General features: G+C 49.8%; 4 protein-coding genes across 4 annotated transcripts; 3 read left to right on the top strand and 1 right to left on the bottom strand.

The window, feature by feature from the left end:
• Positions 1-42205: 42205 nt before the first annotated feature.
• On the top strand, positions 42206-68020 carry VAX2 (ventral anterior homeobox 2; the record flags this gene model as incomplete). The annotated part of the gene is made up of 3 exons (XM_079720916.1): positions 42206-42443; positions 62376-62563; positions 67583-68020. The coding sequence occupies 3 exons, from the start codon at positions 42206-42208 to the stop codon at positions 68018-68020; spliced, it is 864 nt and encodes a 287-aa protein (XP_079577042.1).
• A 2263-nt stretch (positions 68021-70283) lies between these two features.
• Positions 70284-92291, top strand: ATP6V1B1 (ATPase H+ transporting V1 subunit B1; the record flags this gene model as incomplete). The annotated part of the gene is made up of 14 exons (XM_079720828.1): positions 70284-70401; positions 77149-77204; positions 85255-85353; positions 85562-85655; positions 86236-86313; positions 87200-87339; positions 88280-88381; positions 88938-89035; positions 90015-90138; positions 90285-90435; positions 90675-90757; positions 91607-91711; positions 91908-92037; positions 92128-92291. 14 exons carry the CDS (start codon positions 70284-70286, stop codon positions 92289-92291), a joined length of 1542 nt encoding a protein of 513 aa, XP_079576954.1.
• A 13668-nt stretch (positions 92292-105959) lies between these two features.
• Positions 105960-111427, top strand: ANKRD53 (ankyrin repeat domain 53; the record flags this gene model as incomplete). Its single annotated transcript, XM_079720674.1, is given in 8 exon segments — positions 105960-106288; positions 106477-106615; positions 106953-107152; positions 108383-108437; positions 108440-108621; positions 108973-109093; positions 110710-111323; positions 111325-111427. Coding segments are annotated over 8 exon segments (1743 nt in total).
• A 2787-nt stretch (positions 111428-114214) lies between these two features.
• TEX261 (testis expressed 261) lies at positions 114215-120129 on the bottom strand. The gene is made up of 6 exons (XM_079721492.1): positions 119979-120129; positions 119010-119089; positions 117742-117895; positions 115825-115892; positions 115041-115143; positions 114215-114835 (listed from the first exon to the last, which is right to left on the bottom strand). The coding sequence occupies exons 1-6, from the start codon at positions 120046-120048 to the stop codon at positions 114720-114722; spliced, it is 591 nt and encodes a 196-aa protein (XP_079577618.1). The 5' UTR covers positions 120049-120129; the 3' UTR covers positions 114215-114719.
• Between the last annotated feature and the right edge of the window lie 12473 nt (positions 120130-132602).

Genomic DNA, 132602 nt, shown 5'->3' with positions numbered 1-132602 from the left:
ATATTGTGAATCACTATATTGTATACCTGTAATTTAGATGATATTGTACAGCAACTTACTTCAATAAAAACATGAAAGTAAGAAAGAAAGAAAGTAAGAAAGAAAGAAAGAAAGAAAAGAAAGAAAGAAAGAAGAAAGAAAGAAGGAAAATAGACTTAAAAAAAAAAAGAGTTGCCCAGTCTGGATGCTTGGGTTTTTTTGTTTGTTTGTTTGTTTTTTCTTTTAAAGAGACAGACTTTATTTTAAGGATTTTTACATTGAAGAATTCAAAAAGTGGTACGTTTTTGGAACATACTGATCTATATTTAAAAGGAACCATTGACAAAGATTCAACAGAAATAATCAGAACAAGCAGGAAAATACAGTTAATACTACTGAAACCTACTAAAATATCTCCAGGACATATGGTTTATCGGACATAATGATACCTCTAAGTGCTGTCACTGATATGAAACTGACTGCTTCTTACTTTTCTAAACACATAGTGGTATAATTAACAATATTCAATCACTTCTGTTCTTTCCTGAATATACAAAAATTAAAATACCAACTAAAAAACTAATATACTCTTCTCTTTAAACGTTTCTTACAGATACAATTTCAATATTTTCATTCAATAGTGGTGTGGTTTAAGAGATTTTTCATTCACGAGTCAAACAACAATCCACCCAAAGGGAACTGAGCCTATAGACTAGGCTCATAGAGCAAATAAAGAGTTCTGGAATGAAGCAACTGACATTGCTAAAATACAAAACAGATAAAATTCTTAGAAAGTACATGCAATAAGCTCTACTAAGCAGCTGGCCACAGATCTAGAACATTTGACAACTTTACTGATGATTTCAATGGGACTCCAGATGTTTCCAAACTTGAACTCTCATCTTAGGCTTCGTATTTTGCTTTTCCAGTTTCACTAATGACAAAAACATGATTCAAATCCCTGAAGTATTCATTATCGTCAAGAGCATATCCTACAACAAACTTGTCTGGAATTTCAAATCCAACAAAGTCAGCCTATATCCAACACTTCGAGGGGTCCTTGTCACCAGCAAGTTTGCAACCTTGACCATCTTTGGATTACGCTGCTTGACCAAGGAAAGCAAGGTTTGCATTGTTTTGCCAGTGTCAATTATATCTTCAACAATCAAGACATCTTTTCCAGTGAAAGTTAAGAGATCATCTCCACCAATTACTTTTATGTTGCCTGTTGGCTGGTCATTACAGTAGCTTGTCAGTCTGATAAAGTCTACAGTCATAGGAATGCATCTATCACTATTTCTGTTCAGTACTTTGATGTAATCCAGCAGGTCAGCAAAGAATTTATAGCCCCCCTTGAGCACGCAGAGGGCCACGATGTGATGGCCTTCCATTTCCTTCATCACATCTCAAGCAAGCCATTCAGTCCTGTCCATAATTAGTCCAGGAGGAATAAATACCTTTTCCAAATCCTCAGCATAATGATTAGGTATACAAAATGAATCTAGGTCATAACCTGGTTCATTATCACTAACCTCAAATCCAAATAGTTTCTCTCATCTAACAGTAGGGGAAAAAAATCACCAAAAAGAGCTAAGTGATTCCTTAAAAGCCCAAACTTCTAGAAGTCTGAGATTGTTATAATCAACCCATGAGGTGCCTTTATAGAGATGCTCTAAGGCTGTTTGTGTAAGACCGCGTATTGGTCATCTTGGTATGTCCAGTCCCAAGACGCTGGGGCTGCGGGTCGCCACAACGGAGCTGGCTGGCGTGCTGGAGTGCAGGCTGATTGTTGAATGAAAATGTCTGGCAGCATTGGTCCAGAGTTAAGAGTCTTGAACCAGAAATGGAAAAGAAAAGTGAGCCACCTTGTGGCCAAAAAACAAACCTCAAGACTCTGTAGCCGAAGTGCTCTTGGGTTGCAAGTGTGTGCACGGGGCCTTGAGAAGAGTGGCCTACTGCCTGTCGGTCACACACATGGAACACAGAACACGTGCCCAGAAAATCAAAAACACACCCAGAACTTCTCACCAGAGTGAATCAGATGCCACCACTGCGTGACTGAGACAGTAATGCACAGTCTCAGAGATATCGGAAGTTCTTCAGGGGACATATCCGGAGTCTTCTCTGATGGCCAACCTTCCTTGATCCTGCTCCATTTTCCAAGTCTTCCCATTGAGTCTGAGAGCAAGGGGTTCCCTTCCCAATAAATTCTTTCTATGCTTAAATTATGCAGACATGGGCTTGTAAATCCAATCAAGAACCCTGAGTGACATATCCACCAAGATAGCTCCGGGCTTCCCTGGTGGCACAGTGGCTGAGAGTCTGCCTGCCGATGCAGGGGACACAGGTTCGAGCCCTGGTCTGGGAAGATCCCACATGCCGTGGAGCAACTGGGCCCGTGAGCCACAACTGCTGGAGCCTGTGCTCCGCAACAAGAGAGGCCACAATAGTGAGAGGCCCGCGCACCGCGATGAAGAGTGGCCCCCACTTGCTGCAACTGGAGAAAGCCCTCACACAGAAATGAAGACCCAACACAGCCAAAAATGAATAAATAAATAAATAATAATTAAAAATGAATATCTGCTAAAAAAAAAAAAAAAAGAGATAGCTCCTTTCCTATTGACTGACACAGTTTTCCCAAAGTGTGTTGCATGGGACACTAGTCCAACAATATGCTCTGCCCAAAAAGGGTTCCAAGATTAAATAAGTTTGGTAAATATTCCATGCTGTGTGCCTTTTTAGAGATTCATGGTAATTGTGAGCATATTAAAGATGCTGAGACATCCTATGTTAAGAAAAGCTGTTCAGGGAATTCCCTGGTGGTCCAGTGGGTAGGACTCCGTGCTTTCACTGCCGACGGCCTGAGTTTGATCCCTGGTCGGAGAACTAGGATCCCACAAGCCGTGCAGCACAAAAAAATAGAAAAGCTGTTTAACATTGTTTATATCAGAGGTTTCCATTACTGCTTTTCTTTTATGCTTACATGATGGATGACACTTCTCACTCTGACAAACCCTGGCCTAAAGCCATGAAAGGAAGATTCAGAGAGACTGCAGTTTCCTCAGATTTCCAAGTTCTAGTTTGCTCTGAAGTCTTGCCACCTTCCCAGTTTAATCTCACAAAGACTCATCAGCCCCTTCACAGGTGTCCATGCTAAGCAGAGAATATCAGCACCATTCTGTTGAATAATCTGTACCTTCCACATTAATTTCAGATGTTTCCTTTGTTTGACATTTATAAACTGTTTTATTCGGGCGTCTGTTAAGGGTCTATTTTGTTTCAGTCATCTTTTAATTCTGTCAATATTACCAAACTAATAACTGCTTTACAAAATATCTTAAAGTATGACAGGTCCCCTTTTTTAACCTTTTTATTAATTAAAATTTTCTTAGCCATCCTTAACTTGTTTTTTCAAATTAACTTTTGGCAAGTTACAAAAACAAAGTCCTATTAAGAGTGTAAGTAAAAAAAAGAAGTGTGGACTTCCCTGGTGGCACAGCGGTTAAGAATCCGCCTGCCAATGCAGGGGACACAGGTTCGATCTCTGGTCGGGGAAGATCCCGCATGCCGCGGGGCAGCTAAACCCGTGCGCCACCACTACTGAGCCTGCGCTCTAGAGACCGCGAGCCACAACTACTGAGCTCTGCGTGCCACAGCTACTGAAGCCCGTGTGCCTAGAGCCCGTGTTCCACAACAAGAGAAACCACCGCAATGAGAAGCCCGCGCACTGCAACGAGGAGTAGCCCCCTTTCGCCACAACTAGAGAAAGCCTGCGCACAGCAACAAAGACTCAACGCAGCCAAAAATAAATAAATAAATAAAAGAGTGTAAGTAAAGCTCAATTTTAGTAAATTCAGTAATTTTAGTAAAGCTGTAAAATAATTTGGGAAGATTTGGTGTCCTTAAAAATAGTCTTCAGGGCTTCCCTGGTGGCGCAGTGGTTGAGAGTCCGCCTGCCGATGCAGGGGACACAGGTTCGTGCCCCGGTCCAGGAGGATCCCACATGCCGCGGAGCGGCTGGGCCCGTGAGCCATGGATGCTGAGCCTGCGCGTCCAGAGTCTGTGCTCCACAATGGGAGAGGCCACAACAGTGAGAGGCCCGCGTACCGCAAAAAAAAAAAAAAAAAAAAAAAAAAAAAAAATAGTCTTCATACCTAGATGCACATGAAGTTTCTCTATTTCCTTTATATCTGTCAGTCAACATTTTTCAGTTTTAATGTAAGTCCTAACATTTTTTTAAGAGAAGACAAAGTTATTATTTGCATATGACTTTTTTTTACCTATGAAATATGAAAGAAGCATCTGGAAGACCTACGTACATTGATAAGAGAGTTCAATAATCATATGGACAAAAATAATCCACATGAGTAACTTTCCTTGATATTAAAAATATGGATATGCAGAGAAATTGAGAGGATTCCAGATATATCTAGGAACAGAATTAACAGGACTGGATAGTGGGTTTTGTATAGAGTGTAGCAGGATTAATACAATTTTTCAGAATGTTGTGTGGCTTCCTTTTGCCCTACCATCACTCTGCAGTAGAATCATGTTGGATTATATAATCTCATTCAATTTTAGAGTCCAGACTGTTGCCTCCAGATAACATTTTTCAAAGTTCTTTGCCTTCCTTGTCTCAGCACTGCTGGTGTGACTTTTGGCTACTTTATTCATTTTGTTCTTTTCATTTCGGTTGGGTGGAAGTGGGTTTGGTTAGCTAGTCAGCTCCTAGAAAACCGTCTGTAAGGTTCTCTGTGACTATTTATCTCTCACTCTTTTATGGTTGTTTGATGAAGTAGGAGGAAAAGATCATTTGCTGGAACTAAGAAAGAGTATCTGCTTGGAACTGCATACGGGGAACTGAAAGGCAGACCGAGTATTTACAATAGCATAGAGGAGAATGAAAGAGGAAATTCATCAAAGACAAGGAAATGGACAGGCAGCCCTGAGACTACCTACTTGTAGTAGCCCTATGATCCAAAGTGATCCTGTAAATTTCATATGCTCTCAGACCCTTTGAATAAGGAATTTAGCATGCATGGAAGTAGGCAAGGAAATGCCAAAGGCTCTTTTCTGGACTAATTTAAAAACTTGCAAGTTATGCACTCAGAAAAAAATATATATATCAGTGTAAATATTGTTATCAGGGCATCAAACTATTGAGTGACAACCAATCAGAATTATGGACTTTTAAGGGTTAAAGGCTACACTTCACAGTACATAACAATCTCTGAAGTCCAGGCAACTTAAAAGACTCCTTTGTTATATGAAAACAGAGCAGGATTATACACTTTCAACAAGTCTTCCCACTGGCAGGAGAATAAAACTAAAGCTCTTTGTGAATATTCTCAATATACCTCTTTATCAGAACTCACTTTAAATAGGTCTGCTTTCCTATAGTTTTACGGGAGGGAATATTTTCTCCTTAAGTTTACAAGATCTTTTTATGAGCCCCATGCTCAAGGTTAAACCTATTCTCAAGGTTAAGTTCACTAGTCCAGGAGAAAAAGAAAGTGCTGAGAAACCTCAATATGGGGGAAAAGAAGGGTAGAAGAGAATTTCAAGCAAATGGAATATGCAGGGATGTGCTCATAGATGTTTAACAACTGGTCCTTTGTTTCTAGAGGGGAATCCTCCTTTGTAATATTTGCTAATTACCGTTGTGTAAATATCCCTACATTAGCCAATTTCAAGTCACGGTCATGATGTCACTGAATGCAGAGTTGGGAAGATATGCACACGATAGGCTCTTGAGAGCCAATAAGGTCCAAATGCCAGCACATCATAAGGGACAAGTAGTATTTTCCAGCTATGGCCCCAATCTATCCAATTATGTGGTTTTTTCCAAGCTTGCTCTCCAGGAAGGAGAGGAGGGGATTCCGATGTAGGTTTGGGACAGAACGTCAGGGGTACTGTCAAATGCCATCGGGGAGACTCAGAGTGGGGAAAAGATGCAAAGACTCAGTATAAAATGGAAGAAACAAGTCCCTGTTCCTCTTGGAGATCCTCTATTCCAAGAACTTATTTGTCCATTTATACCAATTTCCACCAAGAAAGTGCTATTGCTTGTTGTAAGTTCTCTCTGTAAATTCCAGAATGAACCATTCCTCCTCCCTGGCCACAGGAGACCTGGCTGCCTCCACAACCATAACTGCCTGATGTGAGCAGGGTTCCCTTTTCTTGGTGTGATGTATGGTCATCTTCTCAGGAGACGGTGACTGACAGGGAAACCCCCTGGTTCCTGGGTACTTTCCCAGGGACAAGAACCACAGGGACCACAAAGGCCCCATGTTTGGCCACCAGAGAGATGGGTGGGGGAACAGCTACATGCTACAAGGAATAAAAATCCTTTCCATGGGTGTGGCAACTCCAGGGGACTGGGGACATTTACCGGGTATATGGGAAGAAATAAGCTGCATCATGGGATTTTAAAACATAAATCTGGGGGCTTCCCTGGTGGCGCGGTGGTTGAGAGTCTGCCTGCCGATGCAGGGGACACAGGTTCGTGCCCGGGTCCGGGAAGATCCCACATGCCGCAGAGCGGGTGGGCCCGTGAGCCATGGCTGCTGAGCCTGCGCGTCCGGAGCCTGTGCTCTGCAACGGGAGAGGCCACAACAGTGATAGGCCCGCATACGGCAAAAAAAAAAAAAAAAAAAAAGTAGACTCAAGAACCCCAAATGACCTGGCAGCTGAGGGCCACCTCTCAGCAGCCTCTGAACCCGGTGCTGTATTAGTGCTATTGTGGTGATGAACACTTTAATCAAAACCACCAATAAATGCTTACTTTATGCTCCTCATGCTGCATTTTGAAGGGCAGGGAACACGTAGTGCATTTAGAAGGATGTACAGCAGGTGCTGGTGCAGATGTCAGAAACACAGGACAGTGCTGGAGCTGCAAACTTGGTTTCCTCATGCTGTGTATCTTCGGGCAAGTTACCTAACCTCCCTGTGCCTCAGTTCCCTCCTATATAATGGCAGCAAAGATAGCATCTACCTCATAGGATTGCTCTGAGAGTTAATGGTTAATACACGTTTTGAGGAAGTCTGGCACTCGGTAAGCAAGTGTTGGGTATTATTAAGTAACTAAGACACACAGACTTGACTTCCCAGGCTGTATTTGATTGCATCCAGCCCTAAACTTGTCCCTAAGCTGTGATCCACTGCCTCTGCTCACACAACAACAAACCCCATTTCCACCAGGTTTTTTTGTTTTTGGTTTTTGGTCATATTCTGGAAAGGAAGCCTTTAGCTCTGCTTTTGTAGGACACAGACATCCACAAGCTTGATCTTTCCCCCTCCTTAATTCACATTCAGGCTCACATATAGGTCCGTCCATCTCTTGTGTTTCTTTCACACGTCTGGTCATTAAACAAAGATCATGTCACTGTAGAGTTCACTTCTCATTAGTCAACAGGAAGAACATGGAATCCTGTTCCTGAGGGCCCCGCCACTGCTATTCCCTTTGTGTTATTACAATTACACGGATGCTCTCACCTCCAGTGACCCATAGATGGCACTATTACCTTTGGCTGGGCACAGCAGGACTGTGCTGCTTGGAGTAATATTTTTACTATGGGTGTGAATCTGGTCCTCCTTGCAATTCTGTAGGACGGAGTGATAGATATGATGGAATCCTGGCTTTCCAGGGATTCCAGACCCCCTCAATAAATGTGGCCAGTGATACTAGTAATCCTATCCCTACCCCTTCCTCCTTAGGCCAGTAAATGGATAAAGACTTCAATAAATGGATAAAGTTGCCAGATTCTTTGAACAGAGAGACAGGTGCTGGCTTCATGGAAGACAGACAGCTGTAAGCCTTATCCCCACGGAGCAGACACAGAGGATCTGTCATGGTTTTTGGGACCTAGACAGAGTGGAGGTGGCCTCTTTCCCACAAACTGTTGGATACACCAAGCCCTGACAAGTTAGGTCCTGAGAGTCTAGAACCTCTAGAAACACCAGGGTCCCCTGTTGTGAGGTGGCCCCCCAAAACAGGAGTCAGGCGGCAGTGGGACTGCACACATCCTTGCTCCACCAAAGTTGTTCTTACCAAGGTCATGGTGAAATGACCATTTTGTTTTTGTTATGGTCTGAATGTTTATGTCCCCCAAAATTCATATGTTGAAATCCTAACCCCAGTGTTATGGTATTAACAGGTGGGGGCTTTGGGAGGTAATTGGATCACGAGGGTGGAGCCCTCATGAATGGGATTAGTGCCCTTATTAGAAGAAACATGAGAGATGACTTCCCTCTCCACCATGTGAGGGTACAAAGAAACAGCAGTTGTCTGTAAACCAGGAAGAGGGTCTTTGCAGAATCCGACTGTGCTGGTACCCTGGTCTCAGCCTCCCAAACTTCAAAACTGTGAGAAATAAATGTTTGCTGTTTAAGCTGCCCAGTCTGTGGTTTTCTGTTATAGATGCCTGAACTAAGACACTTTCCAAATTCAATAGGCACTTTCCTCTCTTTGTCTTTTCTTACCTCTTTGCAGCATTCCATCCAAACCCCACCCCCTTCAAACTCCCTGTGCCCTTGGATTTTGTGGTCCCACATGCTCCTGGTTTTCCCCTATTTCCCTGTGCGCTCCTACTCAGAAACCTTCCTGAGTTCCTTTTCTTCTACCTTTCCCCTAGTGTCGGTCTTCCTTGTAGGTCTAATCTTGATGCTCTTCCCTGCTCTCCACACAAATTCTCCCTGGGTAACCTTCCTTCCCTCCTCACTCCCCGATTCTCTCTCAACCTAAATCAGTCAGCCAGACCCCCCTTCACTTGCTTATCACACAGACCCTTCAAAGGCAGTAAAACCTGAACCAGACCTCATCTGTCCACCGCAGTTCCTATCCCCTCTCCGGCCCCCAAGTCTGCCCCTGTCTTTATGTCCCCAAGTCACCTAAACCAGAAACCTGAGTATCACCCTTGACTCCTAGGGCTCCTAGTTTCCTAGGGCTGCTGGAAAAAAGTACCACAAACTTGGTGGCTTAACTTAAAACAACAGAATCTTTCCCCCTCACAGTTCTGGAGCCCAGAAGTCTGAAATCAAGGTGTTGGCAGGGCCACTCCCTCCAAAGGCTATGGGGGAGGATCCTTCCTTACCTCTTCCAGCTTCTTGTGGCTCCATGTGGTCCTCAGCTCATGGCAACATCACTTCAATCTCTGCCTCTGTCTTCTCATGGCCTTCTTCTCTGAGTCTCTGTGTGTTGTTTTCTCTTATATAAAGACTCTCCTTGGGTTTAGGGCCCACCCTAAATCCAGGATGATCTTGTCTTGATCCTTGACTTAGTTACATCTGCAAAGACCCTGTTTCCAACGAAGGTCACATGCTGAGGTTCTGGGTGGTCATGAATTTGGTGGGGACATTATTCAGCTCACTAAAACTCCTCCACTTCCCTCGACAATCTAACAATTCTACCTGCCTCACACAATGGATCCACTCACTTCTCTTCATCCACACGGTCAGGCCACCACTTCCTGGATCATGGCACCTGGTCCAGGTCTCCAGGCCTCCAGCCCTGCCTTCTATCCACTCCCTACACAGCAGCCAGAACAGGTCAAATCCTGCTCCTTATCTCACAACCTTCAATACACACACACACACACACAGCCCCTAGGAGAAAGCTCAAGCTCCTTAGCCAGGACCCCACTCCCTCTGTAAACTGCTTTTGCCTTCCTCTCCGCCTTAGCCTCTAACAACTAACTGTCCACCTGCTCTGTACTTCTCTTCCTCAGGCTCCAAGCTTAACTGGACCAAAAACGCTCACGCTGCCCGTGCCCAGGTCTCTGCAGATGATGTTCCCTGTGGCTGAAATGCCTCTTAGCCTTCCCAGACTAACCTCACTGCCCGCCTTCACCACCTCACTGACTCCTCCAAGTCTCAGGTTGGATGCGAATTCCTCTCTTAGATATTCCTGATCCTAGTCACGGAAGATTCCCCTTGGGGCTCTCCCAGCTCCCCAGGCCACCCTCAGCACAGCCCTGGCAGTACTGTACCACGTGTGTTTCCTCAGGCGCTGGGTCATGTTCACCACGCGGCCTCTGCACCTGGCTCAGAGTTGGATGCAACAACAAATAACACATTGTGAGTGCCCAGCTTATGTCAGGTGTTGTCCTCAGCATTTTACTTGCTTTAACTCATTTACTTTTCATAACAGCCCTGTGAAGTGGTTAGTATTATTCTCATTTTTTAGATGTGGAAACTGAGGTGCAGAGAAAGGGGGTAACTTATTCAAAGTAACAAAGCTAGGGACTTCCCTGGTGGTCCAGTGGTTAAGACTTCGCCTTCCAATGCAGGGGGTGTGAGTTCTATCCCTGGTCGGTGAGCTAAGATCCCACATGCCTCGGGGCCCAAAAACCAAAACATAAAACAGAAGCAATATTGTAACAAATTCAATAAAGACTTTAAAAACGGTCCACATCAGAGCTTCCCAGGGCAGTGGTTACGAATCCGCCTGCCAATGCAGGGGACACAGGTTCGAGCCCTGGTCCGGAAAGATCCCACATGCTGCGGAGCAACTAAGCCCGTGTGCCACAATGACTGAGCCTGTGCTCTAGAGCCCATGAGCCACAACTACAGAAGCCCGCGCGCTTAGAGCCTGTGCTCCGCAACAAGAGAAGCCACCGCAATGAGAAGCCCGTGGACCACAAGGAAGAGTAGCCCCTGCTCACCGCAACCAGAGAAAGCCCGTGCGCAGCAACGAAGACCCAATGCAGCCAAAAGTAAATGTAAATAAAATAAATAAATTTTATTTATAATAAAATAATACATTTAATACTTTAAAAATAAATGTAAATAAATAAATTATAAAATAATTTTTTAATTAAATAAATAATAAAATTAATTTATTTATTTATTCTGTTAGGTCCACATCAAAAAATCTTTAAAAAAAAAAAAAAAAGCTATTAAGCGACAAATCCAGTATTCCAACACAGGCAGTCTCGCTCCAGAGTCTACTCTTTTTTTTTCCGTACGCTGGCCTCTCACTGTTGTGGCCTCTCCCGTTTCGGAGCACAGGCTCCGGACGCACAGGCTCAGCCACCATGGCTCACGGGCCCAGCCGCTCCGCGGCATGTGGGATCCTCTCGGACCGGGGCATGAGCCCGTGTCCCCTGCATCGGCAGGCGGACTCTCAACCACTGCGCCACCAGGGAAGCCCCAGAGTCTACTCTTAATCATTATGCTATAGTCAAATATTTATGGAAATAATTAATTAGTGACTTCATTAGTTAATTCCTTAGTTAATGTAAAATGGAGACACCAAGGTCCAGAAAAGTTAGCTAATTTTTTCCAAGGTCACCTAGGGAGGTCAGAACTTTGACTTAAGCCCCCAGACTCCTAACCTGCCTGAGTTTCGACAAACCTACCAGAAAAGAGCGAGGGAACCAAGAGGTGCAGGGCTTCTGCAGGTGCAGGATGCCTAGGAGGGAGCCCAAGAAAAGAGGGTCACTCCTCCCTTGATACTCTGACCAGAAGTTCTTATTATAGTCAAGGCAGAAGTCCTCCACCACAAAAGAAAATCACACAAACAGTAAGTGCCTTCTGGTGCAATGCAAAAGGAAGTACCCAGCACCACTCACAAGCTTCTATTGCCCAAAAAAAATCAAACCAGAACCTGGTCAGGCCTCCAAATCTAATAGCCAGGTTAAAGGAAGTACAGGGGATGCAGCAACATGATGAAAGACACCAGAGGGACCAACAAAATCCAGAGTGGAAAACTCAGAAGACATGTGATCTAGTTCACACACACACACACACACACAGAGAGGTAGGTGAACAGTTATAGATTTCAAAAGATTTCTACTCTTAATCATTATGCTATAGTCAAATATTTATGGAAATAATTAATTAGTGACTTCATTAGTTAATTCGGTAGTTAATGTAAAATGGAGACATCAAGGTCCCTAAACATGTATCAAACAAATAGAATGTGTGGAGTTCATTTGGAAGCTGATTAAAGTAATCTACCTATAGAAAGATACATATGAGATAACACAAAAGCTGTGAACAGTGACTAGATACTTGATGATGTTAAGAATTAGTACTAATTGTAGTTATAATTATTGTCGTTTTTCTAAAGAGTTCTTACTTCTTAGAGATACATACTGAAGTATTTACAGTAGAAATTATATAATATCTGGGATTTGTTTTAAAACAATTTGAGGAAAAACCATAGGGGTGTAGATCAAATAAGATTGGTCAATTGTTGACACTAGGTAATAGGTGCATGGGTGAGGACATTATACTATTTTCTCTACTTTTGTATTTGCTCAAAAATGTAGAAAAAAAAGGCTAAAATAAAAGAGTGCCCAGCACAGTACACGAGGCAGCCACAGTCAACCAGTCAGAGTTAAAATTATAAATCAGCCTTCTCTGGGTGGGAGTGTGGTAATCCTGGGAAGGAGGCTGTGAACCAGGAAAGAACCCAGGGGTCTGGTTAGGGCCAAAAGCCTGACCTTTAGAACCTGGCTTTTTTTTTTTTTTTCTGGCTATTTTTATAGAATGCATTTTTCCTTCCTTCTTTCTTTCTTTCATTTTCTTATTTTTATTTTTTTTGTATATATATGTATATATATATGAATACTTTTTATTTTTATAAGGGAAGGATCTCTTCTTTTTTATTTTATTTTTTAAATAATTTTTATTGGAGTATAGTTGATTTACAGTGTTGTGTTATTTTCAGTTGTACAGCAAAGTGAATCAGTTATACATATACATATATCCACTCCTTTTTAGATTCTATTCCCATATAGGCCATTACAGAGTAATGAGTAGAGTTCCCTGTGCTATACAGTAGGTTCTTAGTAGTTATCTATTTTATATATGGTAGTATGTATATGTCAGTCCCAATCTCCCAATTATCCCTCCACCCCTTTTTCTTTCTTTCTTTCTTCATTTCTTTCTTTCTTTTTCTTTCTTTCCTTCCTTCCTGCCTGCCTTCTTTCTTTCTTTTCCTTCTTTCTTTCTTTCTTTCTTTCTTCCTCTTTCTTTCTTCCCTCCTCCCTCCCTCCCTCTCTCTCTCTCTCTTTCTTTTAATATTTATTTATTTATTTTGCTGCACCAGGTCTTAGTTGTGGCACGAGGGATCTTCACTGGGGCATGAGCGATCTTTTTTTTTTTTTAAATTGTGGCATGCAGACCTATTTGCGTTACGCAAACTCACTGTGGTGGCATGCATGCAGGATCTAGTTCCCTGACCAGGGATCAAACCCAGGCCCCAGGCACTGGGAGCGTGGAATCTTACCCACTGAACCACCAGGGAAGTCTCTCCTTCCTGTCTTTCTTTTCTTTTCTTTTCTTTTTTTTTTTTGTCTTTTTGTTGTTGTTGTTGTTGTTATTCTCCTTCAACCTTTGGTAAATTTCTTTTATGAAAATTTGAACTTCTTTCAGCTGTAATTAGTGGAACCAAGGAAACTTGAGTTGGTTTACCAAATGTTGAGACCTCCAATTCCATGTCCAGACCTCTTCTCCTACTAGCACCCAGCCTGCTGGCAAACCTGGGCTTTCCCTCAAATCAGGAGACTGGGAGAACCCTCTCTGGGGAATCTGACCAGCCCAGGAGCAATATCTTCAAGCTGATGAAACTGATAGATTTCTCTGAAGTTTTTAAAAGGAGTTTTGGAGAGTTGACAGAGTTTGAGGTTGAATATTTTAAAGTGCATAGAAAACTAAACAAACAAGAAAGAGAAAACAATTATTAATTTTTAAGTAGTACAGGAAAGGAAAATACACATTGTGGCTCAGCTGTGAATAATTTTTACTTATTCATATTAATATAAATACTGAATTAATGTGCCATATGTTACTTACTGGTTTTCAATGTCCATTTCTATTCCTGCTATGTTCTCCCCTATGTTGCTGGGAGTGAAAGCTAGAAACTATATTTCTAGATCTGCATAAAGCTTGGGATCTAATTGTAATTTTAGATCTGCCATGGAGACATGATTTTTAATTTTTGGCCTATCAATAATTTAGAAGTGTGCTGAAACCCCCAATAGGGATGATGAATTTGTACATTTCTTCCTGTAATTCCATCAGTTTTTTCTTTATCACCAGAAGCTATGTTATTACGTGCATACATGTTTAGAACTGTTATATCTTCTTGGTGAATGTTTTTGTCATTTTCAGTGTCCCTCTCTATCCCTAATGATGCTTTTTGTCTTAAAGTCCTTTTGGTAGGATAGTAATATGGTCACACCAGCTGTTTGTTGTTTGCCTGATATATCATGTTCCATCTCTTTACTTTCAGTTTGTCTGTGTCTTTATGCTTTAGGTGTGTCTGGGGTATTTTTCTTTTTTTTTTGTTGAAGTCTAGTTGATGTACAATATTACATAAGTTACAGTATACTGGCTATATTCCCTGTGTTGTACAATCCTTGTAACTTATTTATTTTATACGTAATATGGTAATTCCCTGGAGGTCCAGTGGTTAGGACTCTGCATTTCCACTACAGGGGGCAGGGGTTTGATTTCAGTCAGGGAACTAAGATCCTGCAAGCCACACAGCATAGCCAAAAATAAAATAAAATAAAGTAAAGAATAAACATATTTTATACATAATAGTTTGTACCTCTTAATCCCCTATCTACATCTTGTCCCTCTCCCAGTTCCTCTCCCGACTGGTAATCACTAGTTTGTTCTCTATAAGGTGTAACTGTTTTTAAAAACATATAGTTACGGGCTTCCCTGGTGGCGCAGTGGTTGACAGTCCGCCTGCCGATGCAGGGGACAAGGGTTCGTGCCCCGGTCCGGGAAGATCCCACATGCCGCGGAGCGGCTAGGCCAGGCCCGTGAGCCATGGCTGCTGAGCCTGCGCATCCAGAGCCTGTGCTCCGCAACGGGAGAGGCCACAACAGTGAGAGGCCCGCGTACCACAAAAATAAAACAAAAAAAACAAAAAAAACATATAGTTAGGTTTGTTTCTCCTTTTTTGAATTGTTTCTCCAAAAGTGTTTTCAGTATAGGTCATTCTACAGCATATACTGAGAAAAATATTTATTATGCCCTGATATTTTTTTAAATAAATTTATTTATTTATTTATTTATTTATTTATTTAGGGCTGCATTGGGTCTTCGTTGCTTAGCCTGGGCTTTCTTTAGTTGTGTCGAGCGGGGGTTGCTCTTCCTTGAGGTGTGCGGGCTTCTCATTGTGATGGTTTCTCCAGTTACGGAGCACGGGCTCTAGGCGCATGGGCTTCAGTAGTTGCAGCACGTGGGGTCAGTAGTTGTGGCACGTGGGCTCTAGAGCACAGGCTCAGTAGTTGTGGCACACAGGTTTAGTTGTTCCGTGGCATGTGGGATCTTCCCAGACCAGGGCTTGAACCCATGTCCCCTGCATTGGCAGGCGGATTCTTAACCTCTGTGCCACCAGGGAAGCCCATGCCCTGATATTTGAATGACAATCTGCCTACATATAAAATTCTGATTTCAAAATTCTTTCCCTTGGAATTTCCTGGTGGTCCAGTAGTTACAGCTCCGCACTCCGAATGCAGGGGGCCCAGGTTCTATCCCTGGTCAGGAAACTAGATCCCACATGCATGCTGCAAGGAAGGGCCCACATGCCGCAGCTAAGACCCAGTGCAGTCAAATAAATAAATAAATAAATAAAAATTTAAAAAATTCTTTCCCTTCAATATTTTAGAAATACTGCTTGATTGTAGTTTGTATCTGGTGTTACTATTGAGAAATCTAATGTTATCCTGACTTGTTTGGAGATCATCTACTCTTACTCTGTGGAAGCTTTCAGAATTTTCTGTCTTAATATTCCTAAATTTTACTATAATGTATCTAGGACTGAGTTCTTCCCTAACACTCCTGCTTGATATTCTGTAAACCCTTTCAAACTGAGGTTGTTCATCTTTTTAACATTTTAAGAAACATTTCTATTATTTTTTCAAAGATTTCCTCTTCTGCATATTTAGTTTTCTCTCTGTCTATGACTCCTGTTATCTGGATTCTGGTACTTGTATTTCTACTGCCATACCTCTTTTATTCCAAATTTCCTATTTACCCTTCACAGCTTCCTTCTAGGAGGCTTTCTTAATTTGATCTTCCAACTCACTCATTGTTTGTCAACTGTGACTGTTCTACTATTTATCCCATCTCTTGTGTTCTTTGTTTCAATTATTATATTGTTCACACTTAATATTTCCTCTTGCTTTTTTACAATTTTTTATTCTTACTTCATATTACTAATATCTTCCCTTGTCTCCTTAAGTATATTTATCAAGCTTATTTTGAATTATTGGTTGTCCATCTATTATAATTCTTCAAAAGATGTATTGTCTCGGGCTTCCCTAGTGGTGCAGTGGTTGAGAGTCCACCTGCTGATGCAGGGGACATGGGTTCATGCCCCAGTCTGGGAAGATCCCACATGCCGCGGAGCGGCAGGGCCCGTGAGCCATGGCCACTGAGCCTGCGTGTCCGGAGCCTGTGCTCCGCAACGGGAGAGGCCACAGCACTGAGAGGCCCGCATACAGCAAAAAAAAAAAAAAAAAAAAAAGATGTATTGTCTCATTTGTTATTTTCTTTTAAGATAGTTGTTCTCCTCAGGTTGCTTTGGCCTGTGAGCTCATCTTCCCCGCAGAATTCCAACTACTCCATCTGGTAGTGAGTGTGAGGGAAGGACTGTTGCTCAGACCCTAGACCTTGTCAGCCCTGTGAGCACAAAAAGAAGGAGTGGGGTGAGCCCTGAGTTCTGAGCACCAGAACCAAAGGTAATCACACCTGTTTTCTATCACCCCACCAGGCAACTTCTCAAGTCAAGGCTTGAACTTCACACCCCATGGAGAAGCAGCATTGGGCAGAGGTGGTCTCCCTGGAGACCCGGGGGTATGAAGGAGGAGAAATGGAGGATAAATGCAGGAGTCCAGTCAGTGGCCAATGAGTTTCCCAATTATCCCAGCAGGGGCTGTGTTCTGCCCTAATAATACCCCCATGGACATCTGTCCAAGACTTATGGGCCGTTTTCACAGAACAAGGGAGCAAACAATGGTATCCCAAAGCAACAGGGTGGGGGCAGAGCAAATGGAAATTAAAATAATAGTCTGCCCAGGACTTTCTTGGTGGCACAGTGCTTAAGAATCCACCTGCCAATGCAGGGGACACGGGTTCCATCCCTGGTCTGGAAGATCCCACATGCCACAGGGCAACTAAGCCCGTGCACCACAACTATTGAGCCTGCGCTCTAGAGCCTGCTCACAGCAACGAAGACCCAACGCAGCCAAAAATGAACAGTCTGCCCAAAGTTAAATTGACACCTCCACCTCTTTGCAGCTTTTTTTAAAATTTATTTTATTTATTTATTATTTTTTTGGCTGTGTCAGGTCTTAGTTGCGGCACGAGGGATCTTCGTTGTGGCATGCAGTCTCATTTGTTGTGACATGCAGGATCTTTTAGTTGTGGCATGCATGTGGGCTCTAGTTCCCTGATCAGGGATTGAACCCAGTCCCTCTGCATTGGGACCATGGAGTCTTACCCACTGGAACACCAGGGAAGTCCCTCTTTGCAGGTTTTTTTTTTTTTTTTTTTTTTGCGGTACGCGGGCCTCTCGCTGTTGTGGCCTCTCCCATTGCGGAGCACAGGCTCCGACGCGCAGGCCCAGCGGCCATGGCTCACGGGCCCAGCCGCTCTGCGGCATGTGGGATCCTCCCGGACCGGGGCACAAACCCGTGTCCCCTGCATCGGCAGGCGGACTCTCAACCACTGCGCCACCAGGGAAGCCCTCTTTGCAGTTTTTTAATGGCAGGGTTTGAAGGAGCAGTTCCAGGTTCACTTCAAAAATCACAGTCCTGTCCTTGGCTTCAGGGGGAATGCTTTCAGTGTTCCTCCAGTAAGCTCAAGGCAGCTCTACACGTACTGATACAGAACCATCTTCAAAATATGATAAGTGAAAAAGCGGGGTACAAAACAGTACGGTATGATGCCGTTTGTGTAGGTGTGTGGTGTGTGTGCATTTACCTGTATATGTACAGGACACTCCTGGAAGGTTACACAAGAAACTAACACTACTGAATGCCTCTGAGGAGAGTGCCTGAGTGACTAAAGACTGGGGTAGGGAATTTAAGCTGTTACACTTTTTTGTAACTCTTGATTTTTAAACATGATTTTTGTAAGTTGATAAATATCTCAAACTTACACGTGGTGTCTTATCTTCAGGTTCCAGGGACCCCTCCCAGCTTGCAGCTAATGTCTCAATGAATACAACACTTCCCAGGTCATCTCTTTTTTTTTTTTTTTTTTTGGCCATGCCGCACAGCTTGCGGGATCTCAGTTCCCCGTTCAGGGACTGAACCCAGGCCACAGCAGTGAAAGCGTGGAGTCCTAACCACTGGACCGCCAGGGAACTCCAAACACTGCCTATGTCATCTCAGTCTGTTGCAACCCTCCCCATTTTTCACTAGCCATCAAAAACACCACATCTTTCATTAAGCCTTCTCTGAACACCACAAGAAGATTGTCTCTCTCCTTTGAACTCTCAGCTCCCTTTGGGGTCAACTGTTTTAAGGTCCTGGTTACTTTCTACTACCTGTTAGTTACCTGCATATCTGTCATGCCACTGCACATTCATTCATTTGGCCTTGAGGAATATTAGCATTCCATTTTATCCTGAAATGGTCCCAGTAACCAAAACACCACAAATTCCTAGTGGCATCCTCCAGGCCCAGTTTAGATGATTCTCACTCACACAAGCCACACATTTGTCCATATCAATGTCCCCTGGTAGCCCCTGTCCTGGTCAGGGGTCTACCACATCCTAGGCCAGTGACCTGAGGACCACCAGGATTCCACATTCAGATAAACCAATGAATTAACGGCCATGGGCCATTTCCTCCAATTTTGCACATACAACAAAACTGAACCACAGAAACCAATAGTCCAAGGTGGCCAGATTTATGGATGAGAGCAGCAGCCTCTGACTCCCTTCTGTAGCTGATCTTCTGGACAACTGTCCTTAGCTAGGGAAGTCCTTCCCACAAGACAGAAGAGGGGTCTGGGAAAGGCGTGTCCTCCTGATCCTTAGGGGGACCAACCTTCCCCTGACATATTTCATATTCCTGTTGTCATGTTTTATTTGTTCAGTTAAAGATAATTATTGTCCTCTTAAGTTGGCAAACACAGTAAAGAACTGTCACCCCATGGTCTTGAAGGACCTAATCTCCCACATTGTGCCAAGAAGCTCAGGAAAGAGACAGGTGCTGCTTGGAACAGAGCAGACCCAGATGCATACATCAGAACTGCTACCCACCAGAGCCCTCCTGCATAGGAAAAGTCCACCTGGTGGGCTCCAATAGATGCTACCAAGCTTTGCTCAGGTGCAACCTCTTGGTGACCCCTAACCCTCCTAGCACCAAGCTTGTACTTTATTCCCAGAATTATTCTCCTATACGTCATCCTACATCATTTGCTCCTATGTCTGTCTCCCCTCCTAGACACGCAAAATGGACTCTAGTCACTAAGAGGAGGAGGGCGGTGACGTCAGGCCACGGGGAGGCCTGGGGTAGGGGCTGCCATTGTTCACTACATTAAAGTGGGTGTTTTCATCATCCTTGGACCCTCAGTCCTCGGGACGTACCTCAGGAATGAACATAAGACGTCCCTTGCCCCGGCCACAGTTCTTTGGGCTCCCGGTCCTAACGGCCCTCGCTCCGCCCCCTTCCTAAACCCTCGGGAAGGACCGGGGTTGGGCGAGTGCACTCAGGTAAACCAGAGAAATGACACACGTGACCAGCTGCTCGGCGTCTCTCCGAGACATTTCCCCCGCCCCCCACCGCTACCCGGGACCCTGGGCGTGGAGGGGAGTCACGGGGAACCGAGAGGGCCGGCGCGCCCCACCACCAAGAGCGCATGCGCAGGGAAATGGCAGCTGGGCGAAAGCGCCTCTTCGCTGTACGTCCTTGACTAGCGGGGAGCGGCACGATGCCGCTTCCCTGAAGGTGGAGACAAGGTAGCGGCGTCCGGCTGGAGGACCGGCTGGCACCCGACTGCGGCGGCGGGAGAAGGAGGGAAAGGGGGCCCCCCGCCTCGCGGTAAAATTAGCGGAACGACAGGGACGGGGTAGTAGTGCGCATGCCTGGCGCACGTCCCGCGGTCCCTGACCCCCGGGACGGAGTAGTTACAACCTCGCCCCGCTGTCACTAACGTATGACATGGGTGGGGTCCTGTGGTGCAAAGGTGAAGGAAACGGGCTTTGCCCTGAAACTGAACGAATTTCAGTCTCACTGTTCACTGTGTAACTTTGGGCAAGTTATCGAACCTGCCTGAGCCTTGGCTTCCCCGTGTAGTAAATGAGGGTAGTAGAGCCCATCTCTTTGGGTCATTATGGATCTCATAAGCTCACGACAAGCGCTTAATAAATGTTAGCCCTTATCAGCACTTTTCTTATTGCATCATAACTGCCTGTCTGCGCATCTGTCTCCTCCCCACCCCCTCCCCGCCCCCTCCCCGCCCCCGCCACTAGACCCACCACAGGTGCTCACACTGTGAGCTCCCCTGGGTAGATAACACGAGTCAGTCATCTTGGTATTACCTGGCCCAGCACCAGCCCTTATAAAAAATAACTGCTCAGGGAGTGAGTGAGAAGCCAAGCAGCTGAGTTGGGATGAGGTTATGGGGGTTCCACATAGAGCCCTACAGAATCCTGCCCAGACCTCAGTCCAAATCAGACACTCAGACCCTCAGACTCCAGCCCCACAGAGCTCTGCTCTATTCCAGGCAGCCTGGGCTCCCTACTGTGCGAAAGGAAGGACTGTCTCTCTCCCAGTCCCCAGTGGTCCATCTAGACAACACTGGTTGTTTAGTCCACCTGAGAGTGCTTTGCCTGCACCTGGGTCTCCATACATTTCCGTCTCTGGCTCCACCTAACTCTACCTGTGCTTGTGTCTGTCACAGGCTGTGGATTCCAAAAGGAGGAAGAGGGAGCACCATCTCTAATTTCTAACTCAACTGCCAGAAGTTGGTATATATAATTAGCCCTCCTCAGCTCTCTGCCAAAGAAAGCAAGTTGAAAGCTCAACCCAACTGCTTCAGTCTGCAGCCTGTGAAAATTCTACTCTTCACTGCACAATCCCACTCAGGCCCCGATGGGTAGGATCTCCCCAGAGAGCCTGGGCTGACCTTCCTGGGGGACTGCTGGGAAAGGAAACATGTTCTCTTCCGGAAGAGATGGCTGGGGAGAGAGAGGTTCTGGGGACCCTCCCCTGGACAATTTCATGAGGCTGGCCTGAGGCCAGGAGCCCTGGGCACTGGCTGTCTTGGCAGGTCCACCTCTAACCCATGCAACACCTCTGTGAAAATGAGCTTAGGCTGGTTTTCAGTTCCCATTTACCTTCTGGGCCAGGCAACCTTGTGCGCTGCACAAACTGCCCAACTACATGGCAGAAAACTGCATCCTGCCAATCCACATGGAGGGGAGAAATTCAGACTGTGAATATGTCTGAATTTTCCACCTCCTTTTCCACCTCCACACTCCAGGGCCATGGAGGGGGGAGGGAGGAGGGGAAGACAGTCCTTGTTCCTATGAAAATATAACACTTCTTACTCCCATCAGTGGACCCACAACTCCACATGGCTCCCTCCAGAGCCTCTGACTCTGGACCTGATGGAGTCTACAGGGCAGTTCCAGGAAGCTTGTCAGGGGGCCTCTTCCCCAACTGCCTGGCATATCCTGGCCAAGATGGTTGACCACTCCTCTGTGCTCAGCTCTATCTCCTGGGCACCACCTTCTACGTCTCTTCACATTTCCAAAACCAGGAGCACTTCTCAGTGATGCCTACTTTCTTCCCAAACTCTTGTGTCTGACTGAGTCCCAGGTCTCCACTACAGACTTGAGGACACTGTTACATGTGACTACATACAATGTCTTCAAATGTACATTCTAAATTAAAGACAACACTTCTAGCAATTCCTCTAAAGAGATGTGCAGAGATGTGTGTTCAAGGATGGTTATGGGAGCATTTGTTTGTGAAAACTCCTGAAAGAGCCCAGATGCCCATTAATAGGGAAATGGCTTACTACTTTATGGGTCACCCAAGCTGTGGACTTCCATGCAGCTGATGAAAAGATTTTCAAGACATTTTAAGTGAGGGAGGAAAGTTGGAGAATAATGTGAAGAGTCAGATCTATTTAGATCTTAAGGAAGGAGAGGACCAACATAGCTAAATGCTTACGGACAGACCTGGGAAACCCAAAAGACCACCAAGCACTTGGAGAAATGCTCAAGATTATTAATAATCAGAGATATGAAGATTAAAACAAAATAACCCCTTATGCCTCATAGACCAGCAACTAGAGAGTCAGACATGCCAGGTTGGGGGTAGAGGGGATACGCAGATACAGAAACCTGTGTGCCCTGCTGGTGAGTGTGGACTGGAGCAGCTATCTGGACAGCAAGCTGCCAGTGTTTAGGCAAGCTAGACATTTTCATATCGTGTGACCCAGAAATTCTATTCATGGGTATATAACCCAAAGGTATTTCCCATAGGTGCTTAAGGAAACCTGTACAAGGATGTTCATTGTGGCATTATTTGAGGTGGCAGGGGAGTTGGAGCCACCTGGGTATCTTTCCCCAGAAGAGCAGATAAGTAAAACGAGATGGTCACACACTATGGAGTGTTATACAGCAGGGCGAAGCAACAGATTAGGTGTGCACAGAAAAACAGGGATGGATCTATAAAACCATAACGTTGCTCTTCCTTCCTGAAAATTCTTCCCAAAAGCCATTATGTGGGGCCCAGAAAGGCAAATGTCCACACAAGGGAGCGTGTGTGCCACAGTGATCCAGCACGGGGTTGGGATCCAAGTAGGGAGACCCCAGTGGTTCAGTCCTGAGTGAGCCCCAAGAGGGTGAGAAGGGCCCCTGCATTTGGACCAGGGGGTGGGAGGAGGCAAGGCAGCAACAGGAAACTGGTTACACGCGAGATAAATGATCAAATAAACAGATTGAGGATACTAGGAGCCAGGTTTCTCACTTCAGAGAAGGGAGCTACAAGTACAGAAAAGAAGAAGAGCCCTGTGATGTTGGATTGGGATTGGAGCTATTGGTGTGAACTTATGGGTCTCAATAAATGTAAGTGTAAATGTGTTATAGGTACATTCACATATTCCCTGGCTCTGTTCACTGAGAGGGTCTTGTAGCTACAACCCCCAACAGCAATGGCCATGGCTAGGACCCAGATCTTCGCTTCTAAAATAACATTTTCCACTAAGAGAACCAGAGCTCCTTGGGGAAAATGGCTGATTCAAGAGCTAGAGCATGGAAAGGTACAAGGTGAAATTGAAGAATCTTGTGCCAGAAAGTAAGGAAGTGCTCAAATAATGATAAGCACATGTCAGAAAGAAACAGGAACTTTTTGACAAGGGTGCCAAGAGAATTCAATGGAGAAAGAATAGTCTTTTCCAAAAATAGTGCTGGAGCAACTGGATATCCACAAGCAAAATAATGAAGTTGGACTCTTCTTTCACACCATATACAAGAATTAACTCAAAATGAGTCAGAGATCTAAATGTAAGGCCTAAAATTATAAACCTCAGAAAAACACATAGGTCTAAATCTTCGACTTTTGATTTGGCAAGGGTTTCTTAGATCTAACACCAAAAGTATAAGCAACAAAAGAAAAAATAGATAAATTGGACTTCAACAAAAGTAAACACTTTTGTGCTTCACAAGAACACTATCAGAAAAGTGAAAGACAACCCACAGAACTAGAGAAAATATTTGCAAACCATATATCTGATAAGGGACTTATATCTAGACTATACAAACAACATTTACAATTCAATAATACAAAGATAAGTAACCCAATTTAAAAATGAGCAAAAGATCTGAATGGACATTTCTCCAAAGATATATGAATGGCCAATAAGCACATGAAAAGATAGCATCATTAGTTATTAGGGAAATGAAAATCAAAACCTCAGTGAGATACCATTACACACCCACTAGGATGGCTATAATAAAAGACAGGTAATTACCAGTATTAACCGGGATGTGGAAAAACTGGGACCCTCATACACTGCTGGTGGGAATGTAAAATGGTGCAGCCACATTGGAAAACAGTGTGGCACTTCCTCAGAAAGTTAAACACAGAGTTAACTGTTTGATACAGCAATTCCACCCCCAAGTATATACACAAGAGAAATGAAAGCATATACTCACACAAAAACTTTTTTTTAATTGAAGTATAGTTGATTTACAAGTTGTGTTAGTTTCTGGTGTACAGCAAAGTGATTCAGTTGTGTGTATATATATATATATACTTTTTCAGATTCTTTTCCATTATAGTTTATTACAAGATATTGAATATAAGAAACTTTTACAAAAATATTCACAACAGCATTATTCATAATAGCCAAAAAGTGGAAACAATCCAAATGTCCATCACCTGATGAATGAACAAACAAATTGTGGTATGTCCACACGATGGAATATGAATCAGCATTAAAAATAAATGAAGTTTTTACCCAATATCTTGTAATAGCCTATAATGGAATATAATCTGAAAAAAAAGAAAAAAGAATCACTATGCTGTATAACTGAAACTAACACAATATTGTAAGTCAACTATACTTCAAAATAAAATAAAATAAAAGCTATGGGACTCCCAACTGGGAGAGGCTTCCTAAAATTTAAATTTAAAAAAATGTTTAAATGAGTGAAGTAGTGCTACATGCTACAAAGTGGATAAACTGTGGAAACACTATGCTAAATGAAAGAAGCCAATCACAAAAGACTGTACATATTGTACAATTCCATTTATATGAAATTTCCAGAATAGGCAAAGCTATAGAGATAGAAAGTAGATTAATATGCAGTTGCCTGAGTCCTGGAGACATGAGAGGCTTAGGAGTAGATGGCTAAAGGGTATGAGGTTTCTTTAGGGAGTGACAAAAGTGTTCTAAAATTGATTATAGGAATGGTTGCACAGCTCTGTGACTATACTAAAAACCATTGAATTGTACAGTTTAAGTAGGTGATTTGTGTGGTGTATGAATTATATCTTCATAAGGCTCTGTTGTAAAAAGACACAGAGGCCAGCTTGAAGGGACTCCCACTGACTGCACTTGGGACACCTTGAAAGTAAATAATGAAGTAAATAATGATAGTAACAAGTTATAGCCCTACTGAATACAATAGGAATCCACTGGATTTTTTGATATAAACAATGAATAGAGAATTTGATAAGTAGCAGGGTATATACATAGTCTCAAAGTTCTTCCCTGAACAATATGCATTAATTACAATGGAAAAAATAATTTTACAGGGAGAAACGTAGCAGACACCACCTTATATGATCAAAGTTAACATCACCAGTAATGGGATTAATCAAAATTATACCCCACCTGGTTAAGATACAATGAGAAGAATTCAACATCACTTCACTGATATTCCTGCCAAAAATGGATAATCTGAATTGAATCGTGAGGAAACATCAGACAAACCCACACTGACAGCCATTCTAGAACATGATAACTGGCCATGGAAGTCAAGACAAGACTGGACTGTTACAGACTGAAGGAGACTGAAGGGACAATGACAACTCAGTGCAACACACAATCTTGACTGGATCCTTTTGCCATGGAGATATTGTCAGGACGATTGGTGAAGCTTAATAGGTCTGAACAGTTGATGGCAATAATGTTGAGTTTACGATTTTGATGATTGTCTCGTGATTATTGGGGAGAATGCCCTTGTTTGTTGTAAATACAAAATAAAGTATGTTTCAGCAATTCATGCTCAAGTGGGTCTGGGGTGCCGTAAGATCTTTATACTTGACAACTTCTGTGTAAGTTTCACATTGTTTAAAACAAAACAAGAAACCATACGTGTATAAAACAACTGGTCCCTATTCTTCAAAAAGGTCTATGTTACAAAAGGCAAAGAAAAGTTGATAAATTGTTTCCAGCTAAAGAAGACTAGCAAGAACTTGAAAACAAAATGCAATGAGTGATACAGGATTAGACCCTGGACCATTAAAAAAATAATAATATAAAGAACATTACTGGAATAACTGGCAAATTTTGAATAAGATCTGAAGATTATATAATAGCATTGTATCAATTTTAAATTTCTTGATTTTTTTTTTTTTTTTTTTTTTTTTTTTTTTGCGGTACATGGACCTCTCACTGTTGTGGCCTCTCCCGTTGCAGAGCACAGGCTCCAGACGCGCAGGCTCAGCGGCCATGGCTCATGGGCCCAGCCGCTCCGTGTCATGTGGGATCTTCCCGGACTGGGGCACGAACCTGCGTCCCCTGCATCGGCAGGCGGACTCTCAACCACTGCGCCACCAGGGAAGCCCAAATTTCTTGATTTTGATCATTGCACTGAGGTCATATAGGTGAAGGTCTCCTTTCTTAGGAAATACTGAAGTATTTAGGAATAAGGACGCATAGTGTCACTTATTCTCAAATGCTTCAACAACAATAATTTTATAAATACATAGGGAAAGAGAAAGCAAATGCAGCTAAGAAACGAGTATACTGGAGTTCTTTGTACTATTCTTGCAACTTTTCCATAAATTTGAAATTATTTAAAAATAAACTTTAAAAAATAATGTAAAAAATGAAATATAAAACCTAATGTACACAAGTGAAACACACACAAGAAAAAGACACAATGCATATTTTGTGAGAACATATAATGACAAAGATATACACAGTAAACAGAACCCAATGGTTCCTTACTGGGCCAGGGAGGAGAATGAAAGTTTGCAGGCTAAAGAGAATAAATAAAACAATTTTTAAAATTTTATTTTATTTATTTTTGGATCTGTTGGGTCTTTCTTGCTGCGCGCGGGCTTTCTCTAGTTACGGGGAGCGGGGGCTACTCTTCATTGCTGCGCCCGGGCTTCTCATTGCAGTGGCTTCTCTTGTTGCAGAGCACAGGTTCTAGGCGCGTGGGCTTCAGTAGTTGTGGCACGCAGGCTCAGTAGTTGTGGCGCCCAGGCTTAGTTGCTCCGCGGCATGTGGGATCTTCCCAGAGCAGGGTTCCAACCGGTGTCCCCTGCATTGGCAGGCAGATTCTTAACCACTGCGCCACCAGGAAAGTCCCAACAATTTGTTTTTTTTTTTAAGATTGGAAGGAGGGCTAAAGGAACAACTGCCAAATTTCTCACCTCACACTTTTGAGGAATGGGGTGGGATAGGAGTGGAGGCAAGCATGAAGAGGGGAAACATCAGAAAAAAGCCACACTGTTTCATGTTTTCTCTTTATATTCTGGAATTGTTTGAATTGTTTTATGATATAAAGGACATTCATGTATTATTTATGTAAATTTTTCAACAGAGGAAACAATGGTGAAGCGTCCATATAATATCTAGACAGCTGTTAAAAATGAGACAGAGTTCCATCCATTGACATGTAAGAATGCCATGGCCTTTTGCTGGTTTTCTTTTTTTAAGAGCAGTTTGTAGAGTAGCAGGGATAATACGAATCATTGTTACAAAAAACATATAAATAGTTGGCATAAGCAGCATTGTAACTATCAGCCATGCTACTTCTGGAGGGAGGATTAAGGCGCGGAACTTGTATGCACTTCAGTCTGATTATTTTACAGTAATTTTGTTTTAACTTATGATGTTTAATTAACCACATAATACATGAATATATTCTTATTGTGGCAAAAAATCAAGTAATATATGTGTTGCTTTTAAGATACATATTACTGTAGCTAAGGGAAGGAACTGTTTCTTAAAGGGCAATTGGTATTTTTAAATAAGGAAATGTGAGCTCCTTTCAACAAAACGCCATTTTTACAAATAATGACTAAGTATGCCTCTCTTAACATCGCATTCATTTAAAATAGTGCAAATGCTCAATGATGAGGAAGGTTTCCAATTCCATTGGAGAGGGTGGTGAGTCTCACCTTTCCGGACTCTCCCACCCATGTTCTATACTCCTGCAAAATATAAGCCACTACGCCCTCTCCAAACCTACAAAGCTCTCCCAGCGCCCAGCTGGTGCACGCGAAGGTCACTTTGTCCTTCCCTCAGTTTCTACCTGACAAGCCCTGCCTGAGACTGTCTGCTGTCACCTCCACTTTGAAGCCTGACCAGGCTTTCTTCAGGCAGGGGAGGAACCCCGGCCTTCTCCCTACCCCAGAGCTCCCAAGCCTCGTCAGCCTCGTCTTCCCTCTCCTGGAGAGCTTACCACTTTGCGCAGCAATTCCTGCTGCGGGAGCCTGTCTCAGCAGAGCTTTGGGACGCAGGGAAAAGGCTTTAAGGCCTGACCACCAGCACCACGTCCAGCCCATAATGACCCGAAAATAAATGCCTGTACAAATTGCTTTGGAAAGTGGTTTGGCAATACATAAGAGCAGTGAAAATGTCCCTATCCTGCTGTCCCAGTAAGGATCCTGAAGAAATAAACCTTCCCGAAAGAGAAAGCTATATATTTGCTCATTTTGGTTTGAGCATTATTTTAATGCTGAAAAAGTGGACACGCTGGGATATCTAACAATTGAATGGCTCTTTTACACAGTAACATAATATTACGCAGCCACTGAAAAGTATACTTATAGGGACCATAGCGCCTGACAAATATGTAGGCGAGACCTGAAGTAGCAAAGGCTGAATAAAAACTACATGTTCACCATGACTAAAATGATGTAAATTAAATGTGCAGTGAAAAAACACTGCCTCTTTTCCCTCCTTTTTTTAAGGAATGAGGAGGAGGATTTTAGGTTTGGGCATAGGGATTTTTTTTTCTTCTTTAAATTATATTACCATTGCTGTAACCTTTTGAACAGTGTGCAGAGGTTGGAAGCGGCATTAAGAAGAGTCTCAACATTGTTTACATGATTTAAAAACCGAAAGAGGTATTTTCACTTGGAGGAACGCATTTTGCACCTTGACCGGCCAGTGGGGGCCAGGGAGCAGGAATGAGATTCCCAAGGCCTTTCAGAACAGAGCCAGAGCCACCTAGTGCACCTGGACGCAGCGGTAGGAAAGGGACCCCTTGACCACTACCCACCGACCCCGCACCCGCGACCAGAGTCGGGTTGGGCGGAGCTGAATGTCAGTTGGTTGAGTGAGTGGGATTTCTCCAGCGATCGGTCCCTTTAGACCGGCTCCCAGCCTGCTTGTCCCCACCTAGATCAGCCGATCTGCCGACCAAATCGAAAGATTCAAGAGAAATTGGGGGAAAGGCGGATCACCGTCGGCGGAGACCCGGCGGCGCTTTGTTTGGGTCGCGCGCGGCCTCCAGCTTTCCGGCCCCGCCCTTTCCCCCTCTCCGTGACCCAGGCTCTGGCTCCCAGGCTCCTGGGACCCAGTTTTCTTGGCTTCTCTCCCCTACCTGCCGGCTTCGTCCCCGCTCTCTTTCCCTTTCTGCCATCTTCACACACCCACCCTCCACCCTCCATCTCCACCCAGTCCAGCACCGCCTTCACCATCACCGTCGCCCCAGGACTGGCAAACTTTGCCCCCGAGGAGCGGACTTTTCTGTAGAGTTCTCCGCGGAAAATCAGCAGAACCCAATCCAGAGAGGCCGGCTTTCGTGGAGATCAGGACATATGCCTGAGCATCCCGGCTCCCTCTCTCCCGACGGCGCCGGCCTCGCCCTTGGGGAAGGGAAGGCGAAAGGCCGAGGATGGGGAAGGGAGAAGCAGGTCCCTGGGGAAGGAGTGACAGAACGTGGGGACACTGGAGATGGCGACAGGGGCGGGGCCACTTCCACCAAGTGACTCAGAGCCATCCGTCGTCTGTTTATCTACCAACGCCAGAATTTGAGTGGATCACCCACTTCGCATCACGCAATATCCCCAAGTTTATTCTTCACCAGCATCCAAGAGATCTTTCAGGAGAGCGAACTCAAGTAATGTATGAATACATTCTCATTCTTCTTAAAAAAAAAAGGTTCAAGTCAGGGGCTCGCTGAATGACACACACACCTCCAACACTCACTTCTTTCGGGGAAGAGCTGTCTCGCTCCGCTGTCCCTCCAGCTCTCCCTTCATACACTTTCAGGATTCACAGAAGTGTGGGCTGTGGGTGGTGTTTATCTTTACACATAGGTGTGACACTGCGCAACTGTTCCTTAGCAGAGGCCGCAGAAATCTGCCGCGGGAAGAGAGAGAGCCCCGCAAGAAATTCCTTAGCACAGCTCTGAGGAGTTTGTTGAACTATTTGCGTAAGAGATGTTCTTACCTTGCCAGAAAGAAAAAAAAATGTTTATTAAAAATGGGTTTAAATCTAAAAGAAAATAAAACATCTAAAAGAAAAGTAGGCTAACCCTGTTCCGCAGATACATGTGCGCGCATCGAGAGATCAGATACATTTGCTCTTTATTCATTGAAATTGTCTCGGGCGGATCTCCGGGCTCACCTCCCTGCCGGCTCATTCCCCGAGGCCGAGCCTCAAGCTCGGCGGGGTGCTCGTCCCGCGGCCGCCCGAAGGCGAGGCCTGCCCCGGGGAGCCCGCCCAGCCCCTCCGCGCCCTCGGACCTCTGGCTTCCCGGTCCAGCCTCCCCGCGATCGCAGTCCCCCCGCTGCCGTTCCCGCGCCCGGCCCGGAGCCCGCCTCTACCGAGGACCTTGACCTCGCACGGACCTCGTCGCCTCGTTTAGCTCTCCCTGACCTGCTTTTGAACCCGCTAATCCTGTCCCGAACTCTCGCCCCGTGGCGATCCCTCGCCCCGGCCCCGGCGCGCTAATTCCCGCTGACCCCGCCGCCCCGCCGCCACTCTCCGCTCTCCCGGCTTTGAAGCGCGCCGAGGGTTGCGGGTCTCCGAAAACCGGGCGCTTTGATGCGCTGCTTACCACCGCCCGGCCTCGCCCTGACCCACGCTTACGCGCCCTCCGAACGCAACAGCCGGGTGTTGCATTCTTTCCTTCTCTTGCTTTCCCTTGTTTCCCCTTAGATTAATTCGTTTCTTTTAGAAATCTATCAGACCCACAAAGATCAAAATTTTAGGTAACACCCTAAGCTGGCGACGCTGTGGGGAAGCCACAAGAGGCTGGCAGGCAGTGAGGGCTCAGAAAGGGTAAGGCAGAGGCGGGCTTCCTGGAGCAAGTGCTGGGCCTCGGGCGAAGGCGGAAAAGGCAGGACCAAGAACAGAGGACAGTGTGACTTAATTCCTTTTTTAAGGCTGGGGTGGGTAGATATTTGTCCGATACGGGGCAACAACTTGGGACTTCCAGCGATGGGGTTGAGGGTCTGGAAGACACTCACTTGTCACTTTATAATCCTTTGTGCTGTTTAGAATTTTTTCCCTCAGATGCATGTTTTCCTTTCTGAAGATCAAACTGGTTGTTTATAAAGAGTTAATGAAATTAGTGCACACCGTATGCACTTACAAACACATGCACACCCAAGGCGTGGGTCCGCATGTTTGTTTGGGGGGGGGTGTATATATGCTTGTTTGTTTTGTTCTGTTTCGTTTGTTTTGTCAGCCAACTGAACCGGATACGAGACCATGTGTTCCCTTTCTTGGCCCTTCGTTTAGTATAGGGCGGCTGAGGCTGCTCTAAGGTGTCTCTTTAAGGAGAGTTATTTTCAGAGGCGGTTCTCTAGCCAGGAAAACAAATCAGTTGGCATGCGTATCTCTGTGAACCACCAGGTGGAGTGACCTCGCAAGATCAAACTCCAAGGTCCCCTGTCCTGACCGTGGAGATTTGTGTCTGTTCGGTTCGCAACTGTCTCCCAGTGCCTTGCACAGTGCCCGGCATATAGTAGTAGCTCAATAAATATTTGTTGAATGAAAAATATTCCAAAGAGTGTGGCAGCAGCTCCTGGAGAATTGCTCCCAGTAGATATAAATTACTGGCGCCATCTCCGGAGTAAGGGGCCAGGCTCCCTAAGGGACGATCACGGGATCACGAGGGAGTCTCGGCTACTGGTCAGGGCATTCTCAGCATTCCCACAGAGGCCACCCAACACCCACTGCCAGGAGGCTCCTCCCCCTTCCCTTCGGAAGTCCTTTCCCTGGGTCAGGTGATGGAGAATTCCTCCAGCCTCACCCTACCCCTGTCCCTAGGTAATCCCGTCTTTCGCCGCACTCCTAACTGGACCCAACCCACCCAGAGAGCAAGGAAGCCTCGGGCCCGCCAGGTAGGGGAGACTCCAGAGCCAAGGCGGCCACGGAAGGGGTGCCAGCGACACCGCTCTTCCTCGCTTCCCTGCCAAGCTCAGTCTGGAACCCCACCTACAGGGGACACTGATCGCAAATGATCACTTTTTGGGACAACAGGGCCCAAGGCTCGCGGGTTCCCCTGCGCTGGGAACTTCGGATCGGCGTAGCTGGTGACCTTGAATGTGCAGCGTTCCGGAGGGCGCAGCCAAGACAAAAAGGCACCTGTCTACACGATAAGTCGCTGCCGGCCAGCTACCCGAGGCACAAAGTCGGAGAGGGAAGACGAGCAGCTAGCTGCCCTTGATGGAAGCATGGAAACGAAACGCTTCTGCAAACCTATTCTAACAACATTTAAGAAGTTGTTTTTCTAGGTTTGTTTGAATGGCGTCATCCCACAAATTTAAAAGAAATCAAACGGTATAAAAGGCAGTCCCTGGGCCGCTGGCGCTCTCTCCTGGGCGTGCCTCGTGGGAAGTGCCCGGGAAAGGGTGAAAGGCCTGGACCCTGCCCACCGCGAAGCCCCCTGCCTCTAGGCAGGACTGGGAACCTTCCGGGCTCGCGCAGCTGTTCCTCGCCGCATCCCTGAGTCGTTCTTCCCTGGGCGTCGGGAAAGGCCGCCGGGAGGCTGGCGATCGGGAGAATCTGGCTTGGGAGCCACAAATGCCACGCGTGGCACTATAAACACGCAAAGCTCGGCAGTGTCGGCGCCAGGGCTCCGAGCTGGAGGACTGAAGGCAGGGCTGAGTCCGGGTCTCACCGCTCACTGTCTTCTCTCAATGGCCGCTTTTGAAGGAAGGTTGGGCTACAGCAGAAAGATTTCTGTCCCGCGGCTCTGGCAGCGAGTCTGGTTTCTCTGCACCCCGACGCCGACTCCAACCGTGGAAGCTGGGGTTGAGGGCCTAGAATCTGGGCTCACAACCCACAGAGCAGACAACCTCCCCCTGTCCCCCTGGGCAGCGCGAGGAGAAGGACAACTACCAACTAGCGCTGAGAGTGGGCTCTCGGCTTTAAGCCTTAAACGATAAAAAGAAAGCGTCAATATTCTTTCCTCCGGCACCCACGGAGTGCCAGACCCTGGATAAAGTGCTCTACACAGACTAACTTACTCCTCATAACAGCTTCAGGTGGTTGGTACTAATATTATCCCCATTTAAGGGATGAGGACACTGAGGCAGAGAGAGGTTAAACAACCCATTAAGAATGAGTTCTCAGTAGAGCCAGGATTCCAGCCCTGCCTAGCAGAGAGCCAAGGTTCTGAATCTTTACTCCAGAGTCTATAATTCCTACAAAGTTCCCAGTCCTGCCTGGCCCCCCTCTTTAGACAGAAGTAGAAAGGACGCTTCTGGAAGGTGATCGATTAGCTGGGGACACACAGCCACCGGATGGCTCTTCCCTGAGCCTCACCAGTCTCCTCCATCTGCTCCCAGAAAACTTCCTCCCTCTTCTGGCCAAGCAGGGCACCCTAGGCCAAGGGAGCACCCACATTCTCACCCAGGTAAAATGGAAACAATCCAGATGTCTATCAGTAATGAATGCATAAACAAATGTGGTATAAACGTACAATGGAATGTTATTTGACCATAAAAAAATGAAGTACTGATACATGCTACAACATGAATGAAACTCAAAAGATTAAGTGAAAGAAGCCAGACACAAAGGTCACATATTATATTATGATTCCATTTATGTGAAATTTCCATACTAGCCAATTCCATAGAAACAAAAAGTAGACTTGTGGTTGCTTAGGGCTGAGGGGGGATGGGAAGTTATGGGTGATAGATAAAGGTACAGGTTTCTTTTTTTTCCATTTTTAAATTGAGATATAATTGACATATAACATATTTGTTTCAGATGTTCAAGATATGATTCCATATTTGTATATATTGCAAAATGATACCACAATAAGTGTAGTTAACATCCATCATCACACATGATTACAATTTTTTTTTCTTGTGATGAAAACTTTTAAGGTTGACTCTCTTAGCAACTTTCAAATATACAATACAGTATCATTAACTATAGTCACTAACAACTTTCTTTTTGAGGTGGTAAAAATGTTCTAAAATTGACTGTGGTGATGTCTGCACTGTATATCTGTGTCTATACTATATATTTTAGTATACCTGTGAATATACAAAAACTATTGAATTGTACACCGTAAAGGTGTGAATTGCATGATATATTAATTATATCTCGATAAAGCTATCACCAAAACAGCAAAAACAAAACACATACACAGGACTTCCCTGGTGGCACAGTGGTTAAGAATCCGCCTGCCAATGCAGGGAATACTGGTTCAAGCCCTAGTCCGCGAATATCCCACATGCCACGGAGCAACAAAGCCCGTGCGCCACAACTACTGAGCCTGTGCTCTAGAGCCCGCGAGTCACAGTACTGAGCTCACGTGCCACAACTACTGAAGCCTGTGCGCCTAGGGCCCCTGCTCCGCAACAAGAGAAGCCACCGCAATAAGCCCGCGCACCGCAATGAAGAGTAGCCCCCCGCTCGCTGCAACTAGAGAAAGCCTGCGCCCAGCAATGAAGACCCAACACAGCCAAAAATAATAAAGAAATTAAGGAAAAAAAACACATACACGGTTCTAGGAGGTCAGTTCACTGTCCACATCAACCCAGGCTCTGCTCTGCCAGAGTCTGCATCCTCCAAGTCCAGATTTCCTTCAGTCACCACAGAGGCTACAGCTCCCTTCGAGGGTGGGTGCTTTGCCCCTCAGTCCAAAAGCCCCTCCCAGAAGCTCTGGCCTGGGAGTACTTTCCTGTGTTTGGGAGGGAGCTGGGTTCTCAGAGTGAAGGAAGAGTGAGGGCAAGAGATTTTTGCCTTGGCTGAGCCCCAAGAGCCGGTGCCCAGGTTTGAATCCACTGTTTGACCTTGGTCTCGGTTTCCTACTCTGCAAAATGCAGCAACTGAGTCACCACCCTAAGACTTGTGACTATTTCATGAAATTATGAGCCTAGCATAGCTTCGGACAGTTAACCACATATCCCTTGGTAGAAAAAAAAAATGAAGGTGCAATTGTTTTAGGGGATGATCCAAATAAAATCGGAACGTGGTAGGCGTGAAGGGGTTTTGTTAAGAAAGAAGGAAAATGTTTTAGAAGATTCTCTCAAGTCACTGGTGTCTTTTCATTGATTTTAACTCCGTGTGCATGTCAGGATCGTAATTTCCAAAGACAGACAAGTAGAAGAGGGCACTCCTGCTGCAGCAGGGAGAGGGCTGAAGAGAAGAGGGAAAATAAGGGCTTGTGAGAGGCAGAGGGGGTGGGAGAGAGGATGGGGAAGCAGGATGGAGGGAGACGGCCATGGTCCAGAGGTTGGCCTGGTGGGGAGGACAACAGTGCAGGGAACTGATGGCCCAGAGAAGGGAGGAAAGCTGGAGAACCTGAAGGAGAAAAGAAGCAAATGGAGGAGGAAGAGGTGGCAAAATCATCAGAAGGGGGGGAGCAAGGAATATTCACAGAGAACTATGTGGGGAAGAGAAGCAGGAAGCCAGGAAACTTTTCTCGTGGAATCTGCCTGGAGGAAAGCAAATGGGAAGAGAAGATCGCCAAATCCTGACTCACCAAGCTCCTGTCCTAGAACCTAGGGACACCCACCTAGCCCTACGGGGCCTTTTCCCTCACCCTTGGGTGGCCTCTACCCAAGAGAATCCTGAGTCCTATCGGGGGGACTTTTCAGATCAAGTTGGACACTTCGCGTTGGGTCCAGTTGTGTCCTGCCCAGGCCTATTCACCCTCTCTGATGCCCCTCCATGAAACGGCCCCCACCCTCCAGCCCCAAGCATGCTGGCTTCCCCTCCCCCACTCCACCCAAGGTCTTGGCTGAAACAACCGTTTCTCATTCCCTGACCTGCCACCTCCAGGCCTTTACACCCGCCTTTCTCTCAGCCAGCAATGTCTGCTTCCCCCACTCTTGGCCCAGTTCAGTGGTTTCCAACCAAGCTTCACCTGGAAGCCTTTCAGATATGGCGAGCCTCTCACAACCAGATTTTAAGCCACTTGGTCTGTGGCCAAGCAGAAATTTTATTCTCTGAATTCTCCAGGTAATTTAATACATGGCAGGTGTTGAGAACTCCTTTGTGTCCTCCCTTAAGCCTTCCTGGCCCTGGGCCAAGGCCAGAGTCAAGGTACAAGCCACCCGCTGTGTGGTAGGTATCTGGAGAATCTCATCAGACCTGATGAGGGTCACGCCAAGGGACTCCTCCTTACATTCTGGCCAAACCCACAGCTTCCCCTGAGCAGCCTTCCCAGATAGAACCCTGGACTCACAGGCTCAGGAAAGACATCAGCAAGTTCTACCAGGACTGGGATGGGTGGCAGAACTTGATGGCCCTGGAGCTCAAGACAGCCCAGCTGGGATCCCTGCCCAAGCAGAGAACGGGACAGAGCCAAGCAGGAGAGTGCTGCCTTGGGGAGGGTCCAGGCTGTGCCTAGGAGGTGGCTTTGGGAGTCCAGACCATACCCCAGGACGCAGAACTGGACAAAGTGGGGTGGGGAAAAGGATTCAGCAACCACCCAAGCTACCTAGAATGGGAAGCAACCAGGTGCCGGAGAGGAAATGTCAGGCAGCTGGACAGGCAGCCCCAGGAGGTGGTGCAGCAGCAGGTGGTACAGCAGGAGGTGGTACTCCATCTCACCTGGACCACGGCCCTGGCCCAGCCCACTGGGTTCCCTGCTCTCCCGACAGGGGTGACCTGCACCCCCATGGTGGGCACCTCTAGCACCCCAAGCATCCTGCTCCCTTCAGAATTCTCAGAGTGCAACACTGGCATCCAGCACAGACAAGCCTCAGTCGTCTTGTGTTGCCTGAAATAAGACAATGACACTGCAGTGACTGAGCCTGTGGGCAGCTACCGATCTAGGAGTGGCCTAAGCACTGGAATTTGCAGAGCCTCACTCTGGCCCGAGCACCTCTCCCAACATCCCATCATCAGAACTGCCCTCCTTGGGTTTCAGCACTGCTGATGTTCTCAGAAACAGATACATTTGATTGTGTTTTACAAAAATAATAATGCTCATTATAAACAACATCAACAACATCCCACCTCCTTTTAACATGCAAATCCCTCCCTACCTGGGGGTGGGACAGTGGCTCCATCCCTAATGTGCCAGTGCAGGGATCCAGCTCCCAGGCATGTGGAGTGGGGCACAGGTGGGTTGAGGGAAGGAAGTGATGAATGGGCTATTTCTACAAGCTGGGTCCTGTGCCCCCCAGCTGAATGTCCTTCCCTGTTCACCCCAAATTCCCAGTGCCCTTCAGCTACAAGAAACCCCCATCCCAGCAGTGATGGCTGAGCAGATTCAATCAGCTGGGGGAACTAGATTCCCTGGGGGCAGAGCAAATGCTGCCCAGGATCTTCCACGGACATTTGGGTAGGGCCCCAAAACCAGCGGGAAGAAAGGTGGACAGGAGATCCAGACAGAGGGTGAATCAGGGCAGAGGAAGACAGACCCCTTGAGACTGTAGGCACCGGGAATGGGTTGGAGAGATGCACAGGCTGAGAGAGAGGGAAGTGGCACGGTAGAGACAGAGAGGCCAAGAGGGAGGACAGGAAAGAAAAGGAAGCCATGTGGGGAAGGCATCTGAATTGGCTGTAAGCTCAACCCAGGCTCACCAGCAGTTGTGGCGGAGTGGCCTGGCCCCCAGCCTCAGCAAGGACAAGAGGCATGAGGAGTGGGTTGAGCTGAGACCAGAGGTCCAGGTCTGGAGACCTGGTCGGGTACGCCTGCCAGAGCACCCAAGGAATATGAAAGATGGAAGAATAACCAGACACAGGACCAGATCTTTGAGGTTCCAGGTTCTGAGCACCAGAAAGGATGCTGAAGGCTCCTGCCAGAGGCCAGAGCTGCAGGCCAACTGGCAGTGGAGGACTGGAGGGCTGGGCAGGCAGGTATAGGTAGCTCCTGGGGGAACCCAGGCTCTGACTCCCATCCACCCACATACACACCTTGGCTCCCCTAGAACCCCACTTCTGATCCTAGAAAGCCCTGATGCTGGGTGTGGGAGGGGGCTGCTATTTACCCGCAGGTGGCTGGGACCCAGCTCTCAGCAGCCCATCGGCTTGGGAAGTCAATCTCACCCACTGAGGTGCCAAAAGGCACGGAGAAGGTGGGTGGGGAGGGACTGAAAGGTTCTTGGAGAAAGAGTGGAATAGGCTTACTCCCTGGCAAAGTGGCAGGAGTTGGAAGGAATTGGAGACTTATGGTGCTGAGCCAGGCAAGGGGGTTCTTTCCCCAACTCAGGGGGTTCCTTGAAGAAACTTTCTGGAAACCTAGTCCTAAGGGGCATCTGAGGGGAGCTGGGGTTGGTGGCCCCTTCCTGATGACCCTCTCCCCACTTCATCTGCTGTGAGTGGAGAACCTGGACCACCACGTGTCCGAGGAACTCCTAGTGGCAAAGTGTCACCCGACTCCAGCCCAGGGCTCACCAGCTCTCTGTGCGCAGACCCGCTCATCCCCTAATGCCCAAGGCCACTAATTCCCAGGGACCTGCTGAGGCCGGAAGGGAGATTGACAGCGCAGATCGAGCTGGGCCTCGAGCTGCCAGGGCCCTCCGGAACCCCGGAAGGGACGGATCAATACCTGCGGTTTGTCTACACTCAGCCGCCTCGGGACCAGAGCCACTGAAAAAGAAGTTTAGGCTATCGCCCCGCCCCCAATCGGCTGAGATCGCCCCACATCTCCCAAGCTAAGGTTCTTCAATCGCTTTACAAAAAGGGTAAGTGGGTGGGTGGGGGCAGAGAAGCAGAGGAAATTCTCGGGGTTCCTAGAGTCTTGGACGGGTCGAGGTGTGTCAAACAGCGGTTGGAGACTGGCGGTGAGGGTGAGGGCAGCAGGCATAGGCCACGGGCCCTCTGGTCCCCGCTGCCCGGTGAGGAGTCCCAGATCCACCTGGATCCTCGAAAATTCGCGCCAGGCGGACTCAGGATATCTGGAGCTCTGCGTCCCACTTACCCTCCTGGGTGGGAGGGTCCCGGCAGAGCCAAACAGCGTTCCAACCTGTCCGCAGGTGCGCGCGCACGCACGCGCGCACACACACACACGCACACTCAACAAGGCCGATCCTACACATCCCTGCCGCGTGGCCATACAGAGCACTGGCGTTCTCAGCCTTCCTCAGCCGGGGCTCAGAGGATGTAGTCCGGCAGGGCACGGGTGGGAGCCCAGTGGACTCGCTTCCTGGGCGGGGAACTGGGCAGCCTAGGCGGTGTGCCCCAGGAGGGTTCAAGAGCCTAGGTTTAAGGATCGCCCAGGCTCCCGGATCGGCTTGGTCAAGGTCTCTGCTGGGCCAGAGCGGGGGATTGACGAGGAGTTCCAACCCACCACCATCCCCAGCCATACACACACGCACACCACAAACTCCACCTCAGGGAGCAGAAGCCTTGCGCTCCTCACTGGATCCCCGCTCGCACAATCACGGAGGCCGTGATCCCATTTCCCAGGCCTGCAGAGTAGAGACAGCCGGGACTTCTGCGGGACGCCAAATCCCTTACTGCCAAGAGAGAAGGAGAGGAAAGAAGAAAGGGCGCGGGAGGAAGACTGGGAACTCCCAAGAGTCAACCTGGGGCTGGCCTGTAGCCCCCTCCCATGCTCCCTGCCGGGCTCTCCCAGCAGACAGGAAAGGGGAGGCGGCCCCAACTTCCCAGGTCACGGTTCCACGGGAACCGGGAGGCCACCAGCCTCTCTCGGAGAACGGCCCGGCTACCCCGGAAGTGTGCGCATGCCCGGAAGCCCATCGGACTTTGGAAGAGGACGCCGGGACGTAGACCTGAGTTCCTGGCACATAAACCATCATTCATAAAATGAAAATTTAGAGGGGTGAAAACAAACAAAACCTGGTAGGGTTCAGCAGGTGCTGTTCTATTTTTCTTTGAACAGAAACCCGGGCCTCCCACGTGGTCGACGGAACAGCGAGGACTTGAGGGCCGGGGAGATTCCAGCCGAATGTTTGCTTTCTGCTTAGAATTTTCCTACACCAGACACGTCTTACTTGAATAATAAAAATAAACTTGAGAGAGACAGAGAAGAAAGACTGAAGTGCAGAGCGAAGATGACGGGGGCTGGATCAAGCGACCAGCGTCCTACGGGGCTGGGGTGGAGGGCGGGCGCCCTGGCCCACTGAGGCGGGGAGGGCGGGGGTGGTTCACAGAGGAGTTCGGCATCCCCTCCAGGCACCAGGCTCGGAGGGACCAAATGCAAGTGCAGGGCTCACGGTGCCACGCGGCATGGGTCCTTCCAGCCGAGCTGGGTCCCTCTGGGTTACACTCCCTAAAGCCCTTCTGTAACTATAACCCTCTTTTTTTTCCCCTCTGAGAGTTAGGGCGCCACAAATTCTCAGGCCCCGCAGCTGGTCCGCGCTGCTCTCACTCTGCACACCCTGCCCTACACCCTGGGCGCGATCCCGCCGCTCCCGTCCCCCACCCAAACTACCTTGCGTTTCCTTCCTTTCTCCCTTTCTCCCTCCCTCCCTTCCTTCCTTCCTTCCTTTCTTCCTTCCTTTCCATTAGTACGGACCAGCAGGCCTCCTCCCCTGCCCCCTTTACCCTCCCTTTTTCCCGTCCCCAACCCTGTGGGGAGGCGCCATTAGTCACCCAATTAAATAATTGGTGCGCCCCTCCCACTTCGCCTTCAGGTGGGGACATTTGAGACTGGACACATGCACACACTCAACCGCGCACATGCACACTGGACACCCACTAAGGCACTAACTCATACGCTCACTCATTTACCGCTCCTCCGGCTCAGGGAGTCATGGAGGCTGCACCAGCAACGCACTTTGCCACCCCACTGCCACTGGCACCCGGCACAGCCGTGGCCCTGCCCCCAGACACTCTCGATCGGACCCTCGGACACACCGAAGCACCCTCGCTCGCTAGCATACGGCGCAGAAAAGGGAAGCCAAGTCTGAAGTTATAGCGTTTTAGGGAAGGGGGTCACGGGCCCTCCCGCGCGCACACACAGGTTTGCACACACGTCTTCGCTGAGGTCTCTCAATCTTTCTTCCAAGCCCCTTTCTGAGTCAAAGGAAGGGAAATCCGGGCCTGGCCTCTCCAGGCGCTGTCCAAGGAGAAGCTCGACTCAGGAGAATACTGGGATCCTCATAAAGTGCTTGGGACTCGGAGGGCCCAGGGACCCCACTGCTCAGCTTCAAAACCCAGCTCGGCTTCCAGCCGCGCTCACCTCCGCCTTTCCCCTCTCCCCAGCCCGGCGAAGCGGAACTGGGACCCGGGAAAACCTCCTCGGGGCCGGGAGTGGGGTGGGGGAGACAGGGAGATTTTCACCTTCTGTCTCAGTCTGAGATCCCCCGTGTGAAGGCCTCAGAGCCGCAGGGGACCTGGGCGTTTGCAGCCTACCACAGTCTCGGCCTCACTCGACCCTCTCGGCTCCCGGACCCGGCTATCCGTCTGCAAATCTGTCTTCTCACCCCGGCGAGTGCGGGTCATTCCCTCAGTACCCTTGCCTCACTGTCTCGGGCTCTTTTTACCACAGCCTTGGCCTTGCCCTGCAAGGAGCGCCGGGAGGGGCCTGCGGTCTGTGTTCCTGAGTGTGGGCAGAGGTATAAGTCTGGAGGCGAGGGCGGCCACTGAACCCCAGGCCTGAGCCCCAGCCCCAGCCCCCCACCCCGCCAAGCGCCCGAGCAAGGCCAACTTCCTGTTTTCTCTGTCTCGTAGGTGTCGCCTTCCTGGAACACTTGGGTTATTGATCCCGCTGAAAGAGCCGGCGTGCGGAGACAGCGCTTCCCTGGGGATGAAGGGAGTGCGGAGGGGAGTAGGCTGGTGGTTGAGGGAGGGAGTTGATAACATTTAGGAGAGGATGTAGGGCCTCCCTGGCCTCCCTCTGCTGGGCTGAGGGTGGGGCTAGACTAGGGTCGGGGAGCAGGGCCAACGAACCCCCATCCCTAGGCGCAGCTCCCTCGCGCACCGCTGGGAGTCGGAGAACCCCGACTCGAGACCAATCAGCAGGGAGGGGTGGAGCGGCCGGGCGGGGGCGGGGCCGGAGGAAGAGGAGGCGGGCGGGGGGCGAGGGGGGCACGGGGGGCGAGGGGGGCGAGGGGGGCGAGGGGGGCGGGGTGGGGCGGGGGGTGCTAGGGGCGGGGAGGCGCAGGCTTGGCCGGCCCAGGCTGGCCAGGCGGTGGCTAAGGCGAAGGTGGCGGCCGGCATGGGCGATGGGGGCGCCGAGTGCGACGGCGGCACCTCACGCCCGGAGTCGCGGAGCGGGCGCGGCGGGGACCGCGGCGGAGCGGAGGACTCGAGTGCTGATGCCGGCGGCCGCAGCCCAAAGGAGACTGCCGGGACCTCCGCCTCCAGCCCCGCGGGCTCCAGGGAGAGCGGCGCCGACAGCGACGGGCAGCCGGGGCTCGGAGAGGCAGACCACTGCCGCCGCATCCTGGTGCGAGGTAAGAGGACAGCTCGAAGCCCTGGCCCACCGGACGCCCCTCCCATCCCCTACTGGCGCCTCCGATCTTCCTGCAGCCTCCACCTCCCAATTCATATATTCATTCAGACAGTCATCATTCAGTCATTCATTCAGGAAACATTGTTTTGAGCGTCTATTGTGTGTTGGACATCGAGCTGAGTGCAGGGGACAAAGCGGCGCCCGGTACCGAAGAAATCCCCATTTCACTGCCTTACGATTCTCAGCTTCCCAGGCCCATCCGGGCGGGTTACTGTGGCGGGGGCGGAGTTGCGAGTGCGGGATGCGGAGAGCCGAGTCCCCGCCCCGCGGCCCTCGCTGCGGGTGCGGAGAAAAGCTTCACGAGCCCTCCGCGGGGTCAGGATGAGGAGGCACCAGCGTCCGGAACCGTGGGAGGAAAAGGCCAGGCTCCGCTCAGCAGCTGGGGCGCTCCCCCGCCCCCTGCCCAGCCCTGTTTCGCGTTCCCAGCCACGCAGACGCACCGGGCTGCTCCCGGGAGAGGGTACCGGGACGCGGAGGGCGGCGTGCGCCCAGCTCGCCCGCCTGGGCTTCGCTTTCTCGGTTCCCACTTCCTCGCGGCGCCTGAGCGCAGCCGGTTCTCGGCGCGGCCTTCTCCCGGCCGGGCCTTTTGCGTCTCTCCCGTTCTCCCTCACCCTTCGCCCTCCTCTCTTCTTTCCTGGCCATTTCTCTCCGCCGAGCTCGCATTCCCTTCCTGCAAGCGTCCGAGTGCCCAGCTCTGCCTGGCTTCCTCGCCTCGAGGCTGAGGCTACCCCGGCCCCCAAAGACAACCTCACGCGAAGCTCTAGCTAGGCTCGCCTTTCGCCGGACCCGGGCCTGGCCTAGCGAGATGGGAGAAGAAAGGGAATCCCGGAGTCTTGCCTTCAGCCTGTCCCTAGGCCGTGGTCGGAGCCTGAGGTCTGTTTCCCCCATCATCCCGGAGTCCCAGGACCGGGAGACCCAGCGCCTAGAAGAGGCCACTCGAGAGTAACGGCTGCCCCGGCCTCCTCCTCCAACTCGCTCCCGGCTTCCTCCCGCTGCCTTTTTCTTGCCTTTTCTTTTTGAGCACCTCTCCTGCAAGCCTAAGGGCCTAGAAAGAAATCAGCCAGAGCTGATTTCCTCGGCCACCGCCTAGGGAAGGGAAACCAGCCTGAATGACACTGGCTCGAGCTCGCTCCAGCGCCAGGACCCCGAGTTTGTCTATCTGGGCTGGGCTGTGTGTGAGCTACCCACACACAGACTGGGACACCTTGGCCTGGTCAGGCACAGCCGCTGGGTTTGGGTGGCTCTTGGCAAAGGGGCTAAGGTAGAGCATGGAGGCGGCCCAATGTGAAGTTAACTGATGACCATCTTGGACACAGACTCAGGGACCCTGGTCTTCAGAAAACACAGGAAACTCCAGGCCAGGTATGGTCACCCAGCGCTGTTCTGGGTCAGGCTTGGGTCAAAGGACAGGGTATGGGGAGGTGGCCAAAGGACAGGGTATGGGGAGGTGGTCCCCACCCAACAGGGATTCCAACAGGTATGTGGACCTGTTGGGCACCTGGGATTAAATTAGATCTCATTCCATAGACTGTGGGATGTCCTGGGTACAGGGCGTTAGCAGCCAGCTTGGAGTTCCATTAAGGAAATCTGCAGAGCTTCCAGAAACAGAGAAATCAGCCCCCTAAGCCCACACTCCCAAATTTAGGACCTCAAGTCCCTGCTGGACACTCACCACCTTACACTCCATCTGTGGGTAGTCATTTCCTTCTGCCTGGACAATTGTAAGTTCTGTGTCCACCTACCATCCCTTCTGCTCTACTAACTCCACATGTAGATCGAATAGATTTTGTGTATAGATGTCAGTCAAATAACTCCCAGGTGTAGACTCACAAAAGGTAGGAGTAAAAAATTACCCTCCAAGAGACCACCCACTCTAGGAGCAATCCACAGCCAGGAAGAGATGGACCCCCCACTGTATGTGGGGCAGCTTGTGTGCATTGTCAGGTGTACTTTTACAAATGCGTGTAGTAGGCAATACAGCAGTGCCATTATACAGTATAATGGAAATAGAGCACAGAGGAGGTATTTATGCACCTAAAATAAATAAAAGGTAAACAGGGGCCTCATAAATCCCTCTGTCCTTTCCACTTAATGACAAGGAGGTTATTATAGGCCTGAGATACCAGGGACATCATTTACCGCTAATCCCTCCTAGCCAGGGTCACCTGTGTCACTCTGGCCCCACTGGGCCCAGGGTGGAGGCTCTGACAGATGAAAGGCCCTGCACTGGTGAAGGGAAGTCTGCAGCGTCTTGGCCCCTGGCTGAATGTCCCTCCAGTATGCTCTAAGCGAAGAGTACATTTTACCCTTGACTTCCAAGGACACATCCTCCCAAAGTACCCTTGGAGGAAACCATAAAAAGGGGGAAAGGTAGGCTGTTAGCATCTCAGCTGTCAGGTTGCTGGTGGAGTAAAGATTCTGGGAAAGAGCCCCACTCTCCCTGGGTCTTTCTTTCTGTCTCTTTTCCACTCAGCACTTGCTCCCTTGAGGGCTCTACCCCAGGTTAGCAGATCTGTTGGGGGAGTCCCAAGGTGCAGGGGAAGAAGAGGAAAGCCTGGTGCTGGAATTAAGGGAAGTTGGTTTGGAATACAGGCCTTACTACAGCCCTTTGAACTTGAACTAGTTTCTTTGCCTCTCCGTGCCCCAGTTTCCTCATCTGTACAAAGAAAGCATAGTGCTTCCCTTCAAGGGGTATGCTAAGGGTCAGAGATGGTGTCTATAAAACTGCAAACAACCAACAGGATCTCCATAAATATTCCATTGAATGAAAGGGGAGAGAACTCTGAGGAGACTCAAACTGCTTCAGGCAGTGGGCCTCCTTCCTCAGGGGCCTCCCCAACTGCACCCCCTGGTCCCAGAGCCTGTGTTAAGTGTTGGGAGGTGAACGGCCAAGGGGTCAAGGACCGGCTGATGAAAGGAGGCCCAGTGCCACCTTGCAGACCACGCAGTGCAGCCTCCCCCATCCCCTTTGAGGAACCCTCGCTCCACCAATCACTCATGTTTCCCTGCCTCTGCAAAATGTGGGTCAGGGAGCCAGGGAGGCCGACCTTGCTGCATCCCCTGCCTCAAAATGGAGGCTGCTTCGTGCCACACATGGGCACAAACAAGGCCACTGGGATGACGGATGTACACACAACAGGCACCCCACACACCCCACCGGAGACACAGCTAGGCTTCCACAGGGACTTTAAAGCCGCCTAGGCTGCCCCACACCTCTGCTTGCACAGCCCATTGACTGATGAGGGGAAGGGGTGGGAGATCCTTTTGTTTTATGTTTGGAAAGGACAAGCTGTGGGCAGGAAGCAGATGGAAGGAGAGCCATGGCTCTAAGTTAGCTGCAGCCTTGGGTGCTATGGCTTTTTCGGTGGAGCCGGGATCCCTGCAATCAGAAGAGGTGGGACAACTCTCACCCCAAAACTCCCAAACCCCACAGTCTACGCACACTCAGATGCACCTACGTGATTCGCAAATTAATCCAGAGTCGAATTCAACAACCCCTCTGGATAGAGCCGGAAATGGCTGCCTGCCAGCGTCACCCCACCCAGCAGATGTTATGAACAATGCCTAGCGCTGGTCCCAGCTCACCCAAAGCGTCCCTCTGACCTGCCAGTCTCAAAACCCCAATCGGGCCTCACCAACTCTGTGCTGCCACCTTGGCCTGAGTGGAGCAGGATTTAGAGGCTGCCGGCCGGGCACTCCCACACCTTGAAGGCCTGCGGCACTCCGGTCCTGGCTCAGCACCCCTCTGTCTGGGAGCAGGGGGACAGGAAAACTGTGGAATCCTTTGACTGAGTGAATGGCTACCCCCTTCACCCCGTAGCACCAACACCCACTAGCGGAAATGCTTTCATCTGGGAGCCTGATGTATGTGACCAGTGGCTGGGGATGTGGGAGGACACAGGAAGGCCAGGGCCTATGGCTGTGTCTGAACAATTCCCTCTGTGGATGTGGGTTTGGGGCAGGGGGTCATTGAATTTAGTGGGGTGCAGCCCCCTGAGAATCTGAGTGCAGTGCTGGACCCGCGCTGCAGAAATGCATTGGTCGAAACACAGACAGCACAATGGTGTACGCCAGGCAGGGCACTGGATCGATGCTGCAGACACGTCTGAGGACACTGGGGAAGGGGCCAAGCCTTCCAGGGCTTGAGCTAGTAGCGACCCATGGGAACAGACAACTGCCTTCTGCAGCCAGGTCTGGGCTCAGCGTTGACCAGCGTCACCTGCCTTTCTACTTGGATTTACAGCAGCCCCCGGACCTAGGAGGACTCCGCACAGACCTAGCAGTCCTCCCCTGTTAGGTCGTGGCAGCTCCACAAGGGCACACCTGCCATCTTCCTGATGGGGTGTTTTGGCAGTGGAGTCGGTGAGGCAGAGTGTTGTATTGGAAGGAGCACTGGATTGCGAGTCCCAGCGCCTGGGCCCTCCAGACACTGGACCTCGGGACTATAGCCTCAGTATAAGTTTGCTAAGAGAGGAGATAACCCAGGAGCAGCCCGCCAGGCAATGGTTGAAAGGTTTAAATGATTCATGCAGGGGATTGCACTTCGGGGTTTTTGGTTTTAGTTTTAGTTTGGGGGCTTGTGGCGGGTATTAGGTTTCTTTTATATTTTCCTGGGATTGTTTTTGTTTTATGTTTATGCCTTGTTTTTGGCAGAAGGACCCACATTCTCGGGCGGGTCTGTGCTGGGCCCTTTCATTTTTGCTCTTTATTTTTCTCCTTTATATCCATGCCCCCACCCCACCCCCAACACACACAAGCAGAAGCAGACCTGCAGCCAAATGCGTAGTCTTGTTGGTGTGTCTTGCGTGCACCGTTTCATTTTCTGGGAACTGTGCAGGGCGTTTGGCGGCTCCTTGTGTTCTCAGCTCTTGCTGCCGCCCTGGGTGGTCTCTTGAACTCGGGTGCCGGTGGACCCGCTGCCGCATCCCGCGCGCACACACGCACACCTGAAAGGTCTGAGCTTCCAGCTGGCCCACAGGTGACCCAGCCAGGCAGGGAGGCTGGGACTGCACGTGGGTACTCGGAACTGGAGGGGAGGGAACGGACTGCAGCAGCGTGTGTCCCTGGGCCTTTGTACGGTGACACCAAACAGATTGGGTCTCCGCACACTGTGCACCCGCTGTGGCGACAGAGGGCTTCTAAGGCTCCTGTTGGCCCTACGCTCTTTCCTCAATTACGCCGGACTCAAGTCTGGGGCCGTAGTAAACAACCCAAGCTCCCTCTCAGTTCGCAGTTTCTTTGATTTGTACTTTAAATGGGTGTGGGGCCGGCGGGGGCGGTATAGGGAAAAGCATGTGAATTTTGCCTTTTATTTCCTGTTTGCTTAATATAAACTAAAGATCGGCTTGACTCTCCTCGGAAAGAGGGTAGCGGATTGCTTTCAGTGCATCCGCGAAGTTGCTTACCCCAGTTTGAACATCTCTGACGGAGGACGCTGAGGCAGAGTAGGCCTGCCCAGGGATCCCCGGGACCAGGGGTGGTCAGTGCGCTTGGTTTGCCCCCCACCCCGCGTCCATCCAGGAGGGAGGTTGGAGGGTCTCGGCTGGGGGTGCCGGGGTGGCAGTGGACACTACGGAAAGAGGTGGCAGTGCCAGGACCGAATCTGGCCTACAAAGCCGAGGAGTGGGCGGACCCGGAAAAGCCAGGGCTTCGAGCGCGGCCGGGGGGTGGGGGCGACCGTGGGATGCTGCTTGCCACCCCTCCCCCCAGGCCCAGTAAAATCCCCCGAACCAACTCTCCCACGTTCTCCCATGATCTTGCCCTTCGCTTGCTAGTTGATTCATTCCACAAACATTAATGAGTATCTACTACGTGCCAGACCGACTCGGTGGGGCTGCTGGTGCTCAGCTTACCAACCGAGAGACTGCCTCGCAAGCGGGGACTTGCCGAGGTCCTGACCCGACCCGGCGGCGGGGCCCGGGTGGCGAGGGGGCGATGTCGGCGCTAAACTCAAGGGAAGCGGGCGCCGGAGCCCGGTTCCCTTGATGCCCCGCGGGGACCACGTAGGAGGTAGTCACCGCACTCGCCAAACCCACGCGATCTCCCCAGACGCGTTCCGGTACGCATACGGCAGGCACTCAGTAAATATTTGCCGAACGAATGAGAGGAGGCGAAACCATCCACATGTCGTGTTTCACTAGGTAGGAGGCCGCAACGCCCCTTCCTGGGAAGAACATCTGTTGTGAAGTGACCTCCTTATTTTTGGACGTTACAAAGTCGTTCCTTACATGAAATGGTGATGATGCCAGAGCACAGAATAATTGTTAAAATATAAAGTTGACGACGCCATATTTCTGTAATTTCATGCAATCCTCAACTTGGGAATCACTGAAATACAAAACCTGAAAAAGCTCAAATATGGTTTATTTTACTGGTTCCTTGGATCCCCAGGGCCGGGGAGGCCCCCTAGAGGAGCAGGAGGCCGAGGGAAGCACAGGGCCGAAAGGGCGGTAGTGAGTCTCCCGGCTCTCTGCAGCTGCTTAGGATGAGGTTCCACCCGCAAAGCCAACCACGTAAATAACTAGATAAATCCTCTCTCCTCCTCCCCGCCCAATTCACACGTCTCCAGTCCTCTGTTGGAGCTTGGAAATGACCGGGTATTTAAAGTCACGGTTTGTTCTGAGTTTTGCTTGTCCCGCTGCCCACGGCGGAGCTGCGGGGAGCCAGGGCACGTTGGGTGGAGGACCCCCCGCGAGGATTGTTAAGGCCACGCTCACGATGTAGACAGGAAGATAGAGAAATTAAATTCAAAAAGTAACACGTGCTCAAGGTAAAAACACACAAACCGAAGTGGTAGAAGCCAGCATTCCCAGTTTCAAGTGTGTTTCAGGAGATTTCCTCGATCTCCTATACAGACAGTAGCGAAAGGGGAATCATATTACATAAGCTGTCTTGCGACTTACCATTTAAAAAAAAAAAATTCAGTCCGCAGGGGTCATCTCTTTGGCCCATTTCACACAGTTCCGTGACTGTACAGTACTCCTCTGGTGGGGGAATGCCGGATTCTCCTATCCTCTGGGAGGATGTTCCTGTTATTTTTCCCTGGTACAGGGAAGCATTGTTTGTAACTGTGAAAAAGTAGAACCAACCTAAATATCCATCAACAAGGGACTGGTTAAATTAAATTTTATTATATCTGCTTAATGCAGTACTATGCAGTGGTTAGAGCACTTCTAGATAAAGATATTTATAAAATAAATTTTATCAAATACAAAAAGTAGTTTACAAAAAATCTTACTTTTGTAATATATAACTCACATATTTATGTTTTTCAATTACTAGGGAAGGTTTGGGAGATTGCGAAATGAGCTCCCAATGCCCGGGTCTTTGCGCCCTTGAGTGTTTCCAAAGGATAAATTCCTAGCAGTGGAATTGCTGCTTCAAAAGGTTTACACACACTAAAAAATTTTTAAATGTGTTTCCTTTAATTTTAAAATAGTAACTATTTCATTTGATTCAAACATCAAAAAGTTGTTTTAAGCACACAGTGAAAAATCTCTCTCCCATCCATGTCCCCCATCCTTCAGTTCCCACCCGGCTCAAAGGCAGCCATTATTTACTGCTTTCCAATATGTTCTTCGAAATAATTTCTATGCTTATGCAAGTCAGTGCAGCTATATTACCTTTTTTTCCTTTTGTTTTTTACTCATATGGTGACATCTCTGTATATTTTTCTGCACCTTGTTATTTTCACTTACCAGTGTATCTTGGGATGTTAAGAACTTCTTGTTAGTTTTTTTTACAGATGCATAGTATTCCATTTATAGAGACTGGATGGACCATAATGTATATTATATAACCCATGCCCTAATGGCAGACATTTGGCTTTTTTTTATTTATTTATTTTTATTTTTGCGGTATGCGGGCCTCTCACTACTGTGGCCTCTCCCGCTGCGGAGCACAGGCTCCGGACGTGCAGGCTCAGTGGCCATGGCTCACGGGCCCAACCGGTCCATGGCATGTGGGATCTTCCCAGACCGGGGCATGAACCCCTGTCCCCAGCATCGGCAGGTGGACTCTCAACCACTGCGCCACCAGGAAAGCCCAGACATTTAGCTTTTTTCTTATCTGCTGTTATAATATACAATGCTGCAATAAATCAGCTTGTTCCTTGGTCATTTCCACATGTGTGGGTATATCTGTCAGAGAGGTTCCTGAAAGTAGGTCAAAGAGTATCTGTATTTGTAATTTGAAAGACAGTGCCCAGGAGCCCTCCATAAGATGGTACCCACCCACTGCCCAGCAATGCCTGAAAGTGCTGGTATCCCCAAATCTTGCTATCACAGTTCACACTTTGTATCTCGATGTTAAGTTGCTCTTCCAGGGGAAAAAAATTGTTTAGCAATTTATACCCCGCCTTTGCCCGTTCCCCATATTGGACATTGTATATCTTACATACCTTTGCTAAGAAGTACCTCACCGACATTTTAATTTTTATTTCTTTGATTATTAGTGAAGTAGAGCATTTTTTCATTTTTATTGGCCAGTTGTATTTCTTCTGCTATCTATTAATTCATTTCATTTGACCATTTTAATTTTCAAATATTCCTTTCCTTACTGATTTGTAGAAATTCTGTATTATGGACAGTAGCTCATTGCTTTCAATATATGTTGCAATTGTTTTTTTAGTTTATAAATTGTTCTCTAATTTTGTTTCTGATGTCTTTTGTTTTCTGAAATACAAAATATCTTTCTAATTACAAAACCAATCTGTGCTGTTTTGCTGTATCATGTAAAAATGGAAGGTTCTTCATTTCCTCCACATAAAACACTTCTACTCCCAATATGCAATCTCCCAAATTTTCCCTAGTAGCTGGAAAACATAAATATGTAAATGATATATTACAAAAGTGAGAGTTTTGGCAAGCTGCTTTTCTTCATTTAATAAACATTCATTTAATAAATATCTTTCTATCTAGAACTGCCTCATTATTTTTAACAGCTGCATAGTACTACATTATGCAGATATAATAAACTTTTGTTTAACCAGTCCCTTGTTGATGGATATTTACGTTGGTTCTATTTTTTCACACTTACAAACAATGCTTCAGTGAACATCTTTGTATCCTAATTTGAACAGATTTTTTTTAAAGTCTCATTTATGAGACAATGTGAAAAATATGTAAACAGGTGAGACATTTTATTATATTAAGGAATGGTTGTTAATGTTTCTAATTGTGACAATAGTATTGTGATTGCTTTTTTAAAGGAGTCTTTAGAGATACGTATAAAAATGTTTCTGGATGAAATGATATGGTGTCTGGGACTTGCTTAAAATTAGAGGGATATAGAAGAAATGGGATTGTTCCTGCGTTTATAATTGTTAAAGTTGAGGGATAGGTATATCAGAATTCATTATACTATTCTCTCTCATTTTGTATGCTTGAAATTTCTCATGATAAAAAGTTTAAAATTATAAACATCATTTCACATATGTCTGGTATGCATATAATTACAGGATAAAGTCCTAGAAGTGAAATTTTAAAATACAAGTATATATGCTTAAAACTGTGATTGTTATTTCTAAATGCCAAAAATGTACGAATTTATACTCCCAGAAATTGTATATAAATGTGCCATTTCTCCACATCCTCCCAACCCAGGATATACTCAGTCTTTTAGAGTAAAATCTTTTCAAGAGAAAAAAAATCTTATTTTATTTGGCGTTTTTAATTACTAGTGAGGTTAAACATATTTTCATATACTTATTTTTCATTTTTATTTCCTCTTCTGTGAATTTTTCATTCATATACTTAGCCATTTCTCTATTGGTTTGCTCATTGTTTTCTTATAGTAGTAAACATTATTTATACATATATATATATATCAATATATGTTATATAAATATACTTATGTAAACATATAACATATATGTAGCATATGTAAACATACAAGCATATACATATTTTAAAATATTTTATAGAAGGAAAATGATCCCTTTTTCTGTGACGTGTTGCAAACATCCCCAGATCTTTTTCTTTTTCTTTTTTTTTTGACTTTGCTGTGAGTTGGGGGGTTTTCTGAACTCAAATTTAAACTTTAATCACATCTAATGGTCATTTCCTTTTGGGCTTCTACATTTTAGTTCTCAACTAGAAAGTTCTTCTCCACCAAAAGGTAACAATATTATATATATTATATATAATGTGTATGTTATATATATTTATAATACAATACTCTTAAATTTTGTTACAAAAAATTCAGTATGAATTACAATTTTTTGTTTATAATTTATCTTTTATTTTTCTTTCTATTGTCTCTTCATTTTTGAAGTATAAAATATCCATTTTTTAAATTTTTTATTTTATATTGGAGTAAAGTTGATTAACAATGTGTTAGTTTCAGGTGTTCAGCAAAGTGATTCAGTTATACACATACATGTATCTATTCTTCTTCAAATTATTTTCCCGTTTAGGTTGTTACATAATATTGAGCAGATATTAGGGAGTTTGGGATTGACATGTACATGCTGCTATATTTAAAATGGATAACTGACAAGGACCTACTGTATAGCACAGGGAACTCTGCTCAATATTGTGTAAAATATCCTTTTAATTACAAAACCAATCCATGCTGAAATCATGTGAAAGTTGAAAATTTTTCATTTCCCTCACACGATACACTTCCACTCCCAAGACGTAACCTCCCAAACTTTCCCTAGTAATTGAAAAACATAAATATGTAAGTTATATATTACAAAAGTGGGATATTTTTGCACACTGCTAAAATAGTTTGTTCACAGACTGTGATAGTCTTGGCAACAAACCAAATAATAAAGAAGTGCATAAAGTAACACGGGAGAGGGGCTTCCCTGGTGGCGCAGTGGTTGAGAGTCTGCCTGCCGATGCAGGGGACACGGGTTCGTGCCCCAGCCGGGAAGATCCCACATGCCGCGGAGCGGCTGGGCCCGTGAGCCATGGCCGCTGAGCCTGCGCGTCTGGAGCCTGTGCTCCGCAACGGGAGAGGCCACAACAGTGAGAGGCCTGCGTACCAAAAAAAAAAAAGTAAGATGAGAGAAATCTTCTCTCGCTGACCAGCTCCCACTCCACAGAACAAACAGAAAAGAAAGGTGTTCAACCTGCCAGACTTAATTCTATGTAGGTACAAGCACGCACACACACAAAGTTTAGTTTTACCTTTTGTTCTTTATAAAACTGGGTCTGTACACATGTACTTGTTGTTTTCACATAGCAGGATTTAATGGACATCCATTCAGGTCAGTATATGAAGATGTACCTCATTCTTGTTAATGTCTACATAACAGCCAAAGCATGACTATACTGTGACTTCATCAACAGTATTCCTGTTGATAAACATTCAGCTTTTTCCTTTTTTTTTTTCCTCTTACGAACTGCTACAAACAGTGAGTCTATCTTTATGAAAGTATACCAATATTTCTCTGGGGTAGAAACCTCTATAAAATTTCTGAAACAAAGGAACTATGCATTTTTTAATTTAGCTAGGCATTGTGAAATTACCCTCCAAGAAAAGCTTATTTTGTATAAATTTGTATTCTCACCAATAGAGCTTGAGAAAACCTATTTTCCTTCACCTTTGCCAGCACAACTTTCCCAGCCTGATAGATAAAATATGATATCTGAAAAAAAATTTATCTCATTGCTGTTCTAACTTTCATTTTCTCTAAGTCCCTCTGAGCTTGAGTATTTTTTCATATATTTCAGCCATTAGTATTTCTTCTTCTCTGAATAACCCTTTCATTTAATTTGTTAAGTTTCCCACTGGACTGCTTGACTTTATTTATTAGACTATAGAGGCTGTGTGTGTACTAGACATTAAGACTGTTATGCATGTATTATTAACATTTTCTCCCAATCTGTCACTTGTCTTTTAACCGTCTCTCATCCTGCAGAAGATTTGATTTCTAGGTACTCAAATCTGCCATTTATTTTTTTAAATTCTTCAGAGTTTTTATTCCATTTTTAGAGCTTTGTTTTTTTACATCTAAAGTTTTAATCCATCTTGTGTATATTTTTGCCTGCAGTGTGAGATAAATTACTTTATTCCAGATAATGAGCTAATCGTCCCTAAAGCCAGGTCTTTAATAATCTTGTCTTTCTTCCAACTAATTTGAAATATCTTTATAATATACCAATTCCTCATATATGCTTGGATTTGCTTCATAACTCTTGTGTCATCATCGTACCATTTTAGTTGCTGTAGATATGTAATATATTTTGCTGTAATGGTAATACAAGTATTCTCTCCTCATTCTTTACATTTTTTCTCAACTATTCTTCCATTTTAAATTTTCCCAATAAACTTGAGAATGAATTTTTTATAAGGAATTTTTATAGTGATCACATTATGTTTGTTAATGCAGGAAGGACCTTGTCACACTTAAAAATCAGCACAGGACTTCCCTGGTGGCACAGTGGTTAAGAATCCGCCTGCCAATGCTGGAGACATGGGTTCGATCCCTGGTCTGGGAAGGTCCCACATGCCACAGAGCAACTAAGCCCGTGCGCCACAACTACTGAGCCTGTGCTCTAGAGCCCGTGAGCCACAACTAGTGAGCCCGTGTGCCACAACTACTGGAACCCATGCACCTAGAGCCTGTGCTCCGCAACAAGAGAAGCCACTGCAATGAGAAGCCTGAGCACCTCAACAAAGAGTAGCCCCGCTCCTTGCAAATAGAGAAAGCCCGTGCACATCAACAAAGACCCAATGCAGCCAAAAAAAAAAAAAAATCAGCATGTTAACAGCTTATCATGCAAAGGAACTACGTGGGTGCTACCTGGATGAAGTCGGGTAGGACTTTGAGGGGGTCTATTAGGAGAGGTAGGTGGAGAGGGTAGTTTTTGGTCCTGGAGGTCAAGAGCGTTAGCTATCTGTTATCAAGCAGGGGTCATCACCTCTCCCATGGCAAATACTCTTTGGATAGAACTCACTCTCCCCTGTACCCCTAGGGCTCACCTCTCTTTGAGGAGATCTGAAGGACAGCAAAACTCAGCCTTCATTCCAGTTAGACTCATGCATTTCACCCTAACAAGACCTTACCCACAAAGAGGCTCTGCAGTTAAGCTGCCCGTCCTTCCCAGTGCTTCCCCCACAACCCCACCTAGAAAAGGAACAATTCCGGGAAGGGGGCTCTGTCAGTAGGACGGACTAGATTTTGCTGCAGAGACAACCCAAAACTTCAGAGGTTTAACAAAAGTATATTTCTAACTCACTTGATAAGTCCATCACAAGTGGGCAGGGGCTGGTCTTGGTACTCAGAAACCCAAGCTCCAGCTTGGCTCCTGCCTCTATGACCATCACAGTAGGGGGAAGGCGGTGTGGCAAATCACGAACCAGCTTTTGACGTGTTCTCCTGAAAGCGCCCGCATCCTTTCCTCTTGACTAAAACAAATCATGTGGCCACATCTGATTGCAAAGGGCAGAAAATCAGTGCAACCCTACCATGTGCCTGGAAGGAGTTGGAAACACTGGCAAACAGCATTCATGGCCTATACATTAACTTGACTTTGATGAGTGGCCTTCTCTGCCACTCCTGGCTAAAATAGCAAATGCAAAAACACACACTATGACTTTTTTTTTTGTCTGCGTCGGGTCTTCGTTGCTGCACTCGGGTTTTCTCTAGTTGTGGTGAGTGGGGGCTACTCTTCGTTGCGGTGCTCAGGCCCTAGGCACACGTGCTTCGGTAGTTGAAGCACACAGGCTCAGTAGTTGTGGCTCTCAGGCTCTAGAGCACAGGCTCAGTAGTTGTGGCGCACCGGCTTATTTGCTCCACGACATTTGGGATCTTCTCCGACCAGGGATCAAACCCACATCCCCTGCGTTAGCAGGTGGATTCTTAACCACTGCGCCACCAGGGAGGTCCCACACACTATGACTCTTGTATGTTAGCTATTTGGAGAGGGTCAGTAATATCCCCTTATCTTGTTTTATTTTCTTCACAGCATTTATCAGTACCTTTCATATTAGTTTTTAAATTTATTATCTGTCTTTCTCCCTAACACAAGGTCTATGGGAACAGGGACCTTGTCAGTTTTGCTCATTTCTATATCCTCAGACCTGAGAATACTATTTGGCACATAGTAGGCGCTTATTAAATTTATGTTGAATGGTTGAATAGACACAGTTGTTTTATTTACATAAATGGGGTAGTACTATTTACTTGCTTTCACTTAATGTCAGTTCATATAGATATTGCCTCATTCTTTTAAATTGCTACGTGGTATTTTATAAAATATGAATGGTATGAATGTACCATAGTTTGTTCAGCCATTTCCCTTACAGGGAACACTCAGGATGCTTTCGAATTTTCAACATTTTGAACAATGCTGCAGCAAACATCCTTATATATACCTTGGAGCACATGAGCCTGTGCTTTTCTGGATAAATACCTACTAAAATAAAATTGCTGGGGCAGTAGTTGTGTGCATCTTTAAACTTGACAAATGCAGCCTTAAACATTGTGACAATTTATGGTTCTACCAGCAGTGAATGGGAGTGTGGATTCCCCAACAGTGCATCATTGCTTCATTAATCATCTGCTAATGTCTTTCCAGTCTTAAGGGAGATAAATGATTATCCATTGTTGCTTGAACTTGCATTATCCTGATTACTGTGAAGCTGTGCTCGTCTTTTCATATATTTATTGGCCATTTGGATATCTTTTCTGTGAATGGCTCACATAAATTACTTGACCATTTTTTCTGTTAGACTATTGCCCTTTTTTAAAAAATTGTATATTCATAATTGCATTTTATATATTCTGGATATTATTTCCTTGCCTTTTAAAAAAAGATTTTCTTCAATTCTGTCTTTCGTATTTTATCTTGGTTTTGGTGCCTTTGTCATACAAAAGTTTTTAGCTTTAATGTAGTCAAATACATCCTTTATTTTTCCTTTACAGTCTAGGTTTGCATTTTGCTTGGAAAGCTCTTCCCAAGCTTAGGATTCTAAAAATAGCCTCCTATATTTTCTTTTAATCCCTTTATCATATTATAGTCTATGATTTGCTCTCTAATCCATTTGAGACATTGCTCTTTATGGCGTGAGATGTGAAATTAACTTGATTTTATTCCAAACGGGTAATTTATGGTCATCAATCTACTTAACTCCACTGATAGACTAGACCAACCTGTCCCCATATACAATGTTCCCTTTATCATAAACTCTGTCACTATATGTACATGGCTCTATTGTGTATTCCTTATTCCATTTTGTTTCCCAATATTCAGTTATTTGAATACCAACTTTACCATTTCTATTATATCCATGTCTCATTTATTTACTTAATATTTTAGCATAATATATTTTAAAATGAAATACCTACTTTAGCTTCATGCTAAGCATATAAAATCATAGATTTAAATTTTTTCTAGTAAACCCTAAAATAAGTGCATATCTTTTGAAATGACAAAGGTTTATTTATGTACCATTTTAAATCATCTTACAAACCATGAGTGAAATGCAAAGGCATTTGGGGAAACACTGTTGTATTCTTTCCACTGATGGATTTGTCAGTTTCTGTGACAAAACATCATTCTAGCTTCATGGCATGTTTTGTTGTTGTCGTTAATGTTTTATTTTGAAATAGCTGGAGAATCACAAGAAGTTGCAAAAATGGTAGGGAAATCCCATGTATCTACAACCTAGCTTCTCACAATGGTGACATCCTATATAACTATAATAATGATCAAAATCTGGAAATTGACATTAATACAATGTAATTAACTAGACCACAGACCTTCTTCAGATTTCACCCATTTTTTGCATGCACTTTTTTCTTTGTATATAGTACTATGACATTTTATCACAGTTATAGATCCATATAACCACCACCCCAATCAAGATACAGAACTCTTCTGTCACCACCAAGAAACCCCTATATAGTCACAGCCTTCCTTCCCTAACCCCTGGCAAGCACAGATCTGTTCTCCACCTCTGTAACTTTGTCATTTTGATAATGTAATATAAATGGAATCATATAGTACATAATCTGAAGGACTGCCTTGGCTTTTTTCACTCAGTATAATTTCCCTGGAGATGTATCCAGTTTGTTGTGTCTATCCATAGTCATTGTTGTACCACGGTTTGTTTATCCATTCACCTGTTGAGGGACAATCTGGATTGTTTCCATTTGGGAGCTACCACAAATAACACTACTATGAACATCTCCGTGTAGGTTTTTTTGTTTTTTTTTTTTTGCCGTACGCAGGTGTCTCACTGTTGTGGCCTCTCTCGTTGCGGAGCACAGGCTCCGGAAGCGCAGGCTCAGCGGCCATGGCTCACGGGCCCAGCCGCTCCGTGGCATGTGGGATCTTCCCAGACCAGGGCACGAACCCGTGTCCCCTGCATCGGCAGGCAGACTCTCAACCACTGCACCACCAGGGAAGCCCTCTGTGTAGGTTTCGATGTGAACCTAAGATTTCGTTTCTCTAGGATAAATGCCCAGGAATGAGATCACGGGGTGGTTAATATAGGTTAAACTGCCAGGTCAGTTTCCAGAGTGGCTGCACCCTTTTACATTCCCGCCAGCAATGAATGAGAGATCTAGTTTCTTGGCATCCTCACCAGCCTTTTGGCACCCTTTTTTTTTTTTAATTGAGATGCAATTCACGTAACATAAAACTTGACTTTTTTTTTTTTTTGGCTGTGTTGGGTCTTCGTTGCTGCATGCAGGCTTTCTCCCATTGCGGCGAGCGGGGGCTACTCTTCGCTGCGGTGTGTGGACTTCTCATTGCAGTGGCTTCTGTTGTTGCAGAGCACGGGCTCTAGGCGCGTGGGCTTCAGTAGTTGTGGCACACGGGCTTCAGTGGTTGTGGTGCACAGGCTTAGTTGCTCCGTGGCATGTGGGATCTTCCCAGACCAGTACTCGAACCCCTGTCCCCTGCATTGGCAGGCAGATTCTTAACCACTGGGCCACCAGGAAATCCCCTCAGTCTTTTAATTTTTGCTACTCTGATACGTATTTCTCCTGGTTTTCATTTGTTTTCCCCAATGGCTAGTGATGTTGAACATCCTTTCATGTGCTGATTTGTAGGGCCTGTTTGGATATCTGGGGACCAGTCTGAGGTGCCTTTGTTCCATGCTCCTGCCTCTCCTGGCCCTGAGGAGGAGGGCTGCCCTTGGCTGCTCCCCGAGGCAGGAATGCTCCTCTTCGCTCCTCTACAAAGAGGAGAGTGGTGGGGGGCTTATATGATTTGACCTCAGTGGTCAGGAGCACAGGCTCAGAGCTTCAGGTGGGCTCCAGGAGGCTTACCCAGAAGAGGATATGAAGCTTCCAGCACCACGTATGACACCCCTCACCCTGTCTCCTGTTCACAGCCCCCCAAGACACTTTTAATCAAATCAGTGCCTTTGGAGCTGGGCTCACTTGAGTGTTGTAAGGAAAGTTCTGAGACTGGTTTCACAGTTGTAGACAGTAGAACATGTGCAAAGGGGACCCAGTCACAATGAGATCACAAATATTACGCCACTATTTTTTTTGTGTGTGTGTGGTATGCAGGCCTCTCACTGTTTTGGCCTCTCCCGTTGCGGAGCACAGGCTCCGGACGCGCAGGCTCAGCGGCCATGGCTCATGGGCCCAGCCGCTCCGCGGCATGTGGGATCTTCCCGGACCGGGACACGAACCCGTGTCCCCTGCATCGGCATGCGGACTCCCAACCACTGAGCCACCAGGGAAGCCCTACGCCACTATTTTAAAATGTAGAAAGTATCGGGGTGGGGGGAAGCTTGAGTTGTCCCCAAAGGCCTATGGTTCTACCAAGCCTCCAAGAGCGGGGCGCCCTTCCGTGTGCTGTGCTCTGCCCAGCGCCCTGGCAAGACTAGCCCAGTGCTGGGGGAAGGCAGCCTCTGGGCCATGACTCTGTCCCCCACCCAGGCTCACCTCCCTGAGGGTTGACTGAGAACACGAAGGTGCTCGAACCTCTGAGATCGGGGGCAGGACCTTCGAGCTAGGAGCCCATGAAGAGCTGAAGTGCACCCTGGAGGAGTGAACATTAACTGGCCCTAGCAGGAGGCAGGAAGAACCTGTCTCATAAAATACACTGAGGGGGCTTCCCTGGTGGCGCAGTGGTTGAGAGTCCGCCTGCCGATGCAGGGGACACGGGTTCGTGCCCCGGTCTGGGAAAATCCCACGTGCCGCGGAGCGGCTGGGCCCGTGAGCCATGGCCGTTGGGCCTGCGCGTCCGGAGCCTGTGCTCCGCAACGGGAGAGGCCACAACAGTGAGAGGCCCACATACCGCAAAAAAAAAAAATACACTGAGGGACTTGGAGGGAGAGGTCTCAGGTTCACCCTCTAGAGTAGGGATTCTAAAAGTATTCTTTACAGTCCGGTGGCTCAGAAGGAGCCTCTTAACAAGCAGCACATCCCAAATGCAATTCCTTTCCTACATCTTCCAGGGCAATGATGAACCCGTTCAGAAGATTCCATTTTCTACCCATGACCAGTTTTCTTCACTATAACCTATCAATTGAATCACTAAGGATTACTAAAAGAGGGTATTCGTCAAGTAAAATGAGGGTGTTTCTAGACCTTATTAAACACTGTCAGTATGAACTTGGGTAAGTGACTTAAAATTTGTGCCTCCATTTCCCCATCTGTAAAATGAGGATAATAACAGTTCCAACTTCACTGAGACATGGGGAAAGTTTAAGTACTTAAAACGGTGCCTGGCCCAGAGCAAGCATTGCAGAGATGTCAGCTATTATTATGAGCAGCCACGGCCACTAACGCTTCTGACCGCATTGCAAACTTCCACTGTGCATGCCCCCTGGAGATGGGCGGAGTTCCTGCAAGCTTGGAGGTTTGCTTTGTTACCTGTGCTTGGTAACAAGTGCTGCCTTGAGTTGGTAAGTTTCCCAGTGACACTAACCTTCCTATGTAACAGCAAATTACTCTTAGTTTAACTTTATCATTATTCACAGCACGTGTTGGGAGAGGTTTGGTAAATCCTACAGAATATGATGCTGCATATTTCCACACTTTAATTTTTGACATAAAACTTTTCTAATAACTAGATTTCAAGCCATCAGTGTATGTGGTTCAAACGTGGATCATCTTTGCCCCTATACTGAAAGCTGATGTGTGTGTATATATATAAAAACCCCCACCCCAAGAAATTTTGCTTTTGCTGAGTTCTTTCAGTGGGACTATCTGGTGAATGTGGGCTACAGATTTTTCAACCTTTCCTAAGTAGGCTCCAAAATATTAGAAACCCCATGCATGGAGGGCATCAGACCAGGGCCCAGGAGGGTGGCCCTGCTGAACAGGACTAGGCACATAAGGAGTGGCAGAAGTTCTCCCTCTCAAAGGCACCCCAGAAGTTTGATGCAGTGACAATGGTCCTCGGGCTCCTCCTGGGGATCCCAGCTCCACCCCACACCAGCAAGCCTCTTCATGGACCCCAGGAGGGTCTGTGGATAGAGACTGCACCCATACACCCTAGACACACACACACACACACACACACACACACAGGGCTTAAGACCTGGCTCTGGATATTTCCAACAGTAAGTCTTACCTGATTGATCATATCTAATTCTAACCCATCTTTTCCTCTGCACTTGAGGACTTGGTATTTCTCTTTCCATTTGTTTCTTATTCTGCTAAGGGAAGACAATCCTGACTGGGTCAGGCTGAGTCCTTTCTGACCAGGCTATGATGATAGACCTGACATTTGTGCTGAGGCCCATTCACATACATACATTAGATACAACATACTGCATTGGGTGATTAAGGAGGTAAGGCCCAGAGAGGGTAAACAACTTGTCAGAGGTCACACAGCCAGGCCCAGACATGAGGAGCTCCCCATCAGATCATGCTGCCTCTCATTAAGATGCTCATTGGTGGCTTAAATCCTTAACTAGTGAACTAACTTGCCTCTTTTCATGACCCCTGCAGATGCCAAAGGAACCATCCGGGAAATTGTCCTGCCCAAGGGCCTGGACCTGGACCGGCCCAAGCGGAGCCGCACATCCTTCACAGCTGAGCAGCTGTACCACCTGGAGATGGAGTTCCAGCGCTGCCAGTATGTGGTGGGCCGTGAGCGCACTGAGCTGGCCCGTCAGCTGAACCTCTCGGAGACCCAGGTAAAAGGGCAGGGCCAGGCCACTCCATCCCTGCCCTGGCAGCCCAGGAAGTCCTTGGGGTATGAGGCCTGTGGGCTGCTGCTCGGAGACCCAGCTTTGGAGTTCAGACATGTACTAGGGAAGGGCTTAAAGTTACAGATAAACCAGAACAAATAAATATAGTGCTGACAAGAGAAAGTTGGTATATGCCAACAGGGTGTGGGTGAGGGAGTCGGGGTGGGGGTGGCTTCTGGATGTATCAGGTGCTACTTCCAGTGGAGTATGGGAATAGGAGGAAGGGTCATTCAATTTGCAGGGGGGTGTTTGTTGGTGCAGGATGGAGCCTGCAGGAAGGCATGGTGAGAGGTGGGCTTGCTGGGAGCAAAGATTCAGCAGCGAGATGAGCCATTACAAAATTGGGCTGGGGTGCTTCCCTGGTGGCGCAGTGGTTGAGAGTCTGCCTGCCGCTGCAGGGGACACAGGTTCGTGCCCCGGTCCGGGAAGATCTCACATGCCGCGGAGCGGCTGGGCCCGTGAGCCATGGCCGCTGAGCCTGCGCGTCCGGAGCCTGTGCTCCGCAACGGGAGAGGCCACAACACTGAGAGGCCCGCGTACCACACACACACAAAAAGAAATTGGCCTGGGGACCTCTCATTTCCCCATTCTGGGCCTTTTCCCATCCTCCCTTCATCCCAGTGTGCCTCTGAGAGAAGGGGTCTGAATGCCCCCTTCACCCAGGAAGGGCTTAGCACATAGCACTGAGCACCTACTCTGTGTGAATGGAGGTATTTCAAGCTGGTAACAGAGCTAAATAATAAAAATAGTAATAGTACTACTAATAATATTGGGCTGGCCAATAAGTTCGTTCGGGTTTTTCCATAACATCTTAGGGAAAAACCTGAACGAAATGTTTGGCCAACCCCAAAATACTTCCCCAGTACTTACTGTGCTCAGGCACTGTTCTAAGTTAGTTGTTAGTTTACTAATCCATCCCAACAACCCTATGATGTAGCTACCAATATTATCCCATTTTACAGATCAGGAGAGGTTCTGCCCAAGGTCATAGAACAACTAAGTTCCAGAAGTAGGATTTAGACAAGCAGTCCGGCCTCTTTATGCTGCCTGTAAACTGGGTAACCACCCTGGAGCTTGTCAAAAAAGACTTAGACACTCTAAGTCCAGCTACAGGTAAACAGCCAAGGGAGGTCTGTCAATACATGTATGGAAAGGGCCAAACCAGGACACATGAAGGGAAGAGGAGAGGAAGGCGAGGAGAAGGAAGCAGACAGTCCGGGGAAAGCTGCCAGAGGATCTGTGAGGCTCTCCAAGCACCGCCCGCTGCCGCCCTGGCCCCGGCCTTGGTACCGCCGTCCCGCAGCAGTGAGGTCAGGATCATGGGCAGCTGGGAGCAGCTGCTGTCCTGCAGGCCGGGGCATCTCCGCCTGCACTGTTTCCCTCCAGCCACCCCTGTAGAGCCCCAAACAACCCGGCAGATGGCCTGGGGTAGCTGGGCCCTCCGTCCAGCTGAGTCACTGGGGCTGGAAACCAGGCTGTGTTCAGGGGGCCTGCAGTGGCCAGGCGGGGCCAGAGCTCCGGGTGGGGAGTCAGGGAGACCCCCCTCAGACCCTGAGGTCTAGGCACAGAGTCACCCCTCCTCTTTGCCCTAATTTCCCTCTGTCTTGCCTAGCTTTACCCCCAAACTCTCCCCTGAAACTTTCTTTCCAAGGACACCTCAGATGCCCAGGCCAGAAGCTCCTTCTCAGTGCTCATCCTTCCCCTGCCCTGCCTGCAGTACAGGCTACATTTATCTGCCCTTGAAGGTCAAGGCCAAGCCCCTTCTCCCCCAGGAAGCCTTTCCTAAGGCTTCTTGACTTTGCTGCAAGACCTATTCCACATGGCTCGACCTGTAAAGTGTGGTATGTGTTTGTGCATGTGCGCGCGTGTGTGTGTGTGTGTGTGTGTGATGTGGTGGGCACCAACCAGTATGCACTTCCCAAAAGCAAGAATGTATCTGAAAGCCACATCTGCTCTTCAGGCCTCCCTGGGGAGCCCAGCACACAGCTGGGCCCTCAGTGAATCCTCGACTAACTGATTATTGCTTACCACCCTCCTTATTCTTTCCCCATTCCTGGGGTTTTGCAGATAATTTACAGTGTAACTAACACTTACTGAGAACTTCCGTGCACCAAGCACTGTTCTAAGTGCTAGATGTGTTCTAACTGGTTTAGTCTTCACCACAGCCTCGTGGGATGTGTGTGCAGTTTTTCTTCTGACACCACTTCCCACATTAAATATGTGGTGTTTTCCCACACCAACAGCAACCAATTCTCCAATACCAGCTGGGTTTCCAGCAATGCAACTCCATTCAGTTCTGACCCTAACTCCTGGAGTTAACACAGACACTACAGGTTAAGGGCTCAGCCTCATGGGACAGTCCCACATCAGATGCCAGTAGCAAGTCCCAGGGCCACCCATACTTCTGACCAGCTATAAATAGGGGGGTTCCCACATCCCCCTCCTTAGGCTTGATAATTTCCTAGAATGACTCACAGAACTCAGGAAAACACTTTTCACTGTATTTACTTTTACGGATTTATTATAAAGAATACAACTCAGAAATAGGCAGATGGAAGAGATGCATAGAGCCAGGTACAGTGGGGAGAGTTCATGGAGCGATCCTCATTGTTCAAGAGACTTTATAACCCAGTCTCCAGCCCCCTCCGCTCCCTGGAAGGGTGGGGCTGAAAGTTCCAACCCTCTAGTCACAGGTCTGGTCTTTCTGCGACCAACCCCCATTCTGAAACTAGGGGTCCACCCTGAGTCACCTCATTAGCATAAACTCAGGTGTGCTCAGAAGGAACTGGCTATGGATGACAAAAAGCTCTCGGCCAAGAACAAGGTACAAAGACCAGGTGTATTTTCTCAGTGCAGCAGAATGGCTCTTTATTATTTTTACGTTAAAGAGAAGGAAACTGAGGCACACAGAAATTAAATAACATGTTCAAAATGTAAAGCAGGCACATTCATTAGCTCTTCTAATCTTTATAAAAAGATGACTTTCAGGACTTCCCTGGTGGCCCAGTGATTAAGACTCCGCACTTCCGGGCTTCCCTGGTGGCGCAGTGGTTGAGAGTCCGCCTGCCGACGCAGGGGACACGGGTTCGTGCCCCGGTCCGGGAGGATCCCACATGCCGCGGAGTGGCTGGGCCCGTGAGCCATGGCCGCTGAGCCTGCGCGTCCGGAGCCTGTGCTCTGTGGTGGGAGAGGCCACAACAGTGAGAGGCCCGCGTACCGCAAAAAAAAAAAAAAAAAGTGGTTCGTCACCACGAATAATTTGAGAGACACTGCTCAAAGCACTTATTGCCACCCGACAGCCACGCCTGTTTGGTTTCATTGGTTGTTTATCTTCTACCTCCCCCTCTCCCGTGTGTCCACTCCACACGGCGAGGATTTGCTCTGCTTTGTGCACTGCTGATTCCGCCCGTCTAGAACAGCGTCTGGCACAGAGTGGGCACTCAGTACCTACCTGCTGAATGATGAGTGAGTGAGTGAAGGCAGCAATCAACCTCAAGTAGATCCCGTAACTCCCTGGTCACTTTCATTTACTGAAACTCAGTCCAATCCCGTTTAAAACACCCAACTCACATCTGTTTCAAATCTTTTCTTCCCTTCCCCTTCGCCCACTCAGAAGAGGCCTGACTCACTGCTGGAGGGACCTGCAGGGGAAGAGCCCCTCCCACCACAGCCGCTAGAAGGGAGTGTGCTCTGTCTGAGTCACCTGCTCACCCTCGCCCACCAGCAACCTCCCCCAGGGTAGGAGGGCAAGGAGAGTGGCACCTTCTGGCCTGAGGAGCCTCATGGTTGGAGGTCTTTGCTAGAGGGGCAGTTGCTCCCACAGGTGGCATGTTAGGCATGGCCCCGGGCAGCCTTAGCTCTGCGCCCATCCTGCCCAGGCCAGCCTCCTCCTCTCCACCTCTCCTTCACCCGGGGCCACATGAGTTACAGCTTCCCTTATGTCCTCCAAGGTTGGAGGGAAACAGCGGGTCTCCCCATGCTTTTCTTTCTGGGCCCTCCACTCCGTGGTCCCTCCTGGTCCTGCTGGCACAGACTACCCAGCCAGCTTCCAGCCTCTGTGCTCCTGGGGACACGGGTCTGGGTGCTGCAGTGATTGACAGGTTTTCCAGCTGAGGAGCAACTGTCCGTCTCTCCTTCTCTCAGGCATTTCCAGGCCCTGCAAGTGATTCAGGACCCAAAACCTGCCTCCTGGGGGGAGCACCCAGAGAAGGGAGAAAATCCCATCACTGTCAGGGGGCCCGCAGAACTGACCACTGAGCTCCTCCCTGACCCCCAGCCTTCCTTTCCTTCTACAGACTAGTATGGGGTTGGAGTGCTGGGTGCCGGGTGTTGGCAGAGGGCAAGTTCTCCTCCTCTCAAAAGGCCTTGAAAAAGGTCTCTGCCCTTTGGTTGGTGGCTCCATTTAGGATGTCCCCAGCTTTGGGTGTGTGGCCGTTGGAAGTGTCCCTCACCATCCTGACACATCTTCTTACACTTGGTATCACGTTGAGAAGCCCTTATAGGTGATGGGGTGGGAGGGAACTGCTGAGAGTTTCAAACAGGGGGATGGCCAGATGGGCTAGGGAGCTGCCTTCAGAGGCAGCATGGGGGCCGAGACAGGAGGAGGGGGGTGGCTAAGAGTGGAAGGAGTGCGGGCCAAGAGGGGAGCTCATCTGTGCCCTCCCACCTCCACCCTCCAGCTGCCAATCCACCCCTCCATCCTAGGGTCAGCGTAGCAGTGGAGGGGTGGGTGCCCATGATTTGGGGGGCCAGTGTCTCTTATCGGTTCCCCCAGTCAGCCCGATTGTGGGAAGATCTTAATGACAGTCCGATTGCGCTTCTTTCCCCTCTCACCGCACCCCTGCCCCCCCCCTCCCCACTCCCCTGCCCCTTCCTTTGCTCGCCCCACCCCCCCACCCCCGCCGCCACTTTGCTCCGCCTGTCCCCTCTCCCTCGCTGACACCCCTCTCCTTGCTCCACCCCAAGGTGAAGGTCTGGTTCCAGAACCGCCGCACCAAGCAGAAGAAAGACCAGAGCAGAGACCTGGAGAAGCGGGCGTCCTCCTCGGCCTCCAAGGCCTTCACCGCCCCCGACATCCTGCGGCTGCTGGAGCAGGGCCGGCTGCTGTCCCCGCCCAGCGCCCCCAGCCTCCTGACGCTGACCCCCGGCCCGCCGCGCCTGCCTGCCAGCCACAGGGGCACCTCCTTGGGTGACCCCAGGAACTCGTCCCGGCACCTCACCCCGCTGACCGCAGCCTCAGCGTCGCCCCCGCTGCCGCCCCCTCCGCCAGCCCTCTGCTTCTGCACCGCCCCGCTCCTGGACCTGCCTGCCGGCTACGAACTGGGCTCCTCGGCCTTCGAGCCCTACAGCCGGCTGGACGGGAGGGTAGGCAGCCCCGGCGGCGGCAAGAAGACCAGCGCTTAAGTCTCCACCCCCCGTGTGACACTGAGTCCCCAAGCACAGCACCACCCGGGCCTCCTGGGCCCAGAGACGAGAAGGGGCAGCCACACACCTTGCCCCGCCCACCCTGCAGCTCAGAGACTCTCCAGTGGATGACGTTGGTACCGCAGCTTGTGTGTGTGCGTGTGCCTCGAACTGAAATAAAACAATGACGAGGAGGGAAACGGAGTCCCCACAGCACTGCCACTGCCCCTCAGTCCCCTCTCCTGCTCCTCACTGGGAAGGAAAATGGGCTTCAGGGGAACCTCTGATGGGAGAGGCGGAAGCTGGGGCCACGTTCGCGACTGGGGGGGATCGGGGTACCCACCTGACTCCCGCTGCCAGTTACAGCTCCCACCCGGGGGGTTACCAGTCCCATGGTACCACCAACGATGCTTTCGTTGGTAAGCTTTGCCCTCTGCAAGCTTCTCTTTCAAATGTGTACTCTCGAGAGGGGGGATGTCAAGGCCTTGGAGAGGGTGACTGATGAAAGGTGAGACCAGGATCCAGAGAGCTGGAGAGAGGGCATCACAGGTAAACCCAGGCGTGACCGCACAATGCTTTAGAGGACCCACCCATTACAAACACCCCAATTTGAAGCACTTTTTAAAATTTTTTCTTGCTTAAAGAAGACACTTTTATTTAACTTTTTATTTTGCAATAACTGTAGACTTACAGGGAGTTGCAAAGATAGTCCAGAGAAATCTGAGTATCCTTCACCCAGTTCCCCCCAATGGTCGCATCTTCCATAATTACAGTATAGTATCACAACTGGGAAATTGGCATTGGTGCTCTGTGTGTGTGTGTGTAGTTCCATGTCACTTTATCACCTGTGTAAGATTCGTGGAACCACCACCACAAACAAGATACAGAACTGTTAATCACCACAGAGATCTCCCTCGTGCTCCCTTCAAAGTCACACCCATCCCCCACCCCAGCCCAAGAGAGTTCTTTGAAAGACTAGGAATCGTGAGGGGGTTGAACCTGAAGTGGGAGAGGGAGAACCCTGAAATGGGTTCTCAGGTCGGAGGACGCAGGGTGAGATTTTGACTCTGAAGGAAGAAAAGGCAAGCACCGTCAGCTCCAGTCTGCTCTGGGAAGCGTATTTGGTTTCAAGTTGGCTGCCCTGAGTCACCCAGAAGGGGGTGCTGGGAGACAGGGAGCCCTAGAGAGCTGTGCTTCCCCTTTCCCTCGGTGGGGCAGTGTAGTTTGGGGAGGTCCTTAGAGAGGCTGGGAGATCCTGAGTCTGCAAGGAGACACGCAGGTCACCCGAGCAGCCAAACACCGGTGCCCACGATGCCTTGCCCAACGGACCTGTGCATGCTCCACGGCCCAGGGAACAACTTCTTTAGCCACCAGGCATGAAGAGGAGTCCTCCATTTGTACTTTGTACCTTGGGTTGAAAATGTCAGGGCAGACCTGCTGTCTGGGACCCTGGAGGTGGAATATGAGGTGAGACAGGGTCCTGCGATCGATGGAGAGAGACGTGCCCTGGTTCTCAGGGAGCCCTCAATATTATGAGACAGAAAGGCTTAAGGAGACCCAAGTCTGATGGAACAACACAGGCTGAGCTTGTGGGGGCTCACAGCCAAGTGGTGGCAATGAGAGAACTCCCCAAAACGCAGGACATAGGAAAGAGATCAGATGTGTGGTGAATCCAGGGTGCCGGAGGATCCAGGGAAGGCTTCCTGTAGGAGGTGGCACTGAAGCTGGCCCAAGAATGATCTTCTATAGATGTGCGAAAAAAGATGATGATGGAATTTTGTGGGGGAAGACGTACCCAGATGTGGTCAGGGCAAGGAGGGCAGGGTGGGGGCAGGCTGGGAGGACAGTGAGAAGACCGGAGGAGATGGCAGCCTGCCGGAAGCTGGGTGTGGGAGGGGGCCCAGGAGGAGATGTGAGGGGCATGGGGCTGTCGGAGCACCCGAGGTTCCGGGGGAAGGGCTGACTTCACACCGGCTGCAGGGCCGGGCGGGAATGGAGGAACAGACAGAGGTGGGGGAAGCCTGTCCTACCCCTCTGCCCCTCCCCTAGCCTCCCACTCCCAGGTGGCCTAGGGCACCTCCCAGATCTGGAAGAGCTCAGAGCCAAAGCGCCAGGTTTCCGTGTTTACAGTCAACCCCGGGGGAGGAGAGGAGGGTGGAAGGGAGGGGTGGCCGCAGGCCGAGGCCGGCCGGCTCTCTCCAGCTCCAGCTGGGCCAGAAGTATTGGAGGCTCAGGCACTCAGCTCCCAGCCCTCCACCTCACCATGGCCGCAAAGGTAGACAGTAGCCCCGGGTGGGTCCCCAGCAGTGGCTCCAACCTGGGTGCAACCCGAGAGCACGTGCAGGCGGTCACCCGAAACTACATCACCCACCCCCGCGTCAGTGAGTATGACCCCCAGTGGGTGAGGTCGGGTGGGCTGCTGGGTCTGCAGGTCGTCCTTCTTAGCCTCAGGGAAAGCGGAGGACCTGAGACCTGGGGAGACCTAAGGGGCTTTCGGTCCTACGGAGTGATGCAGGTGGGGGGATGGGGGTCCCCAGCCCAGGGTACCCCAGAAGAAAGGGCAGGGGAGTAGCTGCAGGAACCTTCCTGACGTCAGTGATCTTGCACTGAGACCCCAAGTCCACAGAGAGCTCCCAACTGCCCCCGAGTGTGTGTGTGTTTGTGTGTGTGCACTCTTGTGTGCATATGTGTGTTTGGGGTGTGTGCATGTGTACACCAGAATACTCAGTGTGAGGAATTGTATAGTCAAGTGTCCCTGGGGGATGTATGTGGCAACGCAGAGTGCGTGTGCGTTCTCAGGATGGGGAACACCTGACACCGTGTGTGTCATGTCATGTGGGCATTCTGGGGGAGGGTGCCTGGCTGTGGAACCAGGGGAAGGCATGTGCCTGGGTGGGCGTGCGCTCCCACCTTCACTTGGGTGATGACATATGTGTGTGAATATGTATGTGACAGCTTGAACGTGTGTGTGATCAGAAAGGAAATGTGTGAGACTGTGTGTGCATGCTTGTACACTCAGGGTGGGGGGTGTGTGTGTGCAAGCATGCATGCTCACGGGGAGAACATGGATGAGTGTGTGGTCAGATGATGTCAGATATCTGTGTGAGCAGCTAGGAGAAGGGTGCATGCCTGGCATCCAGGGGTAGGGGTGTGGGGACCACGGGCACTGGAGTGGACCCTTGCAGGCTTCCGAGGGGGTCATCGGGGACATCTGTGGGTGTGGCTCGAGTGCCCGTCCTGCAGGGGTGGGCCGAGTCCGGGTGTCTGGGGCGGAAAACCCTGGAAGTCCCCAGGACCAAAGTGAGCACCCCTGCTCCGGCCATCTTTCCTTGTCCAAGGTCACATTCCCTGGTGTGGCGAATTCTTGAATTCTCAGACAGCCCCGTTCACTGGAGTAAACCGGCCTGGCCGGCACCAGCTAAGCAGAACCAGAGGCTCCTAAGAGGGTGTGTATGGGGAGAAGCTGGCCTAGCACGGCCACCCCTCCCTCTGCAGCCAGCCAGCCCCACCGGGGCCGGGGGAGGGTCCGGAGAGGCAGCTGAGAGCTGGGTGTGCGGCGGGGCCCACACCACGGAGAGCGGAGCAGGAGCAGAACGGCCAGGCCCAGGGCTCGGGGGAGCAGCGCCTCGGCTGGGCGGGCCACCACCTGAGGCCCGAGGCAGGCACCGAGGGGCGCAGAACACTCCAGCTAAGGAGAAACTGACAGCGAGTGGGGTCGGATTTATCAAGAAGGCCCCGCGGGCCCGGGGAGGACAAAGGTCCAGATCCTCCCCGACTGCAAAGCCGGGGTCACCAAGGCCCAGAAATATGCAGTGACTGTGCCCGCCCCCCACCGGGGTCCAGAGCCCGGGCCTGGAGACCTGAGTAGAGTCGGCTGACCTTTGTCCAGACCACCCCCTCAGGCTCCTCCCCCGTCTTCCCCTCCCCCTGTGAGAACGGGAGAGCCGCCTGGGTGCTGAGTGGGGGGTGGGGTCTGAGGTCTGGACCTACAGCTCGGCTTTCCTCTTCCCTGGAATGTGCCCTCCCAGGGTGCAACCTTACCCGGGATCCCCTCCCAGCCAGCCTCTTATTTACAGTCCACAAGCCCTGGCACTAGGGCCAACACCCAGGAGGTTTGACCCCGGCTGGAAGCAGGAAGAGCAGTGTCCCCCCACCCCGTTGGCACCATGCGGCCCCCAGCCAGGCAACTGTGTTCACACCCAACAGCCCAGCCAGAGTCATGGGTCAGCGCGAGGTGAGCCCCTCGCCCAGTGCCCGCGTCATAAAGATGTTACTGTGAAGACCAAGGCCACTCCTGTGCTTTCGCTGCACACCAGGGTCCTCACAGGTCCACCCAGGGGCCGGGGCCGGCCGGCACCCCCTGCCCGAGGGAGGCTGGATGCCCCAGCATGCTTCTGCGCCTGCAGCCTTCTCCAACACCCCCTTCCTCCTCAGGGGCCTGGGCAGGTGGACTCCTGTGCCCCTCTCTGCCCTCCTCCCCCACCAGGGGACTCCAAGCACTTCCAGGCAGGAGAACTTTGTGTAGAGGCAGGAGGGGCCTAGGAGGAGAGCTGGGGGACCAGAGGGCCAGGGGACGGGGCAGCTGACTCCCAGCCCCAGAGCTCGCTTGGCCGTGGGCATAGGTCCAGGGGAAGACTCCCTGGAGGAGGAGGTGGACTAAACAGGCCCGAGGCATTAAAGGTGATTTCTCTGCAGTGGCTGAGGGAGGGAACAGGGCTGAAAGGGGCGGGGGCGTAGAATCAGGATGGGGAGGGACCCCAGCAGTGTCCACCCTGGGGAGGAAGGGACCCCTCTGCCTCCCTCAGAGCTGGAGTTGTGCTCCACGGAGAGGAGGCGGCAGGAGCTCTATCTGGTTGTGTGGGGCAGAAGGGGTGGGGTGAGGGGTCGGGGCGCCCCGCAGGAGCAGAGGTTAGGACGGACGGGCCGGCAGTCTGGCTGGAGAGCTGGAGCCCGGTCCGATGGCCCAGGGCCCTGAGTGCCAAACCACTGGCTGCCTTGGTTTCCTCAACAGAAAGGCAAGGGAGGTTACACGGAGAGAGTTCCACCGTCAGGGTCTCGGGCCGATTCTAAGAACCCTCCGCCCCTGCCCTCCCTCCCCTAATCCCTCCAGCGGGGATCTGGGAGGAGGTGCAGGGCCTGCTCCGCCCCCCCACCCCCACCCCCACCCCCGGCCTCACGCATGGACGCCCGCCTCTGCTGGCTCCCAGGACGCTGCAGGTGTGGCTGAGCCGGCCCTAATTAGCGGAGCCCCGCTGAGCCTTTGCCGGGGAAGGCGGTGGGGAGGTGGGAGCAGAAGGGGCCCGCAGCCCGAAGAGCAACCCGAAGTGTCAGCTAGGACAATGGAGAGGGGGCGGACAGCAGCTGGAGGGAGTGTCTGCAACGTGTCCGTGCCCTTCAGGGGTCTTCTCGTCCAGCCCTTGCCTCCAGCACCGCCTCCAGGGTCAGGGACGTGCCCCGGGCTGGGGTAGGGCCATGAGCCTCGAGTGCCACAGGCTACTGTCCTGACTTGTGGTGGGCCCTAGGAGAAATCCGCCGACTTCCTGGGCCTCAGTTTCCCACTCCACGCGATGGACACCATCAGAGTTGCGGGTGGGTGCAGACAAAAGACCTGGCTTCCGGTCAAGGACACCTTTGTTGCTCAGCCACCACCTTGGCTGTGTCCAAACCAGACAGCCTCTAAGGAAAGATGTTGTCTAGTCCTACGGAGGAGACACCCTGGTCTGAAGGGACAGACACACTCTGTCTCCAGTGACGGACAAGCTGGAGAGCAGGGCACCCACTTGGGTGCCAGCTGTGGGACTGCAGAGGGGAAAGGGCCCAGTGAGCTGCCGTAGTCAGTCAAGGGCGAGGCCTCGGACAAAGGAAGGCAATAGCCAGAGACTGAACCGAAATGGCCACGAAGGTGGATTATCTGCGATGAAAGGTCCAGGCTATGGAGCGATGTATTCACCCAGCAGCTAGAGCCAAGAACCGTGTCCGCGGGAATCCTGGGGAGGCAGCTTATGGATGAGGCTGGTGTGATGAGATGGGGACTTAGAGACCGCATGCTGCATAGACTTGAGAAGTGCCGAGCACCCAGCTCTGCTGCAGGCAAGCACTTCGCCTGGGCTCCCCGCAGACCAGCCCCTCCTTGGGAGCTGCAGTGGCCCCCCACATCCAGATCGCTCCCCGCTTTGTGCCCGTGACCTTCACCGCCCCTCCCCTTGGCAGGTAGAGTCGTTGGTATTTTAGAGTTGTCTTGGTATTTTCTCCACAGGGCCAGTAAGATGCCAGCTCTTCCCCAGGGCTATTGAAAACTCGGGTCTCCCTGCCCCGTGCTCCTTCCCCTGTTCTCACAATCCTCCACCCTCCCTCTGCTGGGCTCCCTGGCTCCTCTCTACTTCACACAGCCCTAATAACACAGAGGGTTTGATCAAAATGCCCCCTGGGCAGGAAAGGCTGTTTGGTGATTTTCTTGTTGGGCAGGTCGATGCCCTGGCCTCTGCCCTAACCCTCCAGAGGCTGGGGACTTCCTGTGCCTACAACCCCTTTAGCCTGTGTATTTGCTTTCTCATCCCTTCCATTCTACCTTCACAGGGGTGGCAGGAGCCAGAGTAGGCGACAGGATCCTCATTTGGTTTGGGGATGGGAAGGTGTGTGTGTATATGTAGGGGGAACACAGAGGTCCTGATGTGGGCTATACGGGAACGGGCTGGTGGGACAAGGTGAGGCCTTCCATAATTCATCCAACAAATATTTACTGAGTGTCCATCATAGGCCCACACTCTTCTAAGAGGCGGCATCCAGCAGTGAACACTACAGACGCTCCTGCCCTCACGTGTCTTGGAACTGATGTGTCCTCTTGCACAAGGGAAGTGAGCCTGTGCACGCCAGACACACTGCCCTTCTTTCTGCTCCCCAAAGGCCCCAAGTTCTTTCTCTGGGTCCCTGGGCCTCCTTATCTCTGCCAGATGTGCCCTTTGCCCAGCTGTCTGGGGGCTGCCTGGATGACTCCACCTGACCTTGGAGCCTCAGCTCAAATGGCCCTTCCTGCAAGGCGCCTCCTCCATGAGCTCCAAGCCTGGTGTTCAAGCCCATTCCCGCCCACCCTGCTCTTTCCCTTCAGAGCAGTTGGCAATTATTTCATCTTTATCCCCTTTTAAATTGTAGGCTCCATCTTTTACTTGCCTCCTTTATTTGCCTAGCTCAGTATTGTAAAGGCATCTGAGAGGCGGGCTTGAAGATAGGATGGGAGGAGGGAGGAGGGAGGAGGGAAGCAAAGCTTGGAGGGCAGGAGTGAGATGTCAAGAACCAGGTCCCAGTCTTGAGGTCTCAGCATCCAAAGGTACGAAAATAGGCTGAGGAGTAGCCAGAGAGGTGGGGGAAAGCGGCAGAGCAGGGTCTCCAGGGACCTGCAGGAGAGAGTGCATCCTGGCCCTGGTCCCTTCCAGGGGCAAAGCCAGACTGGAAGGTGAGGTGTGGGTGGCAGGTGGAGGGAGAGGGCAGTGGAGCCGGGCTGTGATCATCGCTGGACAAGGATTGGGGTGGAGGGCGTGATTTTAAGATGGAAAATACCAGAACTTGCTTGATGAGAAGGCCACAGAGAGAAGGAGCGCTGGCCGGTCACCCTAGTACTCAGCCTTCTCTAGGGCCTGGTTTCCAGTGCCGGGGAGGGGCTGGCTTAGATGGAAGATGGGACACAACCTCTGTGGGAAAAGGACAAGAGTGGCTCAGGTGCACATGGGGGCTGCTAGTTTGAGGGAAGGAAGGGGCTGGGAGTGCCCCAGCTCTGGGCCCAAGTCCGAGAAGAACTTAGCTTTCTTGAGTTTTCCTAATAGTCCTTAAGCTCGGGAGAACATAGAAAACATCTGTGCAAGGATCACCTTGCCCAGTCGGTCTTCCTAGACTAAAAGTCCCCAGGAAAGGAACTTCGATCTGACAAAAATAAGGGGTTGACCACTGAGCCCCGCTTAGCTTCGCCTGGCGGGAGCAGCTGGGCGGCAGGCCTGCTAAAACCATGAGGGCGGGTGGGAGCCCACGTGGTCTGATAGGAAGCACGAGGGGGGCCCTGCCCCTGCTCTGCCACAAGGGTCTGTGTCCCTGGGCGGACTTTCCACCCCTCTGAGCCCCATTCTCCTGGCCCGCTCTCCTGTCGGAGGCCCTTCCAGCCTGGGAGTGACCCAGCGACATCACAGACATCCCTGACCATCCTGCCCTGCCAGGTTCCTTCACCCCAGTTGTCCCATTGGCACTTCAAAAGGATCCTGGAGAAGGGCTACCATGTCCCGGGGTCATGGGTGATGGAAGGACCCAGGGTCCCTCAGCTAGCGCCTCACAGAGCCAAAGTAAGCTTCCTGTCTGCCAGTCTGTGCTTCTCCTGCTGGGGTCCGCAGCACTGGAGCTGGGAAGTATTTCCTGATGTCTATCCCAATCCCTCCTGTAAGCCGAGCTCACATCCCCATCTGTGGCTCTCTCCAGCCATCGGGACGGGGGCGATCCGCTTCACCCTCCTTCTCTGAGGCTCTGCTCTCTCCCCGCTCCCACAGGCGCTCAGTGAGCCCGGCCTCATGGCAGCGCAGGGCCCTGGCTGACTTTTCTCACCGATGCCTGCACCCCCAACACACACACACACACACACACACACACACACACACACACACACACACACACACACACAGAGTGCCCAGTCAGTGTGGGGTGATGGAGAGAAGTGTGGCCCTGCTGAGGTGCAGGGAGGGCAGCTCTCATCACATCTCTAGCTTTTGGAAAATGCTGTGGGTCAGAGAGGAGGGAGTAGTGGGTAAGTGGGGGCCGAGGCCAGACGGGAAGTAGCCTCAGAGATGAGAAAGGCCTCTGATGGCTGCGGGTGTGGGAGGGGAGGACTCGAGGGGCCTCTGCCCTTGCCCTGGCCCTCCCCCAGCCTCCTGCAGGTGTCCGAGGCAGCGGGGGCCCTGCGGGCAGGGGCATGACCCTTACAGCAATGGTGGCTGGCCCTGTCACAGCTAATGACCCTGACGGCCCAGGCTCCAGAGAGGGGAGGGGGTGGTGCTTAGAGGGAGGGAAGGTGGAGGATGCTTATGTGTGTGTGTCTGTCTCTGTCTGTCCGGGTGTCGGTGTGAGACCCTCACCCACCCCCACCCCTCCCCCAGCCTACAGGACCGTGTGCAGCGTCAATGGGCCCCTGGTGGTGCTGGACCAGGTCAAGGTAAGACTTCTATCTCTTCCCAGGCATCACAGCCAAATCCCAGTGCTCCCGGCCCCTGTACCGATCTCTTCTAAATTGCCCTGCCCCTCGGTGGCCCCCATGCTCCCACCCCCTTCTTCCTGATCCCCAGACACCCACCTCCACATTCTCCCCCCCTGGCCACCCGAGGTTTTCTCTTCCCGCCTTTTTTCTGTGTGCCCCGCTGTGGGCCTTAAGAGACCTGCTCCTACCATCAATGAACAGGGGCATTGCAGCTATTGTGCCTCTTTCTTCATCAGTAGAATGGCTGTGTCTAACTTCCCGGAAGGCAGGACTCTCCCACCTGCCTTTCACGGGTCTTCTTTTTTTTTTTTTTTTTTTTTTTTTTACGGTACACGGGCCTCTCACTGTTGTGGCCTCTCCTGTTGCGGAGCGCAGGCTCACCGGCCATGGTTCACGGGCCCAGCCGCTCTGCAGCATGTGGGATCTTCCCGGACCGGGGCACGAACCCATGTCCTCTGCATCAGCAGGCTGACTCCCAACCACTGCGCCACCAGGGAAGCCCTCACGGGTCTTCTTTTAAAAGGAAGAGGGGAAGGCTGCAGGCAGATGGATACCAGCTGACTCTCCAGAGCTTGAGGTTTTCAAAGGTCTTTGGACTGTCTCAACCTGGGAGCCGGCAGCTTGAGCTTGAGGGAAGTGAGGCGGGCCTCATGGAGGAGGTGGGGTGCGGGCGACTTGGTGTCCTCGGGGAACCGTAGGACCATGGCAGACACTGGCAGTATTCTGAGTCCCGGGGTTGGGGATTCTCGAGGCGTAAAGAGCTCTGCAAAGCTACCCGATCACTCTGCTTCCCCCCCAACCAGTTCCGCCCTCATCTCCCACCCCACGCCACCCAACCCCAAACTGGAAATCTCGGTGCCACATTGATTCCTCCCTTCCTGGCCCATGTTCTGTCGGCAATCTCCCACCCACCACACCCTTATCATGGCCATGGCCTCAGGGGCCCCAGCCTGGCGCCCTCCCATCCTCTACCCTGCAGCCATGCAACCCTGACCTCTTCCGTCTGCTGCTCCAGCCTCAGTAGGTCTCCCCATGGCTTCACCTTACAGGCCATCTGTCCTATAAGGGTCCTGCATACCTTCCACATCTCATCACTCTCCCTTCCCCACTTAGGAACCCACACTGTCTCTGTGTGAAGCTGCCATTTGATGCCTCTGGGCCTTTGTGCATACTCTGCCTTCTCCACTCCCTGTCCCCCTGGTCCCTTCTTCTGACACCTTCTCCTGGAAGCAGTGAACCTGTCCCTGCTCTCGGCTTTGTGTATTGTCTTGCTGGCAGCATCCATCGAGGCATTTGGTCACCACCTGGCCACATGTCTTCTCCCTGCCCCTCTCCGCCCACCACAATGTGCCCTACTATTGGACTTGGGTGGTGTTTATAAATCCCGAGCTCCCAGAGCCCCACGTTGCACTTTTACTGAACACCTAGCCCATCATGGGGGCTCAGTTTGTTCAAAGGAAGGGTGAGTGAATGAATGAATGAATGAATAAGAGCATGAATAAGTATGGGCCTGTCAAAATCTGAGCCAACAATATTAAAGGGATCAGACCCACTCATTTCTGGAAAACAGATTCCAAGCTCATGGAGACATCACAGTTGGGCCCATTAGTGTTAGGGACGCCCTGGGAAGAAGTGTGGCGGAGTTGGTCTGCACGTGTGTACTGGAACCAGACCCTGTGATTCAGACTTCTTGAACTTTAATCCCAGCTCCATCCCACCCTTTCTATTAACTACCCATCAATTCCAGATCAGTAGCATCCGCACCACCTGGGAACTCGTTAGAAATACAGATTCTTGGGCTCTACCCCAGGCTGACAGAATCAGAAACTCTGAGGGCCCAGAAGTTTGTTTTCACAGCCCTCCGGGTGATCTGATGCTCCCTGAAGTCTGAGAACCATCTGTCTAGGATTGTAAATCCGGGTTTCCTCATCCATTAAATGACAGTAGGGGACTTCCTTGGTCGTCCAGTGGTTAAGACTCTGCATTTCCAATGCAGGGGGCATGGGTTTGATCCCTGGTTGGGGAACTAAGATCCCATATGCCCTGCAGCAAGGCCAAAAAAAAAAAAATGACAATAGGATTGTTGTGAGGATCAAATCAGATAAATGTATTGCTATTATTCCTCCTGGAGAACAGCTAGCGAGAGCCCTGCCTGGAATGCAGAAATGCTAATATGCCTGATTAAATACACAGTTGGTGAATCTCCTGCCCCTTTGCCCACCTCTGCCACACTCCCTGTCAGTCTATAGAGGACTCTGTATGGAGAGTCAGTACCTATGCAGACATCCATTTTCCAGCTGTAAGATGGGGCTGGACTACGAAACTGGAGATAGATTCCCAGGCTATGTTTCTGTGATTACTGGACACATCGGTAACTTGCGTAGAACAGAGTAACTGGGTGAGGGAGACACCCAGAAAATCCTGGGCTTGCAGAGGGAAGGAAAGGAATCAGAAGTTGACAGTCTCATAAGTGCAGGAGACGGAGAAGGCACCTTTATGCACCCCTCTCCACTGTCCCACACGCCTTGTTCTAGAGTTGCTTGGGCAGAAATGCCACAATTCTGTCTCTGTAGCGCCACCTTCTGCGTGAATTGAATCACACAGGCAATAACGCTTTCTGCTTCCATCCTTCTCAAATGGAAAAATATTTGGGGGAAGAATTTTGCATAGATCCAAAGTTCTTAGACAGGTAATCAGGGCCTTGAAATTGTATGAAAACCTCTTAAGGTAGCAGCCTGGGTTGAGGCCCAATAATGTGCATTCCTGACAAGCTCCCGGTGGCTAATGCTGCCGGGAGGGCCGAATCACCCTCGGAACCGCTGTTCTAGAGGATCTTCCGCCTGCTATATTCTGAGATTCAAACTGGCCCTTGTTTGAGATTCACATTACCCACCAGACTTGGTTCCAAATGCCTGTGGCTGCTCCCAAACTCTTCAGGGAAAAAGCTTTCAAAAGTGTGTGCAGGGCTTCCCTGGTGGCGCAGTGGTTGAGAGTCCGCCTGCCGATGCAGGGAACACGGGTTCGTGCCCTGGTCTGGGAAGATCCCACATGCCACGGAGCGGCTGGGCCCGTGAGCCATGGCCGCTGAGCCTGCGCGTCCGGAGCCTGTGCTCTGCAACGGGAGAGGCCACAACAGTGAGAGGCCCGCGTTCCGCAAAAAATAAAATAAAATAAATAAAAATAAAAGTGTGTGCATCAGCTCCAAAAACAATTTCCAAAGAGGGGTTCCCAAACTGCCCTGGGCGTTGTCATGGGGAGAAGCCTTGGAGGCAGCACGCCCTGTCCAAGTCCTGCCAGGCTTGCTAAGAACTTCCCCAGGCTCCTGAGTGGATGCGACAGCACCCCTGTGCCTGACCCCTGGCTGGTTGGGAACTCGGTTGAATCTCCGGCAGAGGAGGTGGGCTGCACTGAATCATCCACACTCCCTGCAATTCTCTTAGTAACCAACAATGAGAGCTGAGAGAATCAGGTCTGCGGCTGGGAAACGGGGTATAAATAAAAGCTCACTGCTGCACATTGGAATTCTCCCGCTGCACACACTGCTCTAAGTGGCTAAACCCACCCTTCCCCCCAAACAAATAACTGGTATTCTCTTCCTAAGGATTCCAGATAACACCCTCCATGCTTGGGCGCCATGGTTCTGAAAGTTCTTCCTCCTATCTGGCTGTAACCTCTCTGCTGCTTAAAGTTCACTTTCTGTGCTGTTTCATCTTTCAGGGACACACAGTGCGCCACCTCTTCTCCCCTCTCCATCACCCACACAAACCCACATACCAACGATCGCTTTTTTTTTTTAAGGTAATAGAGAATTTAAAAAATATATTTATTTTGAATGTGCCGGGTCTTAGTTGCGGCATGCGGGATCTTTAGTTGCGGCACGCATGTGGGATCTAGTTCCCAGAGCGTGGAGTCTTACCCACTGGACCACCAGGGAAGTTCCCGAAGGATTGATTTTTATCAGCCTGCTGCCTGTTTTTCATTGGGCCCGCCGCCTAATTGCTTTGGGGCCCGCTGAGGCCGGTGTTCTGTCCATCATTTTTCCTCCTGAGGTTAGCAGCCCACCATCTGCGCCCCAGACAATGAGGCCAGTGGCCATTTCAGAGAGAGAGAGACACAGGCCCACAGAGACCGGAAGAGGGGTTGGAGCCAGGACTTGTATTTCACTTGTTTCCCGGAGCCTCGCAGTCCTTGCTCTTGGGCTCCCTCTTGTGGTTATAAAGCCAAAGGCTGTCCGGCATCAGCCCCTCCGCGGACCCCAGCACTCCTCTTGGGGCGATCCCCCTCCCCCAGTGACCCCACTCCGCGGGGCCTGACGGTGGTTTGGGAGGGAACAAGATCGCCTTCCTGGCATCCTGTTCACAGGACAAGGAGGGGCCCAAGCCAGAGCTTCTCTCAGTGACTGTCAGAGCTGGGAATCCTCCTGTCTCAGGTTCAACCTCCGGTCTCAGGGAGCCCTGGGGGGAGGATCCCATCCTACACACACCCCTTAGGGGAACTGAGCCATCCACCCCTCTTCCCTGGCCCTGAAGGTCACTGGTGTGTGGACAGCAGGGGATATAATGATAGTCATGATGGTGACAACGACGTCACTGTACTTGAACATGTTCCCCTACTCCCCCCACCTTTTTTTGGCCGCACTGCTCTGCTTGCCGGATCTTAGTTCCCCGCCAGGCATGGAACCCCGGCCCCCTGCAGAGAGAGCGCGGAGTCTTAACCCCCTGGACCGCCAGGGAATTTCCCCCCATTTTTTTTTTTTTTTACATTTTAATTACACGCACACACAAAACATGCTTTTTGTAACTAGTGAAATAAAAGACACAAAGTTAACTATTTGCCCCTAACCTCTTTATTCCCAACCTCGTGTGATAACCAGTGTAAAGATCCTGCTGTATATGGGCACATATAAGCAAGTTAGATGTTTACGTTGGTGTTAGTCTCTTAAAATGTATCGAGTATTTCCTCCATGTCAGTAGATACACATTTTACTCATTCTTTTTGATAGCGACTATGGTTTGGACATACCGTGGTATGGATGTACCGTGATGTATTCCATTTTTGATAGACAATCACCATGTTTCCAGGTTTTGCTATTACAAGTAGTATAGCAATATATAGCCCTTTTATACTGGTGCCCTTATTGCTACAGGATAGATTCCCCCAAAATGGAATTGCTGGTTCAAAGTTTATATTTATTTTTAAATAGATATTGACAATTTGGAGCAAAATTGCTTGCCCAGCAAGGTTGTGGTAATTCATATTCCAACCAGCCCTGCATGAGATGACCCACTTCCCAGCATCTTTGCCAGCACTGAATATGTGCTCTCCAGTAATTTTGCCTAATGGTTGAGACTAGTCCTGTCTTGCTTTTATTTGCATTTCCCTGATGACTAGCAGAGCTGAGTATCTTTTTATCTGTTGAGATCGCACTTCCTCCTCTGTGACTGTTTCCTACACATTGAGCTGTACGTTTTGCTTTGTTTATTGTTCACCTTTGTTTATGGTATCTTTGCCATACAGAAATTTCAAATATTTATATTATCAAAGATTTCTATTTTTTTGTTTATGGCTTCTGGATTTCTTATCTTGCTTAAAGATGTCTCTCTTATCCAGCTTTTAACTGGAGTATTCCATAAAAAAGGAAAGAAGAAAAGCTTCTGGTATTTTGTTTGTTTTAGTTTTATATTTAAATTTTTATATGCCTGGAATGTGTTTGTGTTTATGATAGGGATAGATACCCAGTGTATTAGCACCATTTGTACAATAAATTCTTTTTCCCTATGAACTTATATGCCACATTTGTTCTCTAATGGTCTCCTAAAATCTAGGATCTGTTTCTGGACTCTAGCCTTCCAATGTCTCCGTTCATCTGCCTCATGCCAACACTGACCACTTGACCTCAGTAACTTTAGAGCACGTTTCAATATCTGACAAGGCAAGTCCTCCACCCCTGATCTTTTCCATAACTGTTTTTGGATATTCTCAGACATTTACGTGGATTTTAAGATCATTTTATCAAGCTCCAGGAGAAACAATCCATTGGGAAAGCATTGAATTTATATATTTTTGAAAAGGATTTATATGTTTATGATAGTAAGTCATTCTGTCTTGGAAAACACTAGTGCTCTCCATTTGTTCAGGGCTTGTTTTCTGTCCTTCAGTAAGATTTTATTATTTTCTTGTACCTTTCTTGTTAAATTTATTTCCAGATATTTTATGGGTTTTGGCCCTATTGTGGATGAAATATTTTTCTCCATTTCCTCTTCCGTTTATTGCTGGAATAGAAAAAAAACAGCGATTGCTTTTTTTTCACTTTTTGCATAAATTTTGTTTAATGATACGTTTTAATATTCTGTGATTCTTTTGGGGGGAACACTTTTCTTAATTGAAGTATAGTTGATTTACAATATTATGTTAGTTTCAGCAAAGTGATTCAGTTTTATATATATATATATTTTTAATGAGAAGCTTTTTTTTTTCTTTTAATAAACTTATTTTTGGCTGCATTGGGTCTTCGTTGCTGTACGCAGGCTTTCTCTAGTTGCGGTAAGCAGGGGCTACTCTTTGTCGTGGTGCGCGGGCTTCTCATTTCTCACTGCGGTGGCTTCTCTTGTTGCGGAGCATGGGCTCTAGGCACACAGGCTTCAGTAGTTGTGGTGCACGGGCTTAGTTGCTCCGTGGCATCTGGAATCTTCCCAGACCAGGGCTCAAACCCGTGTCCCCTGCATTGGCAGGCGAATTCTTAACCACTGCGCCACCAGAGAAGTCCCCTTCATCCCTTTTTAAAGCTGACATATTCCACTGCCTGGATATCCCACCTTTTGTTTATCCATTTGTCAGTTTGTGGACATTTGGGTTATTTTCACTTTTTGCCTATTATGAATAATGCTGCTATGAGCCTTCATATGCAAGTTTTTATGTGGACATGTGTTTCTATTTCTCTTGGGTGTACACCTGGGAGTGGAATTGCTGGGTCATATTGTAACTCTATATTTAACCTTTTGAGAAACCACCAGACTATTTTCCAAAGTGACCACACAATTTTACATTCACACCATCAGTGTCTGGAACGTTCCAGTTTCTCCACAACCTTAACACTTGTTATTATCTGTCTTTTTTATTACGGCCATATTAATGAGTGTAAAGTGCTGTCTCATTGTGTGATTTTGCGTTTCTTTAGTGACTAATTAGTTGAGCATCTATGTGCTTATTGGGCACATGTATATCTTCTTTGGAGAAATGTTTATTTAGATCCTTTGCCATTTTTAACATAGGGTATTTGTCTTTTTATTGTTTAGTTGTAAGATTTCTTTATATATTCCAGATGTTGGTCTGATGCTTTCTACATTGATAAGAATGAATACTTGACTTGATCTTAGCCAAAAGCAAAGTGATTGCCTGATTTTTTTAATTCCTGAAGCCTGTGAGGACTACATGTGAATTGATCCCAGCCCCATGGCTAGGGAAAGATTGCCACTGGTAGATGGGGACATCTGGGAGCCGAGCAGAGAACTTTGCCAGTGTGTTCACCATTAGTCCACAGGGGCAGAAACAATGGTGCTGTCAGGAGACCTAAACAGCCATAATAGCTACTACATTTTATTGAGCTGTTATAAGGTCCCGGCACCAGCTAATGACTTTCCATATATTTCCTCCCCACAGCAGCCTTATGAAATAGGTGTTAGTATTATTCCCCTTTTAAAGATAAGGAAAGTAAGGCTCAGAGACATTAAGTAACTTCCACAAGGTCACACAGCTTCTAAGTGTCAGAGCTTCAATTCTAACCCTGGTCTTCCAATTCTGAAGTCGGTGCTCCTACCCACCCAGGTATACTGCCTCCCAAACAGAATTGAAGCTTTCCACTTACCAGTCTCTGAAGTTCATTTCCAAGAGTATCTGGGCACAAGATGGGAGAAAGGAGCTTGAGACTGGGTCAAGGAAGTCTGGAGAGGAGACAGGGACTTCACCTCTGGTCTCACTGACACTCTGGATTGCTCTCCCCTCCTGCCAGTTTGCCCAGTATGCTGAGATCGTCAACTTCACCCTCCCCAATGGGACTCAGAGGAACGGGCAAGTGCTTGAGGTGGCTGGGACCAAGGCAATTGTTCAGGTAAGTGGTGTCAATAAGATGTTGGTGGTTGAATAAATGAATGAAGCCACAAAGTTTCCACACTATCTTATAAACTCCAAAGGCAGAAAAGGTTCTATTTCCCCTGAGAGAGCTTTGCCCGGAGCTGGACACAAAGAGAGCCTAGAATGGGAGGCCCCGTTCTCCCCAGCAAACCGCTTATTAGACTCACTAACCTCTTACCCTGTAGGTGTTTGAAGGGACCTCTGGGATCGATGCCCAGAAGACCACCTGCGAATTCACAGGGGACATCCTACGGACTCCAGTGTCGGAGGACATGCTGGGTGAGGGGTAGGGATGGGCAGGGGGAGGGCATCCCTCTGTCCGGCCAGCCCAGCTTCCCTGACCAAGTGCTTACCTAGCAGACCGCACTGTCATTGCCTCTTTACCTAGTCTGCCTCCCCTGGGAGCCCTTTAAGGTCAGAGGCTGTGCCTTGTCTTTGACCCCCAACCCCAGCTCAGGGCCTGACATACAGCAGGTGTTCAATACATGAGGAAGGCAGCTTCAGTAAATTAGAGGCAGAGGAGGTAGCCATCTATTTGGGGTCAAGCTGAAACGAACAGCACATCCCCTAATTTTCTCCCAAGATCTGCCATACCTGGCCCTCTCTTCTTTCCAGCCCTAAAACTCCCCATTAAGTCATTGTCCTGGGCCAAGGCCTTGCCTGTAAAGGTTTCCAGGAGAGGAGGAAAGACCCCCAAGGAGGCAGTCACTGTAGCCAGCTCCCTGGGGGTAACCAAGGGCTGAGGGTAGGGGGACATGGGGCAATTGGGACGCGAGGGCTGGTGGTGTGGAGGGTGAGCAGCAGTGAGAGAGCCAGGGCTGTTCCTGAGCATCACCCCACCCCTCTCACCCACCCCCAGGTCGGGTTTTCAATGGCTCTGGCAAACCCATTGACAAGGGGCCAGTGGTCATGGCAGAGGACTTCCTGGATATCAATGGTAAGTGACCGGAGGCTCGGGACAGCTCTCGGGACCCAGCCCCCAACTACCTTCCCCACCCCAGTCACTGCCTCTGTCACCTCGCCCTTGGAAATTCTGCCCCAGATAAAGGCCAGGGCCATTGCCCAGGGCTCACCCCCAGGAGTGGTCATACTAACAGGCAGGTCAGGTGAGATACGAGAGCAGCAAAGGCCCCTCTGTCTGGGGCCAGCTGCATTGCATGTCCCATTCCTATAAAATGCTATCATCATTGTGCAAAGTTCCAGGTGCCCAAGACCCTCACTCTTCTGCCTTCTGGCATCCACCTGCCTGCCACTTCTAATGTGCCTGGGGGGCACTGTCCAAGGAAGCACTGGACTGTGGCTATTGAAATATAGACTAATTCAAATGAAATAAAAGTTCATTTCAAAACCACATTGTGGGGCTTCCCTAGTGGCGCAGTGGTTAAGAACCCGCCTGCCAATGCAGGGTACATGGGTTCAAGCCCTGGTCCGGGAAGATCCCACATGCCGCGGAGCAACTAAACCCACGTGCCACAACTACTGAGCCTGTGCTCTAGAGCCTGTGAGCCACAACTACTGAAGCCTGTGCGCCTAGAGCCCGTGCTCCGCGACAAGAGAAGCCACCACAAGGAGGAGCCCGCTCACAGCAAGGAAGACCCAACACAGCCAAAAATAAAATAAATTAATTATTAAAAAAACCCACATTATGCATGCTCAATAGCCACACGTGTCCAGGGCTACGTTTTGGGCAGCGCAGTTAGAGCACATTTCCATCATGGAAGAAAATTTTTTTTAACAGTGCTGCTCCGGAGTCTGGGGCAGGGGTGGGGGAGGGAGGGCAAGGCCTGAACCCTTGAGCAGGGTCCATGGTCACCGTCTCCCAGGCCAGCCAATCAACCCCCACAACCGCATCTACCCGGAGGAGATGATTCAGACGGGCATCTCGCCCATCGACGTCATGAACAGCATTGCCCGTGGCCAGAAGATCCCCATCTTCTCAGCAGCTGGGCTCCCCCACAATGAGGTGAGGACTTCGAGGGGCCTGTGGGCACGACCAAGGGGAAGGGACGGAGCAGAGGCCGGGGCTGGTGGGCCAGCGAGGGAGGCCTCTGTGCTGAGCAGGCTGGGGTCACCGGCAGCTGTCTCCTGGCAGCTCAGGGACTCAGGGCCCCCAGACAGATCTCCAAGCCTCCATCCTGAGTGAGTGGGGCTCACACTGGCTCATGAGAGAGCCCATGGGTAGCCTCAGTGTTGAATGCCCTGCGCAGCTGAGCCCACGGCTCTACCACTGGTCCTTGCAATGGTCTTTACTTGCCTGCACTGAGCGAACCCCACCTCGGGCCAGCCCCACGGCCGTCTGAAGCCTCCCTGTGCAGGTTTCCTGCCCTAACCCCTCCACCCAGAGTGGACAGCCCATTTCTTTGCAGAGCAGCTGGGGTGACAAGGTTTCTAGATGATCCCCCACCCCCGATCACCCCCTCTCTTCTACTCCTGGATGCGCCCCGGCTCACCCTCGAAATGCTCAGAGGGATTAGACGGCATAAGTGTCCCTGCCTTCCCCCTACACACACGCTCATCCTGGGTCTGGACATGGCGACTGGAAACTCCACACGCTGCAGGCCTGGGCAAACCCCAGAGATACCCCTAGCAGGCTGGGGGGCAGAGGGGACTCTGAAGGGCCAAGTTGCCCCTAACCCGTGGTAGGCAGTTGCTCTCTGGAACTGTTTTTCCACCTGCTCCTCATGACAGGCTCCCTGGGTCCTCAGGTGCCACAGAATAAGGCAGCCCTCCCCTGAGAGCGGCTGTAGGACCCAGGGCAGCCCTTCTACCTTGCTGACCTTGGGTCCCTCCCACCGAAGGCCTTGGCGGCAGGATGGGCTGGGAATTACCCTGTCCATGCTCCTCAGTGGTGCTCAGAGGGCTGACTCGAGCTCTGCTTCTGATATCCTTTCTCCCATCCCCAGATCGCCGCCCAGATCTGCCGCCAGGCCGGGCTGGTGAAGAAGTCCAAGGCCGTGCTGGACTATCACGAGGACAACTTCGCCATCGTCTTTGCAGCCATGGGGGTAAGAGGGGCTGGGCCGATTGGCAAGTTCTGGGAGCTATGGGCGGGCAGCCTTGGCCCCTGGCACACCCAGTCTTATGGGGGAGGCATTATCCTTCTTGAGAAGCCGTCAAAGTCGGAGCCTGTCTGGTGAGAGAGGCAAGAGCATGACTGGAGGAGCGGGCAGTGTGTGCCCCACAGAAGCCCAGAGGCCACGGCAGCTATAAGATGAGCCCAGGGCAGCTGGGGGAGGAGGGAATTTAGGGAGACAAGACAGCTTCAGAAAGGGGATCCCGGGGGCCCTTAGAGGGCCCAAGGCAGGGACGGGGAGTTTAGCAGGGAAGCAGCGGGTAGGGTAAGGGGCAGGGGTGGCACTGAGCAGAGCTGAGCCTGAGGTCTGAACCTCTCTCTGGGGCTCTGATGAGACCCTGTCCCGGACTGGGCAGCAAACCCAGCCCCTGCCCTCTCAAGCCCCAGGTTCACCCCAGTGACCGTTAGCAGGTCAGTCAATAGGCTTTACTGAGAAGAGAGGGAAGGAGCCTGGGCCCCGCCTCCAGCCCTCCCTGCTGTGTGTCCAGGTGAACATGGAGACAGCCAGGTTCTTCAAGTCCGACTTCGAGCAGAACGGTACCATGGGCAATGTCTGCCTCTTCCTGAACTTGGCCAACGACCCCACGTGAGCCGTCCCCTGGCACCCATACTGCCCTTAGGCAGCAGGCCCTGTCCCCTTCCAAGACCCAGAGTCTCAGGCATCCCAGAACTACAGCCATGGGCCAGAGCTGGGAGAACAGCCCCTCATTGTGGAGCTGGGGACACTGAGGCTGGGGAAGAGGTAGGGACCGCACACGGAGAGACAGGGAGCTGGGCCACAGCCCGCCTGCCACCTGCCGGCCCTCCGCCCTGCCCACAACCTGCATCCAGCCCCCATCCCGAGTCAGGGCTCCTCATTCGAGACTCACTTCCACAAGGTCACCACTAAAGAGATATTTCCCTAAACCATTTGCTTAGAAAAACTACTATTTTAAAAGTTGAGAAAATGTGAGTTTAAATCTGTAGGTTAGGTGATGAAAAAAAATATCTAATAAACTGTCCTGGGAACTGAAGGTACTCAGAAGGAACTCAAACCAGGTAGCAGAGTTCAGGAGGCCCAGATGACGTCACCAGAGAAAAGTGCCACAGGCACAGAGCCCGGGGACTGAGAGTGCCTGGACTGCCCCCAGTGGAAGGGGCTGCCAGGGCAGGCCAGCCTCTGACCCATGCCCAGCAAGGACTAGTGAGGGGAACAGTAAGGAAAGACCCCCGAGGACACAGAGCGTGTGAGTGCTCCAGCTGACCCGAGCTCGGGTGCCCTGGGGGACGAGGGACTCTGTCAGCCTCATCAGTCACTCCTGGCCCTGCCTGGCCCTCTCTCACCCAGCTCCCTGCCTGTCCCAGCCTCTGTCCTCATTCCTACCTTGAATAGCAGGACGTGACTGAGGGCCCACTCCCAGGAACCATGGCCTGGATCTGGGGGCTGGGGCCTGGGGCTCATCTTACCCAGTCCTCTGCTGCTGTGCACTGTACCAGCTTCCCGGTTCACCACCCATTCAGCACTGGGGCTAAATGGAGCACAGGCCTGGGCCTCGAGGCTCTCTAAACATTGGTCTTACCTGCAGGATCGAGCGGATCATCACTCCACGCCTGGCACTGACCACGGCTGAATTCCTTGCCTACCAGTGTGAGAAGCACGTGCTGGTCATACTGACGGACATGAGTTCCTACGCAGAGGCCTTGCGGGAGGTGAGGTGGCTGTAGTCACTGTGCCCAGAGCTGGCCCACGCAGGCCTGTCCCCACCCCTTTCCTCATGGTCACTGAGCCCCCCACTCCCCTTCCTTGTGTCAGCCTCTTGCCCCCTTTCTTACCCCAAGGCCCACGAACGTTGCAGGTCTCAGCTGCCAGAGAGGAGGTGCCCGGGCGCCGAGGCTTCCCTGGGTACATGTACACAGACCTGGCCACCATCTACGAGCGGGCAGGCCGCGTGGAGGGCCGGGGCGGGTCCATCACTCAGGTCCCCATCCTCACCATGCCCAATGACGGTGAGCCGCCTCCCTGCCCACTACCCTCTGCAGCCCTCCTGCCCTCCCATCCTACCCAGACACTTAAAGGACCCATGCTTCTTTATATAGATGTGCAGTAGCTCTGTTCCCCCATCAGGGTAGACACTGTCCCTTCCTTGCCTCCCCTGATCACCCACTCCCGTGAGGGAATAGAACCTACATGGCCCTGAATGGCTGGAGACCTGGATCTACACTGACACCAGTGCCTTTCCTTGCAGACATCACCCACCCGATTCCAGACCTGACGGGCTTCATCACAGAGGGACAGATCTACGTGGACAGACAGCTTCATAACAGACAGGTACTGTCCCCTCCTTACCCACTTCCTGCTCTCTCCACCATCTCCAAGGACGCTGACTAATAACCAATGTCCCACCACCCCCTGTACTTCATCTCCCTGTGAATGAGGAGGGGTCCGACAAGGCTAACCCCTAACAGGAGATAATCCCCAGGAAGACTGTTTGGTTCCCAGACAGAAGACAAGTCTGGGTGGAATCCAGCCCACCTGGATGTGGGACCTTGAGAAAATCATTTCATCTCTCTGATCCTAGGTTTCCTCATCTATAAAATGGGAATGATAATATATATCACACAGTTGCATTGTGGAGAATAAAATAAAATAAGTTGGCCCACAGAAAGCATCTAGCAGATCGTAGATACGAAATAAGTATCACTTCTCTTTCCTTTCTAGTAATTTGCTTTGGTGAACAAAAACAACAGGTAACTGACACAAGTAGGTGGTGAATAATGTACCAAAGGGTTATTAGAAAATGTGTCTGTCCCATCTCAGGCCACCCCTTACTCTTTCCTCTTTGTTTGGCAGCTTTTCTTTGCAACTATGAACTATTAAGTTTCTACCTGGCTTTTGTCCAAATAATCAGAAGTTTTGAAATAGCGAGACTTTCATGAACTAATGTCATGTCATCTTCCCCCTCCACTCTCCTGTCTAGGTGCTCACATGTAGACACCTGTATACCAAAGCCCTAGAATTTGTGGGCGATAGAGGTCGGGGTGTGACCAGCCGACCTCTCTGTGGGATGAATAAGGACCAGTCTCCTGAGAACCACAGGGGGAGGGAAGACAAGTAGAGGTGGGAAAGAAGGGAAAGTTTGGGCCCTGCCTTCTGACACGCCTTCTTCGCCCCGCCCAGATCTACCCCCCCATCAACGTCCTCCCTTCCCTCTCGCGGCTGATGAAGTCCGCCATTGGGGAGGGCATGACGAGGAAGGACCATGGAGATGTCTCCAACCAGCTGGTAAGGAGAGAGCCCAAGGGCTGGTGGGGAAGCTAGTTTCAGAAGCTGGAGGTTGGAGCCCTAGCCGGACCACGAACTTTTCTCCCGGAAGAAAAAAATTCCTCCCCTTTTGGGGTCCCCGCACAGTCACATGGGGGAACACGGGACTCCTGCGGTAAGCCTGCCGTGACCGCTGACCCCCTCCGCCCTTCACCAGTATGCCTGCTACGCCGTCGGGAAGGACGTGCAGGCCATGAAGGCAGTGGTGGGGGAGGAGGCGCTCCTTTCCGAGGACCTGCTCTACCTGGAATTCCTGCAGAAATTTGAGAAGAACTTCATCAACCAGGGTGAGGCGCGTCGGGGGCGTTCAGGCAGCAACCCCCTTAGTCCTACACCCACACGCGCACAAACCCTTAACACTCCTGCTCTGTCCCTAGGTCCCTACGAGAAACGCTCGGTGTTCGAGTCTTTGGACCTGGGGTGGAAGCTGTTGCGCATCTTCCCCAAGGAGATGCTGAAGCGTATCCCGCAGAACATTATTGATGAATTCTACTCCCGCGAGGGGGCACCGCCGGACCCTGAGCCCGACACGGCGCTTTAGCCCCGCGGGAAGCCTGGCCCCGCCCTCGCCGGGCGCCCGATCTACACACCCCGCCCCATCGTCTTGGTCCTCACACCTTAACCCATTGCTCCGTGCCCACCCTCAGTCCCCCACAGGTTATGGGGGGCTCCTACGCTCCAGTCCTCTCCCTGGATTCCCCAACATGGGAAACAGAGGGTGGTTAAGCCTATATTCTCTGTCTTGTTCTGATAGGAGCATTTGTATTTTAAAAGTACCACCGCCCTCTCCCAAGAATTTATCTCATGTAAATACAAGATTGGCAAAACACTGATAATTGTTGGAGCTGCGGGGGTACATGAGCTTCATTAAACTATTCTCTCCACCTAAAAAAAAAAAAAAAAAAAAAAAGGCTACATTAGTGTCTTAACAGGTGACAACAGAATTCTTCTTAGGGAGATATTTATCTTTGTTAAAAAATATCTTGATAAATTTCTTGGGTGGAATGTGAGCTCATGGGCCATAGAAAGGACAATCTCAAGGCCACAGAAGATGTGTCTGATTCTAAACAGCTCTGCCTAAGAGATGCTAGGAAGGAATTTGGTTTGCTCCAGATGGGGAGGGGAGTTGCTGGGGAGATGGCCTGAGGAACAGCGGGGGCAGTGTGCAAAGGCTGAGGAAAGGCCCCCCAGTCAAGAAATGGGTGAAGAGCATCCTGAAAACCAGGATACCTGATGTTCCTTTGACAGCTGCCTGCTCTTCTGTAATGCCATCCCTTCCTGTCTCCTCTGCCCCACCTACGATGAAGTCATGAATGCTTCCTAAGAGGTGGGGCAGGTTGGGAAGACAGAAAGTTCAGCAAAAGGCTGAGTTCCATTTCTGGGTCAATGTGTTATGGAACCAGGCCAGAATTCTTGGATCAAGAGCTGACACCAAAGGAGGTCTTGAGAATAAAATTCCCATCCCCAAGACAATTTACAGCCATTTTAGGGAAAGCTTTTGGGTGTCCACAGGACATAGGGTTGTTTTTACTTAATAACAGCTTTATTGAGATGTGATTCATGTACCATACAGTTTACCTATTTGTAACTGTACAATTCAACAACTTTTAGTATATCCACAGAGTTGTGCAATCATCACCACAATCAATTTTAGAACATTGTCATTACCTTAAAAGGAAACCCTGCACCCCAAGTTATCACTTCTCAAACCACTCTTCTGGTCCCTCCCCAGCCCAGGACAATCATTAGTCTTTCTATCTCTGTAGCTTTGCCTATGCTGGTCAACTCATATAAACGGAATCATACAATATGTGGTCTTGTGTGTCTGGCTTCTTTCACTTAGTGTAATATTTTAAAGGTTCATCCAGGTTGTAGCCTGTGTCAGCACTTCATTCCTTTTTATTGCTAAATAATATTTCACAGTATGGATACACCTTTTATCTCTTCATCGGTATATGGACATGTGGTTGAAGCAACTTTTCACTGTCATAAATAATGCTGCTATGAACAATCATGTACAAGTTTTTGTGTGGATATATGTTTTTATTTCTATTGCGTACATACCTAGGGAGTGAAATAACTGGGTGTCAGATGGTGACTCCCTGTTTAACCATTTGTGGAACTGCCAGACTGCAAAGCTACTTCCAAAAGTGGCTGCATCATGTTACATTCCCCAACAATGCAAGAGGGTTCCAATTTCTCTACATCCTCAAGCACACTTATCTTCCCCCCCTTTTTAAATTGAAGTATGATTAACTTCCAATATTACTTTCAAGTGTACAACCTAGTGACTCGATATTTTTATACATTACAAAATGATCATCACAAAAGTCTGATTACTGTCTGTCACCATACAAAGTTGTTACAATATTATTGACTGTATTTCCTATGCTGTACATTACATTCCCTTATTTATTTTATCTGGAAGTTTGTACCTTTTTATCTCCCTCACCTATTTCACTCATCTTCCCCTACTCCTCTCCGGCAACCACCAGTTTGTTTTCTGTATCTATGAGTCTGTTTCTGTTTTCTTGTGGGTTTTTTTTTTTCTTTTTTTTTTTTTTTGCGGTACGCGGGCCTCTCACTGTTGTGGCCTCTCCTGTTGCAGAGCACAAGCTCTGGATGCGCAGGCTCAGCGGCCATGGCTCACGGGCCCAGCCGCTCCGCGGCATGTGGGATCCTCCCGGATTGGGGCACGAACCCGTGTCCCCTGCATCGGCAGGTGGACTCTCAACCACTGCACCACCAGGGAAGCCCTCTTGTGGGTTTTTTTTTTTAGATTTCATATATAAGTGAAATCATACAGTGTTTGTCTTTCTCAGTCTGACATTTCACTTGGCATAATACCTTCTAGATCCATCCATGTTGTTGCAAATGGCAAGGTTTCTTTCTTTTTATAGCTGAGTAATATTCCATTGTGTGTATATATGTATATACCACATCATCTTTATCCATTCATCCATCAATGGACACTTGGTTTGCTTCCATATCTTGGCAACTGTAAATAATGCTGCAGTGAACATAAGGGTGCATGTATCTTTTTGAATTAGGGTTATTGTTTTCTTCAGAGAAATACCCAGATGTGGAATTGTTGGATCATATGGTAGTTCTATTTTTTTTTTTAAGAAGATGTTGGGGGTAGGAGTTTATTAATTAATTAATTAATTTTTGCTGCGTTGGTTCTTCGTTTCTGTGTGAGGGCTTTCTCTAGTTGTGGCAAACGGGGGCCACTCTTCATCGCGGTGCGCGGACCTCTCACTATCGCGGCCTCTCTTGTTGCAGAGCACAGGCTCCAGACGCGCAGGCTCAGTAGTTGTGGCTCACGGGCCTAGTTGCTCCGCGGCATGTGGGATCCTCCCAGACCAGAGCTCAAACCCGTGTCCCCTGCATTAGCAGGCAGATTCTCAACCACTGTGCCACCAGGGAAGCCCTGGTAGTTCTATTTTTAATGTCCTGAGGAATCTCTGTACTGTTTTCCATAATGACTGCACCAATTTACATTCTCACCAACAGCACACGAGGGTTCCTTTTTTTCCATCTCCTTGCCAATACTTGTTATTTGTTGTCTTTTTGAAATTAGCCATTCTTACAGGTGTGAGGTGATACCTCATTGTAGTTTTGATTTGCATTTCCCCGATAATTAGTGATGTGAACATCTTTTCATGTGTCTCTTGGCCATCTGTACTCTTTGGAAAAATATCTGTTCAGGTCCTCTACCATTTTTTAATCAGGGGAAAATGTCTATTCAGCTATTCTGCCCATTTTTTCAACTGGGTTGTTTGTTTTTTTGATGTTGAGTTGTATGAGTTCTTTGTGTATTTTGTTTTTGTTTTTGGTTTTTGGGTTTTTTTTGGCTGCACTGGGTCTTCATTGGGCCGCGCAGGCCCTCTAATTGTGGCGTGTGGGATCTTAGTTCTCCAACCAGGGATCGAACCCGTGTCCCCTGCATTGGAAGGCGGATTCTTAACCCCTGGACCACCAGGGAAGTCCCTCTTTGTGTATTTTGGATATTAACTCCTTATCAGATTTATCATTTGCAAATATCTTCTCCCATTCAAGGCAGTCTTTTCATTTTGTTAACAGTTTCCTTCACTGTGTTAATCTTTTTAGTTTGATGTATTCCCATGTTTATTTTTGCTTTTGTGTCCCTTGCCTGAGTAGAATATTGCTAAAACCGACAGCAGAGAGCATACTGCCTGTTTTCTCTAGGAGTTTCATGGTTTCAGGTCTTAGATTTAAGTCTTTAACCCATTTTGAGTTTATTTTTTTATATAATGTGAGTCCAGTTTGATTCTTTTGCATGTAGCTGTACAGTTATTGTGTCTTTTTGATTAATAGCCATCTAGGGGGTGTGAAACGATATCTCATTTTTGGTTTTGATTTGCATTTCCCTGATGACAAATATTGATGATATTGAGCATATTATCTTTTCATGTGCTTATTGGCCATTTGTATATTCTCTTTGGAGAAATGTCTGTTCAGATCCTTTGCCCATTTTAAAATTAGGTTGTCTTTTTTATTGTTGAATGTAAGAGGTTTTTTATATTTTCTAGACACAAGTCCTTAATCAGTAATTTGTAAATATTTTCTCTCATTCTGTAGGTTGTCCTTTCACTTTTTTGATGGTATCTTTTGAAGCACAAAGGATTTTAATTTCAATAATGTCCAGTTTGTTTGTTTCTTTCGATGTCATATCTAAGAACCCATTGCCTAATCCAAGGTCACAAAGCTTTACACTTATGATTTTTTTTCTAAGAGTTCTATGGTTTTAGCTCTTACATTTAGATCTTCCTTCATTTTGAGTTCATTTTTGTTATGATACGAAGTGAGGTCCAGCTTCACTCTTTTGTGTGTGGATATTCAGTTGTCCCAGCACCATTTGTTGAAAAGACTATTCTTGCCCCCATTGAATTACCTTGGCACTTTCATAAAAACTCAATTGACCAGGGGCTTCCCTGGTGGCAGGGGACACGGGTTCGATCCCTCGTCCGGGAAGATCCCACATGCCACGGAGCAACTAAGCCCGTGCGCCACAACTACTGAGCCTGCACACTAGAGCCCACGAGCCACAACTACTAAGCCTGCGTGCCACAACTACTGAAGCCCACACGCCTAGAGCCCATGCTCTGCAACAAGAGAAGCCACCGCAATGAGAAGCCCGCACACGGCAACGAAGAGTAGCCCCCTTTCGCAGAGAAAAGCCCGCACGCAGCAACGAAGACCCAACACAGGCAAAAATAAATAAATAAAAAAAAACTTGATTGACCATTAATGTGAGGGGTTTTTCTCCCTGGATTCCAGATCCATCCCATGGATCTGTATGTCTATCCTTTTGCCAGTACCAGTTTCCTTAAGATTTTCAATATACAAGATCATATCATCTGTATAGTTTTACTTCTTTCTTTTGAATGTGGATGCCTTTTATTTCATTTCCTTGCCTCATTTCCCTGGCTATAACCTTCAATACAATGTTGAATAGAAGTGGCAAGAGTGGACATTATTGTCTTGTTCCTGATCTTAAAGAGAAATCAATCTTTCACTATTATGATGTTAGCTGTGGATTTTACACAGATACTCTGTCAAGTTGAGGAATTTCTTTCTATTCCAAGTTTGTTGAGTGCTTTATCTAGAATAGGTGTGGAATTTTGTTAAACACTCTTTCTGTGTCTGTTGAGATGATCATGGGTTTTGTCTTTTATTCTATTGATATGGTATATTACATTAATTGATTTTCAGATGTTAAGCCAATATTGCATTCCTGGGATAAATTCCACTTTGTCATGGTGTACAGTCTTTTTTATATGTTACTAGATTCTGTTTGGTAGTGTTTTGTTGAGAAGTTTTACATTTTTATTCACAAGAGCTATTGGCCTGTAGGATTTTATTTTTCTTGCGATGTTTGGTCTGATTTTGATATAAGGATAATACTAGCCTCACAGAATGAGTTGAAATTGTTTGATCTTTTACTTTTTACTTTTGGAAGAGTTTGTAAGTAATTGGTAATAATTCTTCTTTAAATGTTTCGTAGATTCATCAAATGTCTAAACCTGGGATTTCCTTTGTGGGTAGGTTTTTTAAAGTTTATTATTACTAACAACCTCTTTACTTGTTATAGTTCTATTCATATTTTGTATTTCGTCCTGAGTCCATTTTGGTACTTTTTGTCCTAAGAATTTGTCCACTTCAGGGAATTCCCTGGGGGTCCAGTGGTGAGGACTCCGTGTTCTCACTGCCAAGGCCTGGATTCAATCCCTCGTCAGGGAACTAAGATCCCACAAGCTGCACAGTGCGGCCAAAAAAATTTTTTTTAATTAAAAAAAAAATTTTTTTTAAAGAAGAATTTGTGCATTTCATCTAAGCTATATAAATTGTTGGAAAATTATTGATCATAGTATTCCCTTGCAATCCTTTTTGTTTCTGTTAGGTCTGTAGTAATGTCCCCTCTTTAATTCCTGTTTTAGTAATTTAATTCTTCTTTTTCTCTTGGTCAGTCTAGCTAAAGATTTGCCAGTCTTCTTGATCGTTTCAAAGAATCATCTTTTAGTTTTGTTGATTTTATCTACTGTTTTCTATTCTCTATTTCATTAATTTCTACTCTAATCTTTCTTTCCTTCTACTTGCTTTGGTTTACTTTGCTCTTCTTTTTACATTGTTAAGGTGGAATTTCAGATTATTCATTTGCGATCTTTCTTCTTTTTTAACATAGGCATTGACAGCTATAAATAGTCTGCTTAGCACTGCTTAGCTGCATCCAATAAGTTTTGGTATGCTGTGCTTTTGTTTTTATTCATCTCAAAGTAATTTCCCTTGTGATTTATTCTTTGACTCATTTGTTATTTGGAAATGTGTTTCTTAATTTTCATAGATTTGTGAATTTCCCAAGTTTCTTTCTGTTATTGAGTTCTAATTTCATTCCAGTGTGGTCAGAGAACACACAATTGCACAATATACATTTATTTAAGTTTATTGAGGCTTTTTTTATGGTCTAATATGTTGTCTATTTTGCAGAATGTTCCATGTACACTTGAGAAGAATGTGCATTCTACTATTTTTGGGTGGAGAGTGCTATAGATGTCTGTTAAGTCATTTATTTATAGTTTTGTCAAGTCTTCTATTTCCTTGTTGTACTCTGTCTCCTTGTTCTATCCATTGTTGAAAGTGGGGTGTTGAAGTTTCCAACTATTATTGTTACGTTGTATATTTCTTCTTTCAATTCTGTCAGTTGTTGCTTCATAATTTGGGGGCTGTGTTGTTAATTGCGTATCTGTATAATTGCTATATCTTTCTGATGGATTAACCCTGTTATCATTATGAATTGTCCCTCTTTAGCTCTAGTAACAGTTTTTTGTGTTAAGGTCTTTTTTGTCTGATAGTAGTATAATCACTCCAGCTTTCTTATGGTTGCTGTTTGCAAAATATAACTTTTTCTTTCCTTTTATCGTTTTACTTTCAACCTATTTGTATCTTTGAACCCAAAGTATATTTCCTATAGAAGGCATATAGTCGGATCTTGATTTTTATTCAGCTTGACCATTTCTGTCTTTTGATTGGATTGTTAAATCCATTCATATTGACTATTATTTCTGATATGGTAAGATGTACATCTGCCATTTTACTTTTCATTTTCTGTATGTGTCTTTTTTGTTGTTATTGTTCCCCTATTCTTCCTTTAATGCTTTCTTTTACATTAAGTGAATCTTTTGTAGTTTAACATTTTAATTCTGTTAATGATGAGTTAAACTCTTGTTTTTTATTTATTTTCTTAGTGTTTCCTCTAGGGCTTACCATACACCATCTCACCTTAGCAGAATATATTTTAGACTTACATTAACTTAGTTCCAAGGAGATACTGAATATCCTATATGTCCTGTATATCTCTATTTTCTTTTCCACTTTTTTGTAATATTATTATACATATTACAATCTGTATATATTACATATGCATTATTACTATTCCTTTATGTAATTTTACATCCTTTAAAGAAGCTGAGAACAGTATATATTTATAGATTTTGTTATACTAATTTTCTAATTTACAATTTCTGGTTCTCTTCATTTGTTTCTGTGGATTCAAGTTAAAATTGTACTTTCTGGGACTTCCCTGGTGGTCCAGTGGGTAAGACTTCACACTCCCAATGCAGCAGGTCTGGGTTTGATCCCTTGTCAGGGAACTAGATCCCGCATGCATGCGCAACTAAGAGTTCGCATGCCGCAACTAAGAAGTCTGCATGCCGCAACTAAAAAAGATCCCGCATGCCGCAACAAAGACCTGGTGCAGCCAAAATTTTAAAAATAAATAAATAAATATTTAAAATCTTACTTATTTATTTTCTTACTCTATACAGGTTTGCTCCCATCTACCTCCTTTGTGTTTTTATTGTGAAATATGTTTCTATATATTATAGGCCCAACAATACAATTATATGTATATTGTTTTATACAATTTCTTTTAAAATCAGTTAAGAGAAAAAGGAGAAGAAATACACATTTATATTGTTTTTTATAAGTACATAACTACCTTTACCAGTGCTCTTTGGGTTTTTTGTTTGTTTTGTTTTTGTTTTACAAGGATCCAAATTATGGTATGGGGTCACTTGCTAGTAGCCTGAAGAATCTCAATTAGTAATTCTTGTGAGGCAGGACTGCTAGCAAAAAATTTTAAGTTTTTGTTTTCTGTTTTTGGGGGGTGTAGGCAATGTTTTTATTTCATCCTCATTTTTTAAAGATAGTTTTGCTGGATATAAGATTCTTAGTTGACAGTTTTTCTCTTTCAGCATTTGCATATGTCATCTCACTGCTTTATGACATTATTTCTGATGGGAAGTCAATTGCTTATCTTTTTTGGATCCCCTTGTATGTGGTGAATCACTTTTCTCTTATTGTTTTCAAAATTTTCTCCTTGTCTTCAGCATTTTTAGTATGATTGCCCAGGTGTGAATCCCTTTGTGTTTTTGTACTTTAAGTTTGTTGAGCTTCTTAAATGTGTAGATTAATCTTTTTCAACCATTACTTCTTCAAGTATTTTTTCTGCTCCTTTCTCTCACTTCTCATCCTGGTACTCCCACTCTGTGTATGTTGGTGTGCTTAATGATGTCCCATATGTATTTTTTTTTTTTTTTGAGGATCTGTTCATTTTTCTTCACTCTTTTTTTATCTCTGTTCTTTGAATTGCATAATCTCTATCCACTTATCTTCAAGTTTGCTGATTCTTTTTTCTGCAAGTTCAAATCTACTCTTGAGAATTCCTAGTAAACTTTTCATTTCAGTTATTGTATTTTTCAATTTCAGAATTTTCATTTGGTTCTTTTTAAAAAAAATAATTTCTCTTTATTGATATTCCTTATTTGATGAGACACTGTCATACTTTCTTTTAATTCTTTTTAGTATGGTTTCCTTTAGTTCTTTGAAAATACTTATAACTGTTTTGAAATCTTGGTTTGTTAAGTCTGATATCTGTGCCCTTTCAGAGACAATTTCTATTGTATGCTTTTTTCCCCCCCTGCTTATGGGTCATACTTTTTCTGTTTCTTTGTATGTCTCATAATTTTTTGTTGAGAACTGGACTTTTTAAGTAATATATTGTAGCAACTGTGGATACTGATTTTCCCGCCCCCTTCTCCAAGGTTTGTTTGTTGTTGTTTTCTTGTTTATTCGTTTAGTGACTTGGATGGAATATTTTAGTGAAGTATTTTTCCCCCTCAATGTGAAGCCTCTGATATGACTGCTAAGAGGATGCAGCTCTGGATATGTGCAGGTAACTCTGGGATGGCAGTAGTTTTAGCAGGACTCTCTCAGACTGTCTCTTTCCCTGAGTTCTCTGTTAAACTGGCTGTCTCTGCTGGTATCATACTTTTAGGCTCCACTGTCAGCTTATTGCTCTATTGTCAACAATGCCCTAGGACATAAATTGCTCTAGGGTCCGATTCAATTAAACTTGGGTCCCTTTGTGAAGGTAGTTTTTAAAGCCATTCTTTGAGGTTTGTTCTGACCCCAGGAGGGCTCTTCTAAGCTTTCTTTTTCCCTGGTTCTCTCTGGTAAACTAGCTGGCCTACAGCTTGTTGTTTTTAATTGCTTACCACCAGAATCTCCGTTGTTTTCAGAGCACTCTTAAGTTTGAATGTCCCCATGCTCTGTTCCAAATAAAGTCAGTGAATTTTTTCGTGTGTGTGTGGGTTTGTGGCTTGTGGGATCTTAGTTCCCGGAGCAGGGATCGAACCTGTGCCCCCTGCAGTGGAAGCATGGACCCCTAACCACTGGACTGCCAAGGAATTCCCTAAAGTCAGTGATTTAGGGAAGAGCTTCCGAGCTCTTAGTTTTTATGGATTGACTGGGCATAATCTCTGAGTCTCTGTTGAGGAGCTGAGGGCAAGGACAGTGGCTCATATCTCTCAGAATGACATCCAGCTTTGTGAGCAGGGTTCTGGGCACTGGTGGTAGCCTCAGATCCTGTCGATGGACATTTAGGTTGCCAGTAAGCCTCTCCCAACACAGAACCCCTGCCCCATGAGCATGTAAGCTGGGACAAGGATGATCAGTATTCTCAGACTGCCACGCCTGAAATGAAGCCTCTGCCCTATTGGTGAGGGCTGGGTGAAGGAAGGGAGCCCAAATCTTTTGGCTATACTCACCAGGAATTTAGCCTCTACAACTTGGAGCAGAGAAAGGAGGCATTGGTGAGATGCTGACAGCCTGCTCCTCTCAGTGAGATATCATATCTCTTGACTGGGAGTTGAGGGGAAAAGGAACCCCATTTTCTTGGCCACCCTCACCTGGATCAGAGCTTCAGTCATTGCTCTGAGATGGGGAGAGAGGAGGGAGGGAGCAGGTTGTAGCTTAAGTGCCACAGACTCACTATTCTTGCTGAGATTTAGTAGATTTTCTTGAATAAGTTTCTTCATTTGCTGTATGCCCTTAGGAAAATTTCCAGAGACTTCTACAATTGGTTTGTAAAATAATCTTTACCAGTTATGGTAGGACAGTGGGTCAACAGAGCGCCTCATGCTACCATTCCAGAAGTGGAAGCTGGGCATAGGGATTCGAGACAAACTCACCCTAGCTCTCAGCAGCTCAAGAGACATTAGTATTACATTTTAAATCCCTTCTGGGGTTGTTAGCATTAAGCATGATACTCAGGTGCTAGCCTGATTAAATCATCTCCCCGTTACTGAAAGCTTCATGATAACCTCCAATCTCTGAGACACTCGGTGGCGGGGTGAAAACACCAGCCCAGCTATGGTCCTGCTGATCCTATGGAATCGCTCTGAGGCTGAAGCAAAGGACTCATTCAGATTTGACGCCTTCATTGAGAGTACTAGGGAGAACAGATAAGAAAATGGGCACACAATTTGGAAATCTGGTTAAGAGATATGACTGGCTCTCTGGGGTTCCTGTCCTGAACAGACTCCACCTCCATGCTCACAATGTGATAGGCACCCAGATTCCTGTCTTTCTCCAAATGTGGTCTCAAGAGGCAGGCATTCCCTCTCCTACCTCTTAGGACCTGTCTTTCAAGCTTCCTTCCTACCGCAGATGGGAGTGTTTACCCCATCAAGGTAGCTTTATTCCTCCCTCCCACAACTACAGCTGGATACCCAGGGTGCTGACCTCAAAATCAGGCAGCCCTGTTTCCTATGCCATTACCACCACAGCCAGAAACCAGACCCATCACTCGAGCACTTAAACTGCTTGCAGCCAAGATCCCCTGTCCCACTACCATTCTCAGACAATGTGCTAGCACCAGCCAGGCCACAGTGAAAGTGCCAGCCTCCTCCTGCCCTAGCCCAAGTGAGTGTGCCCGTGCTCAAACCAACCAGTCCTGGCGTTCAAAGCACACCCACCCCTAAGGAACTGGTCCCAATGTCCTCTGGGGTTCCACAGTGCCCTGGCCCACACAGCATCTTCCAGGGACCACCCCACTGGTCCCAATTATTTGTTCCTATGGAGCCTCAGGAAGTTTTTACTAGTCAGGCTTCAGTTAAAAGTGATAGAAACAGGGATTTCCTGGTGGCGCAGTGGTTGAGAGTCCACCTGCCGATGCAGGGGACACAGGTTCGTGCCCCGGTCCAGGAAGATCCCACATGCCGTGGAGCGGCTGGGCCCGTGAGCCATGGCCGCTGAGCCTGCGCGTCCGGAGCCTGTGCTCCGCAATGGGAGAGGCCACAACAGTGAGAGGCCTGCGTACCGCAAAAAAAAAAAAAAAAAAAAAAAAAAAAGTGATAGAAACAATCCAAAATAGCTTAAGCTTCAAAAGGATGTTGGAGTGGCTTAGGGAGCACTGAGGAGCAGGCCTTGGGCATGGGACCAGGCTGTGGAGACAGCAGGCTCTGAGGTCCTGCCTCCGTTTCTCTCTGGATTTGCCTCTTCCCTCCGCCTTCCGTCACCCTTTCCTGGAGGCTGTCAGATCAGTTGTTCAGGAGATATACCCTTACCATCCCCTTCCAGAGAGGAAATCCACCCCCTCTGGGCATTTTCTGCCATCTGCCCTCCCCGTGGTCTGGCTTCTGTTGTTCCATCCGGCACTGTCTGCCCAGCCGCATGGCTCTAGCTCTGGCCGAGGGGTCTTTAGGGTGAAAGCCACCCTCTCCTCCCATCTCCCCCTGCCTCACTCTGTGACCTTTCCTCAGGATCACCTGCAGCCTCTGGCCTCCTCAGGAAGAGGACTGAGGCAGGAATGCCTCAAAGTCCTTCTCAACCCTGGCTGCATGTGACAATCACCTAGAGAAATTTACAAAACACCAACTGTTCAGGCTCTAAACCAGATCAATTAGTTGACCCTTGAACAACGTGGGGTTCAATCCTCACATAACGTAGAGTTGGCCTTGCATAAAACACGGTTCCTCCTTATCCGCAGATTCAACCAACCAGGGACCATGTAGCATTTACTATTGAAAAATATGCGCGTATGAATGAACCCGCGTTGCGCAGTTCAAACCCGCGTTGTTCTAGGGTCAATTTGTAATTTGAATCGCTAGGCACAAGTCCCCTGCATTGATATTCACCCCCCTGCCAGGTGATTCCAATGTACAGCCAGGGTTGCAACCACCGCTATAGAGACCGCAAGATACCCCAGGTGAAGATAAAGAGCGTTTACTTGAAGAGATCCTGAGATACACCCTCTGACCCCCAACACAGACATAAGGTCCTGCTGCCATTGTTTGGATCCTCATATTCCAAAAGCAACAGCCCAAAGAATCCCTCAGCTTCCAGGAAATCCTCAAAATCTGTCCCTGAAAAGCATTGTCACTTTATCTTACTTTGAAGCCAGTTGCTAAGGCCCCACCTGGGGCAAATATCCAGTAGGAGTTGCTGGTTTTCAAGGTGCTCAGGAGAGGTGCTGACTCCTTCTGACCACTGGGACTGGAAGGCAAGTGGCCTACAAAAGGAGGTTTACCTGGAAAGGGGGAGCGGTCCTTCTGATTGGAGAATCTGCATTTTTGTCTCTCCTTGCAGGTCACTGTGGTCATAATAGACCCTCTCCCCTCCATCATAAAGCTTCCCAGTGGAAACACTGGGAAGTCTGGCACAGAAGGAAGAAGGTCATTAGAGGTGGGTGGTGTGGCCAGATAAGCCTAGAGTCGACCCTGGGGCCACAGTAGACCTCTGATAAGCTTGGGGTCTGTTTCCCCTGAGAAGGGGTGAGAATGTGGTTTGTTCAGTAACACTCAACACTGATTCAAGCAACGTTTATTGCTTGGCTACTTGACCAAAGTCACGTGGCTGATTTACAGTGTACCTGTTTCGCTTCAGGTGGAAGTGTAAGGGAATAGAAAACCTTGCTGGAGGGCAGTTTGGAAACATATATCAACAAGTAAAAAATGTTCATTCCTTTCACTTAGTAATTCTACTCCCAGGAATCCATCCTAAGAAAACAACCAGAAATGAGCTATTTAGTTTCCTGCAGCACATGTGAAATTGACAGCGCATCCATCACGATGTTGGGCTCTGGTTGTGTCATAATACACGTTTAGTGTGTGGACTGACAATGGAAGCTAGCTCATAATTTAGCGCTGAATGAAAAGAGGCACAAAAACGTATACAATATGCATACACATAGAGTAATAGACCGTGATTTCTGTGGGTGGTGGGATTGATTTTTAATATCTTCATTGTCCTTTCTGTTTTGTACAATCAGCACTTAACCAATTTTATAATCATAAACAAAAGCTACGCGTCTTTCAGTGTGGGGGGTGTGCGATGTCGAGTCTCCAGGATGACTGGGCCGCGGGGGTGGGGTGGCAGGCTGGGCGGCGCCGGGGCCGAGGAGGCGAGCGGGGCCGACACCGCGACCCTCACCCGAGAGTGCCCGCTCGACCCCTGGAGCGCGAGCTGGAACCTCGGCGGGCGGGCGGCACCCCGCGGGCGGCGGCGCCTTTCAGGGGTCGTCCCCATGCGGCTGGCGGAGAAGGTGTCAGCCAGCTGCGGCGACTCGGCGGCCCGGCGGCCCAGGTGGGCCTGGGAGCGGGTGTGCGGGCGTCGGGGCGCGGGAAACCGCTCGGGCCTCCCGGAGCGGCCGGGCGTGGAGCGGCGGGGGACGGCCGGGTCAGGCTCGCCTCCTGAGCGGTGCCCGGAGCCCTCGACGACGGTCGCGTCCCCATTGCCCTGCCGCGCAGCGCGCCCTGGCCCGGCCTCCAGAAAGGCCTTCGTGCACGTGGGGGCCTGGCCCGCGCGGGCCCCGCAGGCCGCCGCTGCCCGGCTCACTGCCGCCTTCCTCCCCACGCCTGCTCTAGCTCCGTGCGTCTAGCCGAGGTGTGGGACCAGAGGGCGATCGGGAGCTACCACGAGCTGTTCGCGGCCTCGTTAGGCAACCTGGAATGGTTGCGGTTCTGTCTAAATCGGCACCGGGGGGAAATCCCCGCCGATGACAAGGTAAGGCCTCGGAGCTCAGGGGCGGGGACCGAAGTCGTCTCCACCCCACAGAGAGCTCCGTACGTAGTAGTTACCTGGCGAAGTGTGACAGTGGAGCATCCGGAGATGTCCTTTTCTGGGTAGATGGTCCTAATTCACCTTCCAACCGTCTGGAAGGCCATTTTGGGGGAGCGAGGAAGGGTGAGCGATACGGGAGTGCGAAAGGGGTACGTGCGATTCCCCGGGGGCACAGAGAAGAGGGGGAGAGTAACCCCAAGAAATTGCTCTCTAGGTTAGGTGGTGGGCCCTGGGGTGCCAGTCCTGCTCAGCCTCTTCCTGCCTCCTCTGGCCCCCGCAGGGTTTCACTGCCATCCACTTTGCAGCCCAGAGCGGTGAGCTTGCATGCCTGCAGGTCTTGGTGGAGGAGTACAAGTTTCCCGCGGACCTGCCCACCAACAATGGCCAGACACCTCTACACCTTGTCATCCATAGTGACAACAAGACCATGGCCCTGCCCTGCATTCACTATCTGATTAAGCAAGGGGCAGCCCTCAACACGTGAGTCCAGCCTATGAGGGGAGAGTGGCTTGGAGGCTGGTCAGATAAGAACCTCACTTCCAGGCAGGCAGATCCAAGCAGGACAGGCAGAGGGGCTATGGGGTGACAAGGATTGATTCCCACGTGAACAGTCAGAGAGCCCACATGGTGTCGTGGTTAAGAGATTTTGGGAGAGGATAGACCTAGTTCGTGTCCCAGCTTTGCTACCTGCTACCAGACGGAAACGCCTCAGGCAAGTCACTCAACCCTAAGCCTCAGTGCTCTGGTTCCCAAACCTGTCTGTACACTGGAATCACCTGGGGAGCTTCAAAAATACCAATGCCTGTGTTCCAATCCAAAGGTTGTCATTTAATTGGTCTGAGGTGTGGCCTGGACTCTGGAAGGCTCAAAAGATCCCCAGCTGTTCCTCATTTGCAGCAGAGTTTGGGAAATACTGCTTCAGTGTCTTCAACTGAAATTTGGGGGGATGACAGTGCCTATCACGTGAGACTATTGTGATAATTGAGAAAGTGCATGGAAAGTGCATGGATGGCGTATAGGAGACTGCATTCATTCAAAATACTTATCCAGCATGTAATGTGCTAAGCGCTAGGCCAGAGTTGAGGAATACAATGGTGAACATACAGCAATGGTCCCTGCCCTCGTAAAGCTGATATACTAGTGCAGGAGCAGACAGCCAATTAGCAAACTAATAAATGAACAAAATGACAGAGTGTGGTTAAGTGGTTATGAAGGGTATAAACAGGGTGGTGGGGTGGTGAGTAAAGCGGGCAGGGAGAAGATCTATTTGGGAAGAGCAGTTACCTCTAAGGAGAGAATGGAGAGGTGAGCCAGCCTAGCAAAGCCAAGGAAAAGTGTTCCAGGCAGAGGTGTAAAGGCCATGCTGAGAGAGAGTGGGGCAAGGTCAGAGGACAAAGCTGGGGAGGAAGCAGGGCCCCGGCCACGCAGGCCTTGTGGGCCATGGCTAGGTGTGGGGAAGGGGCAGGAGGGCTGAGTGGCTTAAGAGGAGATGAGGTTAGTGGTCTCTGGGCTCCAGCCAACCAGCTCTCCTTCTAGCGTTTCCTCACGGTCACATACCCCACCATCAGACTGTTGCTGTTCATTTAGTCCAAGCCCTCCTTCTACAGTTGAAGAAACTGAGGTACAGAGAGGAGGAGGGACATGCCAGGGTCACGCAGTGGACTGGTGGCAGAGCAGGCCTGGAAGCTGGTTGGCTCGCCTCTCTGACAGGCAGATGCCCTTCGTCCTTCCTTTCTGCCCTCTTCCCCTCCCCCCACCACCCGCCCCGGCGGGGCCCTCCACAGTCAGACATGCAACGGCTCCACACCCCTGCACCTGGCAGCCCACAAGGGCCTGCTGAGCTGTGTGAAGGTCCTGGTGCAGAAAGGTGCCAATGTTCATGCCCACGATGCCATGGGCTGCAAGCCCATTGACTACTGCAAAATATGGAACCACCGCATCTGTGCCCGGTGAGGCTGTGAGAACCAATCGTGCCTGCCACCCTTCCCCAGGGCCCTCACCCAGAGCTGAGCATGGAAGAGGAGGGTCTGGGGATGAGTCTGCAGAGGGGGCCTCTCCCCAAGATGCTATTCCCAGGGCTCTCCACAGGGCCTCACCCCTGGGGTTTAGCACTGCCGTGAGGCCCCAGCTCCTCGGCAGGAGGGTGGGGGCCTCGGGCAGTGGGGATGGGTCATCTTGCTCATCTCACCTCTGGCAGGTCTGCCCACTCCCACCCAGGCCCTCAGCAGCAGCCAGTCTTCCCTGCCCAGGGCGAAGCTCAGCCACTGGGGAATGACACCCACCCCCCGCCTCGGCTCCAGGTTCTTGAAGGATGCCATGTGGAAACAGGACAAGAAGGACTTTGCCCGTGAGATGGGGAAACTAAAGAGGCTCAAGAACCAGCTGGCCCTCATGGAGGAGGACTACCTGACTGGGTATCAAGTAAGGGGTAGGGCCCGTAGGACGGGCAGGGGCACCGGCCATCCAGGCATGTGAGCAGAGGAGGCAGGGACCCACGTGCACAGTTAGTTAGAAGAGTGGCTAGAAGTGGTCCCATCCAGAAAGAGCCTCCTCGCCCCCTCCTCTGAGGAGGAGGGCTCCAGGAGGGTGCCGAAGGGATAATGCTCAAGAGGACTCTTTAAAGGTGGGCAGCAGCTGGCCATATGAAGAATCAGGAAAGGACTAACCTGGTAGAAGGAACAGAGAGCCCTGTGGAGAGGCATAGGGGCACATGAGAGCATGGAGTTTGTCAAGAAGTGCAAATTCAGTACAGCCAGGGGATCAGATGTGACCTGGAGACTGACAAGCTAGAGACCCGGCAGGGGCCCAGATCAATGTCAGACCTCAGCTGGGACAGAAAAGGAGAATAAAGGATTTTAAGCAGGTATAACTACATAGGATGTAAGAACCAGAAAACCCCAAAAGAAGATGCTGGGAATCCTAAGTGGATCCAGGAGTTGGGAGGGCTTCGGGGCTGGCAAAATCCGGTACCCCAGCTCTGTTCCAGGTGCATTCCTCACCAAATTTCCCTGTCCCACCCTCCATTGTCAGTGTCACCAGCCTTCATAGTCATGTATGTATCCAGAGGAGGCAAAGCCCATCTGTTCCCGTGGCTCTAAGATTTCCCAGAAGCCCCTTGAAGATCTCCCCTTACCTCTTATTGGCCTCAACTGGATCATGTGTCCATTCTCGTTCCAATCCCTAGAGCTAAAAGAAAGCCATGTGTTGACTGACTTAGGTCTGGGGCGAGGCTGATGGAATTATTATGATTGGCTTAGCCTAATCAGAGCCTACATCTGAAGCTGGGTCAATCTCCAAACCACTTGACTGCTTAGCAACAGTCTGGGAAGTGAGACACTGAGGTGGGGAGGGGGGAAGGGGTCGGTTCTGTGACGAGTTGAAGGTTCAGCTCTAGTGGAGGCAAGGACAGAGAGCACCACCACCCAGCCTGGAGAACCAGCCAAAACTGTCTCTCTCCCTACACTGACCACTCAAGGCCCACCACTTCCAAGAAGCCTGCCCAGATTAGCTCCATCCAGTTCCTAGCCTTTCAAACTTTTCTGCTTTCTCCTTCCAGGGTCAAGGATAAGTCTGCATCACTCATTTGCCTTTTTCCCCATCAACCCAGAGACTCTCTTAGGGCAGGACATGTCTCCACCGTCAGACTGGGAACTCCTTTAGTGGGGGTGGAGGCTGGTCTCCCCCATTAAGACTCAAGTTTTTCCATAGGGCAGGGACTGTGTCTCCCCCCTCAAGTTGGAGACCTCACCTAGGGCAGAGGCTGTATCTCCATCAGATTGGAGGTCTCTCGTATGGGAAAGGCTCTGTCTGTCCCATGAGCCCAGGGGCCCCCTCCAGGCAGTGGCTGTCTCCCCATCAGAACAAGGGCTCCCACAGGCAGGGGTTTCTCTCATCAGACTCCGGGCTCCCCGGAGGCAGGAAGGTATTTACTCAGTCAGAAACCTGAGGTTTCCAGGGCTGCAGCCACAGGGCCCCCTTCCACAGAAGCACAGGGGGAGTAGCCCTCCAGAACTATCTTGTGCTTTCTGATATTGCAGAAAGAGCACCAAATTCTGAGAGAAGCTGACTTCAAGAAGTGGCTCCATCGCAAGCTGCTGCCCCAAGGCCGATCCCTGATCCGCAACACTCAGGGAGAGCCCCGTCCTCCACCCCAGGCCACTGTGCTCTCCAAGACCCCCAAGCACGGGGCACTGTGGCCTCCCAGGAGCTTCTACCCATCCCGAGAGGCGCGCCTGCGACAGACACTGCAGCCCAGTCAGCCCTCGGTGATGCCTATACCCACCTGCAAGCAGCCCATGGTCAGGCGGCCCAAGGTGTGGAATCGCAGCAACAACCCTGTCAGGTCCCCCACCGCCCAGATCGGCTACCCGCAGGGCATCCGCCTAGGCGTGCATCCCGACCCCAGGCCGGAGCATGACTTCCGCTGCTTCCTTGAGGTGAGGTCCGACGGGCACGGCGGTGCGCTCCTGCGCACGGTGGCAGGCAACCAGGTGGCGCCTGTGCCCCGGCTGCCTTTAGAGGTGATCATCCGCGAGCTGTACCCGTCGGTGCAGCCGTGCAGGATGAAGGTGCCCCAGGGCTTCTGTTCTGTCACCATGAGAGAGGTGCCCCGGAAGCGGCGCCTGGGTGATGGCACCTTCTGGACCGACACTGAGCATGAACCTGCGAGAGACATTTGACGAAGGCTTCCTGGCAGCTGTGCGAGCCCATCAAGGGCTCCCCACTCTGCCCTCCCCCAAACCACCCCCCACTTAAACTTATTTTGGTAGCCTCCCGACTGGAGGCTGCCCAGTGAAGGCTGAGGTGTGGTGATTCTGTCCGGATGGGGAGGAAGGGGGAGTGCCCACAGGCTGCCCACCCCCAAGCTCAAGGATTGGAGCCCCCTCCCAGACAAAACCCAGCTCCCAGGTCTCCCTTCTCTCCACAAAGGAATCTCTTGGACCCCCCAGGAGATCCAAGTTAGGGCAGTAGACCAAGGCTCAGAGTGGGGATCCTCCTGTATCCTGGGCCCTACCATTGTAAAAGTGACACCTTGGTGTCCCCATTTCCCCTCCTCACACACAACAGCTCACCAGGGACAAGGATTCCAGGATGAGGGACCACTGGGAAATTCTGCCTCTTGTTCATATTAAGTCCTTCCTGCTGCAGGTTCTAAGCCTCACTCGGCATGTCCAGATCCAAAACAGGGAGGAAGAGAGCTAATGTGTCACACTGCCATTGGCTTCCCTGCCACTATGGGCTGCCATCCTCCGTTCCCAGCTGCCACTGGGGTTTCTGCAGTACAGGGCGGCACAGGCAGCCTTTCTGGAGAAGGGAGGGAGGACCTATGGCTTCAGTTTGAGACTGAAAGCACTTGTACTTTCTCCAGGAAGCTATCCTAGGTCCCCTGCTACCCCCTGTACACACCACTACAAATCATTCATTAAACAAACATTTATTGAGTACTTTCTATGTGCCAGGTGCCAAGCTAGGCACGGTTGATACAAAAACTGAAGGACAATCCCTGCCCTCAAGGAGCTTACAGTCTAATGGGGAGATAAACCAGTAAGCAGGCAAGTAAGCCCAGAGTGATCTGTGTGGTGTGCTGGAGAGAGAGGGGACATTCAAAGTTCCTTGGAGGAAGTGAAATCTAAGTTGAGAACTGACAGAGAAGGTACTCAGGCGAGCAGAAGAAAGGGAATTAAAGTGGCATCTCTGGATACAGGAGGCTGAAAATCAGAATGCAAGGTGGCAAGTGATGAGGCCAGAGAGGCGAGCAAGAACCGGGACACCACGAGCCTCACAAGCCATGCTAAGGGGTCTGGACTTCATCCTGACAGTGGGGAGCCATGGAAGGTTGTAAGCCAGGGAGTGACTGGATCAACCATGCATTAGAAAGACACCTCTGGCTGTGGGATAGAGAAGCAGAAGGAGGCTGTCACAATAATCCAGGTGAAAGCTGCTGACAGTGGAAGTGGCTCAAATCAAGAGATGTTAAGAAGGTAAACTTGACAGTTGTTAGAGATTGGATGTCAGGGCAGAAAGAGAAAGCAGGTTTCTGGTCAGGCTCCTGAGTGATCTTGGGGCCAAGGCAGGTACCCAAAAAAGGCAGGTTGCAAAGGGTGGCACCAAGTGCTATCTGGGCCATGAGAGTTGTCTGTGTGCCCAAAGGCAGCAGAACTGTGGTTCAGAGGACCGAGAGGGATGCTGGGGCTGGCTGTCAGCTTTCAATTCCTTGAAACCATCAGCACGGATGGGCTCCTCCAGGGAACCCACAACCGAACCCTGAGAAACCCCACTGCACAGGGGGTGAATGGAAGGGCCTGCACAGGACCCGGAAAGGAGCAGCCAGAGAGGGAGAACCAGCCACAGAAGTGCTCGGGACGCTGGGGGTGACGAGCCCTGCCCGATGCTGCACAGATCCAGAAAGAGGAGATATGAAGAGGGTCTGCTGGACTTAGCACAAAGCCACTGGCAACCCCCAGAACACTGGCAGTGGAGTGAATGGAGGGCAAAGCCACACCATTGGGGTGAGAAACAAAGAAATGGACAGCAAGGGAGAGCAAGGCCAGCTGCTGGCCAGCAGTCAGGACACTGGCCTCCAGTGCCCTCCACCTTGTCCTCCCTTGTCTGCACAGGACAAAAGGGCCTGGCAATCTCAGTGCCACTGAGAGAAGGCCAAAATGTGCTGTTCCTCCCCAGGAAAGGGGAAGGCTGGTATTTTTAAGAGAATGGAAATGCTAGACCCAAGGAAATGAAGGGCTATGGTGGGACTTGAGGCAGGATGTAGAGGTAAGATTTCAAGCACAGAGGTCTTCCCTGTGGCTGAAAGGTACCACATGTGTGCAGTCCATCTCTGCACCTGTCTGCTTTGCTTTGAGGTATAGGACACATCCGGTAATGGCTCTCGTGGGGACTTCATTCACATATGTACTGCTGAGTACTTGTAAGGCACTGTAGTTGGAATGCAAGGTCAACAAATGCTGGCCTGTGCCCAGGACCTGGCCTGCCTTTTTAGAAGACGGATCACCTCCCCAGGAGCGAAGACCACTCAGAAGAGGGTCAGCCCTCGTGTGCTCTTAGAGTGACAAACAGCTTCTCTCACCAGCACTGTTTCTTACAAAACAGGCTGTAGCCCAGGCTGCCAGGAAGCCAATTTTTAATGTTTCTCCTCGAGCCTGAGATAGAATTCAGCCAGAAACCACTCTCTTCCCTAGGCAAAGACTTATAAATAGGATACTGTACATGTTCTCCTGAAAAATCTAACCCAGTCCCACACCATCCCCTCTCTGCCCCCAGTCTGACAGTCACAGAGCCCTGAGGAAAGAAGAGATGGAAGGAGAGAGAAGGGGATTAAGAAAGGCTGCATCCATCCCCACTCCCCCGCCTCCCACTCCAGGCTCGGCTCCGCATCTCTGTCCCCTTCCCACTAAGGGCCACAAGCACAGTCCCTTTGGAAAGGCAAGACCCAAACCCAGGAAAGGAGCCCCTGGCGCAGAAAAGCCAGTCCAGGCGGAAGGTCAGCAGGAAGAAAGGAAGATGAACTTTCAGGGTATTAAGGCAAACAGGGCCACCTAGAATCTTTATTCAAACGGGAATCAGCACTTGGACAGAAATCACAGTTCAACAGCAAAAACTTTCTCTTGCAAGTGCTAAGCCACGGCCCCTCCCCATGGCCATCTGCCCATAGCAATGATCACTGTCTGCTCTCCAGCTTCACAGCCCCTGCCCTGCCTGCCCTGGCTGAGCCAGAACTCCGGACCCATCACAGGAGGGGGCGGGAGGGCCACGGGAGCTCAGCTTCTGCACACCCAGGTGGACCACGGCCTCCTGGCTAAGCAGGCACCGCATCCTCCCTGGTGCCCTCTGAGGCCTCAGCCTCTGGCAGCATCAGATCTGAGCCAAGCTGAGCCTCCTGAGGACGGTGGGGACGGGGACTTCCGGGGGAGTCGAGGGAAGGAGGGCCAGCGCTGGGGGAAGGTGCCTTCCAGCTCCCGGCCCCCACCTACTGCAGAGGCCCAGGGGCCTGACTCTCCTGATCTTGCCCCAGCATCCCCTCCGCAGAAGTTCAGTACATCTTCTGCCGACTGGGTAGAATGGCCTCTTTGATGAAGGAGAAGACAACCAGGATCCCTAAGCGTTTGCCCCGCTTGCCTTTGGTGAAGTAATTGGAGACCACGTCATCTGTGGAGACACAGGCAGGGAGATGAGTGTGTGTGTGTGTGTGTGTGTGTGTGTGTGTGTGTGTGTGTGTGAGTGAGTGAGAACACAGCTCTGCCCACCCAGAGTCCAAGTGTCTCCATCACAGGGCGGGCTCCAGCTCCCCCAGCAAGTCAGGCCTTGCTGGCGTCCTCCCACCATGCCTCCCACCTTACAAACCCCTTCTCACCTCCGGGCTGCATGGTGGAGGGCAGGACGTTCTCCCCAGCCGACAGTGACACAAAGAACGCAAACGGGATTATCCACAGACAGAAAGTGAAATAGGCCAGGACCTGGCAACAGAGACACTGAGATGAGGGTGCCCCTGGAGATGCCAAGGCTGGGCCAGGTGTGCTCACCATGTATCTCAGAGAGGCGGTCAAGCGTGCCCCACACTTGATCTCTGAAGGGGACCAGGGCCCGGGAAGCAGAGACAGGACACCCCCAGACATGGAAAAAATTCAGTGGGGAAAGGTGGAGACCAAAGATGACTGCGTGGCCACAATCCCCAAATCGTGGTCACTAGGACAAGCAACTCCTCTGAACCGAAGGAGGCAGGTGGAGGGCGAAACCATGAATTGCCCATGTTCCCTGAGAAGTGACCTTGTTCTTCCCCAGGGGTTCAACCTGGAGTAGCAGGGTTCAGGGTTGCGGCCCACCCCTGCCCTGTGAGGTCTGCGTCAGACCAGGCCACCCCACCGCCCCTTCCTGACCTTAGGATGCTAGGCTGGGATGCCGGCAGCCCCAAAGGACTCACTGGGAGACAGCAGTGTCCTCCCCACCACAGCCAAAGGGGTCCCTGCTCCTCATCCACACTGCTTTCTAAAGTCATCTATACCATTTTTTAAAAAAATGTGTCATCCCTGAATAAACGCAGTTTCAAATCATAGCCAAGTTCACAAAGAAATCACGCAAGTCCCTTTCACTCGCTCTGTCCCGGCTAGTAGTTCGATGACGAACTGAATACTTCTTACCTCTGAGAAGGGATAATATTCCTCTGCAAAAAACTGAAACGCTAGGTAATGATTCACCACCACTAGCCCTGTTGAGGGAATGAAGAGTCATTTATTCTGGGGCGGATTACATAAAGCAGACTTTCAACCTTCACAAGGCCCTGGAGGTTGGAAGCCGAGTCTTAGCCCTGACTTCACACCCAGCTCAGAGTATGGCTCTGTGCCAAGCACGCTACTCTCCAGAACCCAGTTTCCCGTCTGTTAGAATGGAAGAACTAGCCCCCCCACCTGCCGAGGGCACTCATGAATCCAATTAGAAGTAGGTAAAACACTCTTTGAATATTATAAAAACGAGACTCCAGCGTTACACACTCCAAAGCACGGTGCCAATTGACCTGGGCTTTAGCGGCCGTGAGTCCGGAAGAGAGCTCCGCAGGGCTGTGTGGGAGGATGTCACGGGCGCGCAGAGCACACGCTCCCAAGGAGTCCGCTCCAGACGGGGCAGCAGGGAGGAGGCTCTCACTCCTCAGGAAGGAAAGGGCGCAGTTTGCTAGACGGTTTGCAGTGCAATCTTAGGGTTCCTCAAAATTCTGGGGGAGGGGTCCGTCCTCAGGACAAGGTTCACTGGTGTGAACTGGTATGTTCTGGATCCCACCACCTCCTTAGCATGCAGCCAAATTCAGAGAGAGGTCCCGGGGACTCGCTGCTCCGAGACAGGCACTCCTGCCGGCTCCCACGGTGAGGTGCAGGGCAGGCGCCAGAACGAGGCATCCCCTCACACCCAACACCCCTCACACCCAACACCCCTCACACACACCCCACAGCCAACTGCCACGAGTCTTTCCTCTTTTCTCCTCTCTTGCCTCCCCCCTTCTAAGGCAGAGAACCACAGCTCTGCCGCTCCCAGCCGTGCTCTAGGGCGAGGGCGTACTGGAAGACAGGATGGTACCTGACACCCACAGATCTTCAGGAAAACTCTCCCAGGCATCTAGAGGGCAAGTCAGGGGAGTGACAAAGGGAAGCCAAGGGAGCTCCCCAAGGGGTGGGGGGATTGGGGGGCACCCTCCCCCCGGGAAGACGCAAGAGGAGGCTGGTCTCCAGGGAAGGACTCCTCACACCAATCCCCACAGAACAAATCCTTTGGTGGAATCACACCAAGACACTCAGTCCTGGCTTTAACACTGTGCCCTAGTAACAGTCTCTTTCCAGATTCTCTCACAGAAACAGAAAAGCAGCTCTAAGAAACCCCAATCAATCTGATATCTTGACCAAAGGCTATGATGACCAGTAATGATTAAAGGGAGAAAAGGCAATCCCGGTAACCAGATACTGTCTAGAACCTTTTCCAAGAATAACTATAGCATCTATGTGCCAAATGAGTCTCCTAAACATCACTGAACAGATGGTGAAGCTAAGGCCAGAAAGGGGAAATGACTCCCCGGGGTCAGAAACTGGTGGCAGAGCAAAGGCAGGAAGGCCAGGGTCCTCCAAACACTGGGGTCTGTCAACCCCAAGGCAGCTGACTGCAGGGAGCCCCAGAGCCCCAGGAGGCTCGTCTTAATCATGACTTTGGGCCAGAGGACTGGGTGGGGAATTGCCTGCAGGCCAGGGAAAGGCTTTGGGCTTTTCCTGGCCAAGTGGTTTCTTAGGGGCTATAACTGCTCAGCCAACCCACCTCTTGTCCCTTCTCAAACCCTTTGTCAAACATCTCCCTAGGAAAGCCCTCCCTTTCTGAGTATCCCAGCCCCCCAAATTCTAGTCACTAGAGCCAACGTGGGCTCTAGGCTCCTCATGTGTGACAACCCCAACCTCCAATCAGCCTGGCCTCCTGGAGGACCTCAGTGGTTTGCCTCTTTTCTTTATATCCCCTTCAGTGCCCTGACTGAGCTGGGCATGTCCAACCAACTCAGCTGCCTCCCCAACTATGTCCCCTCTCACCGCACGACAGGATGAAGTTAGGCGAGGTCAGCATGATGAAGGGGAAGGTCTGGAGGAGGCCAAAGTAGACAAGGTTGGTGAAGAGGCCCACACCAATCATGTAGGTGGGGAAGCGCTCAAAAACGTAGAGGCCAATCAGCACAGCTGTGGAGAACTGAAAACAACCAGAGGCACACAGTGCGGGGAGCTTCTTCCAGGCAGCCTTTCTGGACTCACTAACCCCCAGCCTACTCAGGGCAACACTCTGTTCATGTTTCAGTCTCTCCTTGTTTCACAGTCACAGTTCTGACCTCCCCAGCTAGTCTCTCAGCTCCCAAAGGGCAGCACTTTTCAATCTCAGTTTGTTTGACAGCAACCCACAGTAAGAAAAATAGTTTACACTGTGACCCCAACACATGTACATATACGTGATCAAAGTTCAGGTTTCAATTCTAGTCTTTCCCATTCCCTTTTTTTTTTTTTAATGCTGATAATGATCTACTGAATTGATTGCACAACCCAATAATGAATCCTTCCTGCAGTTTGAAAAACATTGTTCTGAAGGGCTTATAGCTGTCAGTGCTCAACAAAAGGCAGGCAGTTGGTTGAATGAAGGTCTAATTCCTGTACCAACACCCGTGAGCTGGGCCTCTGAACCCAGAGCTGAGAGCTACGGTCTTGTCTCCACCACTAACTCCCTGCCCGAGGCCATGCCCAAAGTGGAAGTGGCTGCTGACAGCAGGTGACTTGAGAGGCACTGGGCTCGTCCTGTCCAAACGTGCCCCCAGCCCCTCCCCAGCCTTTCCTGCAGCTGCAGAAATCTATCCACTGCAGGGCAGGGCCTGGGGCAGGGAAGGTGTCTCCCTCTTAGAACAAGTCACTTGATCCAGTTAGAAAGAGGGCAAAGAACAAGTACTCAAAACTGTCCTTAAGGTTCCTCTCAGTTCTAAATGCTGTTAAGCAGAGCAAGGGGCTAAGACCACTGAAGGCGGTCAAAGGCAAAGGCAAAGCCACAGTCCTGTCAACAGAGAATGGGCACTCAGCTCTCGCCTTAAGGAACCAAGAACGAGGCCCGCAGTGAAGCGATGCCACTTGGGGAAGGAGGCCAGGGAAGACCTAGGCCCAGGAGAGCAGACCCAGGGGACAAGGTACAGGGCAGGGAGGTAGTGGGTGGTACCCTCAGGATACAGCGAGGACACAGGTCTCATCACCCAGGCCAAACTTTCCCCACTTCCTCCTTTTGAGGCAGGGCAAGAGTGAGGGGGATCCTGGGGAAAACTGCCACTTACCCAGATCATGTATTTTATGATCCTGCTGGTGGCCACTGTGTATTCTTCTATCAATTCTGCCAGGTAGTAGAGTCCGGCCGCTGGTGGGGGGAAGCAAGCAGGGAGAACATTAGCCAGGGTCACTCCCACCATGCTGATCACCCCTCTCTCTGCAGCTGGATTCCACTCAACCTTTCATGACTCCATTAGGTAAGGAACAAACCAAACAATCCGTGTGTAACCCTCCCAAGTCGGAAGTAAAACTCTGTCAGGACAACTAAGGAGAGATTTCATAAAAGTGAATGGAAACCTGTATTTGATGCCTCAGCACAAACCTAACCTCTGACCCATAAAAGGGAATTTCTTTCACTCATTCAATAAATATTCGTTGGCATTTAGTATGCGCCAGGTGCTGGGCTGAGAGCTGAGTACAGTACGAGACAGACGAGCTCCCTTCCCTGACCAGCTCTGCGGGGGTGGGGGGCGTTGAGTGGGAAGGGGTGTCAGACGATCCCAGTAGGACAAGTCAAACCCCATAAGGAGGGCTTCCTGGAGGAGGTGAAGTCTCAGCTGAGATCAAGAGTAGGAACTAGCCAAAAAGGGAAAGCCCGTCAAAGTCAGAGTGAGTGGGAAGCACCAAGGGCCCCAGGCGAAAGGGCGGGGGTAGGTGTCTGGGAAAAGTTCGGTGCTGCCGGCCCCGCGACGGAGGGCGCGGCAGCGGTCGGCCGCGCGCGGGCAAGGGGCACTTGAGTCAGCCTCCCCCGGGCACCGCTGGGGCGGACTCTGTGACTCCTGGAAGGACCCGAGGTCAGGCTAGGCTACTGGGGTCAGGAGGAGGGGCAGGACCAGGCGGGGCAGGAAGGGGGATGCGAAGGCCGGAAGCACCGGGCGGGGGTCTCCCGGCTCTCTCCGGCGCCCTCGTGATGCGACCCCCGGCGAGCACAGATGCCGGAGCTGGAGCCCGCGCGGGCCGGGGTCGCGCACTCTCACCGACGGCCAGCGTGATGAAGGCCACCTGGATGAAGAGCGACAGCCAGCTCAGCACATACATGAACCACATGGCGCCCCCGCCCCGGCCACCCGCCCGCCGGGACGGGCCTGCGCGCTCGGGCTCCGGCAACGCGGAGCCACCGCCACCGCCGCCGCGTCCCCGCCCCGCGGACGGTCGTGCGCCGCCGCCGAGAGCAGCCCGGCCCGAGCACCTCCCCCAGCCGGGTCCGGACTAGCGCCGCCCGCCGGCGCGGAGGGCCAACCGCTGCTGCCCAGACCGGGGCGCACCCGCGGACCGCCGGGCTCCCGAGGATACAAGGAGGGGACGGTCGGCGATGCAACCCCGGGGAGGCGGGACGGTCCTGAGGCGCGGGGACGCGGCGCTAGTACCGGAGATTGGAACGTAGCCACCGGCCCCTCCCTGTACACTCCTGCGCCAGCCTGGAGGGTGGTCCAGGGTAGGGGAGGGCCGCCCGACCCCTCCCCAGCAACCTCGGGCCAGAAGCCTCCAGGCAGGTTGCCCAGGGCTTTCTTTTGCTCCCGCAGGTAACAGGAACAAAATTGTTGAGCGCCTAACGCGTGCCAGGCACTATGCTAAAAGCTAGGCTGTAGGTTCACGATGGAAATTAATCCGATGATGTAGATCATTTTATGGATGGGAAGCCAGGGCCTAGGAAGGTTACTTTGCCTCAGGTTATTGTACATCTAGGAAGAGGCACAGGTAGGAATTGGGGCACCTTTGATTAGTCATCCTCAAGCCTAACTCTCCCTCTCTGTTGACTTCGCCCTTTAGGCGCTGAATGCATTTACTACACCTCTGGAAGAGCTAACTGAGGGGCCCCAAGGACCAGGGCAGCCCTTGTCAAGAAGTCCCCCATCTGGTGGCCGAGACAGGCATGCCAAAATAATGTATAACGGGCCCCTGGTATGTTTCTTATCTCAGAATACTTTTCATGTATAAAAATAAATACATATTCCTCAAAAAAATTACCATAGGATTTTACATAGGATTTACATATTTTACATAGGATTACCATGCTATCAAGAAATTCCACTCCTGGGTATACACCCAAAAGTACTGAAAGCAGGGATTCAAAGAAATATTTGCACACGCATGTTCATAGCAGCATTATTCACAATAGTCAAAAGGCAGAAACAACTCAAAACAACAGATGAATGGATAAACAAAATGGTACGTGCATGCCATGGAATATTATTCAGCCTTGAAAGACATGAAATTCTGACGCACACTACAACATGGGTGAACCTTGAGGACATGATGCTAAGTGAAAGAGGCCAGACGCAAAAGGACAAATATTGTACGAGTCCACTCATCTGAGGTATCTAGAATAGTCAAATGCATAAAGGCAGAAAGTAGAATGGTGGTTGGTTGGGGGACGGTGGGAGAGAGGGCAATAGGGAGTTACTGTTTGATGGATACCCCGTTTCAGTTTGGGAAGACGGAAAAGTTCTGGAGATGGCTGGTGGTGATGATTGCACGACATTGTGAATGTACCTAATGCCACTGATCTGTACATTTTAAATGGTTCAAATGGTAAATTTTATATTATGTATAGTTTACCACCACTAAAAAATACATAAGATTGGGCTTCCCTGGTGGCGCAGTGGTTGACAGTCCGCCTGCCGATGCAGGGGACACAGATTCGTGCCCTGGTCCGGGAAGATCCCACATGCCGCGGAGCGGCTGGGCCTGTGGGCCATGGCCGCTGAGCCTGCGCGTCCAGAGCCTGTGCTCCGCAACGGGAGAGGCCACAACAGTGAGAGGGCCACGTACCGCAAAACAAAAAAACAAAAAAACATAAGATTACAAAGCAAAGAAATTACACTGAAATACAGATATCAAAAAAATTTTTAGAAAACTGTGTGATATAATAATATATATGTTTCTTTATTAAAGTGTAACATAATTCAATCCAACAGAAAGTCTAATAACTACCTCCCAGTGACATAATAAGAAACATATATTTGGTCTCTGCCCCCAGTTCCTGACACAGAACTCCTAAATTCCTCGGAATTTCCTGGGTGATAGGAGCATCTTCTGTTCTAATGAGGTGACTCTTGGTGAGCTCCTGGTTAGCTTCAGTAAGGGGGCTGCTCACCAGATTGGAAGCTTGGAACTGTTTCTTTTTTGGCCCCACTGCGTGACTCATGGGGTTTTAGTTCCCCGACCAGGGATCGAACCCCAGGCCATCAGCAGTGAGAGCGAGGATTCCTAATCACTGGACCGCCAGGGACTGCCCTAGAAGCTTGGAACTTTCAATCCTACCCTTCATCCTCCAGGTAGGGGAGAGGCACTGGGGATTGAGTTAATAATCATGAGGAAGCCTCCATGAAAATCTCGAAACCATAGAGTTCGGAATGGTGAATACGTCCACATGCTGGGAGGGTGGTGCACCCCAACTCCACGAGGACAGAAGTTCCTGAGCTCAACCCTTCCAGACCTCACCTCTTCTCTGGCTGTTCATCTATGTCCTTTATCATATCCTTTATGATAAACTGGTAAACTAAGTAAATATTTCCGAGTTTGCTGAGCCATTGTAGCAAATTATCGAACCTGAGGGGAGGTATGTGGGAACCCCCAATTTTGTAGCCAAGTCAGACAGAAGTATGGTACCATAGGGCCCCATGACTGTGACTGGAATCTGAATTGAAGGCAGTGCTGTGGGACTAGGGTCTTAAAGCTGTGGAGTCTTGATGATACCTCCAGGTAGATAGTCTCAGAATTGAATAAAATTATAGGACACCCAGTTGGTGCCCAGAGAGTTGGAAAATTGATTGATGTGGGGAAAACCGCCACACATTTGGTGTCAGAAGTGTGGTGAGTAAAGAAACAGTTTTCCTTTACTACCACAATGACAAAGGAGATGAGTGTAAATATTTTCAAAATATCTTCAATCATATAAGAAGAGAGAGTCACAGATACTGCCAACTACTGTGAGTTTGTTGCCTGCATTCATAATGGAAGGAAATGTTAAATTTCAGTTAGACCTTAGTGTAAATAAAGAGGGAAACTTTTTCCCTTCCAACTTTCTAGAGTCCTTCAGTTTGTCTCCCTGAATTTTATATCTGCTGACTTCTTAGAGGTCCCCACACCCCTGGTTAAGAATTTCTGAGGGCTGTGTATAAGGATAAGTGGTACCTTAAATGACTGTGTGCTTGGACTTCCCTAGTGGTCCAGTGGTTAAGACTCCACACTTCCACTGCAGGGGGTGCAGTGGGTGCGGGTTCAATCCCTGGTCAGAGAAGGGGAAGTTCCTTGTGCCGCCATGCGATGCAGCCAAAAAAAGAAAAAGACTGTGCTTATTTACAAGGCTCTTCATTACAGCACCAGGAGGGACTGAAAACAACCTAAATGTTCATTATTAGGAAACTGGACAAGTATGTTTTGGTACATTATAAAGCAGAGCCATAAAAACAACTGAGGATGTTCTTTAGGTACCCATAGAGGAGGATCCTCTTTTGAAAAAAGCAAAATAATCTGCATAGATATTTCTTTATATGGAATATCTCTGGAAGAGTCCATTAAAAAATGGTAACTTTGCTTGCCTCCTAGGAAGAGAAAGAGTGGGGTTCAAGAGTAAGAGGGCATTTCCTCCATATTCCTTTTTATATCCTTAAAGCATTGAACTATGTAAATATATGTAAATGTATTACCTATTCATGAATTAAGTTTAAAATTTAAATGTTTGTAGTATGCTGGACCTGCTAGGATGTCTCAGATTGTCTGTCGTGTTAATCAGTCCCTTTGTGAGAAAAGCATGTGGCGCCTTACAGGTAAGTCAGCTAACCTTGGATCACGTGACCTGGCCACCCCTGATTGGCCGAATAGGGGAGCTTCATGGTTAGGTCTTTTCTGTTGGGGAGTTTGGATTTGAGACACAGAAGCATCAGTGAGTAGAAGCACAATAAAATCTCGATTCGTCTTAGTTTTTCCTAAACATTAGCCTCCCAAGGAGGAAGGAAAATATAAAAGTATTCTCCCACTCCTCTCCAGAATTGTAGATAAGGGAAACTTGAGGCTGGAAAATGTTAAGGGCATTCAGATGGCTGACCCAGGACTGTTATTCCAGAGCTGGGCATTTTTACTTCCCCACAGTCTCAGAGCCAAAACTGGCCCCAGGGACCAAAGCTGAGGATTCATGTTTCCTCTGGACAGCAGGAAGAAACCATGATTTCCCAGGAAGGTGGGGCAGGGATCATGAAGGCTCTCTGGGACCTGTGCTTAGGCAGGAGGTCACCAGGATGAAAAAAAACAACCTCTCTTGAAGGCGGGATTGGGTGAAGCAGAAGGGCTCCCATGTTCACTGCAAGGAACTCAAGAGAGAAAAGATTTGTAGATTCAAAGGTTTGTTGATTTACATATTGACAGACCTTAGTAACTACATACACTTATACCAATGTTACACATACTCCTTTAACTTTTACTGATTCACAAGCTCATATGTTACCATTTGATTTCCACGTGTGTGGGGATCAGTTCCCATACATCTCATGATGATGTTCTAGGGAAACTAGCTCTTTCAGCATCATGTGGATGTCTTCCTCATAAAACAATCATTTCCTTTTGTTTCTTTTTATAGTTTCTATAAGTGTACTGTAATGCATGTATAGTGTTCTTACTCTGTGCCAGACACTGTTCTGAGTGATTTGTATGTTTTAACCCGTTTAACACTCACATCTAGCATAGGACATAATGCTATTACTGTCTCCATTTCACAGATGAGAAACCGAGGCTCAGAGAGGTTCAATACCTTATCTAAGGTCACACAGCTAGTACTTGGAGGATCTGGGGTTTGAATCTGGACAGTCTGGCTCCAGATCCATGTGGTTTTCTGTGGTCTCTTTAACTAACCTGCTGTCAGGGTGATTCTGCCTGCCTGGTCGTGGGCTGGGCCCCGCTTTATCTCCCTGCAGGCTGCCTGGTCCCCTGGCTCTTCCTTGTACCCCTCTACCTTTATCCTTATAGGAGCTAATGAATACACATCAGGGTTCTGGCTTTGGCCACCTCTGTTCACCTCTGGTCCCCTTCAGCATCTTCACTAGCTAACCTTCTCACATTCTCACACACTTACACCTTCACTGCACCCAAGGCTGGGGACTGGCTTTAGTTGGTTCTGTGGTCCCAGTGGTTATCTGGCTGGGGCCTGAGCATCCCTAGGTGCTCAGAAGGGCTGGGTAGCGTGGAATCAAGAGGCTGGGCAGTGCGGGACCCTGCAACCCCAGTTCCCCTGACCTGGCTATGTTCGCTGCCGCCCTCTAGTGGCGGCCAGAGGACCTGAAGAGGACCAAAGCCAGGGCCGGTTCAAGAGAGAGCGAGCGCACACGTGCACACTTACACTACACACAGTTGGAGACAGGGTCTACCTCAGCATCCGGGCCTCTGCTGCCCCTGCCTGGATTGGCTACAGATAATGATTGTTGTGTGAGAGACACCATGGAGTCGGAGGCAGGCAGGGACAGGCCTGGAGATCCAGGCCCCTCTTCCCTCCTCTTCCTCTCCTCCCGCTGTGTAGCTCTTGCCCCTTTCCTGGCCAGCTCCCCAGCGCCAACGGAAGCACAGTGTTGGGGTAGGTACCTGCCGCCCCCCTCCCACTCTATCCCTAACATGTACAATGTCCCCTCTCTAAGGTGCCCACACTGTAGAGGAACGCCTTTCCTGTGACGGTCCATGTAGTCAGCAGGTTTCTCATTTGGAAGCTCACCTCTCAGGCCTTGGTTCTGCAGCTGGTCAGCCAGCGGAAAATTCTAGGAAAAGACGAACCAGAAACAGTGAAAAACAATGGCCACTCCTATGTCCCCAAAATCCACAGGCCTCCTGACCCTGTTTCTCTGCTATGCCTCTGCCCCCACCCAGGCAGCTGCCCTGGTGTTCCTGGCACCCCTCCCCCATCCCTGTCACATGCCTGGGGCCCCAATTCAGGTGGCTGAGTTAAAGAGCTTTCTAGTGACAAGTCCTCAAAAGGCTCTATTAATTGCCTCAGCATTGTCTTCAGCTAAGCTGCCGGGCCTGCGAGCTGAGAGGACCGGATTGGGGGTGGGGAAGGGTGTGTGTGTGTGTGTGTGTGTGTGTGTGTGTGTGTGTGTGTGGCTGGAGAATGACAGGGAAGAACAAGGCAGGGGAAGGCAAGCACTCTGGGATTCGGCACATATCAACTGAGACCCTTGCAGATATCTCCCTCTCCCTCTCCCTCTCCCTCTCATACACACACACACACACACACACACACACACACACACACACACACAGAAGAGCCCCTGAGCAGGTTGTGGGACCTCCTCTGATGGAGGTCCAGCCAGAGCTGGGAGCTCGTCTCCAAGGAGAGGAGGTGGCCCCAGGAGCCCCGACAGCAGCCAGCCATTCACATTCACTCCACCTTTACCCACACAGATCGCTGGAGTGTTTCCCTGTCTCGATTCAAGCAGCTCTGAGTGGTCCCCCGTGACAGGAAATCCTGATTAGAAGAAGAGGGACAGCTCTCTCTGACGAGCTAACTCCCCTCCTGGTGGGAAAGAAGAGGAGGCTGAGATGAATATATCAAAGGACTAAGAAGGGTCAGGGCCAGGAGGAAGTTCTACCGCCCACTTCACAAAGCAGGCCCAACATCTGCCTTTATTTGAACACCTTGAAAATTCACTACCCCATGATCTGTGAGGAAATATTTCTTTGTACTGAAGAGAGTGGTCCAGTTTTCCCCTTTGGGACTCCCCAGAAAAAGTCTATACACCTGCTATGATATTGTTATTAATGGCTAAGATTTGTTGAACACGTCTTCGTGCCAGGCATTGAGCTAGGTCCTTTATACAAACTCTCTTGTTTAATCCTCACAAAAAGTCTTTAAAGTAGGTATTATTTTTATACCCATTTTACGGAGGAGGAACCCAGGGCACAGAGAGGTTAGGTAACTTGATCAAGGTCACACAGCTAGGAAGCCCCACATTGGGTGGCCAACCATGCTGCTCTGCCCAGGATACAGGACTTTCTGGGCCACAACCAGGAAAGTCACGGGCTAACTGGACTGAGTTGGTCACCCCCAGTCCCTCGTCTTCCTGGCACCGGTACCCGCATGCTTAACCCCAGAACATCTTGTACCCGTAACCAGTGCCAGAGGAGGACTCCAGCTATGGGGGTCATCACAAAGATCATCACAGCATCAGCCGCTGGAACAAAAGTCCAAACACTTCTGCCCACTGCATCTGGGTGTTGGAGTCGCCAAGGAAAACACAGGGCAGTCAAGCACTGAACGGCCCAGTGCTTTCTTTACTCATGTGAAGACAGAGCAAGAGCAGCTTCAGCCGTGGGCCTTGGTTCCTCATGGCCAGCAGGTGGCCCTGATGGCAGGTGCAGCCATCGCAGGGCAGCTGGCCTCTGAGCACCCCTCTTGTGCTGAAGCAGAAGCATCCCAACCCCTCCTTCCTGGAGTCTGGAATACTGAAAGCTGGGGGCGTGCCAGAGGGGCACTGATGTACACGTATAAGTGGGACAAAGGAGCACACGCTGAGCTTGAAACGGGGAAAGATATTCCCACATGAGGTGATAAGCCCGGCACAGGCTGTGTGGGCTCATTATTTCTTGCGGAGGAAATGTTCCAGGCCCAAGGCCTGTCCTTAGGCCCAGTTAGGGTAGAAAGACTGCACACAGGAGAATGCCTTTCCCAACAGATACACTGCCTCCGAATATCCACTCTTCAGATATTTCACACACACACACACACACACACACACACACACACACTCCCCACAGCCCTCTCCTTCCAGTCGTTCTTATATGGAACACTTTCGCCTCCTATGCCAGCCTCCTCCGCTTCTGCAGGCTTCTCGTATCACCTCCTGTGATGAGCAGAGTCAGGTGCTTGCCATACAAGGGAATGAGGATGTGTAGGCTGAAGGGCTGCTGCCGCATCGCCCTCTTTTCCTTTTTCCTTCCTAACAGAACATCTATTTTGCTTAGGGCAGCGATGTGTCCTGCTTTTCAAACAAAACAAAACAAAGCTCTCTGCTATCAACTTCAGCCCAACCATTGGGGGATTGGGTGGTAGCAGTAGGCAGGGGAAATACGATGCATGTCAAACCCAAACTGCACCTTAGCGTGCTGCCCCATTAAGGGTCCCTCCTCGTGCAGGCGTTCTCTCTCTCTGTTCACACAGAGTTAAGAGAGTTGGAGGTTCCTTCTCTTTCTGTGGTGTTCTTGCCTGAGACACAGACTCCCCAGCCTCACCCGTTACACCCTGTCCCACCTTTCCACCTGGCAAACTCCTACTCATTCTTCAAGACCCAGCTCAAAGGTTTCCTGAGACGGCGATGAGCGTGTGCTCATTTCCTTGTCCCCAGTGCCCAGCGCAGGGCCTGGCACGCAAGAACCATCCTGCCTACAGGGCTGGCCCCTGCAGCAATATTTAGCCAGATCACACTACAGATCACACTAGGGGTGGATCCTTAAGGACAGCCAGATTCTCTTTCCCAGAAGTGGAAAGGCGGCCTGACAGAAAGCTGGGCCAGCCTGTGTGTAGCACGTGGCACTTAGCCAATAAGACGTCAACCTGAGAGCCCACTATGTGGGTGACAACAAAGGAGGCTAGGCTGTGGTGAGAAGGCCCCGGGCTGATGTGTGAGAAGATATGGTCAGTGTGGCTTGGTCTTTCTGGATCCCAGTTCCAAGCCCTTCCCATCCCAGCTTCCTCTTATCGAAGTTTCTGTTTCTTGCAACTCAAGAGTCCTAACTGCCCCAGGGGAAGAGGTTACCAGGGCTCAAAAGATGCTGATGCGAAGTTTGGGCACCCCCCACCCCGGCCTTCTCCGATGTCAGCTGCATCAACTCCCCCGTCGTTGTTTAACCCTGAGTCAGGGGGTTCTTAGTCCAACTGCACAGCGTAATGACTTCAGACCAAGTGGAATCAGACTCTGGGCTGGGGCCCCGGCTGCGGCAGTTTTTCAAATGCCCCCTTTGCACTGGACACCCCACTGTTTGCACAGGGCTTCCACAGGGCAGCCAGGATGGGAACCACTGCCCTGGGGGAGAGAAGTACACAGGGCACTAGAGTCTGGAGTATCCACGCCCCCTCAGGTAAAACAGCAGCGACGTTGGCTGTGGAGGGGCCTGCCTGTGCGGCCAGCCGTGCCCGGCCTGCCCTTCTTCTCCCTCCCCTTCCTTCCAGCCCCTACTCAGCAAAGGGCAATCCCTGAAGCTTTCCCGGCCCTATCCCCCAGCCCTACAGGACACTGAGTCACGGCCCTGGAGCCCTAAAGGACCTTGCTCCTCCTGGCTGCCTGCCCTGCACAGACCCTCCTCCCCCAACTCACAGTGCTCTTCCTGCCCTTTCTCTCTGCCCATCCAGTCCCTACGAGTTTTTCAAGACCCATTTAATATTCCTCCTCCAGGAAGTCTTCCTGAGTGCTCCAGCCCATTCTAGCCCCCATCTTCTCTGGCCTCCTGTTTGCATCCAGAGTCCACGGTCCTCACTGGGCTCATTTACTGCCTCCTGGTGACTTTTCCAGGAGCTGACACTTTGCCTCCGCAGCCAGCGTGTGAGACCCACGCCTGCCCTCCCCCAGTCTGGCCAAACCCCGGGCAAGGCACGTGGACAGGCTCAGAAGCCAGGGCCCTGGGTGCCGCCCCCAGCCCCTCCCTCTCGCCTCCTCACTCCTGAGTTTCAGTGAGGGTCCACCCTTAGGAGGGTCCAGAGAGAGTCAGGTTGGAGGGGAGCATACAAAGATGGAACTGTGCCGCTGCCTGGATACACTGGGGAGGGGGGCTAGATTCCCTCTGAATTGCCTCCCAAATCTGAAATCTCTGAGCCCCGCCCACCAGCTGTCGTCCAACCAACCCACCTCCTCTCCTCGCCGCCACACTCCGTGCCCCTTCAGGGTCGGCGGTGGCAGTGACAAGAGTCTGAAACCACAGCCAGAGGTCAGTAAGAGGCCACGATCAGTGCAGGACTGGTTTGGGGGCCACCGGTCTGGCCAGCCATGCAACGGCGGGTGACAGTGACAGTGACAGCAAAGGCAGAGCTAGATGTGGGTCTTTGCCCACCAGCCCAACACTGCCGCATCCTCCAAGAGCTGCTCGTCTCCCACCGCCCAGGCCACCGCCTGGACGAGAACGCGGGAGGCGGCTTCTCCCCAAGACCTTCGGGGTCATGCTGGGAAGCAGGGTGTTACAGCTTCAGAGGCTGACAGGCGACGCACCGCAAGACCCCTCACACACTCACACCCAGAAAGGTACGTACCCAGAGAGGCCCCCACACAGCCGGCACGTGCGGGGGCCACGGAGGTGCTCACGGGCGCAGAGGCACGGGGACTCGCCCACAGACACACAAACAACCAGGAAGGACCCAGACTGACCCAGACACCCGATGCGCACCCGCACACACACATACAAATAGACCCGCAGATGCAGCTTCCCAGCAAGACACACGGACACAAGCCCCATGCCTGCCTTCATCCCGAGACACCCCAATCCATCTGCCCCTCTGGAAGGAAGCCTTTGGCTGGTTTGGTGGGGTGACAACAGTTTTCCCACCCAACCACCTCCCTTTCTTTTCATCCACCCAACCTCTGCTGGAGGCCTTCTGCAGCGGGGCCCACTAAGCTTCCCCTCCTGGGCCTGCGAGGCTCTCTGGCCAGGGCTGCGGGGCTTGGGAAATGGAGGACAAGGTCTGAAAGCAGCTTCTGGCACCTTTGCTGGGGTCTAGAGCCTGCCCTTCCCACGGAGAGGCGGGGTGAGGGGCAGTGAGGCCTCCAGCTTTCCCAAGGCCCAGCCCTGGTTGCTGCACCCTGCCAGGCCTCCCAAGGGAAAGTCTGGGCTGAGCGAGCCTGGTCCAGGGTCTCCAGTGTCCCCAGCAGCCTCTTAGCAGTCCCATCACGCCATCTGCCAGTGGGTTCCACACATCAGGACACCCACAAGCAGCCTTGCCTCTGGTCACTAGGATGCAGCTTCAAGGCCAGTTTCGAGCCTGGCTGTGAGAGCCCTGTTCTCTTTCCCTGGGCAGTGGCTTCTCTTGTTGCTGGTCACCATGCAGACACATAGGCAGAGCTGAGGGGCCTACCTGGGGATAGTGCCTCGCTGTGCTGGACAGTGGGATCGGACTTAGGGAGGGGGTCAGAGCTGCCCCTCAGAGCTGAGTCGGGCAGGTAGGTTCTCGCTGAGGGAGGTCCCCAGGCCTGGTCCGTCAGATGTCATCCCAGCCGAGCCATCTCCCTTTTCCTCCCATCCACACCACGCCCACTGGCCACGTGGTGGAATTCCAGCTCCCTCACTCTGGCCCCGCTCTCTGCCCTCTGTCTAAGGCCCTCCTCCAGATATTCACAAGATGCCTCCTCCTCACATAGGTCAAGGTCGCCTCCACAGAGGGGGCCTCCCTGATGGCAGTGTAAAATAGGAACCCCCATCCCATTTCGTGTTTTGCCTTTCCTCGTAGCACTTTCCACTACACGTCCATATAATAGATGTTTACTTGGTTCTTTTCTGTCTCTCCCACTAAAATGTAAGCCCCGTGAGGGCAGGGACTTTGGCCGGCTCAGTCCTAGAATTCCCAGCTTTTGCCAGGTAGGCACACAAAGCACACACTAAACATGCTAAAGGAACATGAGCAGGTGTACACACGCACACTGACACATGAGTCCTGGATGACGAATGTGTCACACGCACCACGCACATGTACATACACAGGCAGAGGCACACGCGCTCATTCACCTCACTTGGCCCAGCTCCTCCAAGCCCAGGAGAAGTGTTACCACCCACGTTCCCCCATGCAGGCAGCCTCCAGCCAGATTCCACTCAGCCCTCCTGGTGCTAACTCGGCCTGACATGCCAGTTGCACGTGGGGCTTCTCGTGGAAGCTGAGGCAAGCCCACTACCACTGTGGTGGCTGCTAATTGGCTCTGTGTTGGGCCCTGGGTCACCGCTCGGTCAGCCATGGCTGATACCTTCTTCCCACTTGTCTCAGGAAAGGCACTGCTGTCCCCTCTGCTTAGGCCTCAGACAGTCACTGAACCGCACATGCCCGCCCACGTGGGACCGGCTGGGCCAGCGAGCCCCTCTGATGGTGGCCCCTGCCCCTCTCACGCTTGGGAGAGAGCAGAGATGGCTCAGCACACAGGACTGCCCTGGGGAGGAGGGCATTTGCCCAAGGGGTGAGGTGTGATGACAAGGGTATGAGGAAGGCCCCGAGCCCAAATATCTATGTAGGATGACCTGTTAACAGTGACCTGTTATAGGACTTCAAGGGAAGTCCCTCTTCCAGAGTTTTTCAAGCTGGAATTAAGAGAAAATCTGGGGACTTCGCTGGTGGCTCAGTGGTTAAGAATCTGCCTGCCAATGCAGGGGACACAGGTTCGAGTCCTGGTCCAGGAAGATCCCATATGCCGCGGAGAAACAGCCCGGGTGCCATACTACTGAGCCTGCGCTCTAGACCCGCGAGCCACAGCTACCGAAGCCTGTACATCTAGAGCCCGTGCTCTGCAACAAGAGAAGCCACTGCAGTGAGAGGCCCTACAGCAAGTGAAGGGTAGCCTCCACTCGCCGTAAATAGAGAAAGCCCATGTGCAGCAACGAAGACCCAATGCAGCCAAAAATAAAATAAATAAATTTTTTAAAAAGAGAAAATC

Source organism: Hyperoodon ampullatus (genome assembly GCF_949752795.1).
Source record: "Hyperoodon ampullatus genome assembly, chromosome: 15".
Classification (NCBI taxonomy): domain Eukaryota; kingdom Metazoa; phylum Chordata; class Mammalia; order Artiodactyla; family Ziphiidae; genus Hyperoodon; species Hyperoodon ampullatus.
Note: the sequence above shows the minus strand (reverse complement) of the source record. Positions and strands in the feature narration are given on the sequence as shown.

What these genes read in the sequence shown, in the direction of transcription:
- TEX261 (XM_079721492.1), bottom strand. Translation starts at nt 120,048, where the DNA reads ATGTGGTTCATGTATGTGCTGAGCTGGCTGTCGCTCTTCATCCAGGTG. An exon ending in TAACTTCATCCTGTCGTGCG is followed by an intron (nt 115,893 to 117,741) that starts GTGAGAGGGGAC and finishes TTCCCTCAACAG; the next exon opens with GGCTAGTGGTGGTGAATCAT. An exon ending in AATATTATCCCTTCTCAGAG is followed by an intron (nt 115,144 to 115,824) that starts GTAAGAAGTATT and finishes CTCTGTTGCCAG; the next exon opens with GTCCTGGCCTATTTCACTTT.